General features: G+C 44.6%; 2 protein-coding genes across 3 annotated transcripts; both read right to left on the bottom strand.

Annotated features, from left to right (window-relative positions):
* Positions 1–14,024: 14,024 nt before the first annotated feature.
* Positions 14,025–69,763, bottom strand: LOC147689680 (C-reactive protein-like). The gene is made up of 3 exons (XM_086937151.1): positions 69,514–69,763; positions 51,336–51,408; positions 14,025–14,693 (listed from the first exon to the last, which is right to left on the bottom strand). The coding sequence occupies exons 1-3, from the start codon at positions 69,649–69,651 to the stop codon at positions 14,029–14,031; spliced, it is 876 nt and encodes a 291-aa protein (XP_086793277.1). The 5' UTR covers positions 69,652–69,763; the 3' UTR covers positions 14,025–14,028.
* Positions 69,764–91,719: 21,956 nt separating this feature from the next.
* Positions 91,720–113,354, bottom strand: LOC147689679 (serum amyloid P-component-like). Of its 2 annotated transcripts, XR_015299884.1 has the most exons (4): positions 113,299–113,354; positions 109,113–109,184; positions 92,440–93,364; positions 91,720–92,296 (listed from the first exon to the last, which is right to left on the bottom strand). XR_015299884.1 is itself a non-coding variant. In XM_086937150.1 (3 exons), exons 2-3 carry the CDS (start codon positions 109,168–109,170, stop codon positions 92,763–92,765), a joined length of 660 nt encoding a protein of 219 aa, XP_086793276.1. In that variant the 5' UTR covers positions 109,171–109,184; positions 113,299–113,354; the 3' UTR covers positions 91,720–92,762. The 2 variants fall into 2 exon arrangements, 1 of the variants encoding a protein (XP_086793276.1); XM_086937150.1 differs by having other exon boundaries at positions 91,720–93,364.
* Between the last annotated feature and the right edge of the window lie 20,999 nt (positions 113,355–134,353).

Below are 134,353 nucleotides of genomic sequence, written 5' to 3'. Positions count from 1 at the left end.
GCAGCTGGGCCTAAGAATATGGGAGCCCATTAGCAGATGGAAGGAGGGTATGGAGTTACCTTGAGGACTTGGAACAATGTGGGAGCTAGATGCGATAAGTTCCTTTTTTTTCTTGATTTCTCTACTCTATGTCTTAGGGGTCTTTCTTTTTATATTTTGGTCATTTTTCTTTTATGTTTTTTGACTTTAGCCAAGAGGCGGTGCCATGGCAGAACAAAGTTGTAATGAAATGTAATTGCAAACAAAATTGTACTGTTTATTAACTGCTGACACAGTAGGATGTCAAGTGCGTTATGGTTTATATTCTGTGCAAATTGAAAAATAACAAATATATTTTTTTTAAAAAAGGAAGTTACTTGTTCCTAGTTATCCAATGGTAAGGTTTCTATGTTCACGCTTTTCAATCCGGACCATTCTACTGTTCAGTTTACTCAGTCAGGCTGACCATCCAAATTTTTGCAAAGTACTGACAACTCATTATTTTTTATTCACTCCATGACATTTCTGTCCAACATTTATCTTATTAATTTAGCCACAAGAGGTCTGTTAATAACAATACCAATAACAGCTTGTTAGTATATTCCAATTTAATGATGTTCAATTTATTTGACCTCAGACTGAAGGAAAGCTGAGTTATCCTTTTCAGGATTTGAATGAGTGACTAGTAGGTCACCAAAGACCTTCACAGTGACTGTTGAATTTGCTAAGCTTTTCTGCTCAATTTAGGTTTCAGTGGCCTTCACAAATATCATAACATGTTATAACATAACATGACATAACATGATATGACATGACATAACATAACATAACATAACAAAACCTAACTACAACCACTAATGACCTGCAGCTGGAGCTTGATCTCAGTACCACCAGATCCTACAACAGTATCTTCAAAGTACAACCTTGAGGAAATTGATAACTCTTCACCTTACTCATGATTTCTAATAAGGTGGATAAGCCTAGGTGTTCATCACTGATAAATATATAGTTCAGCAAAGGTGGCCACCATTTACAAAGCTGTCTAACATTTGCAACTCTTGGTTAGTCTTAGTAACGTAGAGCACTGATCAACATCTTGCCACCACCGATCCTAATTAACTGCTGCTAATTCAGGGACCTGTATTTTAAATCTGTTTCTTTTAATCTGCCTAATTTTTATATTTGCTGTGTGGAAATTGTGGACTCTGGGAATTGGGATTCTGATTGTGGTGGGAGGGGGGCTCAAACCGGCTCTTTTGCAGCTCCAGGACCGCTAGCTGCCATTTTTCCACTTCGGCGCGGGCTAGTGGCTGGATGCTGTTTTTTCTAAAACGGGACGCGGCGCGAGCCTCCCAGTCTTAGTAACGTAGAGCACTGATTAACATCTTGCCGCCACCGATCCTAATTAATTGCTGCTAATTCAGGGACCTGTATTTTAAATCTGTTTCTTTTAATCTGCCTAATTTTTATATTTACTGTGTGGGAATTGTGGACTCGGGGAATTGGGAATCTGATTGTGGTGGAAGGAAGACTCGAACCGGCTCTTTTGCAGCTCCAGGACCGCTAGCTGCCATTTTTCCACTTCGGCGCGGTCTAGTGGCTGGATGCTGTTTTTTTAACGGGACGTGGCGCGAGCCTCCCAGTCTTAGTAACGTAGAGCACTGATCAACATCTTGCCGCCACCGATCCTAATTAATTGCTGCGCGGTCTAGTGGCTGGATGCTGGCCCTTTTAAAATGGGACGCTGCGCTAGCGCGCAGAGGACGCACGCAGCGGGCGCGCTGCTGGCGCGCCGAAGGCGCCCCAAAGGCAAGCCGGTCTGCGCCCGTCAGCGTCCCGAAAGGGTCCGGGGCAGGCCATGCTGCTAGTTTTGTCCCAGTGCCGCTCAAGGTAATTACCTATGATAGGGACACTTTGATAGCGCTTGATAAGGGTGGGGCATGTAGACCCCATACACTTAGCCTGGGGAACAATGGCTTTGAGAGGTGTAAAGATTGCACCATGTCAGCCTGGCCCCCTCTGAGAGAGCATAACGTGAAAAGGGTTATAACCGCCCCGGACAGGTGCCATGAGATCTTAGATAAATACTGGAAGGCTGCTCTATTGAATGTCCGCTCCCTTGAAAAAACATGAATTTGAAATCTTTGACCTTCTTACTGACTCATCCCCAGACCTGTTGTTTCTCACAGAAACCTGGCTAACTGGGGCTTCTAATCCTACTATTGCCAATGCTATTCCACAAGGCTACCAGATTCTGAGGAAGGGTCTCCCGGCGGGGAGAGGTGGTGGAATAGCTATTATATACAGGAGTTCCTTTATCTGTACTCCGCTGGGCGAATGTGGAGTTAGAGGGGGCACAAAGTCTGGGTTTTATTTTTATCTCTGTCAGCCCAGCAATCCTTGGCAGGAGTAGTAATCTTTCGCCCCCCCTGGCCCGGCTAAAAACTTCCTGGACTCTTAGCCATTCCATCTCTCCCATTGCAGCCAAATATAGCCATCGTATGGTTCAGGGAGATTTTAATATCCATATGGATAAATCTTTGGAGCCCGACTCTCTTAGACTGTCCCTGGATATCCTTAATTTAACTCCGTTTGTTTGTGGACCTACGCATGAGAAAAGGCCACGTACTGGTTCACGTCTTCTCTTCTAACCAGATTGATATGTCTGCTCCCTTGGCCTTAACCTGGTCTGACCACCATCTGATTAATTTTAAAATCTGCAGAGATACTGCCAGATCCCAACCCCTGGAGACTACCAAGGTGAATCATTGCTGCAGACCATTCCACCTGACTTTTGACGATTGCAGCAGCAAGCCACTGAATTAGCCCCTGTCTGTACGAGGCCTGATAAACCCTCTCGAGCCTCAGCCCCCTGGTTTTTTGAGGCCTTAAGGGAGAGTAAAAGAGCTTGTAAACCTCTTGAAAGAGAGTGGCGGAGGAATTATAATTCCTCAGATAAATTGATCTATAAACAGGCACTGAAGCATTATCATAAGAGTATATGTGAGGGAAAAAAACTCTTTTTGTCTACAAAAATTGATATGGCTGCTAACAAGAGTAAAACCCTCTTTAATGTAGTAAAGAGTTTTACCTCCCCTGCCTCTATAAGCCAACTGTTTGTTCCCACTAGTGACTGGACGGAACGCATGGCCCTCTTTTTTTATGAAAAGATTTATTCAATCCAGTATTCTTTTGTAGCCCAATCACCGGAGCAAGAGGATACTGAGGGCTTTCTCTCAGCCGCCTGTACCAGCTCTGGGGCTTCTCTTAGGGAGTTCCCAGAGATTACTTTGGAGCAGTCTCTAGTGTTTATGAAAACTTTGAAATCTGGCTCGCCCACAGATCCCTGCCCAGCCAAAATGTTGTCCTTAATAGCGGATGTGATCAACCCCTGGGTGAATTCAATCTTGAACACCTCTCTATGGGAAGGGTCAATGCCTCAAGGGTGGAAACATGCTAAGATCCTTCCGCTACTGAAGAAACCTTCGGCGTACCCTGAGGCTGTATGTAACTACAGACCCACCTCACTTTTGCCTTTCTTCTCGAAGGTTCTGGAAAAATTTGTTAATAAAGTCTTAACAAACTATGTGAAGACCAATGATTTGCTACACCCGAGCCAGTCTGGCTTTAGTACCAATTTCAGTACTGAAACGGCCTTACTGGAAGTTGCAGAAACTGTTAAAGCTACATTGTGTAGAGGAGGGAGAGCTGTTTGGTGCTGTTGGATCTGTCCGCAGCTTTTGACACCGTGCCTCATCCGAGATTACTGAAAAGGGATAGCGGTATTGGAGGCACGGTGTTGAGTTGGTTTTCATCTTTTCTTGCCAACCGCTCTCAAACCATCTGGTTTTATGGCGGAAATTCCCCTCTTGAATGTGGGGGTGCCTCAGGGCTCTATTTTGAGCCCTACACTATTCAAATTGTACATGGCCCCCCTGGCCCCTCTCGCTGAGAAATTTGATGCCAAAATAGTGTCATATGCTGATGACACTCAGCTGTTGTTCACCTGCGAGAAGGGAATCGAGTTCAATGGCAACTTGATCTACACCTGCCTCTCCAAAGTTTTTTCCTGGTTAAGCCATAACCATTTAAAATGCAATTCCGAGAAGTCTGAGATTATTTTCTTTGGGCCTCAACCTCCAGATATTTGGCATGAATGGTGGCCCGGGGATATGTCGCCCCCTGCGACTGCCGTTTCCTCAGTGAAAAATTTGGGAGTTAAGCTGGATTCCACTCTTTCTCTGAAGACCCAAGTACACTCGGTAGTCGGGGTTTGTTTCAGGTTGTTGAAAATGCTGCGAAATTTCCTGCCATTGCTTTCGATCCCCTACAGGAAGACAGTGGTACAGGCATTGATAATGTCGAGATTGGACTATGTTAATTCCCTGTATCTTGGTCTTCCTGAATATCTTCTGAGCTGACTTCAAGTGATTCAGAACTCAGCAGCCAAGCCATTTTCTTGACAGGTTCTAGAACACATACAACCCAGCTTTTGTCCTCTCTTTACTGGCTTCATCTGTATCTTTTGAAGACCAGTTCCTCAGGCCACGTTTGAAGTAGTTTATATAATTTGAATTTGCTTTTGTTTTCCATTGTAAGAGATATTGGAGGACTATATATTAGCAGTAGAGTAAAAGTCGTTTTCCATGTGTTGTGTTTTCTGTTTTAATATTGGATATTATAATGTATCTTATGTTTCACATCACACTGACCGTACAATTTCTAATATTAAAATGCTTAATTTGGGAAGTGAGCCAGGGTTGTCCCTGAACTATCAAAGAGGCATGCTTCATGTCAAACTTCTTATTACTTAACTCCTGGAATATTTTAAATGTCTTTCCTTGCTGTATAAAGAGACAGACTCCATGTCAGTCCTCGCTGAGAGATGTTTCATGATTCTCTCCTGCCCTTAAATTAAGCAGTCCTCAAGACAATTTGCTCTTTGATTTATTATTTGCTTTGTGCTGAACAATAATTAGTTCTGGCTATTGACAACAATAGAGCTCAGCTTCAACCGCATATGCTGAGTTACATTTATTTGCAGTTTTATATTATGAATTGAATTGATTAACCATTGCCTTTTTGCCTTCGGTGATGATTTCTAAATTTTAAATAAACCTTCATGGTTTGTACTGGAACCTTGTCCCATGCAGATTTTTCATTATCGATTATTTTTGTGGATTTTCCAATGTGGGTTCTCTGGGGTTTTCCTCTAATTTCATGTCTGGGGCTATCATCCCTTTGGACTTATGCATTGCCCCAATCCATCACATTGGCCCCTTTAATGCAAAAATTGCCAACACTGGATCACCACAACTTTGATCACTAGACTACCACAGGGTTGGTGTCTTTCACCTCCTGTTCCAACCCATGTAAAGGTTTAAATCTAGACAAGTTCATACAATGCCCAACACCAGGATTTCTTTGCCACACTTTAAGAAAGCTAAAGATTATCACTGTATGAGACTGTGTTTTAGGCTCAGAATATTTCTTGAGACGATCTTATCAATGGGGTTCATATGTTGGGGATTATAAATATTTTCTGTTGCAGACTACCCGCGATTTTGTGAATTGCAAGGGTTCCATTCGCAAATTGGTTGGTACATCAGACCCCAAATTTCTTAAAGGGGCCATTCTACATAGAGAAAAGAAACACAATTCTCTTTGCCCAGTCTTGTATCTCTAATCATCACCAACAACAGGCATTCGACTTTCAATTCCACTGTACAAGTCCCTTTTTCTTACCCAAAGATCATGGATTCATACTGCGGAACAAGTTGGTGCCAGCCACTGCATCCACGTGGTCGGTGGAGACCGGTACCAGCAGTTCCATTGAGTTTTGAGTTCTGCGGAAGCCCAGAGCGCCAGCAGCAATAATATAAAATATGTGTGGCCGGCTGAGGAATCCTCCTCCCGCTCAAGGAACTCTGCGGAATGGCAGAGTTTTTCAGGTACTCCACGTAATTCTGTGAGTGAAACTACGTGACTTCCGCCCAGGCCTAGCTCTAACCTTTTTGCTGCAAACTCAGCCTTTTCTCATACTATGATGAGTAAAAAAGCACCACTGATTTGGGCACTTATAAATCCCCTTAACATTGAAGCTAAGTTGCATGCCGGTGTTAACAAATGTGATACAAGTGAAGACAGACATGTTCCTCTATGTGTTTGTGTTGGAACTGGCCCTTTTTGCAGGGTCATCCCCAAACTTTTTGCTTCTTCCTCCCTTATTTTTCCTGACCCGTGGCTGTTGGCAATAGGACTCTGCGCACTTTACCACTGCTGATCAGTGCTAAAGTGCATATGCTCTCTATGTAAATTGTTATTCTGATTGGATATACATGTTTGGCATATTTGTATCACCATGAAGTCCCTAGTAAAGTGCACTGGGTGTGCCAGGGCTGGTGATGACAAATGCTACTAGTGGGCCTGCAGCACTGATTGTGCCACCCACAGGAGTAGCTCTAAAATGGTGTCTCAGGCCTGCCACTGCAGCGCCTATGGGCAGTTTAGAACTGCCATGTCCTCCTGGTCAGTGTCCCCACTGACCAGGCCTAACCCTTCCCTTTTCGTGCACATCAGTCACCCCTATGGAAGGCCCAAGGTACCCCCCTGGGCAGGGTGCAGTGTATGTGAAAGGTAGAGCATGTACTAGTGCAGGTACCATGCTCTGGTAGTGAATCACAGCCATTTTCGTTTTTCACTATTGTAAGGCTATCTTGCTCCATAGGTTAACATGGGGGATGCTGGCTACAGTGGTTAACAGCATTTCTTCCCATAGGAACAAGATAGGACATAAGTATCTAGTATCCCTGAACTCAGAATTTAATAATACATCTTTTAGGAAAGGTGGTTTTTAAATCCTGTGTTTGAGAACAGCACTTTTAGAAAGTTGCTGTTCTCTTGTCTGACCCTTCTGTGTGCCTGGGCCTGTTTGTGTATTGACTGTCTGGTTTGTGAGTGACAGGGGCTGGGGAATTCCCCCAGAGGCTGGATGAGTCAGCACTAGGCTGAATGAAGCAATTGCAACCTGAGTGGTGGGAGGAGTTAGCACCTGGGCTGAATAGGGCTGTGCCTGCCTGCCACAATGCTGGCTCCACCTCCTGCTGGGCGGCTGAGGACCCTGCCCCTCACTCTGAAAGGAAAGATGCAGCCAGCAAAACAAAGTGCTCAGGATCCACCCAGAACTGGTTCAGACCGGGCTCAGGGCCCACATGCACAGAGAGAACAAAGACTTTAGGGGTATAAGTACAGGACCCCTGACAACAGAAAATTAGATCATCCTGGAAATCAAGAAGGAACCTCTGCCAAGGAGAAAGCTGACTCTGAAGAAGGAAGACTGTCCTGCTGTTGCTCTGCTGGACTGACCTGCTGTTGCTTTGCTGCCAAGGAGAGGGGAAGGACGTTGCTGTGAGCTGTGTCCCCTGTCTTGAAGGAATCTCCAAGGGCCTGAGAAGAGCTGGCTCCCTGTTTTCGAAGTCCCAGGAACAAAAGGACTTCATCCCCAGTCTCCCTGAACTCTGCTGAGAGAGTTCTGTCCTTCGTAGAGTGCTTGATCCAGTTGTGGGGCCTCTAGAAGTTGAACCTGAGCTGGGAAGCTTGAGACTAAGCTGAGAAACTTGTGAAGCTGAAAAGTGTCGCATCGCTCGCTTGCGGAGCGCATCCCCGACAGTGCGAGAAGTTTCCCGCCGCTACGAAGGTCGAGATCCTCGCAGCGCCTGACATCGCTGCCGGAGCCGTCGCACCCTTCGTTTGCGGGACGCACCAGACCGGTGCGGGAGAATCGAACATCGCTGCGAGTGTCGTCGCAGAGCCTGTCGTCTGGGTGAGATCGCCGCACCGCTTGCTTGCGGACCGCATCACGTCGCTGCAGACATCGCTGCAGAAGCATCTCACCGAGGAGCTGCAAGAGAGAGGATCACCGCTGGACCGCGCATCGTCGCCCCGGAGATCGTCGCAGCCCCTACGAGATCATCGCATCGTGCCTTTGCGAGAACAGACTTCCCACGGAACCTACGCACCGGAATCTACGCAAGCTGCCTTCCTCCCCATACAGACCGGATTCGTCGCAACACGCCCGCTGCTGCAGCGGGGCTGTCGCATCGCCTCCCCAGGGTCTCAGGAGCAACGCATCGCTTGTTTCCACCGCACCAGCTTCCTGCTTGTGGAACTTTGTTGCATCTAAAAGGTACTGTGAGTAAACGTGACGCAACTGTGAACTTTTCACGCATCTGTGGATTATTTTAACGCAACTTAAAGAACTTTGATTACAACCTGAAGAACTCATTTGAAACCATATCCTTGAACTGTGTATGTTGGATTTTTGCCGTTTTGGTCTTGTGTAGTTTAGAATAAATATCTTTATTTTCCTAAACTGTTGTGGGATCAGTTTGTGGTGTTTTCACTGTGTTACTGTGAGTGTTGGTACAAATACTTAACGCATTGCCTCTGGTTAGCCTAGACTGCTCAGGCCAAGCTACCTTGAGGGCGAGCAGGGGTTATCTGAGAGGGTTATCTCCTTGTCCTGACTAGAAGCAAGGGTCCCTATTTGGACAGTGGTACCTACCTCTGCCAACTAGAGACCCCCAGTTCTAACATTGGTGGTCAGGCGGTGGGATTTGAACTTGTATTTGTACTTGACCCACAGTAATTGGTGTACATCACTAGTGAGTGCAGACCACTACGCCACCGCATACTACATTTTTTATTTTCGGTTCTATTTTTGATCGTAACCCTGAAAGAATCCAAGCATCATGTCTCAGAATGGTAAACCAGCAAGTGATGTTGCAGAACTGGAGTTTGATATTGAAATGTTAAGTGATTACAAAGTAGGTCAACTCAGGCAGTTCTGCAGGAACTTTGGATGCCCCATGAAGCGCCGCTCCAAGAAGGAGGAGCTACAGGAGGCCTTAAGGGCCTGGTGGGAGACCAAAAAGGCTGGGGAGACAGATGATGCAGAAGTGGATGAGGATGCACAAAGGGATGGTTTCAGGCCACAGGATCTGCCTGTGTCCGGAGCAGCCTCAAGGGCTGGCAGCAACCATTCAGCTGAAAGTTTTTCCCCAGAGGAGTTGGAGGAAAACCAAAGGGCTAGAGATCATAAATTAGAAATGTTGAGGCTTGAAATGAAGATGAAGCAAATGGAAAAGGAAAGGGTGGCGGAGGAGAGCAAACATGCCCGTGCCCTGGAGGAATTGAAATTGTCCTTGGCCCATGAATTACGAATGAGGAAGCTTGAGATGGAGCTCAAGAGGCGTGAGGCCATGAGGGTCTCAACTGAAGAAGAAACATGGGTAGCTCAAGAGGTGAGCTTTGCTGAGTTGGAGGTGGAGTCCAGCTATATATATAAATAATTTATTTTATGATAGTTACTAAGAGGATATTATCTTCAGCACACACCTCAGAAGGGTGGCAATACCAAATACACACAACAGTATTGCCATTTACTTAACAATTAATACTTTTGCATCCCTAATGTAAATGCAAGTTGATGTGATTATAAAATAACTTTTAGAAAAATAAACTGTTTGTTTGCAACTCTTTATGAAATTTACATGTCACCAACTTTGTGGCAGTGGTAATGCAGCCTGATGCTCGATGCTTTTGCATTGTTTGTAGTTAAGCTAACTCCAGCGCAAGCCCTACAAATAGCAAATAACTCATAAACATGGCCGGGTGCAGGGTATGGCCCTCATGAACAAAGATTACATTTGAGGAATCGTAAATTTAGACAAGTAACGATTCGTAATTTGCGATTCCTTAAATGGAATGTACAAAAATCGATTTGTTATAAGTTATCGCAATTTGCACATCAACTTCTAATGATTCATTGGTATTTTGAGAACTGACCTATGTTTTAATAGGTTGGTTCTCAAAATACCAATTGGCAATGGATCTCAATTCGGCCCACGGTTAAAGGAAAACGGCCTACATTTAAAAAAAAAAGTAAAGATTTTTTTATAAGCAGACAGTGGTATCGCCGACCAGTGCCTGCTCATAAAAACACGTTTATGTGTCAAAGTCAAAGTCAAAAAGTACTTTATTCGGCTAAAAAGGTATAACCATAAAAGCAACAGCAATCATATTTCATTTACATTGCACAGTATTACATCAATGTAGGAGGATATTAAAAAACAATACATAGTGTTTACACTATTACAGTTCATTCAAGCGAAGCAACTTCCTGAATTTAAAAACCAGTTTAAAATACTCAATTAATGAAGCCACAGTAAAAACATTGTCCATTTTTTGCAGTACTAAATATGCTAGGCGACATCTGTTCACATTCATTTCCTTTAAAATGGGGACAATCAGTTTTCTACGAGGCAGCGTATAGAATTTACAAAAAAAATAGAACATGTATATTCGATTGCATAGATATTTCATCACAGGGACATAAAGGGAGTTCTTTGGACCATGTATTCATTACAGGGAAAGTAAATAATCTAAAAACAATGTTAGCTCTAAAATGTGTTAAAAGTAGTCTATCAAAATTACACATATATAAACTTAAGTATGGCTGTAATTTGTCACTTATTAAAATTAATTGATGAGAAGTGACAGTATTTTTATTCGATTCATCAAGCTGTCTTCTATTTCTGAGGAATTCCATACATAGTGTCTTCAGGTCTTTTCTAGGAATATTTGCCATGGAAGGCGGATCATTGTAATAGAGTGAACGGTCTATTTCATTAAGGAACGTTTTGATGTAATTTAGCCATTCAACAACATTTGCTCTCCCCATTTTTAAGACATCCTGTATTATGGCTCGATTTAATACACATTCGTTCACTGTCCATAATCTGTGCCATAGTAAGATGGGTTGTACTCTAATTGTGTCCATTATATAGGGGATCCCCAACTCATCATGGCATATAGAGTTCGCTGTACTCTCTGGAAGTGAAAGGATGTTCTTTAAAAATTTATTTTCGACTATCTGAAGTGACTTTATATTGGTATAACCCCAGAGGCCAGCTCCATACAGTGCCACAGATACACACGTCGCATTGTACACAGTTAAAATTTCCCTGATTGGTTTCATTCCCAATTTACGTGTAAAACTTTTTAATGCCATGATTGTCTTAGAGAACAAGAGCGTTCGTACCTTCACCGCACTTGACCAAGTACCAGTTTCGTGAAACAAAATTCCAAGATATGGGAAGGTAGATGTTCTTTCTAAGGGGGCATTATTTATGTACATTGTTTTCATTTGTTTTTTGGTGCGCGTGCCACAATTCATTGAAAAAGTCTTACTACAGTTTATTTTTAAATTAAGATCGAGCCTAAACTGGTTAAAAGATGTTAACATTTTTTGTAGGGCAATGGGGGTGCGCGCCATCAAAACAGCATCATCTGCATACAGGAGTGTGGGAATAAATCTCTTTCCGATCTTAGGCATATCCACACACTCTTGCAGCAGGCATTTTTCCAGACCATTTATATAGATAAGAAATAGGAAGGGCGCCAGTACGCACCCCTGGCGCACTCCACGGCCTATTCCGAAAGATCTGGTACATTCCCCCTTCTTGCCAAAACGTACAACAGCTGATGCTCCTGCATATAGGTCCCTTAAGAATTGGATTATCGGCTTTTCCACGCCCAATTGTGACATCACGTCCCATAATTTACTATGGGACACACAATCGAAAGCTGATGTAAGATCAACAAATGCACAATATAGGCGCTCCCTTTTTATCACAGTATGTTTCTGCTGAATCAGGAACAAATTTAATCCATGCTCTATTGTTCCTATGCCTTTTTGAAATCCAAATTGTAAATCACTAATTACCCCCGCCTCCTCCGCCAGTTTTGCAATTTAACTAAAATCACTCTACCAAGGATCTTTATTGACGAATCCAGAAGGGAAATTGGCCTATAGCAGGCACAATCTTGTCTGTTTCCCTTCTTGTAAATGGGTACAATAATTGATGTGAACCAGGAAGGGTTCAATCCCCTTACAAGAGCTGCATTAAAGAGTTGTACAAGTATCGGGCCCCATAGTTCGATATTTGACTTGTACAAATCCGCTGGGATTCCATCTGGGCCCGCCGCTTTTCCGCCCTTGGTAGCTCCCAGGCTTTCAACAATCTCTGGTAGTGTTACTTTAAGTTCACTTTCCTCCTCAACTGATTCGCCTTCTGTGTTTACCCCAGTATTTCTTAACTCATCTACTGACGTATACAAGGTGGAAAAATGCGTGACCCAACTATCCTCATTAATCGCAATTTCCAACCGTGCTTTGGTATTTTCGTATGGTAGGGGGGCGTTTACCACCCTCCAGAAGGCGGATGCATCCCTTGTTTGTGAGGCTGTGCAAAGTTCTTCCCATACTCCTTTTTTAATCGCTTCTCTTCTATTTTTTAGGGCCTCATTATAAGCCTTCCTTAAGGTTCTTATCTCTACACCATCACGCGGATCCTTATGTAATGCATGTTTAAGATCTGTTAGAGCCTTAGTACAGGTTTTATCAAACCATCTTGTACCCTTCGTTAAACCATTTTTTGATACTAAAAGTAGGTTCTCTTTGATAGTGGAAGCAATAATATTGAAATTAACTAATATACTTTCACTATCGGAATCCTCATCTAAACAGATCTCAAAATTTTCTGGGCAGCTAATTAACAATTTTTTAAGAAAGTCTTCAGGTACCACCTTACTCCACTTGAGGGTGTACCCATTCTGTCTACCTAATGTAATGTCTGGGACAACCTGTATTTGCTCATTATAGGAGGCCAAGAAAAGGTTTTCCATCTCAATTTTTTGCGGTAGGTGGTCACTGAGTGGTGCATCCATTATTTTATAACTAACTAATTTATGACCATAACCATTAGACCAGAGGCTAAAGTCTATCGTGGTGGATGCTCCCCTCCCAATAAAAGTTGGGTGAAATGGTATTGACTGCTCAGTTAATTCATTAGCAAATCCCAGATCATGATCAAATAATAATTCGTTCAACAGATCCCCGGTCTCTGTGTGTTTAAAATGTGGTAAATTAACATCCTGCTCCAACATTATACCACAAATTCCTTTAGAGCCTTTTGTGCATAATGGACAGTTAAAATCACCCCCCCACAAAATCATTACCTCCTTTCCATTGCTATCAGACTCACACTGTAGGTCGATCGCTAACATTTTCAAAATATCACGTGAAATATTAACTGGAATATTATTATAAAAGTTTATAATTACTAAACGCAATCCAGTTTTGGTGTCTATTGCTAATTTGTGGTAGAACTCACACTTAGAATAAAAGCGTACCCTCTCATATACTAAGCTATTCGACAAGTACGTTATCAGGCCACCCTTTGGTCTCCCATGTCTAGCCCCAATCGCTGGTGTACAAAACATTCTATAACCATTCAAATGTATCTGGTCAGTGGCCCATGTTTCCTGGAGGGCCATGATTTCTATGTCTTTTATCACTCCCTCCCAATCCGGATTGGTGATTTTTGTTTTAAGTCCTGCCACATTCCAGAACATTAAGGAACATGTATCTTTTTTCCGATGCGTACTTTCAACACTTCTGGTGTCCATTTCTTTGGAATTTTCAACCTCATTTCCCAAGATATTGGCCACATTTAATACATCAATTGCAGGTATTTATGTGAACATTCACAAATGGGAAGTATTCCGCAGGGCACCCCTTCCCATTTGCAAATTGCTTACCACCCGCTCCGGTAAAGAAGAAGTGATAAAATATTAATGTTTGTGATCAGATCTAGGTCACAAAGCAGTAATGCACAGCTTAAAGATTTGGTAACTGGAAGGCACGTACGTCCTTAACACTCCCCTTCCTAATACCAAATATTTATTTCTACCCCAAACCAATTTGCGATTCAGTAAGATTCAGTAATCTGCTACCGAATTGCTATTTGGGTTTGGAGATTTTAAAATGGCCATTTCATGCTTGGAAAGGCTCTGATTTTTCGAATTGGAGCCATACCGACCGTTAAATAGCTTCATACATGAGGGCCGTAGTCTTAAACTAATGTTAGGATTCGAGTTGAGTATATTTTATGCCTACTTTGGGTTCCTGCAAGGGACCTGGTTCACTCACATTGCCTTACATTGCATGGGCATGCGGTTACATGCCTGGTTCTCCCAGATGCTTTGCTGCACTGGTTCTACCAGCACATTTCCCTTCATTGTATAGGCGAGGGCCCTCCAGTTTATGACATTACCATGCAGGTGTTTGTTGTTAATGAAGGCCTGGTGTATATCAGCAGGTTCTAAAACATAATCCCACATATGCACATCACCTATTTCGCCGATAAATGATTGTTTTGCTTCAAATGAACCTCCAAAGGAATCCTGCTCTTGTCCAAGTATCACCTTGAGTGGTCCTTGAATGGAGTATCCGGGCTTTAAGACTTTCCTAGGTAATGGATTTCCATTGATCCAGAGTTGTGTGACTCCTGTAGATGAGTCCCAAGTGGTGCAGATGTGCCTCCTCTCCACTGAGTATCCCAGAGTGCTGAACACCAGGTCTTGACCACCCACAGTGACAGAAGATGGGCTTTTACCTTCATTCACGAAGAGAAGGAGCATGTTGTCGTGAGTAGGACTGCTTACCGAAAAGAGGCTGTAGCTACGAGTCAACTCTGTGACTGCGCGAAGGCACACAGTGAAACCTTTCATGGGAGCAGCAAGTTGTGGCTCCAGGATCACTTGGTCAGTGTCAGATTCTCTTGGGAAAAGGAATAACATGCCATTCATGTCTGTGGAGAAAGAATGGAGTTATTACAGATGTAAGCATCCATGGAAAAGTAGAGGAAACATACCTATGCAGTACATTTAAACACTTGCTTTTTACAATTCTGATCTTGTATTTGCAGTGTGTTGTGCAGTAGGCCACTTTTAAGTCACTTGCATGCAGATTGAGGTCTTGAGCTGAGCAGTGATACCGACTAGGGCGGCAGCACAGCCACACCCCATTCAATCCCTGAAGCAGCACTACAATACTCTCTCTATAGACTGAAGCCAGCCCAGGCTTCTATCCCCCCATCCCTCATGCACTTCTTTGCGGCCACCGCTGACTTTTTCTGACTGGTCCGAATAGACAGAAAATGTCAATGCTTTTTCTTTTTTTACTGGAATCGGGAACATGTACGTGGTGAAGGGCCTGCTGTCTTCAGGTCTGAGCAATTACTTATAATTCTGGGTGAAGAACTTATAACCACCAGAATTTGTAGTGGGTATACTGGGCGTGATCATTGATTAAACACCCATCCCTGCACCGAGTTCCAGCCAACTCATAATGAGGATCTAGGTGTATTCCCCATTTTCATGTGCTTCATCTTATCTTGAAGGCCCTCGAGAACAGGCATTCTCTCTGGGTCTTGCAGACATTTTTTATATTAGTCCATCCTGCAGCTTGCAAGTAAAAAAGTTCTTCCATCACAAATAAGCCACCCCTTCAAAAGAGGGGGCATCTCTAGCATGTTCTTTGCAGTCCTCGCCTGCCTTCTGCCCCTTCTATTGTTTTTGAGTGCCCCTACAAATAGCTTTAGGTTCTACAAGCCAAGGACACCTTTGAAGAACCTGTCTATTTAATGTTCAGCCCAAACCCATTGGACATATATTCTCTATGTCCATACTGTGCACGGTGAGCAACCTCTGATTTGAGACTTGCATCTTGCCCTGTTGAAAGTAGCCTAACTATTTGTACTGCTCCCCAATCCAACACTCCTATCTGGCACTTGGAGCAACTCAATTTAAAGACTAGTAAATAATCGTTCTGTGTGTCTCCACCAATGACATCCATATCTGGCATGCATGGGAGGCCATCTTATAATAGTTCCTTTTTAAAGATTGATAAAAACCATTCCAGGATGGCCATGCATGTGCCTGCGTGGAGTGCACGTTGGAAAGTTTCTTCTTTCAAAAAGAGTTCCATAAACAATCATCTTTATTGTGCAAAACCTCACAAGGCGATCAACAAAAGAACAACACATTTCCATAATGGAAACTTATAAAATACAGATTAGATTTCAGTACTATACATACATAAAATGGCAAGATAAAACATACAGAATAATCCAGCTCAGTTAATACAAATTTGGAAATTGTTCACAAAATATGTAAGCCATAGGTCAGTAAGAAATTGTTGGTGGCAGACATACAAAACGTAGAGCCTCTTGGGCATTCATAATTTCATTTGGCTAAAGAATATTTTATTTAAAAGGACACGAAATCCAATGTATTGGGCAGAAACATACATGGTTGAGATCTTGAATATAATTCACACATATATAAATACCTTTTATCAGACTCTGTACCACTCTCCCTTATTTATGTTTTGTGGAAAGCCTTCTTTGTGCAAGTCAAGATAAACTGTTCTCATGGAGTAATCTATCTACATTGAAAAATGTGTTTGTGTGCTATTCGGTTCTGCTGAGTCATTAACAAATGTCATCCTTTTTATACCGAAATGTCCAAATTAAAGCTCATCTCTTGTGATAATATTCTTAAAAAGTTCCTAAGCAGATATATTCTGATCACTACATAAGTATTTCTCATGTCAAGTTGAAAGGATTCCAAGTAAAGTTGAAGGGCCTGATTAAGAGGTGGGAGGACATGGTACTGTCCGCCAAACCCTCGGTCCATCTGACTCCTTTAGAGATGGGCAAACTGTAAGCTCTCAGTGATGGCGTGATGGAGTAAGGGCCGTCGTAGGAAGAGCATTACACTTCCTTTTTAATATGAAATTCCTCTCCAGTTAGGCATATAAGACCTTTAAGAACGTTCCGTGAGATCCATCACCTGTCACCATAGCTGTCACCTGTCACCTGTCCCTGAAACATAGTACACATCCTCCAACTTGCATAGCTGCTTCCACGCACGTACCCTCATCAGCACCGGAAGCCTCTCGGGGAACAACTATAGTACCTCACCCCTCCCTTAGAATCTCCGCACCGGTCACAGCTCCCCCTACCCCTTCTCCCCCTCACATTACCACACCTCAAACGGATCCCCCACGGCTCAATCCTCCCCCAGCCAACACTACCATTTCGACACACACTCCCCCTCACATTACCACACCACAAACTGATCCCCCACCGCTCAATCCTCCCCCAGCCGACACAACCGTTTCTACACACACTCCCCCTACAGCTAATTTACCCCTCCCTGGAGCGCTCACACCCCCCCCCCAATACGGTAATAGTACCCATTTCGGAAAATGCTATAGCTCCCTATCCCTATAACACAGCCCCCCCTCCTATCAACATTCCTTCTACCTCTACCTCTTCCCCTCCCCCCAAAAACTTACCCAGCAAGAACCCCTCCCAGTCCAACCAGTATACCTCTACCTCTACCCCTCCCTGCAAAAACACACCCAGCAATGACCCCTCCCAGGCCAACCAGGCACCCCTAACGCAGTCGCCTGCACTTCTCGAGTCACCCCCAACCTCTCTAATAACTTTCCACCCTCTGAAAATGCCCCACCCCCTTTGTCACTACACACCCCTACCCACCCTCATCCCTCTACTCAACCACCCATAGTAAGATCTAGCCCACACACACATGCAAATAGGATGACTAATCCTGACACCCTTGCTTCGGCCCTTACACCCCTCCAGCACACTCCTCAGACGCATTCCTCTATGTTACCTACCACATCCGAGACCAGATTAGATGAGATCATGTCCACTCTTCACTCAATCAAAGAGGATCCCCGTGTTTTTGAAGAGATGCTTTCGAGACTGCCAGGGCTATCTAGTCTTTACAGAACATGGTCACCCAGCAAGCCCCCCGCCCGCCGACCTATCACCCCCATACGTTATGGTCCTTGTTGGGAAACAATACCTTACCGTAATCCATCCTCCCGCCCAAGGCGCCCCACCAACCCTTTGACGGAGAACGACCTACGCACTCTTCTTCTCTCCTACAAACTTTCCATTGCTAGTCCCGCCCCCCTCAGACACATTCCCATCCCCTCTCTCCTGTCCGACCCCAACAGGCCCTCTACCTATAACAATAGAGGTATAGACAACAACAACCTTAGTAAAGTCCCAATCATGCAGGACCGCACCACCCCGGCTACTCCCCGACTTAAATGCTCACTTCTGGACTGCAGATTGGCCTCTAAGCACACAACCGACATAGCAGACCTCATTATCTTCACTGACCTGGATCTGCTAATCCTCACTGAAACTTGGCTTACTGAATCCTCCTCGCCTCTCATTGACATCCTTGTTCCACCTAACTATTACATCATCAGGCTAGACAGGAGTGGCAAGTCAGGAGGTGGAATTGCATGCATCCACCGGAGCAACATCACTGTAAATAGAGCCATACCACCTGCACCCCCCTCTTGCGGATACATTTGCCTAGACATCAACAGCAAGGGTAAACCTGTGTGTACGCTACACACCATTTATCACCCTCCTGGAGACAACCCTATCTTCATAGAACATCTCATGGACGTGGTCACCACACACACCCACATTTTCCTGGGTGATTTCAACCTTCATTGGAATGACCTCAATGATACTGTGGTCAACAGTCTTAAAAACCTCCTCAACGCCCAGGACCTCAACCAAATTTGCAACAGCCCAACACACAATAAAGGCACAACTCTGGACCTAATAATCTCCAAGAGCGACTCCACTCACCTTGAGTCGATCCTCTCCTGCGATTGGTCGGACCACCACATCATCACCTTCTTTATCAATGAAACTATTAAACTCAACTCGGCTCAACACACAAAACCCAAAGTTTGGAAAAGAGACTGGAAAAAACTCAACCCAAACATCTTGCCCATCTCCAGCCACAATCTACTCCTGCCACCCGCTGATTCCTCCAGCGTACATGATATCACCAACCATTATCTCAACTCTATGACTACCATAATCAACGAATTTGCCCCCCTTCAACTTAAGAGAGCTGCAACAAAAGACTCCAAAGAATGGTTCAATGGCTCACTTAACAATGATAGACGCTCTCTTATAACTGCCGAACGCAACTCGAGATCGGTCCCATCCGCCAAGAGCCTTATGATCCTAAAAGAAAAGAGAAATGTGTACTTCCTTAAGATCAGGCGCACTAAAGCAGACTTCTTCAGTCATCAACTTGACCAAGCAAGAAACCGACCAAAAAAACTCTTTGAATTAATCAAAACACAATCTAAAGATGCGCCTCAGCGTCCACCAGACCTATCGCAACCACAACCCACATGTGAAGACTTCTCGGCCTTCTTCAATCTGAAGACTGAGAACATCAAGAAAGATCTCTTCAATGATCTTCTCGCTCACTCGTGTCCACTCACCAATGCCTCCCATCTACCCATAAGTGCAACACCTCAACCACCCGCAAAGTATGTTTTAAAAAACAATGCAGCATGGTCTACCTTTCACCTATACTCTGAAGACGCTATAGGCGAGTTTCTTATGGCTCTGAAGCCTTCCAATCACCTCACCGACCCTCTTCCCGCAAATGCGGTTAAGGAACTTACCCCACTGCTTCTCCCTCTCTGGACCAAAATCATTAACAGCTCACTCCTACAAGGTTGCATCCCTGACTCCCTTAAGGTTGGGCAGGTCTCTCCCATCCTTAAGAAACCCACAGCGAGAAGGCAAGATGGCGGTCTGGCCGTAGACCGCGATGCAGCACTACGCCGGAGCTCCGCTGAGCTGAGCAGAGTGTAACTCATTCATACCTAGCTTATCGGCGTCCTGTGAACGGAAAGCCCCCACGGAGGAATGCGGTTTTAAAAAAAGACTAAATGGACATTGATAAGTGAATGCCGAGCAGAAGGGGAAAAAAAACGGCAGTCTCACCTAAAGTTTCACAGATATTTATAGCGCTCTTCACGACCTTCACCTGTTCCCTTGCTTGTCTGCCGTCTGTTTGGAAACAGCATGTCATGCAGCGGAGGGCAAGAATCCATTGCCGAATACGTTCAGCTCCTTGAGCTCCGCTGCCTGCTCCTCGGGTGGACTGCTAGCAAGGTGCTGGGCGTGACCATTGACTTACACAGCTGTCCTCTCTCCCACCAAGCACTGCCTGACTCACTGCTTCAGTGGAAGCAGAAACAGCAGGGAGAGCATTACTTTCAGCTTGGAAACGAAGAAAATGAAGAAAATTCAGACAGAAATATACTTTGCTCCGTTTTAGCTGAAGTGTTACAGCCTCTTTTTGGACAGAGAGTTTGGAGCCGAATTAGAACCCAGCTGCTGCTAGTCTGCAGTGATTTGTTCACATTGCCATTTACTCGTAAAATGCCTTCTAAAGCTGCATCTGCAGCTGCAGCACGCACCAGGTTGGCAAAAGCCGCTAGAGCTTTACGTGAGGCAGAGCAGGATGAGATGCAGCAGGGGGAATCCTCGAGCAGTACTAACCCCCCGTCGAAATCCAAATCCAAAACTCAGAGACCACCTGCTGGGGAGATCACGCCAAGGCAAGCAGCCCTGGCTGCCAAAAGGAAAATAAATAAAGAAAATACTCAGACCATAGTTTTACCCGGCAATACAGTCATGGATATGCTATTCAGGAAACAGGGGGCTCTTGCCTCTCCTGCCTCTCCCACGACCGGCGTACAAAAAACCACAGTAGAGAATCAAAACCTGGTCTCGCATGAATCGCATGAATCGCAGGAATCAACGCTACAAAATCCTGAAGGCTCCGGGGGCAATTCGGACTCTATCTCCATTATCGCTGAAGTACAGGCAGCGACTGCAGAGACTGCCATACTGACCCCAGACAATCGAACTGTGAGTATTCCACTTATTGAAACACAGGAGAAGCCGTATGATGATGTTACTACTATCCAGATAGCTGAAAATCAATCTATGTCTTTTTCTGGAGTGGGCGCGAATATAATGGGAGTGCAGGAGGTGCAGGAGGACGTTAGTGAAACAGTATCAGTCTTATCTGTTGTCCCGGCTGGAGATATAACCTCTTTAACAGCTTCAACTACACCTGAATGTATGGTCGAAGCTCCGTACCCTGATGAACTCACTGAACTCACTAACGCAGGAGGTAAAGGGGTGCAACTCGAGGGGCATCATACTTCTAATCCACAAGGGGCTACCCTGGAGCCAGATACGGACCGTAGTGAGTTCTACTCATTTACTGATGAGGCAGGATTCGATATTGAAGTTGGTGGGGAAAGTCAAGGCAATTTGGGTCTCAGTGGGTCTAGCTCAGAGTCAGAGGATGGTGGTGAAGACGAGGAAGTAGACTCGGAGTCTATGGGGGTCATCAGTAGTGAATTCAGTGAGGAAGAAGACGCGAGGGCCAACACCGTGAGATCCAAACTGAAGCCCATGACGAGGCTAACCCAAGCAGGGGGCTCACTGCAGACACCAGCCTTACCCCACCCATCTGCACAGGCTTCGGACCCCGATTCTGGAGGAGCTAATATACATGGTATTTCTAACACTGCCGTAGAGACAATCCTACAGGCCATTGCCGCCCACAGAGAGGAGACTGCTCAGGATAGCAGGCGATCACAGGCGGCTATCCGCAAAATGCAAGGTGTGGTTAAAAAGCTATCGAAATCATGTAAGCAGATTGGTATCAGAATGGCGGAAGTGGAATCAAGGGTTCTTTCCACAGAAAATGAGGCTATGGCTAACACGGAAAATCTAAATCTTCAAGCAGCCGAGCTAACTGACATTAAATGGAAGCTCGAGGATTTTGAAAATCGTCAACGCCGCAATAACCTGCGCGTACTTGGAGTTCCAGAGAAAATGGAGGGGGAAAATGTACGCACTTTTGTGATTAGGTTATTTAAAGAATCATTGCCCGAATTAAAGGATTGGAACTGGGAATTCGAAATCCAGCGTGCCCATCGAATGCCGTTCAACCCTCCCGCTAAACCAGGCCCTTATCCAAGAGCAATACTGGTTTATTTTGGCAACTTTTTGTTAAGGCAAACTATAGCTGAGAAAGCCAGGCCAGATCATAAAGTGACATTTCAGGAGATATCATATTTCACGAGACCTGATTTTTGTCATGCAACGGTTGAAAGGCGCTGGTGATTACGTATGTTAATCAAGCCTTTTCAGGAGAAAGGAGCCCAGGCCTATTTAAACAATCCTGCAAAACTTAAGGTGGTTAAAGGGGGTCTGACAAAGTTTTTTGTATCTGAAATCAAAGCTCAGGCATTCCTTGAACAGATGAAGTAATCAACTCTGCATGACTTTGTATTAAATCTTAGCCTTACAGTCCGCTAAGGATGGGGACTATGATCAACTGAAAAAACAGTATATCTCCTTAATCATATCTCTTTGATCAGTAATAGTAAGACCAATCTATAAACTAGCTGGACGTGATTTTGCCCATATGTAGGGCAACAGGATATTAGCCTCTAGAATTTTGGTTTCATATTCTTTTTTCACCTTGTGATCTCTTTTGAATTTAATATAGTAATCATAGGTTATGGTAGTTAATCCGTTGCACGTTACATGTTTGTTTTTTTTTTGTTTTTTAGACACTCTGTTTATTATCACTTAGCATTTTCTGTCTCAAATGAAGATAGCGGAAGCTCTGGTGTTGTTCTGCAGCCATCACCCAGACTCTAATTGAGTCTGATCGCCTCACAGATTGGGGGGAGGGGGGAGGGCAGCAGGTAGACGGGGCTACTCGGGGCGGGGGGGAGGGAGGGGGTGTGCAAAAAATCAAAAAAATACGAACCTAGCCGGACGGCAGATGCCTCACAAATAAACATAGAATTTGCAATGAAGATAATTGTAGATATGAAAGAAACTATATCAAGTATCAACTCTAATAAAGGAATAAGTTTTACACCAGTTCAGTTTATCTTTTACGACAATGGGTAGGTTGAGTATTAAAAGCTGGAATGTTGGAGGGCTCCTAAATAGTGAGAAACGCAGGCGATTGGCGGAGTTAATTGGTTTAAATCCAGTGGATGTTATATGTCTCCAGGAGACACATGTGCCTTGGGATAGGAAATCCTTGTTAAATGTAAGGGGCTATAATTTAGCAATAGCTTCAACCCAGACGTCAAATATTAGAGGGGTTGCAATATTAACCAAGACACATCTGGGGGAGGCATCACGCTATCTCTCCGATCCCCACGGCAGATGGGCTATAGTTAAGCTCACACTTGGTATTACTGTATGCAATGTGTATGGATCCAATGATGATGATCCTGCTATATTTGAACATTTAGAAGCAGAATTAGCCACCTGGCAGGGACCCTTAATTATATGTGGGGACTTTAATATTTCTCTTAATCACTCACCTAAAACCGGCTTCATGACAAAATATGTGGGCCGAAAACCCAAAGTTTATAAAGCAATTAAAAGGCTAGTCAAAAGTTTTGGTTTAACAGATGTCTGGGCTCAAACTAACAAACAAGATCCAGGGTACACTTATTTTTCGCACCCACATCAGAAACACGTACGTATAGATTACATTTTTGTCACCCAGGAGTTAGCCCTTCAGTCTACGATTGTTAAATGTCCCCAAATAATATCAGACCATAATGCCCTCATCCTTTCTACTGAATTTGGCTCCACACAAAAACAACCTAGACACTGGTCATTCGATCGTAAACTTTTGGTTAACGCTGATTATATTATGTATATCAAGAAATGGACAGAAGAATTTTTTTATATGAATCGTTTTAGTTCTTCAAGAAATATAGTCTGGGATTGTTATAAGGCAGCGCTTAGGGGAGAAACTACTAGCTATCAAAATAGGATTCGAAAAAAACAACTTAATGAACATAACATGAAAATATCCACCCTAGCTAAAGCTGAAGCAGATCACACCAGGCTAATCTCTTTGGGGCAGGATGCCAAGCAATTAATGTATCAAGTAATCACATTGAAATCTGAGATTTACACAGCTCTTAGCCAGAAAGCGGCGCAAACATATAGGGCCCATAGAAAAGATCTGTATGAGAACGGAGAGAAAGTAGGCAGACAACTGGCTCTAACCACCCGGCAAAAAAATGTTGCCAGTAATATCAGTTCAATTCAGGAGGGTGGTCAAACATTTACTAAAGCGACTGATATAATACAACTATTTCAGCAATACTATCAAAGCCTATACACTGAAGATTTAGTTACCACCGACACCCAAATAAATGTGTTTCTTAACAACTTTTTGGATAACGATAATGAAGAGAAAGTTCTTGATGAGGCTACTCGTGAAGATCTGGAAGGGGAAATCTCCATCGAAGAAGTATTAACAGCACTTACTGCACTACAAGCAGGAAAAGCAGCGGGGCCTGATAAAATTCCAATAGATCTGTATAAAGTTTTATCTGAACAACTAGCCCCAATTTTGCTCGATCTCTTTTTAGGCATACAATGGAACGGAGTTTCTCCAGCATCTTGGTCTGAAGCCAGTATAGTTGTATTTCCTAAAAAAGGAAAATCACCCGTACTTCTTACTTCATATCGCCCCATATCCCTTATTAATTCGGACTCCAAATTGTTTGCTAAAGTAATGGCCAGTAGATTAAGCAGGGTTATTGAACATCTGGTCTCCCCTTGGCAGCATGGTTTCGTCCCAGGTAAAGGGACTACTGATCATACCTGCAGAGCTCTAGCCCTCTTTGATGCCACTGCTGTTAGGGGAGGGCAGATGTCAATGATCCTGCTAGATGCCGAGAAGGCCTTTGACCGGGTCTCATGGAAATTTCTCTGGGCGGTTATGGCAAGAAATAATTTTGGCCCCAAATTTTTAAAAGCTATGAATTCTATGTATACGTCCCCCAAAGCAAAATTACAAATTATGGGTTCTGAATCTGGACAGATTAATATATCGCGTGGTACCAGACAAGGCTGTCCTTGTTCACCACTGTTATTTGCACTTTATATTAATCCGCTTATATTAAAACTCTTAGAGCATACACTTATTACCCCCATCCTGAGTCATTCATTTGAGACTAAAGTATTAGCCTATGCGGACGATATCGCTGTTATCACTGCTGATCCAGTAGTGGCCATGCGTGAAATCGAAACAATAACTTTGGAGTTTGGCTCACATTCAGGTTACTCCCTGAATAGGGGAAAGACTATTATACTGTCTACAGCCAATACAGTATGTAACGATCAAAGAAGGAGTCCTAAAGCTACCTATTTGGGAGTCATTTTAAGCCCCGACATCAAGCATATCGTAGCTCAGAATTATGACCCTCTCATTGCCAAGATTAAACAAGACCTAGATCGGGTCAATAATTTACACCTCACGATCATAGGAAGAGCTAACTTCCTTAAAATGAATGTCTTACCCAGATGTTTATATCTATTTCGGGCAATACCGTTAGTAGTAGAGTCAAGGATATTAAAAACACTCGACTCACTTATGTCGAAATTTTTATGGCAGAATGGAAAGATTAGGAGATCACATAAACTGCTCTCTCTTCCTATAGAAAGAGGAGGACTTGCTGTTCCAAACTGTACGCTTTACCACTGGGCTTCGATCTTAAAACTCTCAATTCCGATGTTATGTAATAGTAATGGAACTACACATGTTGATATTGATTACATTCCTTCAATATATGAGCTGGTTCTTGGTAAAGAAGTAAAGGGGCTTTTCCTCCAGGCAATTGACACTAAGTATATGAAAAAGAAATGCAAGGTCGAAATTATGTCTAGTGCTTGGAAAGTCTGGGAACGGGTTGTTAAGCTTTTACAACTTAAGAAACTTAACAGGTATACGCTATTATGGAAACATAGTACTCTTGGCGCACCATCCTATGATGTGATAGCAAGAAAATGGGAAAGGATGGGTATAATCACAATTGGCGATTTCTTGATAAACGATTTTGAAACCACTTTTAATGACCTAAAACAGAAATATCTACTCTCAAATGGCGACTTCATTAAATTTGCGCAGGTAATAGCGTATTTAAGAGCAAAATGTCTCTCTATCTATTTGGGGAGAGTAGAGATAATTGAAGCCCTTCACAATACAAACAATAGAATAGGAGCATATTATAGGCTACTACTAATTAATATGTTGGATGACTTGGAGAAAACTGAAACTAGCTGGGCTACAAAATTAAATAATCCTGATGTGGATATCGATAGGATACTAGAGATGAGCCAACTTTTGGTTATGGCCAGTAATTTAAAAGCCCAAATATATAAAACAGCTTTCAATCTCTATTATACACCCGCCAAGCTGTTTCTATGGGGGAAAAGGGAGAATGACATCTGCCCAAGATGTTCGAAAGGTCCCGCCACCCTGATACACATGTTTAGTAGCTGTCCCTCACTTGTTTTAATTAAGAACATGCTTTCAAATTTTTGGGAAGAACTTTTTGGGCATAGGGTACCAAATTCAGATACACTCTTTGTTTTAGGATACGATTCTACTCTTAAATTGACTAAAACAGAGCAAAAAATACTTTATATTGGGACCGCTGCCTTTAGAATCATTCTGGCAGCTCGCTGGAAGGAGCAAGAAGCTCCTAGTTTCCAGATGTGGCTATCCCGTTTTCTTGCAATCTATAACATAGAGACGGCTATATATACTACAAAGGGAAAGAGAGCAAGGAAACATGGGGAGTCACTCTGGCTTCCGATAACTAATTGGAAATCTAAGCATAATCCTATGACTATATAAGGCTACTAGTTCGCTCCATTCTAGAAGCTTGCTCTAATGTTATACGAAGTATTTCTGTTATTTCTTTTCTTTTTAATGAATCTGTAATGTTTTGCTTTATATGTATTGTATAGATTTTGTCCGGCTCTGCTTGTGTTGGGTTCGTAATAAAAAATAAAAAAAAATTAAAAAAAGAAACCCACAGCGAATCCTTCGGACCTAAACAACTACCGTCCTATCACCAATATTCCCAAGATGGCCAAACTTCTGGAAAAATGTGTTCAGCACCAATCAACAAAACACATTGAACGCTTTCCCCTTCTTAATAAACACCAGTCCGGTTTCCGAGCAGGTCACAGCACGGAGTCAGCCATGACTCATATCATTGATGATGCTCTCCAGATACTGGATCAGAATGGTTCATGCCTGCTTATCCTCCTAGACCTCTCATCAGCCTTCGATACTGTCAAACACAAGAAGCTGACAGATCTTTTGAGCTCTAGAATGGGCCTGTCTGGATCAGTGCTCAACTGGTTTACCTCTTTTCTGCAAAACCGGACCTAAAAATTCAAGGTCAACAACTCCTTCTCCAAACCCTTGCCAGTCTCGCTAGGCGTGCCACAAGGTTCCTCGCTATCACCAACACTTTTTAATTTATTCATGAAACCACTCACAGATATGCTTCAAACGTTCCAACGTTCAATTCCACATGTACGCTGATGATACCCAACTCTACCTTAAGATCAACACCCTTCAAGACATCAACCTTCTCAACGCGACCCTTAAGACCACTCAAACGTGGCTGGCAGAGAATCACCTCAAATTGAAGGCCTCTAAAGCTGAATTCCTCATAATTGCCCCTCCTGCCAAGTCCCCATAATGCACGAATGGATCAAACACCTCACAGCATTCAACGTTCAGCCAACTATTGTGGACTCAGCGAAATCACTGGGCATAACACTGGACTGCAACCTCAACATGCAGAAACACATTGGGATCGCCAAGAAGGGAGCTAACTTCCAGATTAACACACTGAGGAAAATGAAACCCTTCCTACCGGCCAACGACTTCAAAATGGCGGTGCAAGCTCTAGTTCTACCTCGTTTGGACTAAGGAAGTGTCTCACTTTGCGGTCTTCCTGCAGCTACTACTGCCCACCTAAAAGCCTCTACCAATGCTGCAGCGAGACTCATCACTGTCTCAAAAAGAAGGACCCCCATCTCCCGTGACCTTAAATCTCTAAACTGGCTGCCATTTGAAGCCAGAATTCATCTGAAAATAGCTTGCATGACGCATAAGGCCATACACCATAAGGCACCCAGCTATCTCACACAGAAACGTACATTATCAGATGGACTAAGATCCACGAGAAGTTTGGAAAACCTCCTTCTGAAGCCACAAAGATTCTATAAGAAAAAAACGTATAAGCGCTCCTTCTCTGAAATGGCGCCCAGGATCTGGAATGCCCTTCCCCGGGAACAAGGCTGAACTCTTCCACTACAGCTTTCAAACGGGAAGTAAAAGACATTCTCATGGCAAAATTATCTTAAAAGCAGACCTTTGCTTCCTTGAGTTCCTATGTACTTGTTATCAATTTATAGCACCCTATCTCTCATTATCATTGCTCCGCTGCTCGTTTTTATCTGTCATCGTACTAGTCCGCTTTTCTCGGTCCCTTTGATGTTATTCTTGTTCTGATCTACTTACCGCTACTGTTTTAACATCACTCCTGTACTAGTTTTGTACTTGTGACGGTATTATTCCCATGTACTATAAAGCGCTCTGATACCCGCATGGGTCTTGTCCGCGCTCTATAAAACTTTTTAAATAAATAATAAATAAATAAATAAATAAATAAATAAATAAATACAGAGAAAGAAGAAATCCTTGTCATGTTTTCCCAGATCTCTATAGGCATCATGATAGGATCTGTCACACAATCCTTTTTCTTATTTTTGGCCATGGGCTGTGAGCATGTTGACTTTAGTATCCATAAGGTGAAATGGGAGATGGATACAGGGAGGTGCCCAGAACTGTCCCACATCAGTATTTAAAGCAGGGATACCTTTCAGAGGATTGCATGGAATGTCAGCGTCAACAAATGACCACTAGTGGCCCCAAATTACCTAAATAATTTTTTTTCAATATTTTCTTCAAAAAAGGGTTTTCTTAAAAGTAGTTTGTCTTTCCATGAAAGTAAGCTATTAAAAGATCTACCATCAGGTTTGGCCCAGATTAACAAACATTTTGCGCAGGATTTGCGTTACATGGCAAAATGTTATTTTTATTTACCTCAAATTTACTCTCAAAGTAACGAAAGCAGCTCTTGGTGCTGGTTTGTTTGTTCAGCGTCAAGGGGTGCCCCACGGTAGGGACCTGAGCACAGGGCTGGCTTTAACACTGGTGGCGCCCTGTGCGACAATGTTTGTTGGTGCCCCCCCAATGACCACCTCTGCCACGGATTCCCTCACCCTTTAACAGTGGCCCTCAAGTCTCCATAAACACTGGCTCTCAGATTCATTTAGTTCTATAGCACCACCAATACCAGTGTAAGGTGTCAGAGCACTTTACACCACACACACATTGTACAGAGACAATAACATGTGTGTAAATCAGTGTATAGGAACTGTTACATCAGACAGGACTACAAGGTGTAGTGTAGGAATGATGTCATTGATACTGGTAGGCAATATAGTTTGAGTCCTTATTCTGGAAAAACTCAAATTCAGAATTTAAAACATAACATCATTCTTAGGGGATCTCTTTAATAATAAGAATTGTTTTCTACCCAAATGAACCCTTTTGGCAAGGTTAGGATAATGAAAGACTGGGCAAAAAACAGATAGCTCTAACATACACCTTGCAGTTTGCATGCAGCTCTTTGATGACAGTTAATAGCTCAATGTTCTATATTAGGATTTTTACTTATAAACGACAAATAACAAAAGGAGCTTTCTTACAGAAGCAGTAACCCATTGACCTATTTACATTACATGCACTTTGTGATCTGCATGTAACACATTCTTAGCAGCAAGCATTTTAACCCTCTGCACTACCTTACGATGAGTCAAAACTTCCAGTAGACAATCCTCCGGTTATGTTATATGTTATATGTTATTATAGGTCTTCTATAGCGCACGGCTACTCCAAAGGAGTGTCCCGGCGCTTTGTGCTCCAGACCTAGAAAAAAAGGGAAACAGATACAACATAACAGTAAAAGGACAAAACAGCAGAACCAAAGATGGAACTAGGAAACTCTAGCCAGTAAAGAGCCAGGTCTTTAAACTCTTCCTGAAAGCGAATAAGTTGGGCGTGGAACGCAAAGACAAAGGTAAGGAGTTCCACAGCTGACGGGCCAACAGCCTAAAAGACCGTCCTCCGATACAGGCTTTCTTTATGCGGGGGACTACTGCTAGTGCCAGTGACTCCGATCTTAAAGATCGTGCCGGCAGGTAGAAAGCCAGCCTCTTTTGTAAGTATTGGGCACCCGTGGCATGCAAGGCTTTGTGAGCCAATGTCATGGCCTTGAATATTATCCGCTTCCGGATGGGGAGCCAATGTAGAGTTCGCAGTAAGTTTGACGCCCTCACTCGTCGATACAAGCCGAAGATGGCTCATGCGGCTCCATTCTGAGCCACCTGCATACGCTGTAAGAGGTATTCCGGCAGACCCAGATACAGGATATTGGCATAATCGAGTCTGGATCCGATGAGGGCCTGAACAATTATTCTCCTATGGTCCTCAGAAAGCAGCGGAAAGAACTTCCGCAACATCCTGAGGATACCAAAACATGTTCCTGTGAGGGTCAGCACCTGGGATTTGAGCGTAAGCCCATTGTCTAGTTTAATTCCCAGGTTCTTGGCTGACTCAGAAGAATGAGCTGGAGGGAACATGTCGGCAGGCCACCACCCTTGCCAGTCCGAGGGGCATCCAAAGAAAAGTATCTCGGATTTATCTGAGTTGCACTTGAGGCTGTTCAGTTGGAACCAGTTAAAAACAGCCCCAAGGCACTCACGGATACTTTCACGCTCGAATTCTTCGCCCTTCCGGCAGGTGAAGAGAAGCTGGGTGTCGTCAGCATAGGAAACGATCTGGGCCCCGTAGGACTCCACCAATGCCGCCAGAGGGGTCATAAAGATGTTAAATAGAGTTGGGCTCAATACTGAGCCCTGAGGAACTCCGACTCCCAAAGGCGACATTTCAGCAGATCCAGGGGAGGCCCAGACCGTTTGTCGGCGGTTGGCTAGAAAGGAACGAAACCAACGGAGCACCGTCCCCCTCATACCGATGTCATCCAGTCTTATGAGGAGATCCTCATGGGGGACGGTGTCGAAAGCCGCCGACAGGTCTAGCATAACTAACATCACCCTGCCTCCGGCATCCAGCGACTCCTTAACAATCTCTGAAACCTCCAAGAGCGCGGTTTCTGTGCTTAGGTTAGGTCGAAAACCTGATTGAGACGCGTGCAAAAGCTCGTTGGACTCCAAAAAATTGGAGAGCACGCCATGAACATGTTTCTCCAAGATTTTAGTGAGAGCCGGAAGAAGCGAGATAGGCCTATAATTGGCAGGGACTTCTGGGGCAAGGCTTGGCTTTTTAAGAAGAGGAATGACCATGGCCTGTTTCCACAAGTGTGGTAAGGCCCCCTGACTCAACGAAGGATTAAAAATAGGGTTGGCTAGAGGGTTAACAACGTCTGCCATTCTGGCTAAAAATTTGGCAGGGCAAGGGTCATGTGGCGATCCAGATTTGAGACTCATCATTAGTGCTAGTGATGAAGATACTGTGAGAGGCGGGAAAACTGCCAGCACGGGGCCAGAAGTAGGCAAATGGGCTAACTCCTCCGGCAAGGACGGGACATCAATTATCGGCCTCGGGGGAAAAGAATCCTGTATCTGCCTAATTTTGGTGGTGAAGAAATTGGCTATGGTATCAGCCCAGGTCTCAGCCGGGGCTTCCTGTGCTGAGTTAGATCGCTGGGTGGTGAATTCTCTAACAACCGAGAAAATCTCCTTACAGGAGTTTGCTGCTTCCTCGATTCTTTTAGCGAAGTAGCATTTCTTTTCCTGAAGGACTAGTCTATGGTAGGATTTAATCATAGATCTATAGGTCAGTTTTGCCTCGGTATCATACTGAGCTCTCCATGTCCGTTCGGCGACTTTACATTGTCTACGGGAGTGAGCCAGTTCCGCAGTAAACGAGGGTGCCGAGACCCGTTTGATGGCGGTACGGGGGGTATGTGCAGGGGCAAGCTCATTCAGTCTGGCTAAGAGCCAGGTCTGCAGGGTTTCGAGGTCATTGTCCAGGTCGCCGGTATAGGACACGGGATGTTCACAAGGGCCTGGGCTAGCAGGTCTGGAGTCACCCGATGGTATGCTCTAAAAGCACATCCCTGCTGTCTCAAAGTGGTGGCTGCTGGTTTCTCAGTGCCAAGTGTTTGGAAATGAGCTAGTCGATGGTCGGACCATAGAACCGGCAGCACTGCAGTAACCTCAACCAGAAAGGTGGAAAAGACCTGGTCTAAGGTGTGACCTTTGTCGTGGGTCGGGCCAGACAGATAGGGAAGCAGGCCCAGGGAGGACGTGACATCTAGCATCTTAATAGTATCCGGATCATAACAATCTTCCATATGGAAGTTGAAGTCGAAGTTGAAGTCCCCGGCTAGTACACACCTCTCCGTTCTCAGAACTAATGTGGACATGACTTGCTGGAGTTCCTCAAAAAAGGACCCCGCAGGCCCCGGAGGTCTATATACTAGAAGCCCCTTGACAGATTGTTGAGGTGACAGGGATAGGGAGAAGGCAAGGGATTCGGTGCCCGTGATGGTTTCCGTGTGAATGACCGAGCACGTGATAGTTTTTTTCACTACGAGGGCCACTCCTCCCCCTCTACCCTTATCTCTGTCCTGTCTAAGGATGCTGTACTCAGGGGGGATGGCGGCAACAATGTCAGGATGGGAAGACTCATTGAGCCATGTCTCAGTGAGCATCAGACAGGCAGGTTTATCAGTGGTCAGGAGATCAAAGATCTCCTGAGCATGTCTGTGCATAGACCTAGTGTTGAGGAGTAGGCAAAGGTGTTTAGTATTACCCTCCTTCGTATGAGATGTGGGCGGATGTACGCTAATAAGCTGCCAGTTACACCCTGGGCATTTGTGCTTACCCCTATGGCGACCGGGAAAAACTGAGTGACAGGACTCCGCAACTTTGTTCATGGAGTGGAGCTCCTGGGATGTGTAGGGTAACATGGTGATATGTGTAAGAGAAGAGTAAGGACTAGGAGAACCTGCCACGCCGTACGCCTCCGGGACGCTGACGGGCGCAGACGGGCAGGACTCTGGCGCGACTCCGGCGCAGGTCCGGCGCGTCCGCAGTACGCGTCCGCTACGCGGAGGAAGAGGTGAGCTTATTATAGCGCTACTAGAGCGCGAGGGCGGCGAGTCCTACCCCCAAGATGGCGGCCAAAGTCAGATCCCAGCCCTCGGTCTGAATACCCAGGCAAGGGGAAGGGAGCAAACGAAGCGCCTAAGAGCGCTGGGAAGTCTCTTACAAGGCAACAAACGCTTATTTAATCAAGCGCTAAGCGCAAGCCTAAACTGCACAAAAATAAAATGACTGAACAGGCAAGTCAAAACACACAGATAAAATGTGCAAGGAAAAAAGGGAGACCTCCCGGCTTCCGCCTCAGGAGGGAAAAGGTTGTAGCAGATGGTAATCCCTAAGCAAACGAACAGATTCCCTTTTATAGCGCTACTAGAGCGCGAGGGTGGCGAGTCCTACCCCCAAGATGGTGGCCAAAAGTCAGATCCCAGCCCTCGGCGTCAATACTTGGCCGAGGGCGGTCTGAATACCCAGGCAAGGGGAAGGGAGCAAACGAAGCGCCTAAGAGCGCTGGGAAGTCTCTTACAAGGCAACAAACGCTTATTTAATCAAGCACGGTCTCTTTCCAGGAAGACGAGTAATCACCAGAGTTATCTTGACATTTTAATTGATGTCAGAAAATTACTAGAGGCAAGGAAAACAGCAGCAGATGCTTTTAAACTGATAATATACTTACAGAAATTGACACACCCACCCTAAGTCAGCACTCAGTGTGGTGGCACCGATCGCACCTCCCTTGAGCCGGCCCTGCATGGGCATTCTCATGCAATCACCCATGGTTTTTGCTGCAAAACACTATCTATTAACAATAGTAGTGAAGGTTTCGCACCAAAAAATAAAGCCTCTTTGAAGTAGGTGTTAAAAGTAGAAATGCTTTTATTTCTACTAACTTTTCCCACTTCGCATGGATGCTGCACTGTACAGCACACATCCCCACATTTGAGACTGTATCATTTATGCAATATATGGGGCATGTGTTTGTCTAAACGGACTATCTGGATTTATCATTGTCCTCACAATACAATTTACTGATAATTATTTGAGACTGTTGCTTGTTTTTACTGTCACCATCCCCACCTCACTATCCTCACCATTTCACTCCTCCCGTACTCCCCAAGGGGCACTGTTCAACCTTTATGAAATGAATAATGTTGGATACTATATCCCTGCTTTGCCTACTTTGTGATTAAAACATCGTAGACTCACTATGTGTATCATCTTTAATTCATTTTTTGTTAATATTTATGTTTCCTTGCTGGGACCCCTTCCCTCTCAATAGCACTGTACAGCACACATCTGAAGTGGGAAATGTAGAAAAGTAGGATATGTCTGGCATAAATACTGCCACTTTTGCCTGGTGTCAATGTATTTTAACTGTAGTTCACTGGGATCCTTTTAACCAGGACCCCAGAGGTAGTGCTCTTTCCTCTAAATTCCATGGTGAGTACTTTGTACATACCAAAATTGGCATACTGGGGTACCATTGTATGTCCCTAGTATATGGTACCGAAGTACCCAGGGAATTGTGCACCAGGGGTATCCCATGGGCTGCAGCATGCAATATGTCTCCCATGGGAACCCATGCAACCTGTGTCTGCAGAGCTGCCAGTGCAGTCTGCGTGAATTGGTGCTTTATATCCCTGTCACTGCACTTTTAACCTATAGTTCACCCTAAGGTAGGCCCTAGGGCAAAGTGCTTGTTTCTAAGTACGTGGATACACCTGTACGAGCAGAGGTACCCCTAAAAACCCCAGACTCCATTATCTGGGCTTTATAAGTGTGGGACAACCATTATAAGGTATGTAGTGGACACTGGAAAGTCAAAGTTGTCCAACTATATAATGGCTGCTCCGAACCTGGTCTTGTTGGAATCATGCAACTGCACTGCTTCCATTGTTAGTTGCATGATAGCATGTACTGGGGCTCCTTAGAGGACCCCATAATACCTACCTGTCTAGCCTTACAGGGTCTGACTGCAAGACAGTGTTCTGCCCCCCTGCTGATGAGCTTAACTCGGGCAGAAGAAGCTGAACAAATAATTTTCTGGGAAGGAGAGGTGTGACCACCTTTCCTTTAGCATTAGGTGGGATGGGGTGCTTATAAACACCACCAGACTGCATGGAAAGGCAAATTTTGTGCTCTCCTTGCATGAACCACTTTTTTCCCAGTTCAGGAGCCCTTGTCTCCCACTCTGGTGCAAAACTTCAGAAAGGACAGGGGTGTGACCACCGCCCAGAGCTCCTCCAGGTGCCCACTTGATTCTGCCATGTTGAATCCTAGATCTTGTGAGCATATGACTGGCTAAACCAGCGGAGTAGCGTACCTGACCCCATCTGATAGGCGGGTCACCACAAAAGAGGTCCTTCCCCTTTTCATGGTTACTTATGGACTCCCCTGAGGGTAGGTTCCTAGATTCGTCCGACAACAACTTCAAGATCCAACTGCCTGTCATCTGAAGAGTGTACAAAGATCCTTCTGTTGGTGGACACTGGAACTCTGCTGTTCTTCGAGCCAGGACCAAAGACAAGACTGCTTTGGTGAGAGGATTCCTGCTGCATCTTCGTCCCTGTGCTTCTTCAAGTTGTGCTGCTCCGTGGCCGTGCATCCACCGAGTCACCAAGGACTCAGCCTGCATCCCAGCCAGAAGAAATCTCCCTTGAAGTGAAGGAGTCACTTCCCTGCATCAGCAGGCACCTTGACGATGACCAGTTTGCTGATACTGTTGTCCCGTGGACATCACCTGGCTTTGAAACACAGGTGGTGGTTTGTTGGCTGGTGGTGGTCTCCGGAGGACTGACCAGTCTTCCCTGCAATTTGGGTGACTGTAATCCCTCTCCAGCGGACATGAACTGCCTCCATGGGCACCGTGTCTGTTTGTCATTGCCAAGGCTTGTTGGCTCTCTGTACAAAAGATCTTCAAACTCCTAGAAGCCCCAGCCTCCAGTATTGCACAGTTCCAAGAACGATGTCCTGCCTGCATCCTCTGCATCATGGGCCTTCATCTCCTGTGTGGTGTTGAAGCTTCCCTGAGACGTTAGTGTTAATTTGGATCACTGCGGTCCTTTTTGTGCTGATACTGCGTATAAGTATTTCTTAGTAGCAGTTGATTCATGCACACGCTTGTGTGGGTCTGGCCACAGCGCAGCACTGATTCACGGACTGTCATAGGAGACTTGCGTGTCTTTGTAGGGATTTTTGCCTGTGGTACCTTCCATTTGGATCAGGGTCCGGCTTTCGCCTCTAAGGCGTATAAGGATGCCATGACTTCGTTGGGGGTCCAAGTCAAGTTTTCGTCTACATACAGGCCTGAGGGTAATAGTGTTGTGGAACGAATGAACCAAGATTAAAGCAGTCTTTGACAGCTCAAGTAATAGGCACTGGCAGGAACTGGCTGGCCCATCTCAATAACGTGCAGCGTGCACTTATTAATCTCCCTAGAAGGTCTCTGGGTGGGCGTACACCGTACAAAATGCTCTTTGGCATCAAGGGGTCCGATTCACAGAACTAACTTAAGACAAAATCCTAAACTTACTACTTTTGGTATTCACAGAAGTTAGGATTTTGTCTTAACTTTGTCTTAAGACAAACTTAAGACAAAATCCTAACTTAAGTCTGTTTTAAGTCTGTCTTAAGTCTGTCTTAAGACAAACTTAAGACAAAATCCTAACTTAAGTCTGTTTTAAGTCTGTCTTAAGACAAACTTAAGACAAAATCCTAACTTCTGTGAATACCAAAAGTAGTAAGTTTAGGATTTTGTCTTAAGTTAGTTCTATGAATCGGGCCCAAGATGTTTGTCCCGGACCTTGACGGTCTAGACTCGTGGCTGTTGCTGCCTCCTTTGACGTAGATGAACATTGCAATGTTTTACAGGATCTACAAAAGACAAGAGACAGTCTTGCAAAGGGACATTTGCCCTCCACCTCGGATGAAGCGTTGCAGATTCCGGTAGTTGGCTGGCTACCCCAAGTTGGAGAACTGGTTTATTAGAAGATCGAGAACAAGAAAGAATTTGGTCCCTCTTATCGAGTTCCGGTTCCAGTGCTTGGTGTGAAGGGCACAAGAACAGTCATTTTACCACCACTTCCAGGTCGTAAGGAGAACAGGTATATCTCCATTGACAATGTCAAGATACACAGAGTGGCCGATTCTTCTTAGTATGACACCGGCGGTCTCATGTCCTTCGATTTTGAGAAATTCTGTTTTGACCCTAGTTTCCAATCCTGTGCCTGATGTTGCTCTCGAGATGTCTGCTGTTTCCAGTCCTTTATTGAGTATACTGCCTGGTACTCAACATGATGAAACTCACTACACCCACACAACTGACTTATCGATGCCTGATTTGCAAACATGCTTAGCTACAGAATCCAGATTTTCATTTGACACTGATTCCCACTCATCAAAGAGGCCTTCACAAATTACTGTTTTAGCAATTCCCCCTTGGACCTATATTTGGATGGTGCTTTTTTCGATTTACCTTTTTATGTCAATTGGTTTTGTGTTTTATTTTTTCGGTCTCGTCAATGGACACTATGTCGAGGAAAGAACTTGCATTCGACATATCAATGGAACATTGGCTTTTGTTAACATCACCGCTTGGCCTGTCTTAGAAGGGATTGTATGGGATACTGTTCGATTTCAAATCCATGGGCCCACAGAGGTTATAAATGTCCCTAATGTGCTTAAAGTGTCTATGGGGGATGCAGTTAAACAAAATATACGTTCTGATGATTGGGATGTTCAGGTCGTAGAATCCTTGTTTTCTGATTTGAAATATTATGCTGCCTTTGATGCTGAAGATTTATATTTGGAGTTTGCTAATTACGGAGATTTGTCTTGTTATCAACATTTTGGCAATCACTACCTGCATAAAACTAATACCAGGAGACTCACTGTTAATTATACCCAGTGGGAACACTGTCCAGCTCCTATGCAAGGCAATTCTGCTTCCTTTTTGAAGAGGTTCACTTATTTTACAGATTTTAATCAGTCAAATCCCAATGCATTTTATTTTAAAATGACTGAAAAGTCCACATCCAAAGTTAGACTTACCGATACTAAATTATTGTACTCGAAGTCCTTTCTAGACCAGTTAGCTGTTGGGGGCTACGAGTTATGGAAGGATACCATTGACCTTAAATCCCAAACCATATGTTGCTTTTGAATTCTACAATTTCACAGACAACATGCTGTGGATTGGCTACTGCTAAAAGATTAAGGGCCATATGTAGGTGGCAAAATACCGGTCGGTAACGGCTGATTCCGGCCGTTACCGACTGGTATTTGTAATTGTAATTCCAGATGTAGGGGGCTTGAAAATTACCGATTCTGTATATTTACCTGTTAGAACCGGCTGTCTCTAGTTGGCAGAGGTATGCACTTCTGACAAATAGGGACACACCTTTTCTAGTCAGGGCAAGGGGATCACCCTTTGATAACCCCTGCTCACCCCCTTGGTAGCTTGGCAGAGCAGAACAGGCTTATCTCAGAGGCTGTGTGTTAAGCATTTATGACCACCTACAGTAATCAAGTGAATACACTACAAATGGACACGACACAGTAGTATTATAAAAATAAGGATTTTCATATAAGGCTTAGCACAAGACCAGATAACGACAAAAATATACACAATCTTAATAAATACTTTTGGAAGGGAAAATATTAGTTCAAAGGTAGTTTCTTCTTCAGCACAAAGTCTTTTTGTATCAAAGCAACTCTTCTCCTGGAAACACAGTTCTTAGCAACAATGTAACCCACACGGGAGCTACACGACGTCGAGGCAAAGTTACTCCAAAGGTTCGGCGTCGACCGCGAGGAGCGCTACGTCGAGCCCGGAGTCACACGGACCCCCAACAACACAGTACCTTGGAAAATGAAGCTCACGATGATCAGCGGCGTCGAGCAATCCGGCATCGCGTCTTCGGTGTCGACCAGCCTCAGCAGTCGTCGATGTCGATGATTCTGTTGCAAGTGTGAGCAGCGCTCACGGCCTCGAGAGGGCACGAGGGTGATGCGATCAGCAGCGGTGCAGACACGAGGTCCCTTGGAGCTGGAGCCGAACTCACTACTCACTGGCGTTGCTGCTGGCGTCGATCGGGCCCGGCGGCCGGCGTCGAGGAAGCGGGACACTGGAGCCATTACTCACTATTTCGAGCTGGATTCGGCGACGTCCGTCGGCGTCGAGATTGCTGGTTCTTTCAGAGGTGCTGGATTCACGGGTTCCAGCAAATATCACTTTAAGCAGATGAAGTCCTTTAGCCCTGTGACTTCAGCAGTAGACTATTACAAAAAACAATTTGATGGACAGAATGTAGATCAATGTCTTACATTCACCCCAGTACAAGGATCTGGGCCTACATACATCGTTTTTTGCACTCCACACCACCCTGGGTCAGATAATGGCTTTATGCAAAAAAGCTCTGACCCTGTGCCCCATGGGAACAGTCCAGTCCGAACTACAACAGCCATATCTTTCCCAGACCGGAATCAAGCATCCGAGGACCGGACCGGTTTCGAGGTAACACCTCTCATCAGCCCGGCTAGCTTGACTCCAGTGGTGTGGAGGCTCTGGGACCCACGTCTGAGCTACCCCAGTACACTCAGGGAGAAAATTACAAAAAACAATTTGATGGACAGAATGTAGATCAATGTCTTACATTCACCCCAGTACAAGGATCTGGGCCTAAATCCATCGTTTTTTGCACTCCACACCACCCTGGGTCAGATAATGGCTTTATGCAAATCAGCTCTGACCCTGTGCCCCATGATGGGAACAGTCCAGTCCGAACTACAACAGCCATATCTTTCCCAGACCGGAATCAAGCATCCGAGGACCGGACCGGTTTCGAGGTAACACCTCTCATCAGCCCGGCTAGCTTGACTCCAGTGGTGTGGAGGCTCTGGGACCCACGTCTGAGCTACCCCAGTGCGCTGGGGATGCCCAGACGTGGGTCCCAGGCACTCCATACCACTGGAGTCAGGCTAGCCGGGCTGAAGAGAGGTGTTACCTCGAAACCGGTCCGGTCCTCGGATGCTTGATTCCGTTCTGGGAAGGACATGGCTTTTGTAGTTCGGACTGGACTGTTCCCATGGGGCACAGGGTCAGAGCTGATTTGCATATCGCCATTGTCTAACCCAGGGTGGTGTGGAGTGCAAAAAAACGATGGATTTGGGCCCAGATCTTTGGACTGGGATGAGTGTGTGACATTGATCCACATTCGGTCCATCACCTGTTGTGTTTGCATATTCCGCCCTAAGTGCGCTGGGGATGCCCAGACGTGGGTCCCAGGCACTCCACACCACTGGAGACAAGCTAGCCGGGCTGCAGAGAGGTGTTACCTCGAAACCGGTCCGGTCCTCGGATGCTTGATTCCGTTCTGGGAAGGACATGGCTTTTGTAGTTCGGACTGGACTGTTCCCATGGGGCACAGGGTCAGAGCTGATTTGCATATCGCCATTGTCTAACCCAGGGTGGTGTGGAGTGCAAAAAAACGATGGATTTGGGCCCAGATCTTTGGACTGGGATGAGTGTGTGACATTGATCCACATTCGGTCCATCACCTGTTGTGTTTGCATATTCCGCCCTAAGTGCGCTGGGGATGCCCAGACGTGGGTCCCAGGCACTCCACACCACTGGAGTCAAGCTAGCCGGGCTGAAGAGAGGTGTTACCTCAAAACCGGTCCGGTCCTCGGATGCTTGATTCCGTTCTGGGAAGGACATGGCTTTTGTAGTTCGGACTGGACTGTTCCCATGGGGGACAGGGTCAGAGCTGATTTGCATATCGCCATTGTCTAACCCAGGGTGGTGTGGAGTGCAAAAAAACGATGGATTTGGGCCCAGATCTTTGGACTGGGATGAGTGTGTGACATTGATCCACATTCGGTCCATCACCTGTTGTGTTTGCATATTCCGCCCTAAGTGCGCTGGGGATGCCCAGACGTGGGTCCCAGGCACTCCACACCACTGGAGTCAAGCTAGCCGGGCTGAAGAGAGGTGTTACCTCGAAACCGGTCCGGTCCTCGGATGCTTGATTCCGTTCTGGGAAGGACATGGCTTTTGTAGTTCGGACTGGACTGTTCCCATGGGGCACAGGGTCAGAGCTGATTTGCATATCGCCATTGTCTAACCCAGGGTGGTGTGGAGTGCAAAAAAACGATGGATTTGGGCCCAGATCCTTGGACTGGGATGAGTGTGTGACATTGATCCACATTCGGTCCATCACCTGTTGTGTTTGCATATTCCGCCCTAAGTGCGCTGGGGATGCCCAGACGTGGGTCCCAGGCACTCCACACCACTGGAGTCAAGCTAGCCGGGCTGAAGAGAGGTGTTACCTCGAAACCGGTCCGGTCCTCGGATGCTTGATTCCGTTCTGGGAAGGACATGGCTTTTGTAGTTCGGACTGGACTGTTCCCATGGGGGACAGGGTCAGAGCTGATTTGCATATCGCCATTGTCTAACCCAGGGTGGTGTGGAGTGCAAAAAAACGATGGATTTGGGCCCAGATCTTTGGACTGGGATGAGTGTGTGACATTGATCCACATTCGGTCCATCACCTGTTGTGTTTGCATATTCCGCCCTAAGTGCGCTGGGGATGCCCAGACGTGGGTCCCAGGCACTCCACACCACTGGAGTCAAGCTAGCCGGGCTGAAGAGAGGTGTTACCTCGAAACCGGTCCGGTCCTCGGATGCTTGATTCCGTTCTGGGAAGGACATGGCTTTTGTAGTTCGGACTGGACTGTTCCCATGGGGCACAGGGTCAGAGCTGATTTGCATATCGCCATTGTCTAACCCAGGGTGGTGTGGAGTGCAAAAAAACGATGGATTTGGGCCCAGATCTTTGGACTGGGATGAGTGTGTGACATTGATCCACATTCGGTCCATCACCTGTTGTGTTTGCATATTCCGCCCTAAGTGCGCTGGGGATGCCCAGACGTGGGTCCCAGGCACTCCATACCACTGGAGTCAAGCTAGCCGGGCTGAAGAGAGGTGTTACCTTGAAACCGGTCCGGTCCTCGGATGCTTGATTCCGTTCTGGGAAGGACATGGCTTTTGTAGTTCGGACTGGACTGTTCCCATGGGGCACAGGGTCAGAGCTGATTTGCATATCACCATTGTCTAACCCAGGGTGGTGTGGAGTGCAAAAAAACGATGGATTTGGGCCCAGATCTTTGGACTGGGATGAGTGTGTGACATTGATCCACATTCGGTCCATCACCTGTTGTGTTTGCATATTCCGCCCTAAGTGCGCTGGGGATGCCCAGACGTGGGTCCCAGGCACTCCACACCACTGGAGTCAAGCTAGCCGGGCTGAAGAGAGGTGTTACCTCGAAACCGGTCCGGTCCTCGGATGCTTGATTCCGTTCTGGGAAGGACATGGCTTTTGTAGTTCGGACTGGACTGTTCCCATGGGGCACAGGGTCAGAGCTGATTTGCATATCGCCATTGTCTAACCCAGGGTGATGTGGAGTGCAAAAAAACGATGGATTTGGGCCCAGATCTTTGGACTGGGATGAGTGTGTGACATTGATCCACATTCGGTCCATCACCTGTTGTGTTTGTATATTCAGCAGTAGACTGGCACTCTTCCAGTCCTTGGAGATTTTCTTAGCAAGCATGAGAGTACACACACAGTTCCTCTCTCCTGGTTCCTTGGCAAAAATAAAGAAGCACTGCAGGATTCCCCCCAGCAAACAGCACACTGGCAGAAGGGGTAGGCAAGTCCTTAGATCAGCAGGCCTCTTGTCCTTGGTTACAGGGTTCCTTGTCAGAAGTGATCTGATTTCTTGGTTTAGGGGTCCTTCTCTTATACCCCTTTTCGGCTTTGATCCCTTTGTCCATGCAGGGGAATTCCCCAACATCCTGGGTCTGTCGTGGGTGGAGCCAGGCCGAAGCACCTGGCTTATTCACTGAGCAGGGCTGGGTCCTCAGACGCCCAGCAGGAGGTGGAGCCAGCATTGTCACTGGCAGGAGCAGAGCTATCGGCCTCCTGGCAGGAGGTGGGGCTAGGATCGGCCATGGCAGGCACAGAGCCATCAGCCGCTTGGCAGGAGGTGGAGCCAGCATTGTATCAGGCAGGGCAGGCTATCAGCAACTACTCTCCCCCTACTCTCAACGCAGATGTCCCACTCATCCCACACTGACTCATCCAGACCTCTGGAGCCACCCAGCTCCTGTCACACGCACGCAAGACCAGCAGAAACCAGAAATGGTTAGACAAGAAAATAGACACTTTCTAAAAGTGCTATTTTCAAACCCAGAGTCCAAAAACCATCCATACCAACGGATGCGTAATTAAACCCAGAGTTCAGGGATACCAAACTCGACATTGCACCATGCTCCCCGAGCCAGCTAGGATCATAGCATTAATAATTCCGGCGGCCCATTCTAACTGATGGAGAGCAGGCTACCTCGCAATAGTGAAGAACGAAGATGGCGGTTGTTCACTATCAGGACATGCCAACTTGGTCAGGCGTGTCCTACCTTATACTTACAATGCACCCTGCCCGTGGGCCTACCATAGGGGTGGCTAACATGAAGTTAAGGGGAGGTTTGAGGGACTGGCAAGTAGGTATACTTGCGCAGCCCGCGTGACAGTACCAGACTGCACGTCGGTCTCGCAATGACCGACCCGTAGACATTCTTTTACGAGGCCGCTCTTGTGGGTGGCACAACACGTGCTGCAAGCCCACGAGCGGCATTTGTAGTTACAAGCCCCGGCACTCCTGGTGCACTAGACTAGGGACTGACAGTAAACCAAATAAGCCAAACATGGAATACAATTGATACATCAATTTAACATAGGGAGCATTTGCACCGTGGCACTGATCAGCAGTGGCACAGTGCCCAAAGCATTATTCAGCAAAACATCGTAAAACAGGGGAGGCAAACAGAAAAAATGGAGGAGAGACTCAAGCCAATGATGTCAGGTCTAACATTACCGAATCGGTAATTTTACCGAATCGGTAAATTACCGAATCGGTAAATGTACAGAATTGGTAATTTGGGATGTAGGTGGCACTGGAAACAGTGCCACAGGCCCTTAGAAATTCGTTATTTACCATGAAATACAATGGCATGGTAAATAACGAATTTCTGTGTACATGCACATCTGTGCATGTACACCTGTGCCATGTGGCACACATGCATGCCCTAAGGGCATGTATGTGTGTCACATTGCACACGAGCCAGAATCAGGGGTGCAACAGGGTGTCAAAGTGACACCCTGTCCCCCTTGACAAATCGGTAAAATTACCGAATCGGTATTTACCAATTCGGTAATTGCCATTGATTCCTATGGGCCTCAAGGCCCATAGGAATCAATGGCAATTACCGAATTGGTAAATACTGATTCGGTAATTACCAAATATTACCGATTCGGTAATATTAAAAGAATTATTACCTACATGGCATTTACCAAATTGTAAATACCGAATCGGTAAAATTCGGTATTTACGATTCGGTAAATGCCATTTACCTACATATGGCCCTAAATGCTCCTTCTTTTCCTGACTTAGAGGAATATCCCGGTTGGAGTAATATTACTAAATTTTCCATGAGAGAGTTACAAACTCTGTTATTGAATTCCTCCTTTAACATATCCAGTTTGGATCCCGAAGGCTGGTTGCTCTGGCACAGTAGTGCTGACTCATGCCAGCATCGTTTTCTGGGTTTAGCTCATGGCTTTACACAGGTCAGGGTGGATCCCCGTTTTGAAAGTGGCCATTCTGTGACAACCTATTCTGTAGGCAAATTATGTCAGAATTGGCTCAGACATTCTACCTTGGCGTCAGTTAAATTGCATTTATCTAAACTGCCTGACGATGTTGATCTGAATGATTTTATAAAAGTCCCGGTTAAAGGTAGATCTAAAAGATGGATATATGCTGCTTATAACGAATTCTGGAAAACATCCCAGATTGAGGCGGCTACTCGCCTTAGGGCTATAGATCAAGCTAATTTAGAAAAAGTGCTAGCAGTTGTAGATAATAGCATAAACACACTCTCTTCCCGCATTTACACGTTAGATAATATTGTGTCATCAGTTGTAGATATTGTGCAAGATGAAGTGTCTGTTTTTTACCACGGCCAAAATGAATTGCGTTCTATTATGCAATTTGCATGGACATTGCAGACCCTAAAGGCAGGAAAAGTGCCATGGCATTACATGAATGCATCATCATTGTTTGCCCCGTTTAATTTGACTGACAAGCAGCACTTACTGTCGATGAAAGATGCTTCTTTTTCTATGTTACACATTGAAAGGTTAGAACCTTTACCGTTTTCTGTGGCAGAGGCCAATACTGCAACGTGGCTTAATCACGGTTTATTAACTCTCCCGTTCCCACTGTTTGAGTTCAAGGGCTGTATGAAGTACTTTGCCATTGGTAGATATGAGCCTCTTGGAAGTTCTTATCTCCATGAAGCTTGGTCGCTTCCTTTTACATATAGATGCCTTAGAGAGGGAAAGGAAGTTTATTTGAATGGTGATCCCTCACATATCCAATTACACTGCTCCTATAATCAGAACAAGCCTAATTTGGCCTGGATTTTGAAAGGTACCCCCGTGCCTGTAATCGTTCCCAAATTCACATTACTTGCAAATGGGAGTTATTTACTTTTAAACAATGAAGATTGCTCTGGGTTAATAAACGGTATTGCTTATGTCGTTACCGTCAGTGAGCGGGTGGTTTGCTGCAAGAATGTAACGTATTCACCCCCGCATGGGAAACTGGATGTTTCCATCTGGCCTAAGATTCTGACCTTGAAAGCAGAGTTCAATAAGATGAGTCGCATAAGAGCTCTATTGTCCCAAAAAGAAGTTGCCCTCACATCTGCTCGTGAAACATTTGTCCTTCACGTGGCTAACACTCGCACAGAGGTGCATGCCTTATTAAATACTGATTTGCCCTTGCATTTCGGTGAGTTAATTCATACAATCTTCATACAATCTTCAATGCATCCTCCACATCGGGGCTGGCTCATTTTTTGAAAGTTGTAAGCAGTGGCCTGGTGTCCTCCTTTCAAACGATTTGTGGGGTCTTTCCAGCATTCTTCCATTCTATTCTTTCCAGCCTGTTCGGTGGATTTCCATTACTACTGGCTATTGCTGCTGGCGCACTATTGCTGTTTTGTTTATTTCAAAATGGATGCACATCCTGTGTTACAAGAAGAGCTGTCTCGGCTGGGGCTGCTTCGCGCCCGGATGCTTGAGCACTATGGGGCGCTGCCTCTTGCTACATTGAGTGCAGTTTATGGATTATCATTTTGATTTTCCTTCTTTACATGCGTCCAGCCTGTCTTTCATTGCCTGAGTTGCGACTTCCAATGGGCCCTGGATTTGTGTCTATGCAATACGGTGTCTCCCGATGCGGATTATAATCAATTTATGAGCCCCTTAGTTGCTCATAAATTGCTTTGTTCTGATGGAGGGATTATGGCCTTTGCAGCGATGCATGGAATACTGGGTCGTTGGAATGTGTTCGCAGCGGCACAAGATTTCTTGGCTCACAGCTTTCTCTAAAACCCACCGAGTTGTCCTCTGATGGTGTTCTTTCCCTTTGTTAAATTGGATGGCCGAATTGTTTTCGGATGAGAACAATGACTGCCTGTTGGAGGCTGTTGCTGCATATTTTGCATATTTATTATTAGGATGAGTTGGGTTTGCAGTCTCGCTTCCTTGATCGACACCTTTCATTGGAAAATTGTATTTGTTTTTTTCCCACATTTTTTTTTTGAGACCTGACCTATTGACTTTATCAATGTCCGAAGGTTGGATTTTTTTTTCTTTTGTTTCAAAAGTTTATTTTATCTCACTTTTTGGGGTACCAAATTGGAGACTTGTGTTCGAACTATTGATCTTGAACTCAACATTCCTAAATTTGCCCCTTTACCTGTTCTATCCGTGCTCGGATCAAAGGGATGGTGTCATGTGGATAGGTTTTTGCCTTCGCACTGTGTTATGCTAGCATGAGCTTATTAGAAGTTTAAACGCCATTTTCCTTTACTGCAGCCTCTGCACACAGCACATTTTGTTAATAAAGCTTTTCGCCTAGTAATATATTTTGCTTCACACGAGAATAATATGTTTGCTTATAATATTAGCCTTGCTTGGTAAGCTATGTCTGAACAGTGAGTGCCGAGGCCTTAGGTTATTTCAACACAGCGCTTGTTGTTCGGTTTGATCAGCGCACGTTCTAGACATAATACATATGCAGCTGTGGCCAACTCTGGGTTTTAGGCGCGATTAATAATGCACTGCACAGAGCATGAATACACCCTTGATGGAGATTCACATGCAGAGAGTTGGTGCAGGACATGGTGTGATCCTTTTCTGCTAAGACCAGAGGTATGGGCCCGCCCTTCTAAACCCAAAGAGACCTTCTATAGATATAATATAATATACTAGCAAGGAAGGGTAAACTGAGGTTCTATTTAGACCTTTTCCTTTTAGTATTTTAACATGCTTTCACCCTTTGTATTTTATGGAATAGTAACTATGCTGCTAACCTTGTTCCTTATAATGTGTTTGCTTGTATTAGCTAAGATACTGCGCTTGAGAACACTGCATTAGAAATAAATATTTCAAACTTGCACGTGTCTTCATTTACTCCTCGTTCTGGACTGATATGTTGGTATAACGATAGAGTGTTCATGTGTTACACATTACCTGAGGTGTTCTAAGTCCATGTTCTGAGTTGTCTAATCATTGGGGGTGTGTAAGAACCAATGAGACACTGATTGCTAGTCTGGCAGGGGATTTTGGATACTATGGTGAGTTTTGGCACCCCCTAATTCACTAAGGTTCCAAGTCTCTATGCATAATTCTGAGTAGAATCCCTGCGACACTGTGGACGTTTGATCAGTGTAACCACTCTGCACCCGAGCGTTTTGGGGTCCCGGGGTACCCACTTTGGGTGATTCCGTATTTCCTTTTGGGTCCTCCATCTTTGGCTACTAGTCCCGTTTTGGTACGTACCTCATATCCCACTATTTTAATATTTGGTTTAACCCCCGGGTATGCCCTATGTGTTTTCCTATGCTACTTACCGATTTCTAAAGTATTTCTTGTGTGTACTTGATATCTCCAGGTAGGAGATATACCAAGTTAGTGTCTAGTGTCTAGTTATAAATATAAAGCATTTTTATACCCACCTGGTGTGGTTCTTTCTTGTGTAAAAAGCTTACTGACAGACTATATTGGTAAATGCACTTGCTTTACACCCTCCTGGATAAGCCTTAGCTGCTCTCCACAGCTACCCCTTGAGAGCTCTGGTTTTCAGGGACATAAACACTATCACTAAGGGTTGCCTGGACTCCATGCACAGTGCCTCACCATAGGTGGACACTATGGGGCAGATTTACAATTACTGGCGCATCCCAGCAAATTAGCAGGGATGTGCCAGTAAATGTGCGTCGCAGCTCCATCATCCATGATGCGCCGCATTTACAATGCAGCGCACCATGGGGCAAAAACAGCACAGATGCGTCACGCATCTGGGCGGTAAATGCGGCGCATTGCTGGAGTTGCGTCGCAAGCGCGACGCAGCTCCAGCAATGCTCTGGGGGGCCTATTCTTCCAATGCTGCGTCAAGCTTTACGCCTGATTCAAGCAGGCGCAGGGTTTTGCCGCAGCATTAGCCTAAAAGTGACTGAGTGAAATCTTGTAGATTTCACTCAGCCACTTTTAGGAGGCGTTCCTGCCCAGGAACGCCCCCCTGCACTGGAACGCCTCCTTATGGCGCAGGGCAATACAATGTGATGCATCTCCCAGATGCGTCACGTTGTAAATACCCCGCACAAAAGTGACGCAACGGCGGCGCAAGGGGCTTGTAAATCTGCACCTATATACTGAGCAGCCTCCATTAGGAAAAGTTTAAAGTTAGTTTAAACATGGTATTTTGTAAAGGATGAGTATCCCAAAACCTATTTTAGACTCATGCAGACACCATTGCACAGTGGTGCAAAGGTGTGTGCGCGTAGCACGGCCGCTTGATTGTGGGTCGGAGTTAGGGAGAGAGCAGGCGAGTGTCATATCTTTGTAGATACGGTAATTTCTGCTCTCTCTTTGTTACGCAATGCAGCACAGCAACTTTGGTTGCTGTGATGGGTTCAGTGACCCTTTTGATAATCTGGGTCAGTGAGTTATAGCTTCTGGAGGTCCCAAGTATGTCCAAGGCAAAACTCCCAGACTTGGGTTTTGGACTTTGACCTAAACTGGCCCTCTCTGTGATTGAAATACAATAATAAATGTGCTCCCAAGCACCTCTGGGCAATCATTCACTGAATGGACCCCTTGATAGCCCCTTAAGGTCCTGTGCATGTTAATGGCAAGGCCCATAAACCTTTTCTCGTGCTACAAACCTGAGCCATCCGTCTGCATACAGTGCAGATTTCCAGAAGGCCTGCGGGAGCCACCAATTTCTGTGTATGGCTTTGTCAGAACGTTCAAAAAGCTGTTACGCATGTTCATGGTGCAGCCCCAAAATGTGAGCTTTAGTTACTAATTTCAGGAAGCCCTCTACTTGATTGTGAAAGTCAGCGAGTACCAGGAAGGATCCTAGGCTCCTTAAAGGTTACAAGCTTAGAGAAGGCCCAAACTAGAGCTGCAGTAGCCCGCATGTATGGCTGCTGCAAGGTTCTGGAGCTTTCTACCTAACCATCACCTCAAGGCATTCCTCTGCAATTAGGACAGACTTCCCAAAGGCCTATGGGTACTTCCAGTGTTTCAATGGGACAATTAAATCTATAGATGACTGCATCTGATCTTCCAAAGCCTCCCCACACGTCTTCAGGGAGAGCTCCCAGGCTCCTCGGAGGTGACAAGTCCTGAAAGCACCATGGTTGGAGCTCTGGGAAGCCCCTATGCAGGGCAAGACGTCTGGGCCTATTCTGCAGCCAAAGACATCAAACTTCCAGCCAGAAGTAGGGCAGGGTCACAGATGCTCATCAAGGATTCCTAGGCTCCTCTGGAGCTAAAAACTCGATAGGTGAATGACTTGGAGCTGTTGGAGGCCCCAGTGCATGTCAAGGGTACAACACTTGGGTTTGGGCTTTCATCTGTCGATAAAGGTGGTCAAAGAGGCCATACACTATGTAGATGAGGGAATGCTCCTTTGTTACTGTGTAGGCATGAAAGATGCACTCACTGAATCTTGGGTTTTACTGAAGTTACCGTATCTGGAGTTCTTTATATAATACAAAAGTGCCTTGAGGACCCAAAAAGTGGGTGCAAGAGGCATTTTCATTGCTTTACTCAAGATGGTGCTAATTCAGTAGCCCTCATATAGACTAAAGACTCACAGGACAGGAGGGGTTTCTTACTTGTGACAACATCGTTAAGCACAGGGACTCTGCAGAGAATGCTTTAGTACAGTGAGTCTCAGGTTAATGGAGTCAATAGCGGTACAAAAGGGGGTGGTGATGGACGGAGCATCTGAATCAATCAAACACTCACACCCAGTCAAAAGATCTGGGTTTAATCCATCACCGTTCTTTAGCACACTCTGCCACCCCAGTTCAGACATGGCTATATGCAAATCAGTCTGACCCTGTGCCTCATGGGAACAGTCCAGCCCGAACTGCAAAGCCATATCTTCCCTGGACTGGAAACAAGCTTCCGAGGACCGATTTCTGGCATTCCAGCCGTCTTCAGCACGGCTTGCATGAATCCAGTGGCAAAGTGAGCAAGGGACTCACGTCTGAGCATACCCTGCCACACTTATGGCGGCCAAAAGCGGTACAATAGGGGGTGGTGATGGACGGAGCATCTGAATCAATCAAACACTCACACCCAGTCAAAGGATCTGGGTTTAATCCATCACCGTTCTTTAGCTCACTCTGCCACCCCAGTTCAGACATGGCTATATGCAAATCAGTCTGACCCGTCAATAGCACATCAAATAAACAATCGGACACATTCACAGTCACTCTTCAAAACACTTAGGGCTCCATCTGGTTGTAGTGCATCACACTGTTCAATGTCTTATAAGGTTTGCAGATCTGAAGGGGATTAGCTCTGAATGTATGACGGCATTCCACATGTGTTTTTCACACATGCCCTAGGAACTCCGTCATTTGAATGAATGCGTCTTTAGCACGCCTTTGTTCTGCACGCAAGTCATTTTAACAACTTGCCTTAGGGGGGGGGCTGCATATTAGAACAGTTTAATTTACTATTCCAACTCCAGTCTGTGCAACAGTAGGGATGGTGCTGGACTAAAATTCCAACACCATTCCATCAATGCGCTCCCCTAAAGCAAGTCACTGTAATTAATTCGCATTAATTCTGCTGCCGGTGCTGTGAAGGCACAGCATGATTGCAGCTGCGCCCTAAAAGATGTATCCCGATTAGCTCTATCCTACCTCACTGTGTTATATTCCCATCAAATCTTCTTTCTATCACTCTATCTCATCTAACACATTTATGGAGATGATTGATGCTTAATGCCACTTACCTACGGCTTGGGAAGCAGCTCCAAAGATGCTGATGAGGAGGAGAAGGCCCAGCTCCATTTGTCTCATAGTAATCTAAAACATTAAGTAAATGTGCAATGATTAATGATCCTTTTTTAGGTGAATTATTTCTGTGTAACCATAGAATGCAGGATGATATTGTCGATGACACAGCATTTTCTAACCTCTATTGTCCCATCTATTTTTGTTCTTCCTTGGCACATTGTTTAGCTTCTCTTTATATCAATACTGATATCTAGTCATCCCACTGCACTATATTTCACCTCTTGTTCAATCCTGTGCTTTATTATTGGGCTTCTCTCACTTAGGGAGTCTATAAGGCAGGAGGACACTGGCAACACTTCCTGTGTCATTTGTCTCATCAGACAGACCCTGGACTTGCCTTATCACCTTAATGGGAACAATCGTGCAGGAGAGCGAGCTCCAGCACGGATCCACCCACTAGACGTCAGAGAGGAGAGGACTGGACCACAATGCAAGGGTAAGTGCTCTCTCACAAAACATTAAATCAACGTTTCCACCTACCTGTAGAGAGATTTCGGGGTTTACCCCAGTCTGCCCCCCTAGAGGAAGAGAGGGTGCACAGAAAGCCCACTAGACTCAGGGAAAATATTTTTTTAAAGAAAGATTGGGGTGCATGTGGACCACCCTGGTATTAGGAATGCCCCCACCCCTATCGGCTCCACAAGTCTTCTGACACTAGGGGCCAATAAAAAAGAAATGGAGTAGAGTATCCCACTGTGGCGTGGGTCCATGCCCCACCTCGTAACAGCCCCTGGAGTCCATCTGGTCCCCAACGGCAGACTTACATGGATTTCTAGTTTTCAGAAATGTCTTGGGTTCGTGTCATGAATTCCCCCTCCTCACCCATGCCGTTCGCTCTGATTTTAACGTGATCCCGCACAGAAACGATCGGCGTTACCGCAGGGCAGAAACTACAATGACCAGCATGCCTAGCGAGGCCTGAGCGCTGACCGGAAACGCCTTCAAATAGCGTACCTCGGCGAAGACATGTCGTTGGATATTGTGATCCTTGCCGACCTTGCGAACTGCCTTAGAACGCGGAACCGAGGCGTTCTTCTTCAACAGCGGACCTGATTGCAGGAGAGAGAGGAGAGGTCGAGTGGCTGTTCTCTACATCTCGCTCCCCGGACTCAGCGAGTTTGAGTGTCAGTCCGACACTCCGTAGAGAGACTTAGGAGGAGGCGCACGCCACGGTGGTGTTTGCAGCGTCTCAGCTGAACCCTCTGAGAACCACAGCTGACCGGAACAGAGGATACGGAGGTACGATCGAGCAGCTGCTCTCTGCCCCCGCTCCTTAGAACCCGAGAACTTACTCCTTTGTGTGAAACAAGTAGAGACGCACACCACCAGGGTGTTTGCCGCATCACTGCTGTGAAGTTCGAGAAGCACCACAGAGGTCATTTACTGTGCACTTGTGCTTTGCTCTTGAGGTAGAGAAGGTCGAGCGGCTGCTCCCTTCAACTCAGTCGCGAACTGCATGGTAGAATGCCCGGCTGGGCATCCTAAGTTCGTTGCTTCCCTGCTAGAGTATCAACACTTGAGTAGAAGCGACCACATTGAAATACTACGCCATTAGCAGCACTCGAACGGCATTTTCGGCCGTTTCTTAGCACAGTGCCCTCCGTTGGCGAATACCGGGACCTGTATTCATGCAGAGGACGGTGGGAGCCCCTGACAGGCAAAAAGACCGGTGCAGCTAATGGGCATCGTTGACCTTACTTTTTGCCTACTTCTTTAATATTCGTTATGACTTCCTGTACCGTATGATTTCCTATATTGGTTTACTTCATTCATCTTTTCTTCCAATAGCGTTTATCCAATAAATACAATTGGACAGCAATAGCTGTTTGGAGTCTGATTCTCTTGTTCTATCTTGGCCTTCCCCGATCCCGGGTAATCCGGTGGTTACAGTTGGTAAACTTTCCTGGTCACTGAGTCGAGGCTGCAATACTGTAGCTACCTACATGGCCAGAAAGTGTCAGTTTGCAAGGTAACATCTTGATATTTCCATCTTGTGTTTTCCTGCCGCTGATAGGTCCAGTCACACAAATGAGGTACTATTTTTATCAAGCAAAGTGTGGGAACAGAGAATAGTGGAACATTTGTTATTATCAAGCGAATACCTATTTTTGGCTTCCAAATGTAAGCCAGTGTGAGAATCAGAATGATCCAATGCAATTGCATTAATTATTTTTTCATTCACTGGAGTTTTATTGCTGCACATTTAAGCATGAAATCAATTCAGCAGGTATATTTCAATTCCCTTATTCGTGACTTCTCCTTCACGGTGGATAAAACCGTAGCCAACGGGGTTCGTCCTCTCGGACTTCTTCGGGGCATAAAAGTTATTAGCCTCCTGCTGTTAGCATTGATCAACTCCTTCTCTTATTGTGAGTTTTGAGAATATTCTTTGTCAAAATAGAGTTCTTCCCAATCTCATTAATTTGAAGGTATATAGATAATAATCTGTGACGATCGTCATTATATTTGGACCTTAGGTCTGGGAGTGGCACAGGTATGTACTGCTGACTCCATGCCATTTCACAAGCCGTTGAAAATCTGAAGGTGATGAATGGGGTATCACTGACTGTAGTGCCACTCCCAGACCTAAGATTCAAATATAATGATGAGAACTCTATTTTGACAAAGAACATTCTCAAAACTCACGATAAGAGTAGGAGTTGATCAACGCTAACAGCATTCAAGGTAGGAGGCTAATAACTTTGATGCCCTGAAGAAGTCAGAGAGGTCGCGGGATGGTGTTTTACCAGTGCTTAGAAAGAAATTTGCTTTTGTGTCCTCCCTTTCATCAATAATCCATCCCTTCTTTCCTGCTCATAACTCCCTTATTTTACCCTTTCTTAAATTTGCTTTTCAAGTAACTTTTCATAATTTCTCTCACCTCCATGCCTGTCTAATTTCTCAGAATTTAACCCCTTGTATGCTCATGACGGAGCCGCTCCGTCATGAGCCGCGGTTGCGCTGTGCTCATGACGGAGCGGTTCTGTCATGGCCCTGCCGCCGCGCCTGCATGCCGCTGATTTCGTGCCTGCACGGCGCGTTCTATTGAGCGGGGGGGGGGCATGAGGGAACCGCTCCGTCATGAGCACAGCGCAACCGCGGCTCGTGACGGAGCGGCTCCGTCACGAGCATGCGAGCCCCGCTCGGCCTCCCCTCCACCCAGCGCTGCGGCGGAATTGCTGCCACAGCGAAGGGGTTAAATTCTTATTTCCAGCAGCCCAGCCATCCCCGTGTGAAGGATGAGCATAGATGGACACATATTTGCAATGCATTAGGATTTGATTGGAGTAGATAAGAGGTTATAGGGGACTAACTTTCTTGCTGCACTTCTCTATAGACAAATGTCAAAGATTGACTGAATGAAGAAGTTCTACTTAGGACACGAGAGATACATTGTGAGGAGCACTGTTAGCTATGGGAGTTTGGTAACCGCAAACTGCTGTTGTAAGACGAAGCAGCTGGGGTATAAACGAAACTTCATAATCTGCAGGTTGCTTTGGGTTGTCTGTAGGATTCTTAGTTTTTTTTTAAATTCAGCCCATGGAGCTCTTATTATTGATATTTTACCAATCATGTGGGCTGTTCCCTTTGGGCACATACTAGGCACTGTACCTTTGTGTTCTGACCAGTGAGGACTATTCTAGTGCGCTTTCCATCTTGGGAAAAAATAAGCACAGATCAATATGTTTTTATTCAATGCAGTCCCAGAGGCTTGTACAAGTGATGTTGCTAATTGTCAAGACTTGTTTCAATACCACAAGTTCAACCTGATATGGAGGTGGTCTTTATTTCAATAAATCATCAAATAACCCATCCCTTTCATCTTCATTAGTCCCTGTATCTCCTTCCGACTTCTGATTTTCACTCTGACTTTCCTCCTTGTCCATGTATATTGTCTCCTTCTCATTCTCTTTTATAATTGCAAGGTAAACACAAACACCATCGATAATACACCAAGCCTGTTGACTCAAATTCCGCATTGCATCCAACCAATGGCTAGCAGTGTGTCTAAATCCTGCTGCGTTCTTTCTTATGTGCCACATGCTCGCGTCACAAATGGGAATGTTATGTTATGTTATGACTACTTATATAGCACTCAGCTGCCCCAGCAAAGGGGCGTCCCAGCGCTTACAGCAGCAAAAAGAAAAGCATACTACAGTGAGGCACAGTAAGACATATTCCCACAAGAATTAATTTTTTTAAGGGAAAGAGATGGGTCTTAACTGCCTTCCTGAAGGTCAGCAGGTCGTCCAGTTCTTGTATGTGGGTCGGTAATGAGTTCCACAGTTTTGCTGCCAGATAGCGGAAGGAGCGACCTCCTGCTCTGCAGCGTTTTATTCGAGGCACCGTAACCAAATGCTCACCCATAGAGCGTAATGTACGAGAGGGGACGTATGGGATCAGCAAGTTATTGAGCATTTTAGGCGTGGACAGTTTCAGAATTTTAAAAGACAGGCAGAGCGTCTTAAACTGAATCCTTTGTGCCATAGGGAGCCAGTGAAGTCTCCGGATGGTATCGGCGGCAGAGCAGAACCGTGGAAGGCCAACTAAGGCCCTGGCGGCTGCGTTCTGGATACGCTGCATCTGGGGGCTAGATGTATCAAGCCGTTTGCGATTCGCAAAGGCTGGAATTCGCAGAATTCCAGCGTTTGCGAATCGTAAACGGTCTTTTTGCATGTTTTGGCATGTAACAAAAATTCGCAAAATAAGGAATTGCAAAAATTTGCGATTCCTTATTTTGCTTAGGCATTTAAGGAATCACAATTTTGCGATTCCTTAAATGCTATGTATGTAGCATTTTGGAATTGCGAATTTAGGTTAAGAAATCGCAAATTACCACCAACTTGTAGTTGGTGGTAATTTGCAAATTCTTTTAAAAATGCCCAATTTGGCATTTGTGAAGGTGGCATGTAACGCACATACATGCCCATAGGGCATGTATGTGCGCCATATGCACAAACATGTAAATTTCAGGGGTGCAGCAGGGTGTCCTTGAGACACCCCTGCACCCTTGAAATTATTCTCAATTTGCGATTCGCAAATTGCGAATCGCAAATTGCGAATTATTTCACAATCATTCCTATGGGCCTCCTGGCCCATAGGAATGAAAGGGAAATTATTCCTTAATTGCGAATTCGCAAATAAGGAAGATTAAGAAATCACTAAAAAATAGCGATTTTCTACATACATCCCATTTTGCGATTTCTAAATAGCGATTCCTTAAAAATCGCTATTTAGAAATCGCAAAAGGGTATGTTGATACATCTACCCCTGGGTGATCTCGGCTTGATTTGCCCACAGAAGCAGGGAGCTAGCGTAGTCCAGACGGGAGAGGATAGAAGACTGGATTATCAACTGTCTGGTGGATGCGTCGAAGAATTTTAGGATAAGTTTAATACCTCGTAAAATGCCGAAACAAGTGGCAGCTGCTTTTTTAGTGTGGCAGCAGAAACTAAGAGAGGAGTCTATCCACACCCCCAAGTTCTTAACCTCATTCCTGTGTTCGGGGGCCTTACCTAAGGCAGTAGGCCACCACTGGTCACCCCATAAATCAGTGTTCTTACCGACTATCAAAACTTCGGTTTTGTTTGCGTTCAATTGCAATGGAAGGTTTTTTAAGCACAGTTTGCATTGTCCCAACTGAATCTCGCTCTATTTAATCACATATTACAAACAACAGCTACCCACTAATCTCAAACAACACTCTGTGATAACTGACCAATCCTAGAGTGGAACCAGATGACACAGTCAGCAAATCACAGCACAATCAACCAATTGCAGCGGATCAGAGATCAGACCAACATAGGGTTGCCTCACAAGTATCAGGGTGGAGTGAGCACATAACACCCAGGAAAGGACTTATTTTATAATGCACAATTCAATGAAATGCATACATCAATACAATTGTGTTAGCGTCCCACAGTTTAAACCAATCTGATTAAAGGAAAAACTATGCCGTTTCTGAAATCACATTATTCAGCATATCCCATAGATTCACATAAAATGCAGTTCCCATACCTAATGCTCTTCAGACACTATGTGCCAGATGCATCAATATTGGATTTTGTGATTTTGTGATTTCATATTAGCGAATTTTACCGATTTGCTATTATGGAATCGCAAAATGCAATGTATGTAGGTTTCGCAATAATAATTGCGATTCCGACATATTCCTTATTTGCGACTCACAAATTGCGAGTCGCAAATAAGAATGTTTTCCCATGCATTCATATGGGCCTAGAGGCCCATAGGAATGAATGGGAATTGTATGCGCAATTTGCGAGTACCCAATAGGTACTCGAAAATTGCGCATGCAATTTCAAGGGTACACGGCTGCCAAATGGACACCCTGTTGCTCCCCTGGAATATGCATGTGTGCACATGTGCACACATACATGCCCTTAGGGCATATGTATGTACGCCATATGGCACCTTGAAAAATGCAAAAAGTGAATTTTTCATGGAATTCGCATATTACCACCAACTTTAATTTGGTGGTAATTTAAGATTCCTTAAAGGCAGGTCGCAAATTTCTTTTGCTTCCTTCATTTCATTTAAGGAATCGCAAATTGCAATTCCTTAAATGCATTTGCAAAATAGAGAATCACAATTTTTGCGATTCCCTATTTTGCGAATGCCTTTTGGGAAGATAAATCCCAAATGGCTTTTTCCCATTCGCAAACGGGACGATTCTGCGAATCGGCCCATTTGCGAATGGGAAAAACTCTTGATACATCTGGCCCTTAATTTGTTAACCCATTTGTTGCGTTCGTCAGCCAACAGCCGTCGCAAGCACTACCTCCGTGATGCTGCGCACGTCCGATGGCTGATGCGGCCTGCCCACTCTGCTAAACCATCGCACCGCGGCAGAATTGCCGCCGCGGTTAAGCGGTTAAAATAAATGTTGCTACTTATAATATACAGTGACAGGTTCTTATGAGAAATCACCCTAGATGAGGCCTTGGGAAGATTCACTTTTAGTGGATTATTGTTCTACATAACTCCAAACAAAAAAAACATTATCTGTACATGGGACATTGACTTACATCTCAAAGCAGTGTTTGCAAAGTTGCCTGTGCATGAATAGCCTGTGTGCATGGCAAAGCAAAAACAAAAAATTACCTACTGAAAGATGGCCACAAACAGCACCAATCATTTTGAAATCGAGGCCTAGATTAGCTAATGTTAGCATAAGCACAGTTCCCGCAATAAAATGTCTTTGGTTCAACTACAAGTTACTTTTCCTCTTATCATGTTAATACTTTTGAGCATATTTTTATAAAATCGTGCTTGTCCGACCAGCCCCCAAAATTCCAAGGGGCATAGACAAGGATAGTACAACTATGTGCCAGGAGCCAAAGGTTAAAAGGCATTGCAGAAATAGCTGATCCTTAACAGTTAATAGTGCTATATGTGAGACCTGAATTGTACAAATCTACTTGGTAATTAGCTACCTCAGATAGGAGCTTCCAGGGGATTGAAACCCCTTTCCATGCACCAACTACACCACTTCTTCCAAACATCCTTATATCTCTTTCTAGTTCCCAAGGCCAAGATTCATCCAATAGATCTTTAGTCTTTTGTGAAAGGCCTGAAATCCTCAAAACAAGAAGGCTCCTTTTCCTTTCCAAAACCAAAGGGTTTTCTTCTCCTTCTGAATCCATTAGAAGACCCAAAGAGGCAGCCGGGCATAGCTACTGCAAGCTCCATCACCCCTAGGAACAAAACTTGTGACCTCTGAAAGGGAGTCACCAGAATAATGCTGCAAACTTCTGACATTACTTTCATCAATACTCTCAGAATCGTAGAGAAGCAAAAAAAGGCATAGCCTCTCTCTTTTCCTCAATCCTGCAAAAAGGCATCTACTGACAGTGCCTCCGGATTCAGCCTCCAACTGCAATTCCTGTGTCCCTGGTAAGCCAGTCTGCTCTCAAGGAAGTCTACTTGAACAGGACTCCATAGCCTCTGAATCAGACAGAAAACCTCTGGGTTCAATTTCCAATCGCTGAAGTCCCTGAGGCACCTGGAATTCCAACCCGTCCTTACATTTTGAAGGCCTGGGATATATTCTGCTCTCAACAAAATCTTGTGATCGCAACAAAAATACCAAATGTGTTACACCAGGTCTGCTAGAGCCTTTGATTTTGATCCACCCAAGTAGTTTAAACATGATATGGCGGTAACATTGTCTAAACGAATCAGTGTCACAGTGTTCGTCAACAAATCCTTGAAGCTCTTCAAGGCATTCAGGCTTGCAACATTTCTAAACAATATATGTGAAGTAACTGTTCCTCCCTGGACCATGTTCCACCTGTTTCTGGGCTGTTCAAACAAGGCTCCCCAACTAAAGTTGCTGTCATCCGATTTCAGCACAAGTTTGGGAACATTCCCAAAGATGGCCTTGCCATTCCAGGCCTCTAGATTTTTCTTTTTCTTTTTTAAATCTTCTTTTTGCGATTTTCAACAAGTTATACAAATGATTTACTTGTAACAGTAATTTTATATATAGCATTTCAATAACAAATGCTTGAGCCGCTTTGACAGGGTGTCAGCCTGTGACATATGCAATGATCTTAAAGCAGTGGTAATATTTTATTCCTTTGACTCTAAAGGAAAATAAAAAGAGATTTCAAATTACAATACACAACAATTAAACTGCTACATATACCGAGTTGTTCTATCTTGTCTGTCATATTTTGTGCTTGATTCTGGTCACTGGTGAGTCAGGGTGAGTAACCACATGTGTACATGGGTGAAAGCAGGGGGCGAAGGCAGGGGTTGCGGGAGGGGGACCACGCAGCACACCGAGCCGCGCGCACAACCCTTAGATTTTTCAAAAAACATTCCAGATTTTCTTGAACATTCACTGACATCCACTGATAGGGAAATAGAGTCCCCATACCACAAACCTTTTCTCATACCCAAAGTTTTCAGCTCCTGTAATGTAAAGGACCTGGGGAGATGGCCTGAACGGACGATGACAGGAGTCTAAAAACTCATGCACGGGCTCTTACTCTGATTAACTCCTTTGCCAACACCAATCTTATCTCATTTCTTATCTTTGACATATTCTTCTGAGGGAGAAACAATTGGAATAATAGAGTATCTACCTGAAACCACGGGAATGATAGATTCTGAGTGGGAACCATGACAGACTTTCCTGCATTTGCTATGCAACCTAAACTCTGTAAAAGTTCAATTGTCCAAGCCAAGTGTTTCAGATGTTCTAACCTGTACTGGGACATTAGCAAAATATTATCCAAATAAATTATTAACAAGACGCCCCTCTGTCTGAGGAAGGCTACCACTGGGTGCATCACTTTGATGAAACACCACAGAGCTGAGGTCAGTCCGAAAGGGAGACAGAGTAACTGGTAGAGAACACCCCTCCATCTGAAGCATAAGTATCTCTGACTGTCCCTTGCAATAGGTATCATGAAGTATGCGTCCTTTAGGTCTAACTTCACCAACAATCCTTTGACTGTAAAATGTCTCTTAATAGAAGGATTCCTTCCATCTTGAAGTGCCTGTAGACTAGAAATCTGTTCAAGTCCCTTAAAGTTATGACAAGACGCCGACCTTAGTCTTTCTTCGTCACCAGAAAAACTGTATTCACAAAACCCTTCATCTCCTTTGCGCCTGTAACTTGAACCAAAGCCTCTTTTTCTAACATCTGGGCTACCTCTGTGTCTATTATATCCATCTTCTCTGTAACTAAGACCAATTTCTTTGGCTGTCTGACTTATATTGGTGTCTCCCAGAACTCCATTCTAAAACCAGCAACAATTTAAAAAACATACCATCTCCTCTAATTCTCTCCCAATTGTGGAAGAAGAATCTCCACCTTCCCCCAACTTTAATATGGGCAGAACCAATAGAGATCACCTTGAGAGCTGGTGCAAAGAGGCCTCGATCTTCCACAAAGGGATCTCCATATCTAAGGTAGAAGCCAGTGTTGGAGCGGTAGCCCCTATTGTAACCTCAATAGTTTCTGGCATCCTGGGTATAATATTGGGACCTGAATAAACTGCGGCTGACAGCCAGTCCCCTCCTGTTAGCCAATCCAAAAACAGCCCTTGAGCCGAAGGCTCTTCGCATATATGGGTTTGTTGAAGGCAGTAAAGGTTGAAATATATTTTCCAATGGACTTGATAAATCTCTCTCCAAAAAGTAGTCCCTTCGGATCTCCCATGTCCTCTCTTGTGGCCAAATCGGTCGGCTTGGGATTCATCCTCATTAGGACTGCCTTTTTTCTCTCTGTAATTAGGCTTGCATTTGCATTTCCCAAAATTCAAATGGCACGTTGTGCCCAACCTCTCAACAGGTCTACATTAAACCTGGCATTTGTACTCCTGGCCTCTTTGGCCATATCAAGAATGCGAGTCAAAGGACCCAGCATATCAAGAACTCGCCCTCTGCCCCTGACAACAAATCAGCGCTGCCGTGAGAATTCGGAAGCAGACGCTTAGGTTGCCGAAGCTCGGGCAACAGCCAGAGACCCCAGTTAAACCAACAAGAAGCAGAAAGGCCTCCTGTGACCAGCAACACAGTTCTGAATATCGACAGGAAGCCAATTAGACTGCAACAGGCATGGAGTGTTTTTTTTTTAAATATAATTTCAGACTGCACTCTCACCCTATGGCAAAATAAACATATATCAGCTTACCACGTCCAACCATAAATTAGAAGAATAGATCTTTAAAATAATTTCAATCTAGAAGCATAAGTTCATTAAGAAACACAGTAATAGTAAAACAAGCAACATTACAACAACAGAAACACACAAACAAGAAGCATAATATCAGAGGCACTTATCTGTAGTGGAGCAGCCAATGAAAAGAGGATGATGACTGCACGCTCTGGATATTTATATTCACTGGACATTCTAATGTTTTATGCTGTATTAATGTATTAATGTTCTTCAAAGAGCTGCATGTTGGAGCAGCAATAAAAGGTCACTGCATAATGATAGCCTCCAATCTTGTACTGAAATCTAAGCTGCAGCAGAAAATGCTTTGAGTGTTGTGTTTTAGGGGTGGCTCCATAAGGTGCCTCAATTCTGCGGTAAGCAGGCCATTGTTATCAGAGTAGTCACTTTGAGTTTTCTTATTGGTCGACGCTCGGCCTGCATATGTTAATAAGCCTTGCTTAACATAAACCTCCATGACACTACATCTCAGTGACAGAACATAGATAGAGATTCTGACTACAGCTTATGAGAATTACAAGACATATTTAAATCTGATGTGTCCTTAGAAAGTCCACTGATTTCACGAGTGGCATAACACATGCTAGGTGCCCCTGCGGTGCGGGACCCCTGAGACTCCTGTATCTCACAGATATTCATAGGTGTAGGCTGAATGGGACCTCTGAAGGGTGTAGGGACACCCTGCTCCCCAGGGGCTGCGGTGGCCTACGTTATGCTCCAGTGAGTTAGCTCTGTGATTATTACAACAATTTCATGCCAGCACTGCACTGGACACATAACAGAGTTGTGTCTGAACCTGTACTCCTAGAATATAAATAATGACTTTTTAATGAAGCACTCGTGCTGTTTCTAAGTGCTGCACATAACAGATGCAACTGTTGCCCTCTATAATGGAATCAATTTACCAAAATCGACCTGAACATTCTAAGCATAGCATTATGCACAAATATTTGTAAACAAGGAAGAGCAAGTGTGATAGAAGAGAACAGGATATCACACTTTGTAATAAAGAGTATGAATTAAACATGTAAACTTAATTTCTTGGATTTCCATTGTGTGCCACCTGACCAGTATTTTGGTAGTTTTCTGAACTTTCTGTTGTTGTATCCAGAAATATAACACAACAACTGACATACACCAAAAACCAGCCAGGACTACTCGCTTTGTCAACACTTGTAGCTGTTTAAGATAAATGTGTAACAACAATGATTGTGTTGCAAATAATTGATATTGTTAATGTTTCAAATCTGAAATTGTGAGACTGAATTAACCTTACTGAGGCCCGTGGAAGGGTTAGTGGTCTGCAGGGTGTCCCAGTCACTCCTGTTATATTGACTCTTTGTTAGACATGTACACCATTTTTCTCCCCACATTTCGTCCCTCTGCCCCCATTTTCACACTCTCTTGAATACACTTCTATGTGTGTGTTGACTATGGTGCAAAGGTGTCTCCATGGTGCACTGCAGCTGATTTCAGCGCCAGCATTAGTGAAAGTAGAACAGAGTACTATATTTCTGTAAATATGGCGTCCTGCTGCGGTATACAACGTTTGGCACGCATTTTTTACAACGCACTACCATTACAACGCAGTCATTACAACGCAAAACATTACAACGCATTGCGCTGGGGGGCGCTCTAGGATAGGGAATAAGTTTAATTTTATATCCAACACCTTCCCTAGTGTCCACGGGGACTGGAGTTGGAATATAAAATTATACTTACCACTATCCAGCACCTCAAAGCGATATGCGTTGTAACGGTATTCGTTGTAAATACCGCGTTGTAAAGGTATGCGTGGTAATAGTATGCGTGCTAACGTCATACATCCCCTGCTGCTCTCTCCTTTTCACGCAGTGCAGCATTTGTGGCTGCTGCACGGCTTGAGATACTGGTAAATCTGGCCCTCAGAGGTGACTCAGTTCAAAGTGTACCTATACAAGAGTAATATGCTGCACAAAAACACATACAGAAATACGTCATCGTTGAAATAGCTGCACTCTTAGGTAAAGCAAGATTAAATAACACATATGAAATATAAACCTGAGCTGAATCTCTGACGTGGATTACCTTAACGTTTTTTTCACTGTCTTTGTTCAGAAGTGGACTTTGTATCAAAGGGGTGTGCAGTTCCTAACTGAACGTGTGGGGAAAGGGAGGTCCTTCTTCGTGATGCCCTCACACTCCCCGGAGAATGTCATGCTTCATCATTGGGCCTTGTTCCTCGCCGGGCCGGGCCGGCACTGGAATGGTCTGGGGGCCTTCCCGTAACTGGGGCTCTTTGTCGGAGATCTTTTAAAGAACCTGTATGGTGTGTGCGGGTGTGAGGGCTGTGTAGTGCACGAGTAAGTGAAGTAAAAATGGTCAGGAGCAGCCATACTCTGAACTAGTTTTAATATTAATGTAGCTCGAGCCTCATTCAAAACTGTGGTAGCCCAAAGTGGATTTAATGTTCCTAAAGGGCTGCTAAAGTGTAGTGGGTCAACATGTTCTGAGCCCTATTTGCCCCAAACAGGTCAGCTGGCACTTCATCAGGACCGGAAGAAACTAAATTGTGAGTGGTGCACTACCGTCTGGGTCTATAAATATTAATTAGTTGCCAGACTCGGTGGGGGTACCCTAGTAGGCTAGTACTGGGGTACTGTAGACTTGGTGAGAAGGGGAGAAAGGGAAAACAAAAGGGGGACAACCAAGTAGACATTAAAAACAGGAGCGTGTGTCATCGTGCTCCATCAACAGTAATAATGCCAGCGTTAATTAAACTGTAATGAGGCATGCACATGCATGTGTGACTTAGTGGTTTTTTGCTTGCTTGTTGCAGATCAATGGACTCCAGTTTAACAGGAGCTTGAGGGGTACATTAGTGTGATCTGCAAATATCAATTTAGTGGTCCTTGCATGACTAATTCCAGGCATTAAAAACGTGCATGGAAATTGGCTTAGACCGGGCGGTCGCTAGGTATTCAAATGCCAGTTTACAGTAATCGCGCTCTCATTGCTATATGCTGCTTAAAAAGGGCCAGTGGTTGCGTGCACATGTTTCCTCTGTATCAAATAGATCGTATTGGTATACTACGCCTGAAAAGGAAAAGCGACAGAAGATCACTTACCCCTAGTACTTTAGCCTACAGCTGATGGGGGAGGCAGAGCACATTGTTGCTCTAAGGCTGTGGAGAGAGTAGGGAGTAGTGGAGAGAGTATGTATGTATCAAGGAAGTGCAAGCGGTTATTGCTTACCGGAATTCCAGATATCGATGAGATACTCACATCGGGTGGCAGACGACAAGCGTGAATCCTACCCATTGCTCGTGGCCTGGGCTGATTACTTCGGGGTTTTGGCTTTTATTGCGACGTGTGAGACGTGCATTGGCTGGCGAGAAAACTGATGTGGCCATCTTGGGTGTGAGTTTCTCGAGTTAGCTTTATTGAACATGAAACGCCAACTAATGAAGATCATCATGCATGGGGCCATCATGACGGAATATCTCCATGCTAACATATCCCCCAATGGCTTAATAGTCACCAATACACCAAGAATATTTCTTGAGGACAAGCAGTTCAAGGCAGAATGGTTGCTGGTGTCTTGGAAGTGTACCAGGGACCTCCTGGTACTAATCATCAAAACAGTCAAATGCTTGGCCGATGACCTTATAATGAAAATCACTATAGCCGAAGGGGCACTCAAAGCCTCCATTGCCAGTACAGCTTTTAAAGCAAAACTGTCTGAAATCACCAGAGAAATCAATGACAACAAGGACTACTTAATGAGGCAAAAAGTTGCCAAACTCCAAAAGGACATCACCTAATTTAGTATGGAAAAGATCTACCCTTACCTCAAAGAAGACTACACACCCTTAGGTGATGATAACTCATCTGACGACAGCAGCAAATTACGCAGAAGAACTTATTCGTCAGGAAACAATTCCAGCACCGTCAACCGAGGGGGACGCCAATCCAATCAGCAACAAAGAAAACCATTGAATACAATGTATGGATATGGACCAATACCCTACCAGGGACCTGCACCTTCCAAGGACCCCAGATGTGGCAATACCCCAACTACCAACATGGGCCACCACCACTATTTGCTCCCTTCCCTCCCTTCTTAGGCTACTGTACTAAGGGTGAGTGTTCTTCGTTCGCTTTTCCTTTTCAGGCATAGAATACCAAAACGACCTATTTGATATAATGGGAACACGCGCATGCAACCACTGCCATTTTTAAGCAGCATATAGCAATGAGAGCATAGTATACCAATACGATCTATTTGATATAGTGGTAATACGCGCACTCAACCACTGGCACTTTTTAAGTGGCATATAGCAATGAGAGTGCAATCACTGTATACCAGCATCTGAATACCTAGCGACCGCCTGGGCTCAGCCAATTTCCATGCGCTTTTTAACGCCCAGCATTAGTCATGCAAGGACCACAAAATTGGGTCGCAGAGGTATACCCCTCAAACAATCTACATCAGCACAGGCACATTCCTCACCGCATGCATGGTCCTCTTGCATGACCACAAGGACTGGTAATCCAACATCTGCTCAAGAAAACAGGTTAAGCTGGACATGCTGGATACCAAATACTGGTACGATTACTAATGACTTCCTGACTAATTATGCTCAATCTGGCAATTGTAAACTAGTGTGATGCACAACTCATTTGTCCTTCTCACCACCGTTATTGATATTCGCAGATCACACTAATGTACCCCTCAAGCTCCTGCTACATTGGAGCACATTGATCTGCAACAAGCAAGCAAAAAACCACTAAGTCACACATGCATGTGCATGCCTCATTACAGTTTAATTAAAGCTGGCATCATTACTGTTGATGGAGCACAATGACACACGCTCCTGTTTTTAATGTCTAATTGATTGTCCTCCTTTTGTTTTCCCTTTTTCCCCTTCTCACCAGATCTACAGTACCCCAATACCAGCCTACTAGAGTACCCCCTACTGAGTCTGGCAACTAATTAATAGTTATAGACCCAGACAGTAGTGCACCATTCACAGTTTAGTTTCTTCCGGTCCTGATGAAGTGCCAATAGACCCGTTAGGGGCAAATAGGGCACGAAACATGTTGACCCACCACACTTTAGCAGCCCTTTAGGAATATTACTTCCACTTAGGGCCCCCACACTTTTTAATGAGGCTCGAGCTACATTAATTTTAAAACTAGTTCAGAGTATGACTGCTCCTGACCTTTTTTACTTCACTTGCCCATGCACTACCCAGCCCTCACACCCGCATGCACCCTACGGCTTCTTCAAAAGATCTCCGACAAAGAGTCCCATTTACGGGAGCCCGTCGGGCATTGCAGCGCGGCCCGATGATGAGCAAGGCCCAATGATGAAGCATGATATCCTACGGGGTGCGTGAGGGCATCACAAAGAAAGACCTACCTTTCCCCACACGTCCAGTTAGGAACTGCACACCCCTTTGATACACAGTCCCCCTTGGGAGCTAGTGTGCAGGACCTGTTTAAATAAAGCTCCCAGTCCCTCCTTTTTTGATACAGAGGTGGACTTTGCCATTGAAGTTAAGGAGATCTACATAGGGCCCAACAGGGACCCGTATCAGTAGCTGTCTTTAATTACTACTGCGCATGAACCCTGCTCATTCACCGACGATGGATGGTGCAGGGCATTTTACTTGTGGGCTTCCTGCACGGTCACGCGGAAATTGAGACAGACTTGTGTGTGTTTTAGAGATTAGCCTGATGTTGGTTTCAAATGTCCTAACAACTGTGGCTATTTGGATGAACGTTGTTTATTATTATGCTATATTGAATGTATTGTGTTTACTGTATGACATTTTGTTGCCACGATATTTTTCTTATGCCCTTTGCTGGTGACAAAAGAGATGTTTTATACCTGGCAGTGTGGGATATCTGCTCAGATCGTGACACTGACAAAAATTGTGTAACATAACCATTATGCGCATTTAGTGCTTCTTTCTCTCTGTAAATCCTCTCTGTTGCTCGCTCTGCCTCTCTCTCCCATCTTTCCTCCTCTGCTCAGTTTGCTTCTACGTCCCCTACCGTGACCGAACAAAGTATTTCCCAGTGTAACTCCTGGGACTGCGATCACTGTTCCTTCACCTTTTACTATACGTAATGACGGCAATGTTACATCATCTAAAATGCCTGCCTGTCTTCCCCACCTTGCTGTCTGTACAGATTTGCTCTTGCTCATCTCTTAAAAGGCTGTCACAAACCTTTTGGCCTCAGTCGACTGAAAAATGAACATTTCCTTAATTGGCCAGCAGGAGGCGTCCTAGGCCTAACTATCAAGAGAACCTCATTCGCAGGAATCGTCCTCCGGCACAATCTACTCACTTCAAGTTAGTTTTAGTTTATTAAATTGCTTCTTATCAGCTGTGCCCGTTCACAATTCACCACAATGCTCGTGTTAAAAAAGCTTTTCTTCAACTAGATGAGATCTGGAGTGAATACAACATTTGTGCCGGTGCCAAATGGCACTGTTTAGTTGGTTAAAATGCTACTTCTGAACTGTTGGTGCAAACGATTGTGCAAAACAGCTCAAGCAAAACCTATTTTAATTCGGTCTCAGGGCCCTTATTTATGAGGCCTTGCGTCAGTTTTGCGCCGCCGGTGAGTCACTTTTTGTGACGCACCAGCGGCGTAAAATATGCGCCTTGTTGCGCCATATTTAAAAAGTGACGCATCTAGGTAGATGCGTCACTTTTTAAACCGCTGCGCCACATTATACCTGCGTCAGGTATAATGTATGCAGAGGGGGCGTTCCCCCGCAAAAAGCCTCGTAATAGTGACGCAGTGAAATCTATAAGATTTCACTGCGTCACTTTTAGGATGCTGTTGCGTCAAAATCTTGTGCCTGCCTCACAGCAGGCGTAAGACTGACGCAGGCCCTTTCACATGGGGCTTTCCCCATGTGAAAGGACGCATTGCTGGAGTTGCGTCACTTTTGTGACACACTTCAGCAATGCGTCACTTTTGCGCTTACAAATACGTCAGAAATACTGACGTATCTGTAAGTCCTTGCGACATGATGCATCATACAGTAAATATGACGCATCATTGGTGTCGCAAGGAGTGCGCAGTGAAAAGTGACGCATCACTGTTTTCACGCAACGATGCGTCACTTTTCATAAATGAGGCCCCAGGGGCCTCATTTATGAAAACATCTATCTAGATGCGTCACTTTTTAAATATGGCGCAACAAGGCGCATATTTTACGCCGCTGGTGCGTCACAAAAAGTGACGCACCGGCGGCGCAAAACTGACGCAAGGCCTCATAAATAAGGGCCCTGGTGTTTATTATCTAATCCATGGCCACAATGTATTATTACAATGTAACTTTCCAAGCAATTAATTATTTTTATCAATTAACTCAACGGCATGAATATAATATGGGAACTTACATTTCGGGCGCGCCTCGAGGCTCTTTCTTCAGCAGCAGCTGTCAGTGTCAGAGTGTGCACCCCACACACCGGGGAGTTCAGCTTTATAGCCCCCTGGGCGAGCTGCCTGGAAGTACCAAGTAATATATATTTAGGCATCAGAGGTGAAGTGATGCTCTGTTCGGTTCACTTCGCAATTCTTGCAAGGAAGGGGAACATTTTAGGGAGATTCTGGTAGATAAGAAGGGGGAAGTAAAGAGAACAATTGGTTCTGTCCTGTGAGTATTATGCTGGCAGCCTAAAATAGCACTTCCTAGAGGCCTGGAATATGTTTGGCTGCCTGGGATGTGGCACGTGGCCCAGGGCGAGGCTCACTGCAAAGACTGAAGCAGAGTTAAGGGGCCGCCTCACTCCAGGTCATGCGGGCACTCGCTCCAGCCCTGAACTATCCACCCACAAATCATTGTTTGCACACCTGTTAATCTAATTATTTTAATAGAAGAAAAACAAAACTGCTAGATTCAAAATGCATTAGTTGATCACAGGAAAGAGCAGGACTGGAGAAAGTGTGCCTCGTGATCAGGAAGGAGTTGGTCACCCTAAAAATAATAACATTTGTAGGGGGACATGGTGCAATGCCACCACAATATTTTTTTAATCTTGGTGGATTGAGATAATATTTAAAAGTCTTAAATCTATTCTAATTAAGTCTTAAATTTTATATTTAAAACTCTTATTTTTTTTCAGTAGGTTGCTGTGGAATTCTTATTCCTGTAATTATCGTAGCTCTGTGATTCACTATAACATCTTTGCGCATCACTTGTATGTCTACCTCTGAGGAGGCCAGTATAAGCCACACCTAAAGACATCGCAGCTTACATATCTCTGGTCCTACAAGAAGTAAACAAAGGCAACATTAAATCAAAAATCTTTCAGGATTACATACTTTTAGAATATTGTATTATGGTATGCATGTCTGAGTTGGACAGCCCCCTGCCGCTGTGTGCATTATATAGGCTGAAGGATTTGCCTGTAGCACGTAACACTGTGATTAACATAGACCTCTAAACCCTTCAATAGTACAATAGTATCTGTGTAATATGTACGCAATATCCTCCTCCCTAAAGTCCAGGATGGCCAGGCCCCACCCCACCCTGTGACTCAGCTGCCCAGCAGAGGAAACAGTGAAAAATAAAATGCTAATACATTATTTTATTATCCTTTTATTTGTCACTGTTGTCTCTGCTGGGTAGCAGCAGTGGGGCTATGCTCCTCTGCCATGGCGGTGGAGCCAACCCTGGCAAAACAAGTTCTGGTGGCAGCACCTCTCCCACTCTGATTGGTGCCTGACTGGCTAGAAGGCTAAAAAAGGTGGCAGGCCATGGTGTTATCTACATTTGTCTGCGATAGGGTAGGCCTCTTTTAAGATAATTAAATTAATGAGCACCACTCAGATGGCCATCCTATCAGAAGAACAGAACACCTTTCCACACCCAAGGCCTTTGTCTCTCTGGGAGCCAGTTCACACTCACCAAGGAGCGATTCAACTTCTGGGTGATGGTTGGAAACTCAGGCAAATGTACTTCTAGAGGCTTTACGTAGGCAAATTGAGACTTTTTGAAAGTGCCTTTAGTAAGATATTTAGTACAGATCTGATTTTACCTATGAATTGCATTTATAATAAAAAAAAAATGTAAAGCAATAATTTACTTTCAAGCTGGTTCCTAGGCAGAGACAACATTATTCATTTTAATATTAACTGCCACTGTTTTCCTATGGAAAGACAAGGGGACCTGATAATTGGCTAGGGACCACGGGTAACAATTCTATTAAGAGGAACAATGGTCCTTAGCAGACTGAAGAATGAAAAACGAAAATACAATATAGGCCACAATAGGTTACTATATGAATCCACAGTCCAGCCGGACGAGGAGTTGTATTCAACAATAGTTAAGAATATAGTCAATAATTCTGAAACAACGGTTTCTATGATAGGGCACAAGCCTGTACCTTATATAGGAAAAGGAGTGTGTAGAACATTACAGATTAATCAAACAAAACATAAATACAGGCAAAAACTTTGAGCTGTAGTTACTCGCATGTATTATATTATGCAGCGAGTTTAACCAGAAATAGAAACCACACAAGTTAGGCACAATGGAAAACTGTGGTGCTATTTACAAGTGTCGACGTTTCGATCCCATCGCTCATTAATTCTCGGGATCATCATCAGGACCAAATAAATTACATTTGCCTGGTAAAAGTAATAATAGCCTGTTGGGGTAAAGAACAGGGAGGGAAAATTACAGTGGTCAAAATGGTTCAGCTCACTCCCCTGACCCTCCGTGCGCCTTCCTTGGCTCCTACAGAGTCACATTTGCCTGGTGCACTGTGATATTTCCAATTCCTTATTCCACGCGCCAATGCTGTATTATCGACATGTCGCAATGATTTGTGGGTGATTGGGGTTAACGCTAGTGGCACCTTTACTCGTCAGCCTCGGGCAATTCCGATATTTATGAACTCCCAGAAGTCGCTTCGAGCACCCAAACCGCCACCGCGCCAATATGTATGGACCTTAAGCATGAATCTCAATATGCCTTGCACCCAAGCAACAGTATGGTTTTTTAGGTCTCGCCTGTCGATGCGCATGCGCATCGAGCAAGCGAGACTATAGGGGCTCATCGACTCTTTATCTAACTTGCAAGGAATCGTGGCGATTCCTTGCAGTGCCCGTGACTTTTAAGGTCAATGCGCATGCGCATTGAGCTTATGCGCATGCGCATTGACCTTAAAAGCGCGTGCGCGTGCACGTCCGTCTCCTAACAACACACACACACCCTCTCCCCCGCTCCGCCCCCTCCCGCCGTGTCGCATTTCTCTTTCTCCTCCCCCTCCCCTCTCTCCCCTCCGTCTCGTTTCACACACACCCTCTCCCCCGCTCCGCCCCCTCCCCGCCAACACCGCCTCGCGAGCTCGTCATTCCAAACCCGCCCTCCCCCACCTCCCCCCTCCTCCTCTCCTCCCCTGCCTGCCGCTAGCCTTGCCTACTCTCTCGCACCCTCCCCCAGCTCCGCCCCCTCACTACTTGTTTTCTTTGCCCTTCCTTCCTCTTTCTCTTGCTACTTTCAGTGTTTAATACTCTGCCCCTTTCTTTTTCCCGCTAATCTTCTCCCTCTCCTCTTCCGTGTGCCCCATCTCGTTCCATTCCTCTTGTCCACCCTGGCGCTTTCCTCCGTCACCACCTGCCTTCTCTCTGTGTCCTTCTCCGCTTCCGTGTCTATTTGGAGAAGGACAGACGGAGATCCCACTAGCTCGCGGTACTCCATCCGAGGACGGCGGCCGAAACGGGCTCCAACATTTCCACCAATCATGTGTACCTTCTGGCTTCTGGTAACTCTCTGTTATTCCGTCTATGACAAGAAGTTGATACCGTTTGCTGCAGTTGTGTGATAAATGCTGAGACGGGCCAAGCTCCGGTTCTGCGTGTGTTTCTCTGCCTGTTTGTGAGCGCGAAAGAATTGAGATGGTTCTATGTTCCCTGGCTGCTCTTTTCCTAAGCACCTTGAATGTCGAAACCCGACCAGTTTCCCCATGGCCCGTTGCAAATGAGCAACCGGTATTGCATTTGTTACAGACTTATTTATTTTTTTTTTTTCCAATCATATTCCGGTTTTTGGTCGTGCCTGCCAGACATCGTAGCTTTCTGGTTGCAAAAGACTTATTGTTGGTTTGCTATGAAAATACATATCGGATTGAAGCCTGCCCGTTGGTTACCACTTGTTGGCATTCCTGTCACCCTCGTTTTTCAGCGTCTTTGTGTCCCAGCTTGTCATTTGTGTCTTTGTCCCTCTCATGAAGCCAAGTCTCTTTACCATCTCTTTTGATTGGATTTTTTGCCCCCACCCCAATTGCTTTTCAAGCACTATTTTTTTCTTTTTGGTTGAGCACTCCATGAGAGTGTACGTGTTTTCCACCTGTCTCCGTCATGTACCTCTATCCCTCTGCAGTCTTTGTAGTTATCTGTTACCTGTGTGCTTCTCCCTGCCCCGCCTCCATGTTTTTGCACACACTCTTGTGTCCTCCCCGTTGAGCTTTTGCTCGTGTGCTTCTCCCCCATCTACTCCACATTGCTTACTTGCCCCCTGCTTCTCTTTCCCACCACGGCTTTCTGTGTTTGTCACCCGGCCCTTCATGTTGCTTCCCCACCTTGCCCTCCTTTGTTGTCACTTGTTGCTTCTCTTGCCCACCCCCCATTGCTTCCCCTCACCTGCACTCTGTGTTGCCACACCAGCTCCCGCCACCTGCACTTCAAAAAATCACAAAACACTTGCATACGTATTTTCTTTTAACTTGTTGATCCAGCTCGGATCAGTAATAAAAAGAACAACGGAAAAAAAAACCTGAAACTATCTGCGTCATTTTGTAGGCATGCAAGTGTGCGGGCACAGCAACTAAATGATGCAACTGGTCACATCAAGGTATTTTTTTTTATTTAGCCATGCTGCACATTTCATGGTGCCGTTCAGCCTGGCTAAAATCCATTGACAAAGCCAATTGGTCTCCAAGGTTAGACCTATTAGCTTAGCGAATGCTTTGTATCTTGTGCTCTTAAAGGTAGAGTTGCCAGTGTATTATAGGCCATAGCTGCTGCCGATTACCAGGGCAGCCTTTCGTTCAAGTGGAGCATTATGTGATCACTACTTCTGGCCATAAATGCTAATCCATGCACTTTGTTCACAAAACACGTTTTCCCAACTCCTCTCGAGATTTCAGGCTTAGCCTCTGACAGTCATTGTCCCATGTTCCACCCTCTCCCCCACCCCAGCTCAAGAGTCCTCCTCTGGTTCATCCCACCTGTCATTCATCTACTGCCTTACATGCTTCTGCGTCGGAGGGCAACTATTTGGAATCATTTGAACAGGAATGCTTGGTTTTATCTACGTATCGTTTACATCAAAATGAGGTAAATTTGGTACCAGTTAGCCTCTCTGTTAAAAGTCTACCCTTTTTTGATGCGGTGTCTGTTAAAGTGCTGAAAACAACTGCACACCTCACCCTCACTCACCCTCAACCCCTCACCCTCACCCACCCCCAACCCCTCACCCCCTCACCCTCACTCACTCACCCTCACTCACCCTCACTCACCCTCACTCACCCTCACTCACCCTCACTCACCCTCACTCACCCTCACTCACTCACCCTCACTCACCCTCACTCACTCACCCTCACTCACTCACCCTCACTCACTCACCCTCACTCACTCACCCTCACTCACTCACTCACCCTCACTCACCCTCACTCACTCACCCTCAACCCCAACCCCTCAATCACCCTCACTCACCCTCAACCCCTCAGCCTCACCCTCACCCACCCTCAAAAACTCACCCTCACTCACCCTCAACACCTCACCCTCACTCACCCTCAACCCCTCACCCCCTCACCCTCAACCTCGAACACTCCCCCTCAAACCTCACCCTCACTCACCCTCACTCACCCCCTCACCCTCACTCACCCTCACTCACCCACCCTCACTCACCCTCACTCACCCTCAACCCCTCACCCTCAACCCCTCACTCACCCTCACTCACCCTCACCCTCAACACCTCAGCCTCACCCTCACTCACCCTCAACCCCTCACCCTCACTCACCCTCACTCACCCTCAACCTCATGCTAAAGATTTACAAAAAAACCCATAAACAATTCTAAAAGCACTAACTCTAATGCTGCGAGACCTATTGCATTTCTAATGCTTGTTTAGGTTTGAGTCAAGACACTTTTTAACCACACACGATTCCTTCTGGCTTATATTCGGCATGACTATTTCACTCAAGTCACAAATTAGTTCCCTGCCATGTTGTTTTCTTAAATGTTTTCTTAAGTGTTGTATTCATTTTCGTAACTGTCTCTCACAGACCACTGTAATTTTCCCTCCCTGTTCTTTACCCCCATCAGGCTATTACTACTTTTACCAGGCAAATGTAATTTATTTGGTCCTGATGATGATCCCGAGAATTAATGAGCGATGGGATCGAAACGTCGACACTTGTAAATAGCACCACAGTTTTCCATTGTGCCTAACTTGTGTGGTTTCTATTTCTGGTTAAACTCGCTGCATAATATAATACATGCGAGTGACTACAGCTCAAAGTTTTTGCCTGTATTTATGTTTATATGTTTTGTTTGATTAATCTGTAATGTTCTACACACTCATTTTCCTATATAGGGTACAGGCTTGTGCCCTATCATAGAAACCGTTGTTTCAGAATTATTGACTATGGGCTAGATGTAGGTAATTTAGATTTACCGATTCTAAAATACCGAATTTTACAGATTCGGTATTTTAGAATCGGTAAATCTGATGTGGGTAATAATTCGGTATTTTTTACCGAATCGGTAAGATTCGGTATTTACCGATTCGGTAAATACTGAATCAGTATTTGCTATTGAATCCTATGGGCCTTGAAGCCCATAGGATTCAATAGCAAATACCGATTTGGTATTTACCGAATCAGTAAAAATACCGAATTGTCACTTTGACACCCTGTTGCACCCCTGTAACTGGCTTGTGCGCCATGTGGCACGCATACATGCCCTTAGGGCATGTCTGTGTGCCACATGGCACAGGTGTACATGCACAGATGTGCATGTACACAAGAATTCGTTATTTACCATGCAATTGTATTACATGGTAAATAACGAATTCTAAAGGCCCTGTAGCACTGTTAGAAGTGCTACCTACATAGGAAAATACAGATTCGGTAATTTTACCGATCGGTAAATTGACCGAATCAGTAAAATTTACCAATTCTGTAATTTTACAGATTCGTTATGGCCGAATCGGTCTTTTCGACCGATTCCGACCGGTATTTTGACACCTACATCTGGCCCATATTCTTAACTATTGTTGAATAAAACTCCTCGTCCGGCTGGACTGTGGATTCATATAGTAACCTATTGTGGCCTATATTGTATTTTCGTTTTTCATTCTTCAGTCTGCTAAGGACCATTGTTCTTCTTAATAGAACTGTTTTCCTATGGAAGAGGCTAATCCTGATACAGTTAAATAGCTTTTGAGGCCTTGTCACTAGAAGGACACGTTTTACATTAAACGTTTAACTGTTCTACTTTTAAATATCATGTGTTGGGATGAAAAAGTCCGCCTCATGGTGAAGCATGGACTGAATTATTGTGAGACAATACTGACAACCAAAGATCTTGTAACCAACATGTTTGTTTTTGTAGAAGGCATTGCAGATTGGTCTCTAAATCTTGCCTAATTTGCTCAGTTTGACAATGAGACTGTGGATTATATGCAGATGAAAGGCAAGCTTCAGATCCTAGTGCTTAACAGAATGCCGGACAAAATAATGGAATTAACTGGGGTCACCGGTCTGAAGGTATTACTTTTGGTAATATATTGAGTAACACTTTATTTTGTAAGACCAATTCACTAGTTTATGTTGTATTTCGTTTGACCAGAGTGAAATGTGCCATTTTTGTAAATGAATCAACTGCTTCCAGGACAGCAGTGAATCCACTGTTAGTAGGAATTCTACTAGGACATCGACTGATACAGCAGCATGCCTAGGATATTGTGAATTAGGTAATCAATCTAAATACCCCATTGGTTACAATCTCTTATTCGTTGTTCAATGGTGAAGTCACAAACAGTTCCATATTGTTATTCATCATTTCTTAAATCTTTCCACCTAAAAGGCCTTTTAATCATTTCTTCAGTGTTATTGATACCACAACTACCAGAATAAAGTGAATCATGAACTTAACTAAGGACTTGTAAATCAATGATAAGTCCATACACTCTCTTCTTGGACCAAAGTAAATGTTCCTCATAGTCTCTTTGTATATTTTTTGATATGCACTAGTTAATTATTTCTGAAATCAATGTTGTCTTTATTTGATTTATGATGTTTGAATTTCTGACTGTAGTATTTTATCCAATTATCGGACCAGTTTGAATTATGGGAACAGAAGGTTCAACCTTGATGGAGAAAACAAGAGCATAATTTCTTGATAAAATATATTCTTTTCCATTCCGACATCTCTGTCAAGAAAGTTCTAACACAAACATACTCTACAAAGAACAGGGAACATCTCAAATAGTGGGTAGTTAAATCTATACCATAGTTCTTAACCGAAGTCCGTACAACTTCGAAAGCATGTACACATAAAGAAGAAAAACTGAAAATGGCAAATTTAAATATGCTCTGTACATGTGAAGGAATTATTTTGAAACTGGAAACTGGAGGCTAAATATTAAGTAGGTATCCTTACCTTGATCTGTAAGAGCAGCACAGATACAGCAAACATAATTTAGTATGGATAAATAGTAGCCTCAGCAGATGCATAAATATGTTTTGGTAAAAGACTGCAAGCATTAGGAGCAAGATACAAAGTGATAAACTGGTGTCTAGCATATCATGTCATCTTTTGGAAGTGAAACTACATTTTGAAAAGCATCACCAATTCCTATTAAAACCAAAATTATGTTTTTTGCATATTTTTGTCTGGGAAACAAATAAAATATTTTATAGTTTGTGTATTTGCTTGATGCATACTTGTTTCTAAATTGTGTTGAGGTTCACAACATTGAAGCTGCTTAGGCTGGGTCCCCAGCTTTCAGTGGTGATTCAGTCGGGGTCCATAGAAGTTAATTGTTTGAGAGTTGTTGATATGAGGTTAGAAATGAAAGGCTTACAAAATATATAGCAGAAGCTCGAACGGAAAATCAAACATTAAGGGAGTTATTAACAGAAGTTTTGATTGATTATATTGGTTACAAGCAGCTAAAAATCTGTTACCAGGTAAAGAAATGAATTTGTCTAAGTCATCTGTATCACATTCAGAAATGTCTTGCTCGGTGTCTATAGGTAAAATTCAAGACCCTAATACAGCAAATCAGTTGTGTCATTTTCCACACAATACAGCTTTCAGTTTCTGAGAGTTTTTCTGTAGCGCCTAAAAGATAAGGACAATGTATAGTGTTGATTATATTTTCTGTGCCAGCCTTCATCTTTTACAATCCCTATGGCTAAGGGGGACTTATTGTTGCATTTTTTGATCAGAGACACCACATCTTGGTCATTACCCCTGGTTTCGCATAACAGTCCTCTATTGTATGATGATGAATGATTTAAGAAAGTTTCAACAAATGTTTGATAAAAGTTAAGAGGCAATGATGAATTCTACATATTTGATATGCTCTTGGGTGGTGCTCAATGGTTCACAGTTGAGGTTTGGTAACCCCAAATACTTCTAGGAAGGAAAATTGAAAATCATACAAAATCAATTCTTGACCTAATAATTTGGGCTGTATTCATCTTAATCACTTTTGTTTTACCCTAGGGGGACAGTTAAAGTTTTGACGGTTTTTCAATGTCTACTTTCTTTTCAGCTTATAGTGGATGGATATCATTCATTATCATCCTTTCGAGGCCCTTATTGAGCATTATGCCGGGTACACCCATCTAAAAGGGAATTCACGGAAAACAGCCCGTATTGTGATTCTAGACATTAGCCCGAAGCTTTTTGTCCAGCTGATACGACAGTCCAAGAAGTGAGAGAATTCCTCTATGAGGGTCATAACTCTCAATATTGAAATGCTAGGTTCTAAAAGCATCAATAGAACACTATCAGCATATATGAGTAAATTCCCTATAGCAGCCGGAGCTTCCTGGGTTTGTCAGATCTTAGTAGCTAAAGGTTCTAAGGCTAGAACAAATAAGAGGGGAGATAATGGCTATCCTTAATGGGTCCCCGGTTTGATCAGAAAGGAGCCAGCAAGGAATCCAAGTAACTTGACTTAGGCTATTGGGGATGTTTACAACCAATGCACCTTAGTAATGAAATCCACACTCAGTAGAGTCCTCTCAAGATTTCTAAATAGATAGTCCCAATCCACTTGATCAAAGGATTTTTCAGCATTGAGTGAGACCGTCATCCTCTCCTCCAGATCCTCCCTCACCTGCCACAGTAGGTTGAGTAAGGTCCTCATGATATCTTCAGAAGACATTCCTGGTACGAATCCCACCTAGATTGGGTGTTAGGCTGTGGCATGAGCAGACACAATCCATTTGCCAGCCCTTTAACCAAAAACTTGTGATTTCTGCTTTAAGCAGTAAGATCTGCCTACAGCTGACCCAAGAATAACTCTGTTTATCCCGTTTCAGGATCAGTGTGAAGATTGCTCTATTACATTACTCTCTCTAATGTCCCATAGTTTCCACATCTTTAAATGATTTAGAGAGTAACTGGGCCCCTCTAGTTTTGGGTATTTTGTAGTATTTAATTGGGAGGCCATGTTCTCCAAGTACTTCCTTATACTCATAATGTTAGAGACTTTTAGAATTTCTTCTTTTGTGATACTGCCAGGTATGTGGCTGCATATGGCTCCTTCAATGTGGGCTCTATCACATCCAATAGAAAGATTACTTGCAGTGCATGGGTAAAGCCCACTTTGGATTTATACAGATTGTTTTAAAAGTCTCTGAATGCCTAAGTAGACGATCCTCTGCGTTTATGGAGAGTCCCTCCTCCTGGAACAGCAGAAGTGCAAGAAGTCTCCCCTCTTTTCCCCCTTGCTCATAATGTTTCATCCTCAAACTGTAAAGTTCCATTTTGGCTTTGTTTGTATGCAGAGTATTTATTTATATGTATATTTAGCTTTAACCAGCTCTTGGAGCAATGGTCCAAACTGGGTTGGCCTAGTGGGCAAAAGAACGACATTAGATGGTTTCATTTGAATGAAAGCCTTACTGGCTGCCAATAGTCAGGTGTGATGTCACCAACCCCTCTTTCTCCATAAGATAAGTCCATAGGTGTGCTCTCCGCTTCCACTTTGCATCTGCAGGTTTGTTCACAAAAGTGTTGATGCTCCAATGCTAGGTGATCAGGTTATCAGCCCAACGTTCAGTTGCAATAATAATGGATTATGATACAAAACTATTGCCTTTAGAATTGTACTGTCTGTAATATGTGGCAGCAGTGAAGTAGAGCTGAGATTAAAGTCGATTCTGCTGCAGGGACACAGGACAAAAAAGTTTACTCTTTACTGTTGGGGTGTAGTAATCACCACAGGTCAACAAGGAAGTGGCCCTTCATCAAGTCCTTCAGCATGTCCCTTTCTTCAACACCTTTTTTGTCTTTGGGATTAGTTCTGTCCAGGTTTAAGTCAACTGTTGTGTCCTGTCTCACCACAGTTTAATTTTGTGGTTAGCAAAATCAACAAGGGTTCTAGAAAGGTATGAGTGGTAGGGATTCTTGTTCCCAGCAAGAACATATACCAAGCCAACCATCCACGTAGTATCTTGTAGTGTGACTTTGGGAAATACATACTCACACTCCTCATCCTGACAAATATTTCGTCCCATCACAGATATGGCTTTCTCAAACAGAAAAGCCACTTCTCCCCTTCATCTAAGTGAGGATGATACAATAGTAAATTCAGCATCGCGCCATTCATTACAAAACTAGATGATTTACCCATCCACTCCCTCTCCCTCATTAGTGTTATTGTTTTGATTGGTGAGAGGTGAATATTCTATAAGAAAAGAACTGTGGTGTTACTTTGTATACAAAAAAGGTCAACACATTCTGATGCCTGATGGATGTGAGACCATTGGCTTGACGCATGACAAATGTGGAGTGGTGTGATGCGGTGAAGAAACATTTTGGTTTAACTGTTGTCAGAGTCAGATTAACAGGTAGAGGAGGAGTAAGAAAAACTCAGACTGTCCCTGAAACTATCCCAAGTGAAGATGACTGGGACTATCTGTGCAATTCCATATATAAAAGCAAGGCCAAGACAAACTTATAAACCTTTAGCCAGGTGGATTATCACTAAAAACCCATTCTACCATCTGCCGTCCCACCCCCCACCCCCTCCCGAACCCATCCATAAATGCTGTGTTCTAGATGGAGCTATCTCATCAACTATAGCGCTCAAAGGAGGGTTATGAAAAGTATCTCGTGTCATTCACAACCAATCTCCTGGGCCATTAACTCTACAAACTTGCACATACATGTTTACTGCACCAATAACTCCTGAAAAATAAAGAGAATCCATTTGGAGTGCCTCTTCTTACAACACCCCTGATAAAGTAGAAGAACAACATCAAATGAAAGGAGTTTCTTCTATCTATATAATGGTGCCATTGACTCTCCAACTTACCATAGTAAACCACCTCAGATCTCCCATAAATGGCCCATCTCAGAGTCTCACACCCATATTATGGTAGTCTATAAGGAAATTCATGGTTTGTGAAGTGATCTCGACATATCTCTCCCTCCACATTGGATTCCGTGGTCTGGAGCTTTTCAACTTTCATTTTCTCATAACTGAGTCCCGTCAATATCTTTCCTACAATGATTCCTCCAGGTCTTTTGTCTCACTAGTCGATGTTGATCTGATGACATTGAGTCTTTCGCGGTGTCGTCCATTGACCTGGACACATCCATGGTCCCTTCTTTTGAAGTATATAGAACCATTTCCAACTCTTCTAGTTAAAGAACTTGCTTTGCCTGCCACCCATATTCAACAGGGTGATGGTGGGTTCCAGCAGATCATTAGGATGTTTTGTTTGTGCAAACTAAGGAACGTCTTGTACTTTGCATTAGTATCAGAAGACAAGTCCATCGATACACTCATGTTGTGGATATTGTGCTGGAAGAGTCCATTTTTCTTTCCAGGGGCTGTAATTATTTGACAAATGTACTTGTGCTGGAGTAAGCAGACTGAAATAGATCAGGGAGTTTCTGACATCACCTATGTCTCATTCCGACTCAATGTGCCCTCTGAAACTCTAAGGGAAGGCTGTAGCTCCCTTGCAACAGAGCAGGAAGAAAGGTGTCCAGGAGTGTTATCATGTCAGAGCCCTCCAAGGTTTCAGGTATTCTGGTAATCAAGATGTTGTCTGTCTGCTCCTTATCCTCCAAGTCTATCCTTTCACTGTAGAGTGCCCAAAGTTCCTGGGCCCTGTCTGGGGATCTGTTAATGTGCTCTTGTCTGTTCTTCAACTGCTGACATGTGGTGATTTAATTTTGCTATTTCAGCAGTGCTTTCTTTTTACCATGTTTCAGAGAGAATTTAATAGATGTAAGTTTCTGTAACAAAATATTCATGTTTATGTTCTTCTTGGCAGGTGAGTCCTGTTGTTTGCTGACTTTTCTCACATTTTCAGTGACTTCTGCAAACAATGGATATCTGGGCTTTTTGTTGTGACATAATATGTGTAGAATCCTAACCCCCCATTGGCAGTGCTGTGTTGCCCCACCCTTCACTTAGGCACTCAATCCATGCCCCTCCTTTTCAGTTCCCCTTGGCTTCTCTTCCTCTCTCTTCAATCAGAAAACACAGAGATTAGGTGTTACTGTGTTATGTATATCTGATGTCTCTCTGTCTTCCCTCCAAGACATAGATATGCTCCTGTGAGGACCTGAATAATCACCTGCATCGTGAAGTGCGGCCCATGCCACCTGGTCAGATCTTCAATGTCTGAACTCCCTCCCTTACTTTTTCCACTCAATAGAGAAGCAAGGGGGTGTGCCACTCTCTCTTTACCTTAGTAGGCAACCAATCGGAGTGCTGCTACATTCTAGTCCTTCACAACAGAGGTTGAAGATCAGTGTGAATGCTGTGAGTTACTCATACCCACACACTGTGCCTACACCTCACTCGGGAAATGCAGACAGTACCTTAGTCAATGTCTTTCATTAGGTCCAGTGGGCTCACCACTTAACGTGCTGTTGGTCCTGGGTCCATCGGTTGCCAGACAATGTTGCCTCAGCCGATGTGTCATACAGCCAATGGGGCTGCAGTAATCCGCACTGGGCTGGCCCCAGTGCCCCGTTCCCGTGGCGTGCAGGTCTCGTCACCTCTCTTTTAATCTCCCATCATTCTTCCTTCTCTTGCGGCTGACTAAAAACATCCGCCAAGGTCCTGCTGCCTCCTCCACATGCCGCAGTGAATTACTTTGTCTGATGGGACTTCTCCACTGGGATTAGAGCAGGGGAACATGCCTGGCACTCAGGGCTGTAGTGAGTGGCAGCCATCTTGTTTGTGGCGGCTTTCCACCTTCATCTATTGCAGCTTTGACTGTGAAGTACCATTTACCATTTACCATTTAGGCAGAACAAGACAAAGTGCCACACACAATGAAATCAATAGTTTAAGTTTTTACAGACTCTGCACTACTATGTTGCCGCTATGAGCGGGAAAATGATGCCCAAGTCAAATCATTCTCACTTCTTTATGAGCACTTGCTGGAATGACATGTTCTGCTGATCCTACCGTTTGATGTTGTGCCTGAAAATTCCCTTCCATGAAGTGACTGCCCATCTGATATGATTCCCTCAATCCTCAAAAGAGCCTATAGTTTTTACATTACACATTGGTACCCTGGGCAACAGTAGTTATCCCTGATGCCATTCCTTTAGAAGAACATTCTCTACATGTACTCAGATTTCCAGCTTCTGGACTGGCATGTTTAAACTTGGCCTGGGAGAAATTTAAATTACACTGGCGTAATATGCGTAATTTGGGGAATTTCATGTTACACGTGTCAAATGAAATACCTTGAATTACGCAATTGGGATACTTTGCGTAATGTGCCAATTGCAGTAACTTTTTACAGTGAACGTACTTGATCAACATACGGTGAATGACTGTTGTTACCTGTGCTTTGTTAAATGCCCCCACGTCAAAATTGATGGGAAGACACATTTCGCTTAATTATGAGTAATTTTGTGTCATTTTGCCAACATTTCACATAATAGCACAAAAGCAAAGTATGCAAATTCCTCTCACCACTGACAGAAAGCAATGGCTTAATCTGGATACTGTCTTCCACAGTGGACTTAACTATGATCATGTTAGTCTGTTTAATGGAATTGTCTGGTAAACGATTGTGTTTTTTTCAGTCACCAAGCATTGGAAAGAGGCCTGTCTGCAACCGACATGGGAATGGAAGACACAAATGGTACATGCTTTTTGTGGACCAAGCTCTACCGGACCCTAGTTCAGCACTTCAGGGTGCATACTCTGGCATGAGTTTGAACCATGGCTTTTTAAGAAATTGTCTGTTTTATTGCTTATGTTGAAACGAATGCTGCATGGATGGATTTGGCAAGCAATGCTAGTGCTGTGGTGGTGCTGTAGTATGTTTTCTGCACCATCCTGTATTTTGTAGCACAGGTGTTTTTACCAGTACTTTGGTGGGATTTCCATTACCTGAAGCATGGTATTGTACCCAGAGCTATCCACCTTTCTTTCACTGTCCTGTACAGTGTACAACATAATGGAAGTATCTCTGTGGGACAGAGTGAGTGTCCCTTCTTCGTCCAATTTCCAGACCTGGACAAACTTTAATACTTCAGTATTTGTTTACTTCTGACTTTCCTCATATGTCTGCTCAAAGTAAATTGCAGGAACAATCGGGAGCGTATTGTGTATGGGGCAATACAGCTGTGCTTGGTGCCACAGACTGGTCTGGATGCTGTTAGAAAGTCTATATAGTCCCTGCTATGTATCAAAGAGCACACCTCATGTTTGAGAAGAATAAATGAAGGAGGCCATGTTTGGCTGCACTTTACATTGAGAAGCTCCTGGCAGCCCCCATCAAGAAGAAATTAATTATCTTTCTCAGTCAACTAATGGCTTTTAAGGAAATATAGAAGCATGAGGAAGAAGACCAGAGTACAGCCATGTACTTGTGTGCCTCAGAGCTGCGGGATCTGGCACCCCCCACTCCTGTGAACTCTTGCCACCCTCCAACGAGGAAACTGGCAGCATAGCATTGGGTGGAGCACGTGCTGCACCCATGCCTCGGGTAAGCATGGCATGGCACCCGCTGCACCCCGCCACAAGACATGGGCATCAATTCACTGAAATGCAGGGGTAGCAGAAGTGATATCACATACCCTATGACCTTAATGACATTAGAGGAGGTGACAACATATGACCCTTGACCCAGGGTTTTTCTAAGAAGGCCTGTCATACGACCCTTACATCACACACACTCTCTTACACCGCCTTGCTCTCATTATTATGCATTCTCACTCACTTTCACTCACTCTAATTCTCACTCCTACCCAGTCACATTTCATCACACTCAGGCCCAGGTTTACTAATGCTTTGACCTGTTTCTTTTGTGACTCAAACCTGTAGATATTTGTTAGGGTTGGATTTAGTATCAAGCTCCAATCCTGATTTGTGGTGTATTTTATCCCAAAGTAATACACAATTGCACTATGCACTGCTTTGAATTATTGTGCATCTAGTGAGTGTTCCATGGGTGGCGCATAGGCGTTCCAGTGCAACCACCGTAGGTTTTGACACAAATCCCTATCTACAAATATTGGTGGAGAAGAATTTGGGCCAAAATTGTATGACTCAACGAGCTAGGCATAGCAAGGAGACCTGGTTCCACTTTTGCATGTTTGCTGCAGTGTGCAGCACACACTCAAAGTGGGAAAAGCCTTAAAACATAGTTTTTGTACTGGAACAGACCCCTTCTGGAACATTGCCTTGTGTCAAAGAATAGTAATTCTTGGCATTAGTTTCGTTCAGTTTCACTCACTACCTGTGTCTGTAGGAAGGTGGATACCTGACTATGGTTGCCCCCAACTTTTTTGCCTGGTGTTTTGCTGGTTTTCCGACTTAGTTGACCTGGGGCCCTGCCAATCAGGACCCCAGGCCTACTGCTCTCTCTCTAAAATGGATTCCATGTACCTTAGGTACATTTCCAATTGGTCCTGGGTCACCTTATCAGACCCTGTAACTCAGGGCATAGGTGTACCCAGGGCCTACCAGGGGCTGAAGCATGTAATATGCCACCCCTGGATGTCCATCTAAATCTGACACAACTGGCTCCACGACAGCTGGGGCAAGGTGGTGTAATCACCCCTTGCTTTAGATATAGTATACCTATATCTAACCCTAAAATGGACACACAGATTCCTATCAGTCACTCCTATGGCAGGCCTTGACAATCCTGAAGGCAGAGTGCTTGGAATCGTGTGAGATGGTGCTCTGGCATGAGCTGAGCCCGTTTGCAGCTTGCGGAACCAAGTCCTAATAGCTGTTCCATGATAACGCGTACCATATATTTTAAGTGCATTATAATCCTCGCGGTTAAATGCTATCTTTGGTATCGCTTTATCAAAACATGTCGAGTAAGGTGTCATACGAATTGGAATACTAACCCCTCGCCAATTCTGGCGACGGGGTTAGCATTCCACCCTTCTAGAGAGACACGACATGTATGTAACTGTGAACCCCGGTTAAAGTTAACTCAAGCCTCAGCATCACAAAATGGATGCTGCCACCACAGACACGAGTCTGACCCCCTGCAGCTGGGAGTCCTTCCAGCGAGGGGAGCTTGGACAAAGGGTTTCCTGTCAGGGGCGGTGCTAGCACCATCCCAGACAGGGTTTTGTGTATCCTGGGTAGGCAGGGCTTTACAGGAAGGTGACTGCAAGTGGCACCCCGGTGCTCACTACGCATCTGCCGGCTAGAACCAGTTCCAGGGGCACACCAGCCCCTGGCCTGGGGAAAGTCCGGCATGGGAGAGGGGTGTAACCACCCCCCTTCCAGGTCCCACCCCTAGGGTAGGACCTAGTTGCGTACCCACCCCTTTCTTTAGGATAAAGGCAGGAGCGGGGACCCTTCCAAATTAGATCATCTTTGAATCAAGAAATAGTAATTCTTGGCATTAGTCTCGTTCAGTTTCACTCACTACCTGTGTCTGTAGGAAGGTGGATACCTGACTATGGTTGCCCCCAACTTTTTTGCCTGGTGTTTTGCTGGTTTTCCGACTTAGTTGACCTGGGGCCCTGCCAATCAGGACCCCAGGCCTACTGCTCTCTCTCTAAAATGGATTCCATGTACCTTAGGTACATTTCCAATTGGTCCTGGGTCACCTTATCAGACCCTGTAACTCAGGGCATAGGTGTACCCAGGGCCTACCAGGGGCTGAAGCATGTAATATGCCACCCCTGGATGTCCATCTAAATCTGACACAACTGGCTCCACGACAGCTGGGGCAAGGTGGTGTAATCACCCCTTGCTTTAGATATAGTATACCTATATCTAACCCTAAAATGGACACACAGATTCCTATCAGTCACTCCTATGGCAGGCCTTGACAATCCTGAAGGCAGAGTGCTTGGAATCGTGTGAGATGGTGCTCTGGCATGAGCTGAGCCCGTTTGCAGCTTGCGGAACCAAGTCCTAATAGCTGTTCCATGATAACGCGTACCATATATTTTTAAGTGCATTATAATCCTCGCGGTTAAATGCTATCTTTGGTATCGCTTTATCAAAACATGTCGAGTAAGGTGTCATACGAATTGGAATACTAACCCCTCGCCAATTCTGGCGACGGGGTTAGCATTCCACCCTTCTAGAGAGACACGACATGTATGTAACTGTGAACCCCGGTTAAAGTTAACTCAAGCCTCAGCATCACAAAATGGATGCTGCCACCACAGACACGAGTCTGACCCCCTGCAGCTGGGAGTCCTTCCAGCGAGGGGAGCTTGGACAAAGGGTTTCCTGTCAGGGGCGGTGCTAGCACCATCCCAGACAGGGTTTTGTGTATCCTGGGTAGGCAGGGCTTTACAGGAAGGTGACTGCAAGTGGCACCCCGGTGCTCACTACGCATCTGCCGGTTAGAACCAGTTCCAGGGGCACACCAGCCCCTGGCCTGGGGAAAGTCCGGCATGGGAGAGGGGTGTAACCACCCCCCTTCCTGGTCCCACCCCTAGGGTAGGACCTAGTTGCGTACCCACCCCTTTCTTTAGGATAAAGGCAGGAGCGGGGACCCTTCCAAATTAGATCATCTTTGAATCAAGAAATAGTAATTCTTGGCATTAGTCTCGTTCAGTTTCACTCACTACCTGTGTCTGTAGGAAGGTGGATACCTGACTATGGTTGCCCCCAACTTTTTTGCCTGGTGTTTTGCTGGTTTTCCGACTTAGTTGACCTGGGGCCCTGCCAATCAGGACCCCAGGCCTACTGCTCTCTCTCTAAAATGGATTCCATGTACCTTAGGTACATTTCCAATTGGTCCTGGGTCACCTTATCAGACCCTGTAACTCAGGGCATAGGTGTACCCAGGGCCTACCAGGGGCTGAAGCATGTAATATGCCACCCCTGGATGTCCATCTAAATCTGACACAACTGGCTCCACGACAGCTGGGGCAAGGTGGTGTAATCACCCCTTGCTTTAGATATAGTATACCTATATCTAACCCTAAAATGGACACACAGATTCCTATCAGTCACTCCTATGGCAGGCCTTGACAATCCTGAAGGCAGAGTGCTTGGAATCGTGTGAGATGGTGCTCTGGCATGAGCTGAGCCCGTTTGCAGCTTGCGGAACCAAGTCCTAATAGCTGTTCCATGATAACGCGTACCATATATTTTTAAGTGCATTATAATCCTCGCGGTTAAATGCTATCTTTGGTATCGCTTTATCAAAACATGTCGAGTAAGGTGTCATACGAATTGGAATACTAACCCCTCGCCAATTCTGGCGACGGGGTTAGCATTCCACCCTTCTAGAGAGACACGACATGTATGTAACTGTGAACCCCGGTTAAAGTTAACTCAAGCCTCAGCATCACAAAATGGATGCTGCCACCACAGACACGAGTCTGACCCCCTGCAGCTGGGAGTCCTTCCAGCGAGGGGAGCTTGGACAAAGGGTTTCCTGTCAGGGGCGGTGCTAGCACCATCCCAGACAGGGTTTTGTGTATCCTGGGTAGGCAGGGCTTTACAGGAAGGTGACTGCAAGTGGCACCCCGGTGCTCACTACGCATCTGCCGGCTAGAACCAGTTCCAGGGGCACACCAGCCCCTGGCCTGGGGAAAGTCCGGCATGGGAGAGGGGTGTAACCACCCCCCTTCCTGGTCCCACCCCTAGGGTAGGACCTAGTCGCGTACCCACCCCTTTCTTTAGGATAAAGGCAGGAGCGGGGACCCTTCCAAATTAGATCATCTTTGAATCAAGAAACTACTTTCTACGAAAGGAACTCTCGACTTCTTCTCAAGATTTCTCCCTTGTGGCTAAGGAGTAGTCACCCTGCATCCGCAGGCACCATCCAAGAACTCTGCGGTTTGCTGCACGTCCTTCCTCCGGAATCCGACTGACCAGCTCAACGAGACCCGGCTTCCCTGGCACCTCTGACCTCTACCTACCTCTACAGCCAAGCTGAGAACCGTAGGTGCAACGAGACCTCGAGGGACCAGCCATCATCAGAACTGCACGACTTCTATCCAGCACGACCGCCGAGGGATCCTCTGGTGAGTTCTTTGGGGTCCAAGAAGCCCCGAACCTGAGCAGCTCCAGCACCGAAGTCCAGCCCCCCAGCATCTCCACGATCTGCGTGGGGCCCTTCTGCTTTTTGCTGCTCACCGCGTTGTCTGGCTACTGGCCCGCTGGCTTGTGGCCTTCCCGACGACGATCAACGACGACAACACTGCTGGTCTGGTTGCTCCAGACTGGCCCTTGCTCCCTCCCAAAAGAGGAGCACCTCAGACCCTCCTGGTCCACTCCAGGCGCCATTTTAGGTCCACCGCGTGGGCTTGAATTTGCCAAGACTTGTTGCCCCAATCCTGGGTCCAGCGACGTCGACAGCATCAACCATCGTGGGAGAGCTCGCACCTCCATCCTGGTCGCCGACAACGCCTCCTGGTCCGTGAGACTGCAGAGCCCAGCGTCGCCCACCCACCTGGTCGAGGTGACTACCATCCGGTGCCCTCCTGGTGCCATCTGATCACTGGCTAGTGGTCAAGAACTTGGTCCCCTCTGCTTTCAGGTGTCATCCATCTTCGATCCAGGCTTGGATCACTTCGAACAATCTTCACTGGTCGCCTGCCAGCAACTCTTTCTTCAGGCTCCTGGTTCGTCAACGAGGATTCACGACGTCTTTTCAGACCTATGCAGCCGCAGCCCCTGGGCTAGGTAACTTCAGCATTTCTGTGCCCCAGCATAGCCTCACTATCCAAGGGTCCAGATCCACTGTTGTTTTCGACCTACCTTATTGGGTCCGCCCGAGAACACTAACTTTGCCTTCACTAGCTCCCATAGACTTTGTCCCGCATCCCGCGTGAGAGTGCGCACTCTACACCCCAGTCCCCTAGGCCTCCTACTAGTAATCTGAAGGTTCAGTAACGTAGTCCTAGCGCTTCCAAAGCCTATTAGTCCAGTACTTACCTGCTAGTAATTTCGCATTCCACTTTCATAGTATATGGTTTTTCGTGCCCCTCGGGCATTTGTGTAAATTGTGCAACTTGAAGTATTTTCATAAGAGTTTTGTTGTGTGCTTAGTACCCTGTCCTCATAAAGAGTACAGGGCTGTTGTGAGCTAAATAAATACACTGTTTATTTTCATAACACTTGTGTGGTGTCTTTTCACTTGGTGTTCAAGGGGTATATGTGATGGTATAACAGCTGGCTTAACACGCCCTCTAGAGTTTAGCCCGAAGTCTGCTCTTGTCCATGCTACTAGGATAGCTGGTCTATCGGTTGACTTACAACCAATCACCATAAGGTTTGTTTGGACTGATACATAGTGATCACTAGAATAGTGAACACTGAATATCAGGCCAACTTCTCACAGTGTCTAACTCTCACTCACTTTCACTGACATACACATGCTTACACATACAGACACACATGCTCAAATATAGACATGCTCTCACATAAACACAATCTCATCTGCAAGCATGCACACAACATACATTTAAAACCATTTTTTACTTACCTCGAATTCCACCAAAGGTCCAGTTCCAGCTCAGTGTGCTCCATTTTTTATTACACTTATAGTGAATAATATTGTAGTATTCATTATTAGTGGAGCTGCCACTGTGTTCCTTGCACTGATTTTGCCACCTCTGAGGCCAGGGGTCACAAAGGAAGTGCCAGGGGTTGCAAGGGGCAAGTCAGGGTTAGCAGCTGTGACCCCTGGTGACCCCTAAATGATGTCCATGTCACAAGGAGTGCCTGCCTTTATTTCAGTGCACTGTGATGTTCCTAAAAAAAATTAAGAATTCAAGAGAAACCTGCTGAAATAGTCAGATTTCATGTATTTTGGAATTAAATCATTCTAATTAATATGACACAAGTATGTTCACTACAAGTCGCAAAATGCAAGCGTCTTACATCTGGCCCTCTAATACCAGACATCATTGAATGGACACCCACGTTATAAGCTGTGCTCTCTTTATTAGCCTCTCCTGCAGAATCACACATATTCAGGTGACCATACAACGAGTTTCTGGTATACAGCAGTGTTTGACGGATTACCTGGAAGAATATATTTCCTTTTACATGTGGTAACACAAGCAAGCAGGTGTCATTATTTCAATTACTAAGCAGAGGCAGGGAGGAGACAGCAAGTGTGTCTTGGTGATGATCACACCTTAGGCTTGAAAACTCAGGGGATTATTTACAAGCCTCTTGCATCACGTTTGCGTCATTTTTAACATGGGAAAAGTGATGTACGGGTGGCGCAAGGGGCGTGAAAATCCCCCCCCCCCAGTTCGGGCCTGCACCCATACAACTTAAGGTCTGACATTTGAAAAATCTCAGCTGGGATCAAAACTGAAAGTTTGCCTCCAGGCAAGTCTAAAGTGAGATTGGGGTACAGGCGTGGTATGTGTCATGGTCTATGCCATAAGTCCAGGAAGGACCTCCCACTTCGGATGTACGGCTTTACGACGCGTACTTTTACAGCGCATGCTGTTACAACACGGTTTTTTCAACGCAAGTCGTTACCACGACTTGCGTTGGAGGGGGTGCGGACTTAGGAATTTTTTAATTTACTATTCCAACACCAGCCTACGTACAGTAGGGAAGGTGTTGGATAGTAAATAAAAAAATTCCTTGTCCTGCAGCGCCCTCCAGCGCAAGTCGTGGTAACGACTTGCATTGAAAAGACCGCGTTGTAACGGCACGGCGGTGTAACAGCCGCGTCGTAAAGGCTGTTCACCTCCCACTTCACCTCTGGACCTCTTCTTCTCTGCTGTAAGTCAGGAAAGGCCTCAAGACCTGGCTGTTTCAACTGAGCCCCCATCCCCACCCCCTGCAGCAGTGTCCTCAGTGCCTGGATACCCTCAGGGGTGATTAGCCATGCTTTACAAACCCTGAATCCCATGTAGTATGCCTGTACCCATGTTAGTTTGATGCACAGTACTCTGTGTTCGATTCCTGCTTCGTGTTGTTAGGTCTCCGGTTCTCCCAGACTTTCTACTGTACCGGTAACACTAGGACACGTCCCGTCGTTTCATAATGCAGGTGCCGCCAGTTGACGACATTGCCTGTCATATATGGGTTACTCATGTGGGCCTGATATATACCTGCAGGAGACAGAACAGAATCCCAAATGTGTACATCCCCAATTTCACCAATAAAAGACTGCCTAACGTTAAACAAATTTGTGAGATGATCCTTCTTCTGACCAAGGGTGATTTGAAGTGGCCCTTCAATGGTGTAGCCATGGCTCATAACTTTCCTAGCTAATTTGTCTGCATTGAGAAACACTTGGGTCACCCCTGTGTCAGAGTCCCAGGTGGCACATATGTGCTTCCTCACTGGTGCATGGCCCAAGGCTTTGAAGTGCAGCTCGTGGTCCCCCACAGAGACAGAATATGGGGCGTCGCCGTGATTCACAGAGAGCTGGATGATGGTGCCCTGAGTCGAGCTGTTCACAGAAAGGAGTCCGTGGTGGCACGTGAGCTCCGTGAATGCGCGGAGGCAGATGGTGAAGCTGTTCAAGGGAGTGGTCAATTTTGGCTCCAGAGTCACATAGTCCGATTCACTTGGGAAGAGGAATAACGAGCCACTTAAGTCTGAGGAGAAAGAAAAAAAGGTGTGAATTTATTTACATTAACAAAGGCAAAATGCCCAGCCCTTGTAGGAGGCCTAGAGCGCATAGAGATAACACAGCCAAGAGTTTGGACGCCATATTGTATGTGTGTAAAGCAATCCAACTTACAGAAATTACTCTACCCCCATAAGGGCAGGGTCAGCAACAAGGTACCCAGAGGAGAAAGTGCTGGGAAAAGCCTCCCTTTGGCTCAAAAACAGAATATCTCCATTGGCCCTTACCATTTGAAAGGACAAGGCAGGGCAACAATTCAAGGTTAAATCGGTCCCAATGTACCAAGAAATCACCCCTGCTGATTACCATTCACAGATACACAATAATAACACTTGATGAATGATTGTCCAGCCTGTGCTTTTTCGCTTGAAAAAGGAAAAACTGCATTTGTTACACACACTACTCAATAATATGGAGCAATTTGCAAGCTGATGGAAATACGTTTGGATAACATTGCATAATCATTCTTGTTCCTCCCACAAAGAGATTTAGACCAACAAATCACATGTCAAAAACATTCACTTGTATGCAGCTGCAATACTTGAGCATTAATTTGGGTGAGGGAAACATGACATTACTGGATGACCCATAAGATGTAGAGGTATGACTTCATACTTTACAGAATTGTTCTTTTCAGACAGGTTACACTGTACATTGGTTTGACCCTGGTGTCTTTAGACCCGGGGTGAAGTGGAGCAGCACTCTAAGACAGACTTCCCCATAGTGTATAATGGAGGGTACTTCAGACCAGACAGTAGGGCACACTGACTTTCCTTATCTGTGTACACCAACATTATAAGGCCTATCCCAGGTCAAAACCCAACCCTGCAGAGTCCCTTCTGCACTCGGCTACCTGTGCACAGATCTTGGGCTGAGCACGAAGGGTCTCCCACAAGCAGCCCCATATGTATGCACACGAGTGTGCATTTGTGTTCACATGTAACCAGCCAAGTACCTCTTACCCTTGCTGCTTTGCAGCAGCCCTTGCTTAAAAGGCAGACACTGGCGGTAAACACGCACAGTCCATTTTACCATGAGTTTCCCGTGTCTGAGTCACAGGCTATTAGGCTCTCCCACAGTAAAAGGCCAAAAACCAAGTGATCAAAAGCAAAAAATGTGGGCGGATTAGATGGATAGAACCACCTTCTCACAGAGAGTCAAAGGCAAGCTAAGCGTCGAAACAGTAGATGGTGTACCCCACCAGGTCTGAGGCCTTTAAGACTTATAAACGATCATTTGAGAACTACTGAACAATAAAAGCAAAGGTTTCGCATGAATGTTTGACCATATTTGAAATATATGAATTATCACCATTTTGTCCACATACAAGAGAATCATGACAATGTTTGTAAATAAAACTGTGGCCGTAGAACTCCAACATACTGTGCTGAATCATTCAAATGGAGGGGTGGGTTTAACTGAATGAGTGAGCAGGGTGTTTTGTTATTTGCCACCATTCGGTTGCTACAAAATGCCAAGATAAAGCAGAAGGATTGCAAAGAGTGTACAAGTTGAGGGTGGAAGGAGGAAGTCATGATGGGTGAGCAAATGGGCGCCATGGAAGCCGGAGGCGATTAAAGATTGGACATGTGGGAGAAGTTTCATGGGAAGAAGAAATAAATAAAAAAGGAGAGTGGGCATGCAGGATGAATGGAAATGAAAAGGCGAACAGTGGAAAAGAGGTAGAGCATGAGGGGGAGGGGTGGAGACAGAACAAGCACTGAAGCAGATGGGTGAATGGAAGTAGAGAAGGAGAGAGCAGAAGAAACATTAAACTATAAGACGGGGGGAGTCACAAAATGAGGAAGATTAAAAATTGGGACAGTGAGATGAGGGGCCACATGAGCCATCAAAGTAGAATTCCGGATGGTGGGGGATCATTAGGACAATGGAAGATACAAAAGTGAAAGTGGGAAGAGGGAAATACAACATTTAAGTAAGAGAAATGTATTTTATATAGGATATAGCACCCGTATGTTGCCTTTCCGCCACAAGTTATTAGAAATACTGCAAACAATAATTCAGAATCTATAGTAGGATTCAGAAAAGGCAGACACAGTCATTGTCATTTATAAATAGCTGATCACCTCCTCTAATGTGGCCTTGAAGCTGTATTCCACTCAGAGTCATCCAGTGGCATGCATGGGTGGAAGAGGAGGAGGTTGGTTCACATGCCATATATGTACTGCAGAGTGTGTTCTTTGATTGACTTCTGCAAAGATGCTTCGATTGTATTGCAAGCAGTGCAACAGATGCATGTGACTGTGATGCTGTGGAGAGCTGCTGGATAGCCAGGATTAGCACAGCACTGAGGGAGTGGTGTTGAGGCTAGTAGCACATAAATGTGGGATTAGGAGTTGGGCTATGTGTATGTGATGCATTTGAAGGTCAGGGATGTGCTCAAGTCATGGCACAGTGTGTGGAATCCAGCTAAGATTGATGGTGGCTTGTCAGGATTTGAGTAGTTGTTCCCAGGCTGGAGTCACATACCTGAGAATTGTGGAAAAGGGTCTATTGAATGTTGTGGGAGGATTGTTTGTGTGAGAGTCAGAGATATTTAAGGGAAGAATGCACTCTGATCAAGACACTGTGAGCAGTGCTCTGAGAAAAGGGGGCTGGTATCCAGATGCGTTCCCTTTGGTTAACAAGAGGTCAGATTTGGTCGACAAAGGCCTTTGACAGTGAGCGTCTTGGGTGTGTGGTAATAGCCATGCCTTCTCCCTGGTGTCCATTTGTTTGCAATGATCTTGTCGTAGATTCAGTGAGCATTGTGCACTGGGGTGAGGAAAAAGCACAGGTGGTTTCATCAGGAGAAGTCAACCATACACATCCTTTCTGCACTTTTCCCCACTTATTAATAAAAACGTTGATCCTACATGGTCTACCCATTAAACCCAGGTGGTCCCCATATCTAACTAATGTTTGTGACTCACATTTGTTTTATACATTATGCATTTGCACTTCCTCCTGTTTGCCTGGTGTGCATCTTCCCATATAACATTAGGGGTTTGCTCTATGCTCTTTGACAAAGTGCTGCCAGTTTTGAAGACCTTATTAACATATGCCTCCCATTTTTATGTTATGCAGATTTGTAGAGTACACTATCACCCAGAAGCCTTGTGGGACTACTTGAAAGCGAGGTCTTCAGCTTCTTGCAAAATTCAAGAAGTATAAAGGAGGCCCTTATGTGTAGCGAGTAGGTCTTTCCACACTTTAGAAGCAATGTGGGAGAAGCCTTGATCGCCGGATCTGGTTTTCCGTATGCATGGGATATGTGCAAGTAGTGGTCCGGACGAGCGGAGATGTCTGGAAGGTTTGTGAAAGCAGATGGATTTTTCAGGTATGCTGGGCCAGTGTTATATAGTGCCTTGAAAATGTGTGGGGGGAGTTTGAATTGTGTTTGTTTGTGAATTGGGAGCAAGTGGAGCTCCTCCAGGTGTGGTGTGATGTGTGTGCGGCCTGGGAGGTTAACAATAATTCTGGCAGCCGAGTTCTGATTGGTCTGCAGCCTTCTGGTGAGTTTTTTGTTGATCCTGGCATAGAGGCTGTTCCTGTGACCATAGCGTGCCTGATAATTTTCCGGGTGCTAATTGAGACCCATTTGAAAATCCTCCTCAGCATCTTCAGGGGTATGGAGGCGGTAATGGCATTGACTTGGGCTGTCATGTTGAGTTTGCTATTGATGATGATCCCGAGGTTCTTGGCGTAGTTGGTAGTTGGTTGGCTGTTCGAGCAATAGCGGACCCCTTCCCCCAAGCGCATTGAGACCCTGTCAGGTGAGTAGCACGCTATACAAATGTTATGATTGATTGATTGATTGATAGTGGTGGATGTTGGTCCTAGCTCTGTTGTCCACCAGGTCGAGTCCCAAGGTGATGTGTTCTTTCGATAGATCTCAATTTTGGTCTTGTTAGAAAGTTAGTCTTCATCCAGTGGGCAATTTCAGTCATGCAGGCATTGACTTTGATCTGGGTACTGTGTGCGTTGTCAGTGAGGGAGAGAATGAATTGCATGTCATCGATGTAGGGAGGATGTTGATGTTGTGAGAGCGGATGATGCTGGTTCGAGTGATCATGTATGCGTTGAAGAGGGTTGGGCACAGGGAGGAACCTTGTGGAACTCTGCAGATAAGGTCATAGGTGTCTGAGGAGTATGATGGCAGGCTGACTGACTGTGTCCTTGCAGTCAGGAAGGAGGAGATCCAATAACTAATCCATTGACTAATATAGACATCAACCAAAATGCACAAAGTCATATCCGCTCTTAAGCCAGGTTTACGAGCGCAAATGGCGGGATCTACGCCTGCCTACAATTACACAGTAGTAAACCTTAATTAAGGGGTGTGGATTGCGCATTACAAGGAACGGTTTGCTTTTTAAGCTTGTGAATACCCACAAACGTGCAAGTTTTTGAACATTTATAAACTCTTAGGTGGCCCTTTCCCACCCTGGAAACACCTGGAGTTCTAATCCAGAAAAGGTCAGGAGAAACTCACCTTGCAAGGGGAGAATGAAATGGATCACATCCAAACTTTGTGGAGTTCAAGGAAAAGGGGTTTCTGCAGGGAAAAATATTTTCCTGATTGAAAAACAAAAAAGAAACAAATGGGTGTGAGAAATTGGGTTACTGGTTGACTGGGGTATGAGCCTTGGTCAAGTAGCAACCACAATCCCTGTCAGGGTAAGGCACAACCAAACCCCAAATTAACCTGTGCTCAACCCCTGGTAGCATGGAACAGAGCAGCCAGGCTCAACTTAGAGGCAATGCTTAAAGTATTAGTGCAACACTTCAAGCAATAAACACAGTGTTAGAACTTAAGAGCTGAATGTAATAAATAAAACAAAACCAAATCGACAAAACTCCAATCAGTAGATCCGGAGTTATGAATTTATAAAGAATAAAGTCTAAAATAGCACCTAAAATGACAAAGCGACAACCGTGGCTATCTGGTCACGCTGGATCGGGTCAAATTCAAATGTTAGGGCCAACCACAATGGAGCACGGTCGGATACTGTCCTACATTAGTCCCGCTGCGGTTTTACCTTCTCAAGTTTTGTGCCAAGAGTCCTGTTCACATTGGCGTCTCGGGTGAGTGTTGCTGAAACTTCACAGTGGTGGTCTCCGTGAGCGAGTAATGCTACAATGGGAAGAGTTGGGATGACAAAGCTCCGAGCTGATTTGCAGTGTGAGGTCTCGGTGCGAACGGGCCTGTTCTCAGTCATGAAGAGCACAACCACTGGATTTCAGCGCACATGAGCCATACCAACTCCAGGACCTGAGAAGGCACCACTTGGGGTCAGGAACTCACTGCAGCTGGGACCAGGGGCTAGTTCAGGATGTTGGGGAGCCTTGTATGTCCCTGAGGCTCAGATCAGGAGACCAGCAGACTAGCCCTTGGAGTTACTCTGGTGTCCTAGGTTCAAGATGAAGTTGCAGGTCCAGTTCTTCTTCCCCAGGCAAGAAGGCAGCAGGCAGCAGTTCCTTTAGAGCAGCAGAGTAGCAGTCCTTGAAACAGCACATCAGCCTTTCTTCCTGGAATAGTATCCATAGGTGCAGAAGTGTACTGAAGAGCTGGTGTCTGAGGTCCAGTATTTATACACAATTGTGTCTTTGAAGTGGGGAGAAGCTTCCAGAGGCATGCCTTTGAAGTGCATGAATGCCTTTGAAGTGCATAGATGCCTTTTTTCCTGGCCCTGACTCTGACTATCTACAGGGGGTATACAGTCCTTTTTGTGGAGACAGGACACAGCCTTCATGTGTTAGCGAGGCTGGACCCAGCTCCTTCCACCCACCGTGCCAATAATTGCCTATCCATTCACACCTAAGCTCTCAATTTTGTGTGGCTGTCTGGGGGGAATACACTAAACCCAACTGTAAGAAATTGGGTTTCTGGGTGGCTGAATATACACCCTTTCCAAGAAGAAACCACAATCCTAGTCAGGATAAGTGAGATACACAGCAAAAAGTAACCTGTGTTCACCCTCTGGTAGCTTGGCACAGAGTAAGAAGGCTTAACTTAAGAGGTAATGTGTGAAGTATATGTGCAAAACATCAAACAGTAGCACAGTGAAAAAACCATAAAAGGACTAGACATCAGTTTCAAAAATAGATTATTATATTTTGAACAAAACAAGACCGCAATGACAAAAATCCAATAAGTAGAAGTCAAGATATGGATTTTCAAACATAAATTGTCAAAACAGCGCTTAGAAGCAAATAGGGCTCACAGGGTTCAAATAGATATGCTGGACCGGGAAAAAGACAAGAGTTCATGCAATCTGCAATGGAGTGCAGGCCGGCTACAGGACCCACTCAGGGTCCACTGAGCAAAAGTACCATAATCATTGCTGCAGCACGAAATGCAGGGTGCAGTCGAGCGATGCATAAGTGATCCCTACGCTGGTGAGATGTTGCGTCATAATTCTCCACGCAGCAGGGGTGATGCCTCGGTTCCATGGATGAAGCACTGATTGCAGAGTGCGGTGGTTCCAAGTGCGATGCACTAGGTTTGGTCCAGGATGTTTAGCGGCATTGCGTTGATCTTCTCCATGTGGTGGCAGCAATACATCAGTTATGAAGTGGTGGATACGGAGGGGATGTGGTGGTTTGGAGTGCGATGTGCCAGGACTGGACTCTGCAGCAGCAGTTATACATTGATTCCAATCTCGCAGCAGGCAATGCTTCGGTTCCAATTGGTGCAGCTGTCTTGATGCACAGGTTCTGGCAGATGCCGCATTTTAAACTCACTTTCAAGGGCCCTGGAGTTGATTGGCATCACTTGGCAGGGCAAGACTTGTAACATACAAAATCCCGGTGCTGTGTAGAAGAAAAGAGGTGAAGTCTTTGATATCTCTGAGACTTCAGAAACAGGATGCATGCCAACAAGCCTGTGGAGATTACTAAGGTTCTGGGATGGAAAGAAGCAGGCCCAGTCCTTCTCACTCCCAAGCAAGCAGCAGCGGGTAGCAGGCTGACACAGGAAAGAAGTTCAACAAAGGGGCAGTCCCTCCTACAGCACAGTAGTCCTTCTTCCTGGCAGAATGTCCTCAGTTCCAGCAGTGGTCTGAGTTGGTGGGGTCAGAGACCTAGTACTTATACCCAGTTAGGCCTTTGAAGTAGGGAGGCTTGTTATGTTATATCATTTATGTTTAATAACAAATAACCAGGGGGCATCTCAGTGCTGTTATGGAAACAAGTATCAATGGTGGGGGAAAGGATTCAGAATAGATGAGATTTGAGTAGTTTTCTGAATTTACAATAGTTCGGACAAGAGCGAACATGAAGTGGAAGCTTATTCCAGTAGTAGGGAGCGAGGTAAGAAAAAGCCTTTCCTCCACTGCGAGTTAGGCTTCAACGCGATGCTTTGAAGTGCACAAGACCCAGCCTTTCCTGCCCTGGCTCCAGACTCACTCCAGGAGGGTATGCAATCCTTTGTGTGGAGACAGGACACAGCCTTTTCAGGTGTAAAGTGTCATCACCTCCTCCCATCCTGCACATGGTGACCCATCAACATGCAGATGGTTACTCAGACACACCTACCCTTCCTTTGTGTGTGGCTGTCAAGAGGGAATGCAAGAAGCCAGCTGTTACCCACCCCAGACATGTGTTTCAGAGACAAGCAGAAGGCACCAAATGGTTTAAGTAGGAACATTTCAACTTTATAAAAGTGTCATTTTCAGAACTGCAATTTAAAAATAAACTTTACCATCAGTTCTGTTTTTAAATTGTGCCTACAGAGATACTAAATGTGGGGGGTCTCATCTCTTCCCAATTGGAAATTACATCTATAAAATATAATAAAGCAATCCCAATGATATCCTATGAGAGAGATAAGCCTTGAGGTGGTGAAAAAACGAATTTAAGAGTATTTAACTTCCAGGACATGTAAAACTTAAAAGTACAAGTCCTACTTTTTAATACATTACCCCCTGCCCATGGCCTGTCCAGGGCCTACTTTAGGGGGGTCCTATATGTAATAAAAAGGAATGTTTAGGCCTTGTAAGTAGGTTAACTTGCCAGGTGAACATGGCAGTTTAAAACTGCACACACAGGCTCTGCAGTGTCAAGCCTGAGACATGTTTAAAGTGCTACGTAATTGTGTGGCACAATCAGTGCTACAGGCCCATTAGTAGCATTTAATTTACAGGCCCTGGACACATATAGTGCACTTTAATACAGATTTGTAAGTAAATTAAATATGCCTATTGTGGATAAGCCAATGTTACCACATTTTAAAGAGAGAGCACAAGCACTTTAGCACTGTTTACCAGTGAAAAAGTGCACAGAGTCCTAAAGCCAAAAATAAAAGGTCAGAAAAAGAGGAGAAGGAAGGCAAAACGTTTGGGGTAACCCTGCAAAAAGGGCCATTTCCAACCCCAACTGTCAGCTACATCCAGTTATGTGAACAGATACAGGCTGCAGGCACCAAAAAAGTAATGAAAATGCCAACTTTCTAAAAGTGGCTTTTTCAGAAATGCAATCAGTGCTGCAGGCCCAAAGGTAGCACTTATTTAACAGGCCCTGAGCATAATTTAGTAACACACATTGAAAGAGGAAAATGCCTTGAAGGATTGTTTTTGTGCAGAAAGAATATATAGTTTATTTTATCAAGCTTAACCACCTTACTTGGTCAAAGTTTTCCCACTAACTCTTATTGAATAACCAAAGGCATTAAGCATCAGCAATAGACTTTCATTAAGGCAAAAGCCGACCTTGACTAGAAACAAGTATGTGTATTCCAAAGTTATGTGTCAGATTTTCAACAAACCCTTTTGATATTTATTTTTATAGTTTTATAAATATATTTGTTTTGTCTTTAAATTCTTTTTCTCCTACCTGTTTGGATGAGGATTTTTTGATTATGGTAAAAAAAAGTCTATTAAAGACATAAAGGGGAGTTTTTTTCATTCCATTTTCTTTTCTACTTAGCAACACCAAACGTCTTACCTCTAAAACAACAAACTATAACTTCTTTGAACACAGACTTGTATAACTACAAACCCCATCCAATCACTTCTCTTTTAGTACTGTCCTTAGCATCACTTGCTCCCTAGAATCCCTAATTTCTTTGAGGTACCTCAATACAAAGTCCAACATTAACATCCTACTACATATCATCCTCGTCCACCTGGCCTCTAACTTTTTTTCTTTAGCCGTAATGCAATGCCCTACACAAAAACTCCATTAACCCCTGGGTTTGCATTCAGATACAAGAACAAGTCCATCATAGCTAAATACATTTCCAAGCAGTGTCCCCATTATATCATACCTTTTTCCTTTTCATCAGGCTGAATGTGTACTATCACCATATTTTCTGAGAGATGGGATAATACTCACCTTCTTGTCTTAGTGAAACATAGACTTCCTTGAAGATAACTGAGAAAATCAGAATTCTAAAGCAAGACACTCATGATATGTTATCATTTGGTGGATGCAGGGCATATGCCCCAAAAAATGTATACCCTGCCTGCCAACGTGAAGTTCTTCCACCCCAGAAAAACCAAAGGGGATGATGGACGGAGCGTTGACAATACAAACACTCACCCCCAGTCAACTGATCTGGGTTTAATCCATCACCGTTCTTTAGCTCACTCCGCCACTCCAGTTCAGACATGGCCATATGCAAATCAGTCTGACCCTGTGCCTCATGGGAACAGTCCAGCCCGAACTGCCAAGCCATGTCTTCCCTGGACCGGAATCAAGCATCCTAGGACCGGTTTCTGGCATTACAGCTATCTTCAGCCGGGCTTGCTTGAATCCAGTGGCAAAGTGAGCAAGGGACTCACATCTGAGCATACCCTGCCAACTTAGGGCGAACAAAGAAAAAGGAAAACCAAAGGGGATGATGGACGGAGAGTTAACAATACAAACACTCACCCCCAGTCAACTGATCTGGGTTTAATCCATCACCGTTCTTTGGTTTTTCTTCGTTCTTCCACCCCATTCAGATACACCAGTGGGGGAACCTAATCTTATACTGATGTTGAAAACCCTTTCCCTGGGGGCCTATCTGTCAAGTCACAGTGACTGTCCCACAACTCCTACCTATGACTGGACAACCATCACCAGATTTAGCTCCATAGAAACAACTTTTCAACTGGTCCTTGGAAAGGAAATAAACTAATGAACTTATGTGCCTGGAGAAAACTCCTTGCACTTTAGCACCGTTTTTTAGTTTTTCAATAACAAACTCAGATTGTGTTTTTTAATTAAAAACATAAATGTTTGCTGGGCAGTTGAAACAAACATTGCCCCCACTCACCAAAATAGTCTTTCTTCGGTGCAGCCACCTTGCTGGCAGCTGTACTGAAGGCTCAGAGATACCCACCAGCAGGAGGGGATCTCGAAATGGGTGGGTGGTCCTCCACCAGAAAAGTAGAGCCCATGGTCTCCTCAGTCTTGGCAGTCCGGAGGATCACCTACCAATCTATAAATTACCCACTCTGACTCTTACTATGCTGGGATACAGCTTCCTCAACACTTCGGAAGTATTCTTGTCCAGTCAAAACCATCTTCTCTCACTGGTTGGGGCACCAAAACTAGACACAGTCAATCACTCCAGCCTTTTGCATAATCCAGTTCAGCCATCTAGCCAAAGTGGGGCAAACTACAGCTGGCTGTGAGTGTGTCATAGTTATCAGGAGCTGTCTCACTCCCTTAGGCCTCAGGCCTTTTCTCCTCTTTTCATGATGTTTCAAAGACCTGACCACAAACAACTCTGGAACCAGCTACAGTAGCCAACCTAAAGGAACTGCTATGATCCTAAAGGCTTTCCACATCACAGCAACATCTGTCACCCATTTCTGTCCCCGTCAACAGTACTGGCTGTCTTCTGGTGAAACATTTATTTCTTGGTACTGGAACTAGGTCTATGATTCTTACAGGATCCACACATCACACTGTGGTCCACATATGATCAAGCCTTTGCAGTGTTGCAAGAGGGGCACTGCCCATCATGGACATGACTCCTACAAAAACCACACATGGACAGTCCTTCTAACCTTCATACGTTTGATTTTCCTATTTGATACACAGAGAGTAGACTCCACTACTTCCACTGACAATGTGTGCTGGAATGGCGTCAATCAATTGCGGATAGAAAGGGAATTATTCAGGCCAGTTAAGGACAATATCCTCCCAACAGACCCTGTCCCATTGCAATTACAACCCCTCGGTTGTGGCTTACATAGATTCAGTTTTGAGTTGTGTAGTCCAGTTTATTACTAAGTTGCACCAGTGTTCAGTCTGCTTGTCACCAGTCTAAAACAGGCATGAAGACCTGAGAAGAGGAATGCAGCTAGCAGTAAGTCCTTTCAATGGTATTGTAGGTACACATCCACCTAACAGCACCATCCTCTTTGAGTGCTTCTTCCACCTTCACTCTTCACCACATGTGCCATTGCACTTCACTCCTCATCTGAGCTCCACCATGCATCACCATATTCTACTTCACCATGCACTGAGGATGCTGAGAAACTTCAGTCTGTTCCGGCAGATATTACTTGCACCAGTATGCTGTCAACCATAGAGCCTTTGCGCATGCACTGGGGGGAGTCATTCCCTATCAGTACACATGCGCTGTCTATCCCTATTTTACCGCATGCGCACTCCAGTAGAATTTGTGAGGAAACCCGGAAAGGGTCTACGCCCACACCTGACCTCATTACTTAATTAATACCGCGTCCTGCCGCCACTCTTTTACTACTGGCAGGCGCAAGGAGGGGGTAGGTGTGAATGCGGCAGCACCCCGGTAAAATTGTAAGTACATTATCTTTGGAGGGCTTTGGACATCGCAATGGTTTGCTTAGTGTGGTTTTTGCCTGACTTTAGTTCCTTCAATTTTTCATCAACTTCATTTGTTTCTACAGCCCGGTAATGTGTGGGCGGTGCTTGCTCTCGCCAGTGGAGGTTTCTTCGTAATAGTGCGAGGTAAGCATTTTGCAAGTATCGACTACCTCATGGCACCTATAAGAGGTGGAACAATACATGAACTCATTTACCGACTGTTAAGACTTTATGGGAATAATTTCTATTTGTGAAAGATATAGAGGGTTACAAGTGGTACCATAGACATAATGACTCATTGGCACGGTGTATATGGAATACTGCACAGTGCCAGGGTCCCATTGAATATACTCATATGCCTCTTGAGCCTGTTTCTTTGCTCACTCCTTATACAATTGATGTGCATACAGTTGGATGAGGCATCAAGTTGTTACGGATGCTTTTCTTTATTCTTTGTTCTTTTCCCTAGGTTCCCATCCGGAGCGTTTTTTTCATCATGCAGCTGTAGCCATATCATAGGTATACAGGTTCCTGCCCCGCCCAGAATTATTTAGAGGGTTTAGTAATACACTTTTTTTCACGTGCACTTTATATATCATCATTGCTCTGGTCCTGAAGAAGCGCCAACGACCCCTATGGCGATACAGGCGCGAAACATGTGGACCTATGGCCTTTTGAAACCCGGGCATAGTGTGCCTCCGGGGCTAGATTGTGGTCAAGTAGTTTATCTATCAAGGGTTTACAATCTTTACATTCGCTGCGTGTTTACCCTTTATTAAAAAACCCTTTTTTCACTTTGCACGCACTTTTATCACCCTCCCTGTGCCCACACCCTACACACCCGCATGCACCATCCGGCAGTCCTTAAAAAGATCTCCGATAAAGAGACCCTTCGGGGGACCCATAGGGAATTGCAGCGCCGGGCCTACGAGGAGCAACCGCTCGATGATGAAGCATGACACCTTTTGGGGTGTGTGAGGGCAACAGAGGACAACAAGTGTTTTTCCCACTGTACCAGCGGGCTCTATTTACCTAGGGATCTCTTGAACTTCCCCTTTTACTTTTTTCACCTTCCTATTTCCATTGCACGGTTGACTATTTGCACCCTCAGGCGTGGTGACTTTTTGCACCTTGCCAATAGGAACTGTGTTCCCTTGTGAAAACAAACACCGGCAGATATTAAGCCATCATTGAAACCAGATGTTCCAAGCAAAGAGACAACATGTATTTGCTATTTCTGATAGCACCCTGCCCCTAGTGCAACCTAGGTGGTTGACAGATTACATTACTGAAACATTGTACATATTGGGCAGTGAACAAAATTGACTACTGCTCCTGCCTGAAGCTCCAAGTAGTTCATGAGCATATCCAACTCCTGTCATGGCCACCTCCTACTTTTTGAAATTGCTTTGCAATCGGCTCAGTAGCCTGAGCCACTGGCTTCTGACTCTGTCACCAGGTCTGCCCCTACTCTGAATATATCAGAACTTTTCCAATGGGCCCTTGTGTGGTAATCATCCCCTGAGCTCCCTCTTGGCCTCCATTAACCGTAGATTATACACACAAAAGGCTAACCCTCTACCCCAAGGTCCCGTCTTCATTATCTGAAAGGCTCTGTAGTGTGGTAGCCCTAGGAATATTGCTTGAATTAAGGATGACAGAAGGATGACAGAAGGCCTCGCATCTCCCCAGTGGCGGCTCCTCCGCTAAGCCCCACTGCTTTTAGGCAGTGTATCTAAAGGAAAAATTAAATGATAAGAACTGAATGTTATTATCATTTTATGTGTTCCTGCTGCTTTGCAGCTGGGGTGGGTTGGGCTGCTTTGCTCTCAGACTGGGCAGGGGGGAGCGGTTTTCCCACTGCAAAGGCGCATGAATGCCTCTCGGGCCGGCCAAACATTCATGCGCACTTTGCATGTTATCCACGCAGGCTGCATTCCAGTCTGCATGGAGTACATGCCCAGGCCCCTATTCCCTGGCTGAGTGCTGAACCACGGCGCTCAGACCAATTAAAATACTGGCTTGCAGCATTGTGATTGGTCAGGGGAGCTTGAGTGCTTCCAGGTCCTGCTTCCGGCCGAGTCATGATGCTGATGTGAGACTGGGGCGATGCGGCGGTGATAAGGTACGTTTTATTATTTTATTTTATTGCATCCCCTGCTCTCCCCCGATCCGTGCTGACCGCCACTGCATCTCCCTCTTGATTGCTTAAACCTTCCTTGATGAATTCCTCACTGTCACGTCCTTTGAGACCAGTGAGGTATTGACTGCCGCTAACTGCCAGGGGTTGTAGTCATGGTGGACCCATTCAAAAAAGGACGCACAGTCCTCACCCACCCAAAGGTGACATACTTTATCATAAGGGCCACTCTTCACGTTCATGGACACTACCTTGATGTCAGTCGTGAGATTGTGGTGCGAGTTGTGTGTCATCTTTCGTTCTGTGTAAACTGGCGGTTTGCCTGGTTATCTTTTGATCGTCTACTTGTCTTAGTTCTGTGCTTAGAGTTCCAGTGTGCACTCTCTAGAGATAGGTGTAGAAAGATAGGAAAATAGAAAAAGGTAGTATCAGCCCATATGTGTTGTCCCCGCACCCCCCCCCCTTGCCTCCCTCTCCTCCCTCCCCCCTCCCCCCCTTACTTGCATAGTGGGTGTGCGCCAACAAAGTTCCTTTGCTCTGCATCTTCCTGAGGTAGGTTGCTGATTCCTTAATCCTTCAGCGATCCGCGATCGTCCGTTCCTAAGTCTCTGTCAGTTAGCTCCCATGTATATCCTCCGCACCATGTAAATATAATTTTCAATAAGAAATTACTGAAATAAGGGCCACTCTTCATTTGTAGTGTGATGGTATGTGTGGGCACCAAAAACCTCCACTCTGCACCCCTCGCCCTAGCTCAGATATCAGGTATCCACCGGAGCCGCTCCGGGGGACGCTCCTTCTCCCACCTCGCCACCCAAGCCTGGAATTTCCTCCACCTCTGCACTCCACCCTCGCTGAACCTCTTCAAGAAGGGACTCAAGACCTGGCTCTCCAACTGATACCTGGAGTACAACGCCTGGATACCCCCTGGGGTGATTAGCCGCGCTACACAAATATATCAAGACTTGACCTTATGGTAAGGGGGTTCTTACAGGTTCATCTCTATGACCTATTGGTTAGTATGTTGAGGCTTCTGTAAAAGGGTTCCCTTATATCAAGTAACAGAACATAAAAATGAGTAGTAGGAACTAAAATTACTTAGCATCTTGAAACAATTTAGTTTGTGGAGTGTGCTAAACATTCGAGTAACTATTTACCACTATGTATTTTTTTTAAATACCATGCAGTGCAGGGTAGCTTTACTTTTTGTACCGCCCTGTATTGGTTGCAGATGGATTCATCTATACAAAAAAATTGAAAAGGCACGAGATTGTTCAATTTTGCTAAGAATTTCTTGAAGAGCTCTACTGTCACTCAAACACCACTCCTTGTTGGTGGAGTATCGGGTATCTATTAATATCAGATTGCGGTAAAATGGATGCGTTGGAGTCTAGCGGCTAGGAGCACATTAGTAGAACATTATGTTGTACTGTTGTATATTTTAGATATTTACTGTTTGAGATGATGAGATAACTTTCTGACAATTGCCCAATCTATTTCACCTGTTGCGAAATTGGACCCATGACTGGATCTGGACCCATAACTGGATCATAACTAGGAAATAATAAAATCAAAACACATATGTCCAGATTACAAGGCCTAGGCCACTTGACCAAATGCCTTTCCAGTCTTTGGGCTGCTCTAAATTAGCTACGCCATATTTCAAATGACCTAAGAAACAAAGTTTTATGTTCCCACCAAATCACCCCCTGACCACTCACTCTCACATGGAACAGTCGCAGAGGTGGTTGCATTGAATCATGCATTGATGGCATGCATTATTACCACGTACCTGAGGCCTGGGTAGCAGCTCCCAGAATACTGACAATGAGGAGAAAGCTGAGCTCCATGGTCCCTTTCGTATCTACAACACAGAGCACATAAGTAATGGTTAAAGGTCCTTCTTCAGGTGCATTACAGTAAGGCATCTGCTGGCAGAATGATTTTTTCACATATTCTAAAGGAATGCTATTTGTAAACTTAATTTATTTGATCTCCATTGGCCACATTGTCTGCATTCTTATAGGTTTGGAGGCTTGAAATAGTCTGAACTGTCACACTTGTAGGAGTGTGATTGTTAGTTGTGTTGTTACTATCTTTGGCCGCGCTGGCAGGGGCAACGTGTGGTACAAGCTACAGTGGCCTTTGATGAGAACCCTGGCGCTTATGTTTTAACAAATTAAGCACTGGTATGCTGGACACAGTGTTAACGAAAAGTGTCTCAGTACAGCTGTGGCTTTGCCTCTAGGTGAGCAGACGATAGAAACACTGCTCTCCCTTACTGCTGTGGTACCCCTGGCCCGCTGATGGAGAACATGAGGCCACCCGCTCTGGCCGTGTGCTTTTTCCAGCTCTGAGGTCTTGGGGCACGCGTTCCCTCAGTAAAATGAGAGTGAAACCAGCACATCACGCAGGGGACGAGGAGGGACTTTTTCAGCTGCCCAATGGGAGAAAACGCCTGACCTGTGTCACTGAACCCGAAATCCATTTACTTTTCAACAGGTTACTGCATCCACCCCTCACTGAGGGTTATGGGGCAGGAGAGAGTTAGGCAGCGGGTTGAGGTTGCCGTGGTGAGGAGGCTGAGCCTGGACCCAGGTGGGGAGGGCACACTAGAAAGACAGGTTGCTGGCACCTACAGAATCCTTCCCGAGTGGGGCATTGATGTTTTGTGGCTTATTTGAAAGAAATAATGGCATCCCAATTTTAAATTAACTAGTGCTCACTGCTGAAATTTGGACTAATTTAGAAGGGCATCTCGATTAGAAAGGATACGAAGTTTTAGGGGAATCCTCTTTAGAAAATCAAAGCCTTGCCAGCTTTGCGCCACGATGGTCAAACCTGAGACACCAAATTGGAATTGAAGTTCAGTTGAATGAGACACGGATAAAGACCTTCAGGGGTGGTCAGAGGATTTGTTTTAAAACTACAGACTGGGGGTCTATTTACTAAGATTTAAAGCTGTGTTTGCATCACAAAAGCGATGTAAAATGATGCTAGATCTTTTTTTTACTAATTTACTTTCCTGTGCTAAACTTATTTAACGCTGGAAAAAAGTAGCGCAAAGCTGCGCATAGCCCTGCTTTACATTAATTAACGCCAAGGGGGCAGCATACTATGGGTGGTGCATGGGCGTTTCCATGCAACCACCCAAGGTTTCTGACACCCAAGGTTTCTAATTCCTATTTATTTAAAAAGTAGACAGGGTTTAGCGTGAGAAAGTAGCACCCATTTCAAATAGACGCTATGAAGTAGAAAGGCTTTCACTTCTCCTTTCTTTTCCGACTTGGCATGTGTGCTGCACTGTACGGCACACATGCAAAGTGGGCAAAGGTTTCAAGTTAGTCTAAGCATGGTATTTTGAACCCCTTCCAGTACAAAACCTATGCTGGACTCACGGAGACACCCTTGCACTATAGTGCAAAGGTGTCTCTGTGCCACCAAGCAGCATATCTCTGTGCCGGCGCTAGGGAGAGAGGAGGAGAGTGCATTATTTCTGTAAATATAGCACTTTCCTGCTCTCTCCTCACGCAGTGCAGAGCAGCATTTGCAGCTGCTGCACTGCGTGAGAAACTAGTAAATCTGCCCCTGGGTGTCAGGGTTTGGCAGCTTTGCTTGAAAGAACATAAGTTCCTGCAAACTGGAAAGGCACTGGGATTTTTCTTAACAAAATAAATTTTACTGAATACCTGAATGTTTTGCAATCAAGCACTGACTCAGCAAGTTAATCAGCATTGTCTCTTTAGTGCATTAGCAAAAGTATGCACTTTGTGAAATGTTTTGTAAATTGAATCATAAAATGCTGTCGCAGACCACCGCTCCTCCCAGAGACAAGCATGTTTCTATTGCATTAGTGAAAGTTGTACAAAGCATTAGTCCCCAACCACTTTATGCAAAATAACCTTTGGCTTGGGCCTCAAAAACATATTCACAGGAATACGGCACACCCTTGTGTTTTCCCTTGATACAAGGGTGTCTATGTTGCAGGGATGAGAGTTTATGTGTAGGAAGGGACACCTTCCTGCAAAAAAAACATTCATTAAAGGTGTTTTGCTGCTTCTATGTGGGCTGCAGAATGCAGCACACATAGACAGAGCTAAAAGGAGGAGAAATTAAAGGATTTCTCCTTGTTGTGCCATCTAACCCCTGCTTTTCAGTGGCGTTAGTATTTGGCGCTGCCTCAGATTTACATATCTTTGTAAATCTAGGGCAGCCTCAAAAAGCCATGGGTGTTGCGGTGGAATGCCCACGGCAACACCCACGCGCCTTTTCGCAGATATCTGCGTGGAAGGGTATCATATTTACAAAGCGGTGCTAAGCCAGGAGGTGTGGCTTAACGCCGCTTTGTAAAAATGGAGTAAGGCATTGCGGCCCAGGAGCATTCTAAAATGTGATGCCTCAGTGGTGTAATGCCCTTGTAAATGTGCCCCAAAGTTGGGCAAGTTTCCAATTTTCAAAAGAGGATTGCTCTAAAACTTCGCCTCCTTTCTAATAAAGGTGCCTGTCTAAATTATCCAAATGTGGAGCAGTAACCAATAATTTATTTTAAATTGGGATGCCATTATTTCTTTAAAATAACCCACAGAACAGTAATACCCCACTCGGGAAGGATTCTGTAGGAGCCCTCCCAAGCTGGGTCCAGGATCAGCCCTCGTCACCGCAGCAACCTCAAACCGCTGCTGAACTCTCCCCTGCCCCTGAACCCCCAGTGAGGGGTGGATGCAGTAAACCGTTTGAAAGTAAATGGATTTCGTGTTCAGTGACACAGGTCAGGCGTTTTCTCCCAGTGGGCAGCTGAAAAAGTCTCTGCACACCCTAACAAGGTGTGCTGGTTTGGTTTCACTCCTCAATTAAAATGAGAGGCCATCATTTCTTTCAAATAAACCACAGAACATTAAAGACACACCAACGAGAGAGAGAGAGAGAGAGAGACAGAGAGAGAGAACGAGAGAGAGAGAGAGAGAGAGAGAGAGAGAGAGAGAGAGGCTGTGTCTGTTTTATGAAGACTTTTAAGACGACAATAGAGGGACATTGGAATAAAAGTTGCTAAATCGTTTTAGTGTAGAACAGTTAACCTCAGCATTCATGCAAGTGCAAACTAACAGGGGCCTTCTTATCCTGATGCCGGCTGGGCAAGGTTTGCCAATTGTGGGACATTGTGGTCACACATTCGAAAATAGAAGTGTTTGTGGTGTTATTTGCTATCAGGTGGGTGCAATAAAAACGCTGCTGAAAGTTGGTGACACAATTTGTGACAATGTGCACAAAGCCACGTGGGATGATGACCCATCAGCGTGGGGGATACAAAAGAAAGCGTTTTTTTAATAGCTGTTTGTTCAAGTCTGGGCATTTGTAAAGGGTTTATGCTCTTTTTTATTTTAAACTCAACCTAATTAATTAAATGAGTACATAACGTTTGACATCATTTTCTAAAAGCTTTGTAGGTTCCTGAGTATAAATGATTAAAAATGCCTGAAGTTTCAGGAAGCGTACTGAATTGTTTGTTTTCAAAACATTTGCTCTTCTGCTAATAAGTTGCTCCTGCATCCTCAGCCGTTGTGACATGTATTTTCTAATGCACTCCTGAGCCCGCAGCCGCCTGTCCTCCCTACCGGCTGCTCTCTGTCAACAAAGATGCCACTTCTTAGAAGGCTGTCAGAAAATATTTGGCCTCAGGCGGCTACAAAAATAGGCATTTCCACAAATGTCCGGTAGAAGGCGTCCGAAGCCTAACTTTCATCAGAGCCGCACAAATAACCTGTACCGGTGCAAGGCGTTGTTTTTGCGCTGCTCAGATGGTGAAAATGCTATTTCTGAACTAGTCGAGGGGTGCAACTGATTGTACAAAATAGAACCAGTGTGATCTATTGAACTGGGTCCCTGTTGCTTATTAATTTGCCCAATGGCCACAATTCAATTTAACTTTCCTAGTAAGGAATTTATGATATCTCATGCATGCATGTAATCTGAAAACTTACATTTCAGACGCGCCTCGAAGCTCTTTCTTCAGCAGCAGCTCCCAGTGTCAGAGTGTGCCCCGCACACCGGGGAGTTCAGCTTTATAGCCCCCTGGGAGAGTGGCATGGAAGGTACGAAGGGGTATTCGAGGTGAAGTGGTGCTCGGTCCAATTCACGTGTTAAGGACGGGGAACATTTTAGGGAGGCTCTGGGAGATAAGAAGAACGAAGTAAACAGAGCCATTTGTCTTGTTCTTAGTTGATTATACTGGCAACCTAAAATAACATTTCACAGAAGCCTAGAATATCTTTGGCTGGCCTGGGATGTGGCGCATCACCAGAGATGCATGTTTCGGTGAGCGCAGCAGGCAGTAAAGAGAACAACATAGTATAGGTTCTGGGGACGAGCGGGGGAAGGGGCATTTTCCACCTGGTGCAAACAAAGCTTGAGAGTCGACATAGCACACATGTGCCTTGCCCACATTCATTGCCTGCGGCATAGGCAAGTAACCCCTCTAGCAGACCTCACAGTCCTAAGTCAAAATACCAAAGGTGAGGGCATATCTGCAGGAGCAATATGCTCCTACAGTGTCTAAGACCATTCTTAGACATTGTAAATGCAGTCGAGGCATATTTGGTACATGGTCTGGGAGTTTGTCATTATGAACTCCCCAGCTCCATGATGGCTTTAATGGATGCTAAGAAGTTTGGTATCAAACCTCTCAGCATAATACACCCACCCTGATGTCAGTGCTGGATTTATTACAAAATGCACTCAGAGGGTATCTTAAAGATGGCCCCAGAAAAACGGCCAACCCCCTTGTGTCCGGCTGACTGGTTTGCACCAGCCTGCCACACAGAGACATGTTTCTAACCCCCTGGGGTGGGATCCCTTATGCTCTTGTGGGTTAGGAACAATGCCTGCTTGGGGTGAAAGTGCTTCTCAACTACCCCCAAGCAGGAACAGCATCCAGGGTGGTGGACCTCAAAGGCTTCCTGCTCATTGTTATGCTAGCCAGGGCTTTTCCAGCTAGTGGAGATGCCCGTCCCCTTGACTAAGCCCCACTTTTGGCAGCAAGGTCGGGTGGAAAATTAGTATTCAAGAGAGGTGTCGCCTCCCTCTGCCAGGACCACCCCTAAGGTGCCCTGCACCGAGGTGACCCCCTCCTTAGAAAATCCTCCATGGTAAATGGAAGAATTTTAGCCAATCGGGTTACAGGATGCCCCTCCCCAAAGGAAGGGGACATACCAAGGGTGTAGTCACCGAAAAAGGCAAGTAGGTAATTGGCTATAATCTGCCAGTACCTGTAACACCCCTAAATTGGGTATTTAGGGACACCCCTGAACCTTAATTCTCAGATCCCTGCAACCTACGAAGAAGAAGGACGAAGAAGAAGCTGGCAGCAAAACCTGAAGACGACTACTGACTTGGTCCCAGCCCTACCAGCCTGTCTCCAGCTTAAAGACTCTGCAAAGAAGACAATGCCTGTCCTGTGGCCAGTGTTTTCCAGAAACCTGAGGAAGACTGCCACTCTTCAACAAAGACCAGATCTCCCATAGACAACGGCCCTGTCCAGAAGAATCCAGCTACAAGGACTTCCAATCCAGCTGGAATGCAATTCCTGCCTACTCTGCACCCGATGCCCACGGCCCGAGTCTGAGTGGCTCAACTGTCCAGTGAAGTCTCCATCAGTGGCTGGCCTCTCCTGGACTCCACGAAGATGCCTGCACCCTCTTCACTGAGGGTCCCCCAGACCACGAGGCTAAGGTGAAGAAAATCTGACACATAAAGGCTGCATCCTCAGTCCCCCAACTTTTGGGAGCCCCGCTGATGGTGCCCAAGCCTTCTACGACATCTCACCGTACCTAACCAAGCTGGTCGTCACCTTTGTCCAGCCTCCTGTTCTGAGCCTGTAGCCTCTTTGTGTGACCGTGCCGCTGGTGGTGTATAACTGGTGCTGCTTTGCGGCCCCCCCAATGGCTGGCTTTAACCCTGGCAAAAAAGAACAATTGATAGGCAGAATGCAGAACAATGTCATACATTCACCCCAGTACAGAGATCTGGGCCTAAATCCATCGTTTTTTGCTCCCCATGTCATTCCAGTTTGAACACAGCCATATTCAAATCAGTCTTGACCCTGTGCACAATGGGAACAGTCCAGCCGAACTGCCAGGCCAGGTCCTCCCTGGACTGGAAACAAGCATCCTTGGATCGGTTTCGGGGTTTCACCCCTCATCTGCCAGGATAGCTTGACTCCTGTGGCATGGAGAGCACAGGACCCATGTCTGGGCATACTCGTCCCACTCAGGATGACAAATGCAAAAAGAACAATTGATGGGGCCTGTGCCCTGAAGCTGCAGATAGTTACTACCAGCAATATGCACCTCTTGTTGGGGCCCCCAGTCTCCATTGCCTTACATTGGGCCCAGTAACCTCTGCGCCTGGCTGCCCCAGTGCAGCTCGCGGTGCAGTACTTACCTTGGCCTGACCCTTACCCAGTGTTGGTCCAAACCCCTGAAGACTGGATGTGTAAGTCGAGTACGTACCTGTAACTGCATATAACTGTTTTCCTTCAATAGGATTGCATTACATTTCTGCTTATTGCACTAAATGTCTACCTCCTACATTTGCTAAGTATGCTACTGTTTGATTGGCATTGCCAAAGTATTTTTAAAACTCTTATTAAGTACTTCTAGGCCTTTACAAGACAATACCTATTACTTTTGAAAAGTATTGCTATCTTTAAAACTGTTAATTACCTGCAACTGAGTTCCTCTTGGTTCTAAAATAAAATAACAATGTATTACATTTTTATACAAAACCCTTGGTATTGGATTCAGTCTTTGAGTATGCGTAATCATTTCTTGCCTGATTGTGTACAACAAATGCTTAACACAGCCCTTTGATAAGCCTAACTGCTCGACCACACGACCACAAATAGAGTTTTTTTCATATTATCTACTTAAGCCTCTGGGGATCCACTGGGCTCTGTGCACACTTTACCTTGCGTTGGTACAGTATATACAGAGCCAGCTTCCTGCAGCCTGTGGCCGGAGAGGGGTTCCTTTCTGATGGTTAACATTCATGTTCGTGAGAAAATCTTTAAACTCTCGGCTGTTGAACGGTGGGCCATTGTCAGATTTGAGAATGGAGGGGACACCCCTTATTGCAAAAATGTTATTTAATGCCCCAATTACTTTGTCATGTGTGATTGATGACAGGTTTTCCACAAAGGGCGATTGTGAGTTTTTATCCACAACAACTATTAGATGGTGTCCATCATTCAGGGGTCCAACGAAATCAACTGTACTTCTCTCCCACACTTCAGGAGGTCAGATATAACTAATGGATGCTGCATTGTTTTAGGAGACAAGCAGTTCCACAAATGACAGGCCTTTAATTCTCTTTCAACTCTTTCATCAAGGCAAGGAAACCACACTTGGGTCCAGAGAGCTCTCTTGGTGGCGACAATGTCACGATGACCCTCATGGGTTCAATGACATGTTTTCGCAAACTCTTTGGTATGACAATTCTAGACCCTCTTAATATAATGCCTTCTTGGTGACAGAGAGTTCCTTGCTCACATTTTTGGTATTCAAGGTCACTCATGAGAGGTTGAGTGGGTTTCTTCCAGGATTGCTGGGCAATAATGTCTTTGAGCAAACACATCAGTCGATCTGTATTGGTAGCAGCAAGAATTTGTTCACAGACAAAGCTGCAGGTATGCTTGACTTGACTATAAAGTTAACATAGGACTTAGCCACTTTAGACGTTGAACCGTGACACTGCACTGGCACTCATGAAAAGTAGTCAGCAAGATTTTGATTTTTCCCTGGGCTGTGCACAATAGTGTAATCATACTCTTGCAATCTCAACCCGCACATCTCAATGCAAAGGGGCATCTTGGCCTTTGGATTCCCAAAAATACTAAGCAAAGCCTGGTTGTCAGTGACAAGGGTAAAGTGCTTTTCGTATAGAAACACATGGACGTGTTCACACCACAGCTCAGGTTGAGAATAAGCACATTCGGTCAGCAGCAGACTTCTGCTCGCAATAGCAACAATGTGCCATTGAGAGTTGTCGTGTCCTCTGTGCTGGGTAATGATCACACCCAACCTCACTGGGCTGGCATCTACAACAATCTCAGTATGAGGTTTTGGATCAAAATAGGCCATTTCGGTAGTGTTCTCATTTGCATGTGTGATTTTCTTAAAGCTTCGATCTCATTCATTTGACCACTTGAACACAGCATTCCTTTTTGTCAAGGCTCTCAAAGGGGCGCTGACTGTGGCAAAATCACAAATGTACTTGGAACAGTAACTGGCCATGTCAAAGAAGGATTGCAGCATGGTCACATCTTGTGGTGGACTAGTGATCGACAAGGGCTGTATTTTAGCTAGATGTGGTGTCATACCCTTTTCAGAGAAAATATTTCCAAAGAATTTGAGGTTTGTTTTGTGAAACTTGCACTTTTCTGCGTTCAAAGTGAGAACAGCATCAGCCAGCAAGCAGCATACTTGTCTAAGGGCTTTGTCATGTTCCTTTCGAGTGGCCCCAGATACCAGTATATCATCACTATAATTAAAAGCATGTGTGACAGGCTGTATTATGCAGCAAATGACATCTTAAAAAAGTTCTGAAGCTGACAACAACCCAAAACTTAGTTTTGTATATGAACAAACCAATATGGGTCAAAAAGGTGGTAATGCACATGCAGTTTTCCTCTAGTTCGGGTTGATGATACTCCTTGTTCAGATCAAGACGATAAAAGACTTTGGCACCATTCCGCTGTGTATTCATATCTGCAGTGTGCAGACCTGGATGCCATTCTCTCTCAATTGCCTTATTAGCTTGGTGTATATGGACACAGATGCACACAGCACCTCCACTGTTCTTTTTGGGCATTACCACAATAGGTGAAACTCATGGCGTCGGACCAGTAGAGCATTCAAATAATGCTTTAACAGCATTTCCAGTTCTTTGTCAACAACTTCCTGCAAGTGAAAAGCAGTTGACGATGTCATTGAGCAGCAAAACCCATTGATATGAAGTTTTAATCAACCTCTTTTTTTAATTTATATGTGAACTAAAGCACACGTAAAATCGGATAATCCCATTCCCTGCCTATTTACCTATATTTTTTTAATGTAAATTGTTGCAATGATTTTAACTAATCACGCAATTAAAGGATTATCTTATCATTCATATGAAGTTGTACTTTCATGGCCTTAAGCTTTCATAGTCCAGGAAACAATGAGGGAAACTGACTTCCTATAACTTCATGTGCATTTATGTTATAGTGAATGGAATCAGACTCATGTCAGCAGCAGTACTGACACTGACTAAACATGCACTTGACATGCACTTGACGAATTACCTTGAAGAACATGAATCAGTGCTTGTACTTTTATCTTCTTGTACAGCATACTTGCAACAAATGATCCTTGACTTTGCAATGGCGTGGAGGCAGCCCACGTGTATACCGTTGTCGAAGATGTGAGACGGGGCACTGGCAAAAACTCATTGTACTTATCTGCTGACATGATGTTTGTCAATGCACGACTATCGATAATGAAAGGTATGGAAACAACTACTAACTTTTAGTGTGATATTGGGGCAATGTCCAAAGGAACGTGATTGTTTCTCTGCATGAAGCCAAACCCATGTGCTCACGTCATTCTCCAGCCGACATCATGATGGCACCACCATCTTCTTCACTGTCACTAGACAATGATGTTGAAGAACCTTTGGAAGATGAAATAGATAATGATCAACATCGTTGAGTTTACACCGCTTGGTCTTGTGGGCGTGGCTGGAGGGCTTCTGGAACTTTCTGGCATTTTCTCTTCTTGACATGACGTGGTCTGTTTTCTTTTGCTTTGAAAACCGTTATAAAATGGATCTTTTCCCGCATCCTTTGCATGTTTGACCAATGATGGGACATTTACCTTCATGCAGAAAGAAGAAGCTGCATCAGAAACACATTTTCTTATTTCTCTGAGCCATCACTTTATGGCCCTTGATCTTGTGTCTGTGCTTACTTTTCTTGTTCAATGCTGATTCCCTCTGGGCTACTACAGCTTCCATATCAATAGTTTGTCGATCAACAGGTTCTTCTGCTCTCGCAGACATGAGCACTCTCTCCAGACTGAGTGCATCATGCAGCATCCATTGTATGAAAGAGTCGGAAAGGCAACCATTGATGACTGAGACAGATGGCTTTTTCATCATTGAATTAATTGAACTTACAATGCTTGCTGAGGGCCTCAAATCTTACTGCAAACTCATCCATCATTACTCCAGCTTGCTGTCTGGCCTTTTTTTTGTTTTAAAGTTTTATATAGCGCAAACTAGACCCGAAGATATCAGTTATCAGGGCGCTTTACAGAGCACCAGTTGCGCTACAGACGGACACATTAATTTTTGTTGGGCACGGGGAGATTAAGTAATTTGCCTAGAATCAAAGGATGTTGAGCGTCAGTGCTGAGACTCGAACCTGGTTCAAACACACAAAGGGTAAAAAGTTCCCCAAGGAAATGTGAAGAGGGGAAGTGTTGTAAGGTTAGCGTGGAAGCAACGGGAGAAAAGGGGGGATTCCCTTTTTGGAACTAAAACCCTCACCCACCTAGCAAGCTAGGTGTCATGCTTCATCATATGGGTTCTGCTCCTCGTCAGACTGGCGCTGCAATGTCTGACAGGCACCCGCGAAGGGGCTCTTTACCGGAGATCTTTTGTTCCTGCCATATGTTGCATGCGGGTAAGAGGGGATTAAAAAAGTTTAGTCAATCCACTGGGAACTTTTAATGGTGTGGTTGGCTATCTTGGTTAAAAAGTGGGAGGGGAGATATGCGCTGGTGCAATGATACAGTGGAATATCTGCGACCCTCTGATTAGGTCAACATGTTTCTTGTATAGTAAGCAATTCGTCAGGACCTTAAATGAAACTGTACTACACACAGTGAGAAACAATATACAACCTTATTTCTTGTGGTCAGTATATGTGCAAGCCAAAAGGTCCTGCCCTAAGTATTGCGACCCTAAGTAAATCCCTAGGGTACCCAAGCAGTCCGCTTCCGTGGAACAGGCCCCTTATGGAATAGGTACCTGTGTTGTGCGCGGTCACCGCAGTCAAAACCTACCCCCACGGCGTCGGGTCAGGACTGGAAGCGGCTTCTTGTAAAGTTGATGCGATTGGTTCCCTGCTATGTGCATTCCTTTAGGCGTACAGGGTGCACTTATCCCCTTAAAGCTTTTTTTTTTATGGGTCCATGTTAGACTTGGCATCTTTTGACGTCTTTCCCCTGACTTTTTGCTTTATGACCTCCCAGCTTTGTCTCTGTTTTTGCTGATGTAATGATTCCTGGCACTTTCCTTACTGCGGTCCAGTGGTAAAGTGCAAGTGCTCCTGTATAAAATGTGTTATGGATTGGTGTTTCCATGATTGGTATATTCGATGTATGTGTCAGTCCTCAGTAAAGTGCACTGCGTGTGCCGGGGCCTATAAATCGAATGCTGTTGGTGGGCTGCAGCACTGGATTGTTACACCCACGTGAACAGCTCGTAAAATGTAATTCTAACCTGCCATCGCAGAGCTTGTGCGTAGCCTGGGGCTGCCGTGCCGACTTGGCGAGTGCAAACACTCACAAGTCCCTAAACCTTCACTTTGCTACATGTGATTCGCCCCTAAGGTAGGCCCAAGGTACCCCCTGGGCAGGGTGCATTGTATGTGAAAGGTAAGACATGCCCTGGTGTGTGTGGCATGTCCTGATAGTGAATTACTGCCTTCTTCGTTTTTCACTATTGCAAGGCTACCTGTTCTCCGAAGGCCAGAATGGGTAGTTCGGTCATTACATCCTATGATCCTAACTGACTCATAGAACATGGTAGAATTTCGAGTTTAGTATGCCTGAACTCAGAATGATAAAATGCATCTTCTAGTGAAGTTGGTTTTAACATTCTGTGTTTGAAAATACTAGGGGTGGGTGGCAAATTCCGTTGGTGGGCGGAACGCGAAAATGTCAAAACTTCCGCGGTCCGCAGTGGTACGGAATTGTATTGCAAAACGGTGGGGTCTTCTTGGACAAATATGCAGCGCAGGATTCTTTCTGGCACAGTGCTCCTGTCACAAAAATTAAACCTCAACAGGTTTTTGTATTTGACAGTCACTGTACAGAACAACACGAGTGTCTATGATTGGTGATTGATGGCCCTACTGTCTTGACAAATTTGCCTTAAAGCAGTGTTGGCAATGAAACATGTCAGCCTGGTACGAAGTGGTCTGCATAAATGCAGCCGGTTTTAAATTTGAATAGGTGCACAAGTGAATAATAAAGTTGGTAATTGTGCTACTTATTTCAATTTTATTTTCACTGGGTCTTGTTTTTGTGGTAGTTGTGATACACATATCACATTGTTATTTTTCGCACTAATTTTTGGGACACATCGTCATTATTTAAGGCAAGATGGCTACCAATGATGAGACAAGTGAGCATAGTGAAGTACCAAAAAAATTACATAAGGAGCTATACCTACCAATAGCCCCAATACCAATTACCAAATAACCAGTCAGTTGGCAGTGAAGAAAGTTCAATCGTTTATTATGCAAAATACTCTATAGAGGAGCCTCTCCAACCCTCACCCATCAGGTGCGTGGAGAAGACTGCTGGCTTACATTCAAAACAGCACATATATTCTTTCAGCACAGTACATGAAGTCACCGTAAATGGAAAAACACTACTTGGCTCTTGGGCCTCGAGGAAGGACCATATATGGCACACATGATTAGTTCAAAGCTCTGCATAGTTATTATTGGGAAGGTCAGGTGACTCCCTTTCGTCCCGGTGCCCGGGAGTGCAGGCACTGTGCCTTCAGGAATGCGCTTATCACACCCAAAGCCAGATGAGACCTTGAGTCCCAGGACAGAGGAAGAATGGTGTGCATTCAGCTGCTCTAAGTAACTCAACTGAATTGGGGCCTGACAACTATTGGAGAGTAACACATGATCACTGCTCAGGCCTGGCACAGGCAGAGAAAAGATGGCGTCTGTATGGTTCTTGGCCTACTCGATGTAAAAAGAACACAAGAACAGCATATACCCTTATCAGCTAGTCAAAACAGATACAGGTTAGGCATTACGCATATAAAATGCAAAGAGTATATAGATACATCATGCTAACACAATATATAGATATGGCTTATACTGTTAATATAGGGGGAATTGGATTTTTATCCCTCAATAGCTGGTGAGTCCCAATCAGCAAGCTCTATTGGTAGTGCGCATATGAGGTGCCATCTTGTCCTTTCACATTTTTTCTTAAGGTTCACACAAAGTTTCAAAGTTTCAAAGTTTATTTATTATGATAAGGAACTCTTTATGAGGTCCACATAAAACAGCATATGCATACAAAACAACAAATGTTTAAAAAATATTTCCATCACAATCACATGAGATAACTTAATACAAGTCCAAAAAACATTTTAAAAAGTTGTACAGTTTAAAAACAAACATTTCATTAGGTGGGTTAATCAAGGCTGCCTTAAACAAAGATGCTGATAATATGTTAAGTTGTAAGCAAATTGGTCTTAACCATCTACGCCTGCAGGGCATCAGTGTAGGGCAAACGAACATGACGTGATCTAGATCCTGGTCATACAATTGGCAAAGATCACAGCGTGCCGAACAACCAAACCAGCTGGCATGTAGAACTTTTAGCGGAAGCAAATTGTGTCTTAATAAGTACACCTGGCGTCTCACGCCATGGGAGATGTTCCAGTACATATACGGTTGAGCTTTCCGCAGGGTATAAGATTCAATAACAGGCGTACAACCTTTTTTCGCTAGACAAAAGTCTCTATCAAGACAAAACCCCAATTCCCAAGAGGCTGACTTCAAAACAGTTTTTAATTGATGAGGGGACAATAGAAATAGAGTCTCCTCAATTAAGGTTCACACATAGATTGATGTAACTTTTTTTGATATACGATCAAAGGTACATCCCTATATGTATAGGGGGTACATGGGTATAGTGACTGACATCTTTGTAATAGCTTTTTAAAGAAAATGTAGGCAGTAAAGTGGGAGGACACTACCTCTGGTGAAAGTGAGGAGTGTTTATGGGAAAAAGAGTGATGGAACCCCCTCCTCCACTTATATAACTATCCTCAAAATGAGGAGCCTTTGATGAACAGGTCTTTGTATTCATATTGCACGTTGAGTGGAGGGTGACCTGTTTATTCTTTCCCTCAGCAGCTTCTCATTGATTAACTAAGTATGCGAAAGCCTGGGGAGTTGCCCACATGACGGGAAAGACCAATAGAGGACATCTCAAGGAACTGAGGGGGTTATTTAGAGGTTAAGAACGAAGTACCTTGTCTGCCTGACCAATGGTCATACTACTCTATTTAGAATCTAGCAAACTGTGAAGTTTCTGCTGGTGGTACCCCTACCGGTTCCTCAGGTGGAAATCTTTCACCAACAGCCCAACAAACTTGGGGTCATCGGTGTAAGTATGTAAAACCATCCGATGTATTTAGAGTTGATAGTCTGATGTACTGGTTTTGTGTTCGATGCCACCAGTCGTTCAGGACCACGAGAGAAAACCTGGTGATCCAAAAACAACAACTAATAAGATGTTCCATCAAACCCTGGGAAACAAACTCTCGGTGTGTGAGGGTCATTAGAATTTTGTTTTACAAAAACAAGCTCCAACTTTATGGAGATATTGCTGGTTATAGTTCTGTCCTATTTCAATTACATTCATCAGTGGCCAGAAGCTACTGGTGTCACCTTGACTAGCTATGAATGCCCATGTCCTTGTGAGTGCTCTCACACCAGAAACCCTGCACCATAATTAGTAAATCCACAGATGTAAGACCCCGCAGAAAGAGGAACCTTTGGGGCATTAAGGGTGAACTGTCTCCCTGTTTTTTAAGTATCTCCATCCGATGTTCCTGGGCGATTGGGTCCTTAGATGATCTCTGTAACCAAGCAAATTAGACTGTTTTCCTTACTAAGAACTTGTGCCCAGATGCCAGCTCACAAAGCCCACCACTGGGAGAACCTAGTACTTTGTCTGTGAATGGCGTCCTTGTTTGTGAAGACCAGAGCCGAGTCTGCATGAACAGTATAATGATTGATCTCAATGGTCAGGCTCCTCTCTGTCCACCCTGGATGAACTGCAGGATGAACGGGGAATAGCAGGAGAAATGAGGATGAGAATGAAACAGAAGACTGCTTTGTAATCTATCAGATATCTTTCACATGGCATGGTAGGTGTGGTGGATGACTATTGAGAACATAACAACTCCGGGCCCGATTCACAGAATGAATTTAAGACTCAATCCTAAACTTACTACTATTTTGGTATTCACAGAATGAACTTACTACTTTTGGTATTCATAGAAGTTAGGATTTTGTCTTAAGTTTGTCTTAAGACAGACTTAAGACAAAATCCTATCTTAAGTCTGTCTTAAGTTTGTCTTAAGACAAACTTAAGACAAAATCCTAACTTCTGTGAATACCAAAAGTAGTAAGTTCATTCTGTGAATGCCAAAAGTAGTAAGTTCATTCTGTGAATGCCAAAATAGTAGTAAGTTTAGGATTGAGTTTTAAGTTCATTCTGTGAATCGGGCCCTCCATATTTAGGTTGTCTGACCTCCTAGAGTTTCAATACTCTAGATTGCCTTTTGATACCTTCCACCATCTTCCAGGTCATAACCTTTGTATGGTATCAGAGCAGCTTCTCCTACATTAATTTTTAGTTACCATTGTCCTTTAATCAGGCTATGATTTCCTAAACTCTCTCGGCAGAGCTTAGAGTATGCAGTTAGGAAACTGTTCTGACCTCTTTCTACAGATTGGGAGCACAACACAGTGTTAATGCACATCACAGGAAAATATGATTTTCACTGGAACAAAGAAAATAAATAATTGGTTTTGGATTACTGTAGCCTGAAGACATAGGGCTGTTTAGGTCTGGCATTAGCAATGATCTTTTGACTTTAGTAAAGTTATATGTATAATATACTTCCTGAAAGGGGCTGTCAGTCAACCCTCTTCATACATTGGTCGGTTATTGTACCATTCACATTCCCTCCTCGCCCCCCACAGCATACATCGTATGGCAAGAGGTCAGTCCACTTCAGTCATAGGTTAACTGCATTGAGTGCTGGCATTCTACTCTTTGTCAAGCAGCCTAACCCAGACAAAAAAGTTATGCCCTTTAGTGCCAGGGATTACCAGGGCAAGGTATGCTTTTTGACCCCTCCCCCCTCCCCCCCAAAAAAGATTTTTGCTTTAGGCCAGTGACTTTTTTATATTGGTGAGTAGCTCATCAACAATAAAACTTTACAAAAACTAGGGGAAAACAAAATAAGCATTGACAAAGCCAAAAGGATATCAGTCTGTGTCAGACCTGTTGGCTTTGCCAATGCTTGTTTAGAGTTTGGTGAGCAAGGGACACCTGCCAGAAAGTGGTGGATGACCTGTATGCCTTATTATTGTTGTCAGTGTCACTATACACCATTTTTTTGTGAATGCCCCGCTCTGCCATTTTGAAAGAAGGACACACATTGATGAATACAGAACATTTTTAAAAGATAAAGAATGGAAAGAAAAAAATAATGTGCAACGCAAAGTATTGGCTAGCCAGCCCTGGCACTGAGTGGACTTCCTTTTAAAGCAGATGAGCACTTCTGATCAGACAAAATCCTCAGTCTCAGTGCAAGAGAGCCAATGGCTGAAGTGGGCTTATCCATTGTCCAATCGGTATGCTGTGGTTGTCAGAAGCAAAATTTGAACAATAGTGAAAGAGACGAATAGTTGAAAATGTTAATTTCATGTGTGGAGTTTGCATCCCACTAGAGAGAGAGAGAGAGAGAGAGAAAGAGAGAGAGAAAAAGAGAGAGAGTGCCTGTGTGGGTGGGTACGTGTGTGCGTGCGTGCGTGTGTGTGTTTTATTCACGAATTTCTTATTTCTTTGATTTCACGAGACTAGCGAGCCAGCTAAAACTGTCTTTAGGCCAGACCTAAATAACTGTAATTGTTGGTTCCCCTTTTGGTCACGTGAATAAGATTTTCTGTAGCAGGAGTTCTTTGAGTCAGTTCTGTCAGCATTTCACTCACTTAATCAAAAGCACTTGGGAGGCCAGTGGCTTGTCTGCCTCTCCCCAAGTAAATATTTATACTGCCAGAGGCCTTCATCACTTACAGTCATGTCTGAAAATGTGCCTTTAATGATGCTTTTGTAATGGCCGCTCTTTGAAGCAAGGAGGATATATTGCACTGTAAACCGAAACTGCTCCTTTATTGGGGTTTGCAAATGAAGTCCCTTTTGCCAGGATACATTTCTAGTGTCTGAGCTGTAGAATGTAGAATTGTGAGACGCACTTTTCACTAACCACATTTTCCACAAAAATTTCGTTCTCAATTTCTCTGAGATACTTCACCCTTTTCCCTAATAAAAACAGGCAGATGTATTGTTGTTTTTCATTAATAACATAATAACGTGGTGTATGGAACCAAATGTTAGATTATGAATAGCAGTTTTACATGAATTTTTAAAAAAATGTAATTGGCCATTTTACTCATTGAGCTCGTAATACTGAACTCACTGAGAGGTGTGTGTGGGGAGTGTTTGAGGGGACAGAGATTGGGGGGGGGGGGGAGGGGGGTGTTTGAGGGGACAGAGATTTCCAGTAAAAGAAATAAGGCGGGCACTAAAGTCTTAGGACCGGGTATTATTTTCCCATACTAAAGTGTACTGCAGCTAATGAGACTATGAGTAGTTGGTGGCCTGTTGTGTAAGTACCTGGCTCTCTTTCCCATTGTAACTAATAATTGGTTGATTGTGCAGTCTCCAGCCTTACTCTGGGTTAGAGTCACGAAATGCATCGAAGCGAGTCCCCTTTCTACGCTGCGCTGTGTGACAAGGTAAGGGCAGGAATGGCACATTCCTGCTTTTTCCCCTGCACCGCTTTCCTTTTGGCAGCCTAGCACCAACATAGGCACTCTTGCACCATGATGCACGGGTGCCTGCGTTGCATGCACAATTGTTTTTGTGCAGGAAGAGTCTCCTTTCTGCACAAAACAATCCTGAGAGGCATATTCATGCAGCAGAATGCATCACACTTATGGAAAGAGATAGTAATGCCTTGTTATGCCTCTCTTGGAAAAGTGTATCTTTTTGGCGCATTCCCAGGTCTACCTGTCCTGATCAATTTGGGAATGCATCAAAATCCATGGGAGTAGCTTGGGAACACCCGCGCAATACCCCTGAAACACCCCCCTTGCAGTGGAGTAATATTAGCTCCTGCATGCCCCTCGGTGCATGGGGGAGCCCCTGCTCTGGGGGCCGCCACCAGTACTGTGCACAGACGCACCTGAGAGCTCCTTGCTAGGTATGGAGTGTAGGGGGCCCCGTCCATGCATTTTGCAGGGGCCCCTCAAGTTTTGTTACGCCACACTGCTCCCTTGTGCAGTGTAAGGTAACGGAGCAATTTGCGCTGCTTTGCTTTACTTCAGAATCATGGAGCCGCTCAGGGCCAAGCAAAGTGGCCTTGAGTGACTTCATAAATATAACTTAAGGTTTGTGTTGTGCATGTACCATGTTGTGTGGTGCAAACTAACCCTGGGCGTAGTATGCGTAGTGGGGCTACACAAAGCTACGCAAAGTGGGTGAGAAACTACGGCCACCTATGCACTTTGCGTAGCCCCACTATGCGCCGCCTATCCCCCTCCCCTACATACCTTATTTTTGTTAAATAGCCTTAGAAAAGGAAATAAAAAGCACTTACCTTTTCCGCTGCGGCCGGGGCTCCCTCTTCTAATCGCGCCGCCGTCTTGGATACCAATGCGCATGCGCGGCCGCCAAGACGGCGGCGCGATTAGAAGAGGAAGCCCCAGACGCAGCGGACAAGGTAAGTGCTTTTTATTTCCTTTTCTAAGGCTATTTTACAAAAATCAGGTATGTAGGGGAGGGCGGGACGGAGGCGGGTGGCGGCCAACTTCGCTACGCCCACGGAGTGGGCATAGTGTTGCATGCTACGCCTACTTTTGAAAGGGCAAAGTAGGCAACACTATGCCCACTCCGTGGGCGTAGTGTAGTCCTTCGCCCAGGGTTAGTGCAAACACAACACAAACCACTTGTGAATAGGTCCCTATCTGTTAATTCATATTAAAAGGGTAAAAAAACCTCAGTTCTACACTCAGTTCAGTGCCCTTAGGGTACCCCCCATCCCATCTCTCATGGTCTTCAGGATGAGCATAAGGGAAACATTCAAAATAGGAGCGTCCAATCTCAAGAACCCAATATGTACAGATACTTACACATGTTTTTTTAAAGCAAGGACCTAGACAGCAATCTAGGTTGTGTCTCCTACAGTGTTTGACTGATTTGAACATTTTTGCTGAAGACAATTTTGGTTTCCAGTCACACCCTATCTCTAATAGTCTAACTGGGAACACTAGAGGGTATGGAGAGCTAACGTCTGATGTATGCAGCGTAAGGCATGGAGAAGTCACCATCACACTTTTGGGGCGCTGGCTGGTACCTGACTAGAGATCCCTACCAGACTAACAATCTCTATGTCCTACAAACCTTGGGGTTGCCATATTCCATGGCTTTCTTTTCATGCTGTGCTCTCTTCGTTTCAGACTATATCTGCTCAGCAGCTTCTTCACTGTTCCTATGTGGCGCATCTGAACCAACGCTGTCGAAATGCCACAAACATGGCGGACCTGCTGCTTGGATTGTGAAACCGTACCATAATTAGATTAACCCACCATCATGGATGGATCATCAACTCTGTTTAATACTTATCTATCCACTTGTAAAGCGCTTGGTTACACCACCGGTGAGTGCCCGCGCTAGAAGCAGACTCTCAGTGAGGCACTGTAGAAACTCTATGTGACAACCTAGAGGCATGTGACAGTAGCTCTGGTGAATCAACTGTGGTTTGATAGTTGGAACGGTCATGTCTTTAGTTTTCTGTGAAAGGTGGTTTCACAGGGTTCTGCTCTTATGTCTGCAGGCAATGTGTTCCAGGTCTTGGCTGCACGATATCTAAAGGAGCGTGTACCCATCCTCGCTTTCTGTATTCTCTGCATAGTCACCAATACCCTGCCTTTGGATCGAAAGTTCTGGTTTGGTTTTTTTGACAGGATTCGGTGACAGTAGCACATTGCTTTAAACATAATTCTCTTCTCCACAGGTAGCCAATGCAGGCTTGCCAGAGCTTTCGTTGAGGATGTTCTTTTTGGGAGGTTCAGCGCTAGGCGGGCTGCTGCGTTTTGTATCGACTGGAGTTTTGTCAGCCCTTTTTTGGATGCACCCAGATATAGAACATTGCCGTAGTCCATCTGGGAGGTGACCAAGGCATGTTCTATCATTTTCCTTGCATTGGTGGGCAATAGATCAAGTAGTTTTCTCAGGACTTTAAGGGTCCCGAAACATTTCCCCATCACTTTCCGGATTTGGCTGTCAAATGTCTGTTTGGAGTCGATCCATACTCCGAGGTTTTTTACTTCTGGATTCGGGGTTGCTAGTTGACCTAGGGTCTCAGGCCGAATGTCTGACATAATATCGACAGACAGAATATCGAAGTACAAAAATATCGGAACAAAAATATCGACATCAAAAATATCGGAATCCTATCTTCATAAAGGTAAGTACAAAAATATCGAGAAAAAAAATATCGTAGTACAAAAATATCGGAATTAAAAATATCGTTTTTTTAAATGTATTAATAATAATGTAAAAATAATTTTAAAATACATATAATTTTACAAATATTAAATAAAAATATTAAAACAAAATTAAAACTAATACATATACATTTAAAATAAATAAAACACTTAATAATTTACTGTAATTTTATTTTTTTTAATGTTATTTAATTGATTTAATGTAATATTTTTTTGTTTTTACCCTGTACGCCTGTACCCCAAAAACCCAAAACTGACCCTGTACCCTAAAAATATCCCTGTACCCCAAAAACCCCAAACTGACCCTGAACCCTAAAAATACCCCTTTACCCAAAAACTGAAAACTGACCCTGAACCCTAAAAATACCCCTTTACCCAAAAACTGAAAACTGACCCTGAACCCTGAAAATACCCCTTTACCCATGAACTGAAAACTGACCCTTATCCCTAAAAATACCCCATTTACCCAAAAACTGACAACTGACCCTGAACCCTAAAAATACCCCTTTACCCAAAAACTGGAAACTGACCCTGAACCCTAAAAATACCCCTTTACCCAAGAACCCAAAACTGACCCTGAACCCTAAACATACCCCTTTACCCAAAAACTGAAAACTGACCCTGAACCCTAAAAATACCCCTTTACCCAAAAACTGAAAACTGACCCAGAACCCTAAAAATACCCCTTTACCCAAGAACTGAAAACTGACCCTGAACCCTAAAAATACCCCTTTACCCAAAAACTGAAAACTGACCCTGAACCCTAAAAATACTCCTTTACCCAAAATTAATTAATATTATTTAAATACCAATTAATTGTTAATTAACAATAACAATAAAGTAAATATATTAGCACATTAGCTGTAATTAATTTAATTTAATAATTAATATTATTTTTCCAAATTAATTAATTAAGAATAACAAAAAATTATATATAAAAAAATTACTATAATTAATGTAATTAACTAATTAATATTAATTAATTACCAACTAATTAATAATTAAAAATATGTACAAAATTATATTAATTAATTAACTAATTAATATAAATTAATTACCAATTAATTATTAATTAAAATATGTACAAACATATATTAATTAATTAATTATTATTAAATTACTTCCCACCCTATTCCCCTATAAACCCATAACCCGCTACAGAACATATTTATCAATTAATCAATTAATTAAAATTAATGAAAAATTATTTCTCAATTAATTAATTAATAATTCCTACTAATTAATAATTAATTTAACATAATTAAACTACTTCCCACCCTATTACCCTATAAACCCACAACCCGCTACAGTAGTAAAAGACAATATTTAATTAAATTACATTAAAAATAAATAATAAAACATAATAAATACAATATAATATACACTAAATTTATTTAAAAACTTGATATTAGTAACATCGAAGTTATTTATTTCGATATTATTGACATCGATATTTAAAACTTCGATATTACTGATATCATACTAATATCGATATTAAGACTGTCGATATTACTTACCTTCGATATTTTGTCCGATCGATATTTAAACTTCGATATTATTGTATATCGATATTTAAAACTCGATATTTTGTCTGTGTACCTCTCAGGCCACCAAGCAGAAGTCCAAATGGATGGGGCCTTTCCCACGATCAACACCTATGTTTTGTTTCTATTGAGCTTCAAGCAATGGTTGGACATCCATGCTGCTACATCCTCCAGGCATTGGGAGAATTGGTAGGCTGAGTATTGACAGCATATGATACGATTGCCACATTATGACTTTCCACTAGCTCTGCAAGTGGTCCCACATATAAATTAAATAGGTTAGGATTGATCCCTGTGGGACTCCCTGTGACAGGGGAATACTCTTGGATGTTTGCGTGTCTTGTACAACTTGAAAACACAGCTAAGAGAGAAAAGATGTCATCAAGTGCAGAGCCGAGCCCTCACGCCGCATGTCTCTTATCTTTGGAGAAGGAGACCGTGGGAGACGGGTTCAAAAGCCACACTTAGATCCAAGAGGATCAGTGCAGCCGTCTGTCCTTTATCCGCATATTATCTCTGTGTTTTGGTGGCCAAGAGCAGCGCCGAATCCGTTGAATGACCGGCTCAAAAACCCGATTGTGAGGGGTGCCATAGGTCATTCTTGTTGATATGATTAGTTAGCTGCTTATTTGTTACTTTCTCTTTTAATGTTTGCACAGAAGAGTAGTAACGAGATGGGGCGTAGATTTCTTAACACAGAGTGATCTATTGCCGACTTTTTTTTGTGGACGTACTATCAGTTGCTTCCATTTATGGGGAACTTCTCCCAGTTGAAAGAAGCATGCAATAGCTCAGAGATATACAGCATAGTCATGTTTCCTCCCTGCATTAGGATCGCTGGGCGAGATGGGTCTAGTGGGGATCCGGATTTAATTCCACTAGCTATGTTCTTCAGCTCTTCTAACTCAGGCACCCAGAATTTATCAAGGGTTTCTCAATTGAATACTGCGTCCGGCCTACAATCTGGGTTCCTGCCCTGACGTGCTTCCGCTGGGAAGGCGTCATGTATTTTCACCACTTTTTCTGCAAAGAAATCGGCCACATTATTGCAGATCTCCGCTGAGGAGGTTATTGAGTTAGCTAGATTTTTGATTGATTGTAGAGATTTTAGTATGGAGAACATTTCTTTTGAAGAGTTACTGGCTCTTTCAATCTTTCCAGTATACAAATCACGTTGTGTTTTCTTAATAAGCGCGTGGTATTTTTTTTGTTCTATTTTATATTCCTCCTTTATTTTTATAAAATTGTCCGTTCGCCACTTGCGCTCCAGCTGTTTGCACTCTTTTTGGGCCTTCATTAGTGATTCCTTAAACCATGGTGCCGATGCTTTAGACCTCTTAATGTTCATTGTAGACCATGGTGGAATCTCATCCAGTGCGTCCGTTATCCATGTCTCAATTTGCCAATTCTCTATGTTTATGTCCTTATCAAGTTTAGGATAATTTTTCAGCAATGCCTGTGAGAATGTGTTAGGGTTGAATCTGGTCCATTTCCTATGTGTAATTGTGTGCTTAGGCCTCTCAGTCGTGGGTCTATGGGAGGGTGTAGAGAAGGAGACTAAGTAGTGGTCTGACCAAGGAACTGGCCGTGGTGTCCCCACCTCGATTTCTGTTGAGTTGGTAAATATTGGATCTAGAATATGCCGCGCTTGGTGCGTTGGGGCATTCACTTTTTGCAGTAGGTTAAAAGTCATAAGGTCCTTACATACAGAGTGTGCTTCGAGGTTTTCCATTTCAACAAAATGTATGTTAAGATCGCCTAGGATCAGGAAATTGTTGTGACGTAGAGCTGGTTGGACCACTTTCTTCCCCAGGCTCGCCACAAATTGAGCTGCTGGGACAGGTGGCCGGTAAATCAAAAAGCACGCTATGGTGTTATTTTCTGCTGCAGAGAGGGTGAAAAAGAGAGCTTTGCATTTCTCTAGATTAGCTTCATTTATGCAGCACTTCATTGATAATTTATAGATTATCGCAATTCCGCCCCCTCTTTGTCCTACCCTATCTTGTCTCATTATCCCGTAGCCTTCCGGGAGCGCATCCAGAATATCTGGGGTAGAGCTCTGGTTAAGCAACGCTTCTGTAAGAAACAGGCTTCTGGCATTTTTTCCCTCAGTATTTCAGAGATCTCGTATTTATGTTTTGTTAGTGACCGACAATTCACTAGGAGCAAAAGCAGTTTTGCCATCTGCTGTTTTGTGTGTTTTTCCGGTGTAAAATCCTTGTTACAGTTCCCACATATCAGCAACTCAGTATCTACATGTATGTTGTACCTACAAGACTTTAGGATAGGCAGCAATAAATCATATCACTCATCTGCTGAGTACTTGATACTTTGTTGGGACCTCCAACCGGCAGGAGTTCTGGCCCCTGGTCCCATCCGGGTGCAGATGGGCGCAGACGGGCGTGACTTTGGCGTGCCGGCGGCGTGCCCGCTGCTTGCGCCTATAGAGCTAGCGTCTACCTGTGCCTTCGATTGGTGTAACTGCTTGCTAATAAATAATGATATCCAGTAATCTTCCTGTCCAGAAAGCTTAACTTCTGACAGAACAATTTAGTGGGTCCCAGGTCATGAAGTGGTCACTGGGCCACAATTGAGGGGATTGAGGCATTTTACCACTTCTGTCCAAGGGCCTGGTTTACTCTGGTTATTAAAAAAAACTTTCAACCCAGCTGTCCTAGAGATTCAAGCAAAGGCATCCAGTGCTCTTTGGAGCACCGAGAGAGCCCGCTCTATCCAATCCTGCCATCGATCTCATGCTGATTAACAGCATAAGAGGAGCGCCAGGATTGGTTATGTGAGTTGTCTGGGGCCCGCACTGAAAGAGAAGGA

The sequence above is a fragment of the Lissotriton vulgaris genome, chromosome 9 (assembly GCF_964263255.1).
Source record: "Lissotriton vulgaris chromosome 9, aLisVul1.2, whole genome shotgun sequence".
Classification (NCBI taxonomy): domain Eukaryota; kingdom Metazoa; phylum Chordata; class Amphibia; order Caudata; family Salamandridae; genus Lissotriton; species Lissotriton vulgaris.
Note: the sequence above shows the minus strand (reverse complement) of the source record. Positions and strands in the feature narration are given on the sequence as shown.

Bases quoted from the DNA above. Each gene is read 5' to 3' on its own strand.
- LOC147689679 (XM_086937150.1), bottom strand. From the start codon at position 109,170: ATGGAGCTCAGCTTTCTCCTCATTGTCAGTATTCTGGGAGCTGCTACC. The intron at 93,365-109,112 runs GTACGTGGTAAT...CTTTCTCCTCAG, and splicing joins AGCTGCTACCCAGGCCTCAG to ACTTAAGTGGCTCGTTATTC.
- LOC147689680 (XM_086937151.1), bottom strand. From the start codon at position 69,651: ATGCCTAAATATATATTACTTGGTACTTCCAGGCAGCTCGCCCAGGGG. The intron at 51,409-69,513 runs GTAAGTTCCCAT...TTAATGTTTTAG, and splicing joins CCTCGAGGCGCGCCCGAAAT to ATTACTATGAGACAAATGGA. The intron at 14,694-51,335 runs GTAAGTGGCATT...CTTTCTCCACAG, and splicing joins AGCTGCTTCCCAAGCCGTAG to ACATGAATGGCATGTTATTC.